The sequence below is a fragment of the Conger conger genome, chromosome 6, assembly GCF_963514075.1.
Source record: "Conger conger chromosome 6, fConCon1.1, whole genome shotgun sequence".
NCBI lineage: Eukaryota > Metazoa > Chordata > Actinopteri > Anguilliformes > Congridae > Conger > Conger conger.
The window spans coordinates 41,662,928-41,803,807 of record NC_083765.1 but is presented as its reverse complement, the minus strand read 5'-3'; the positions used below and the strand labels follow the sequence as shown (position 1 = coordinate 41,803,807).

The 140,880-nt window shown below is 43.2% G+C and overlaps 2 protein-coding genes across 2 annotated transcripts in view; one reads left to right on the top strand and one right to left on the bottom strand.

The window, feature by feature from the left end:
- The first annotated feature begins 24,992 nt into the window (after nucleotides 1-24,992).
- tll1 (tolloid-like 1) lies at nucleotides 24,993-98,979 on the top strand. The gene is made up of 21 exons (XM_061245874.1): nucleotides 24,993-25,164; nucleotides 49,871-49,981; nucleotides 52,689-52,769; nucleotides 54,133-54,285; nucleotides 56,816-56,933; nucleotides 60,805-60,983; nucleotides 61,800-61,905; nucleotides 62,368-62,492; nucleotides 70,044-70,159; nucleotides 73,891-73,993; nucleotides 75,198-75,314; nucleotides 76,003-76,148; nucleotides 78,720-78,915; nucleotides 79,713-79,838; nucleotides 80,937-81,097; nucleotides 82,705-82,885; nucleotides 88,622-88,747; nucleotides 91,399-91,526; nucleotides 95,362-95,575; nucleotides 98,009-98,259; nucleotides 98,674-98,979. Exons 1-21 carry the CDS (start codon nucleotides 25,020-25,022, stop codon nucleotides 98,806-98,808), a joined length of 3,018 nt encoding a protein of 1,005 aa, XP_061101858.1. The 5' UTR covers nucleotides 24,993-25,019; the 3' UTR covers nucleotides 98,809-98,979.
- A 26,702-nt stretch (nucleotides 98,980-125,681) lies between these two features.
- The window catches only part of spock3 (SPARC (osteonectin), cwcv and kazal like domains proteoglycan 3), a 55,556-nt gene continuing 40,357 nt past the window's right edge, over nucleotides 125,682-140,880 (bottom strand). The window contains exons 7-11 of the mRNA XM_061246629.1: nucleotides 136,067-136,183; nucleotides 133,803-134,024; nucleotides 132,184-132,246; nucleotides 129,228-129,365; nucleotides 125,682-128,674 (exon numbers count right to left, since the gene is read on the bottom strand). Coding sequence (XP_061102613.1) covers nucleotides 128,511-128,674; nucleotides 129,228-129,365; nucleotides 132,184-132,246; nucleotides 133,803-134,024; nucleotides 136,067-136,183 — 704 coding nt within the window. The 3' untranslated portion in view covers nucleotides 125,682-128,510. The remainder of the gene's footprint in view (nucleotides 128,675-129,227; nucleotides 129,366-132,183; nucleotides 132,247-133,802; nucleotides 134,025-136,066; nucleotides 136,184-140,880) is intronic.

Sequence of the window (140,880 nt, the reverse complement as noted above, 5' to 3'; positions counted from 1 at the left end):
GAACCGGAGAGGAACTTGGATAGAGGACACACGACATTGTGGATACGAACTGGAGAGGAACTTGGATAGAGGACACAGGACGTTGTGGATACCTCCCGAGTGTATAAATACATCTCTACCCTGTGATGTGCAGGTTGTCAGGACTTGGGCAGATAAAACATGTGCTGACGTAATGCCACAGAGTCATGCTACAGGAGGTGTGGGGATTGCGTCTTGGGAAACATATCTAGTCACACAGATCAAACACTACTGCCTGGCAAAACTGCATCTGTTCCCCAGCGGGCTGTAATCCTCCACTGGAGGCGTGTACATACACACACGCACATGCACACACATGCACACACACATATGCACAAACACACAAGCGTGCACACACACACACACGCACATGCACACACATGCACACACACACGTATGCACAAACACACAAGCGTGCACACACACACACACACGCACATGCACACACATGCACACACACACGTATGCACAAACACACAAGCGTGCACACACACACACACACACATGCACACACACACACAGATATGTACACACACGCAAGCGTGCACACACACACATACACACACACACGCGTATGCACAAATGCTCACACACACGTATGCATGCACCCACACTCACACACACACACATACACATAGATATGCACACACACAGACACACGCGCACACACACATACACTCACACACATATACACACGCACACGCACACACATACATTCACACACATATACACGCACACACGTATACACACAGATATGCACACACACACACATATGCACACACACATACACACACGCATATGCACACACGCTCACACACACGCACACGCACACACACGTATGCACACACACACTCACACACATACACAGATATGCATGCACACACACACATACACACACACATACAAGCGCGCACGCAGACACAAATTCACTCACACACACTCACACACACGTACGCACGCACGCACATACACTCACACACATGCACGCACATGCGCATACACATACGCAAACACACACACACACACACACACACACACACACACACACTATAATTCTCCACCGGACTGTAATTACGCTGAAGTGGAAACCCCATCTGGCTGATTCTGGCTGCCTCTGCCCAGTGTAGGAGGGAGCAGAGTTTCACTGAGCCACAGGACAGCCAGAGACTCCTGAAGGCATGGAGGATGCCCACATCAGAAGGTCAGTCAGATACCCTCCAGAGTTAATCTGAGATTAGTCTGTTCCCCAACATCGTTTGCTTGGTCAGCAGTCCTTGAGCAAGGCCCTTAACCACACATTGGTCCAGGGGGGATTGGCCCCTGCTTAGTCAAACCAATTGTAAGTCACTTTGGATAAAAAGCATCGCCAAATGGCTGTAATGTAATAACCATCCATAAATATTCTTTGTTGCTTACTACATCTAAATCTATCATATACTGTACATTTATGGTATGCCAAATGCATTACAGATCATTTTGGATCACTGCACAATCTATATTTAACCTAACATACATACATGACTGCGATTGTTCTTCTATGTAGTTCTGTGAAGGCTCAGATGTAGTGGCAAAGTACACTGTGTAATGTAATGTTGCGCTGACCTGATGAAGACACTCTGTATGTTGACATAAGATCGCCTCAGGTAATGTGTTTCAGTCCTCACTGTGCAATGTAATTCAGAGTCACTGCAGTGGGAAACCTCACTCAAGGGGTCAGTCGGGAAATAAATTACGCGCAATGTGGCTGTTTTAGCTCAAACAAAGGCTAAGATATGAATCCCATAAAACTGTCACGATGGAAATCGTAATTCTATGATGTTATGATGATTTAATGAAACCAAAAGTAGCAAAGCGATGTACAGCCATCCTCACTCCTGGTCGGGGAGAGCCCCAGAATGCTGCAGCCCGTCTGGTATTCAATGTTCCCAGACATTCACATGTCAGCCCCCTGCTCAGCAACCTCCACTGGCTGCTTGTTATAGCTCACATCAAATTAAAAACTTTGGTGCTCGCGTACCAGGCAGTTAAGGGATCAGCCCCTGTATATATTCAATCACTTATCAAGACATATACACCAGCAAGACCCCTCCGTTCCGCCACTTCGTGCCGCTTGCCACACCTGTACTTCTCGGTCACGACTGCTGTCTGTTCTGGCCCCACGGTGGTGGAATGACCTCCCTGTGGATGTCCGAACAGCAGAATCTCTGACCAAACAACTTCAGGCTGCACCTTTCCCTCCCTACCTCACCACCATGATTAGCCTTGTATAAGCCATAGACTATAATGGCATTTATATAGTTATATATACAGTAGATATTGCTGCATTTTGTATTAGCGTATTAGTATTAGTATTGTTGTACTCTGGGTATTCTAGCTGCCAACTGTGGTATGCCAGTTTGTAAGCTGATGTATCCTTCAAGGGTTCCGATTGTATCTGTATGGTCACGCTAGGACTCGGAACTGTACTGTCCTCTCGGTCCTCTTCACACTTGTTCCTGTGTTTGATCTGCACTTCGTTGTACTTCGCTCTGGATAAGAGCATCTGCTAAATGCCTTGTAATGTAATGTAATGTAATGTGTGCTGGGGTCCTCACTCCTGGTCCTGGAGAGCCACAGGGCGGGCTGGGGTCCTCACTCCTGGTCCTGGAGAGCCACAGGGTGGGCTGGGGTCCTCACTCCTGGTCCTGGAGAGCCACAAGGTGCGCTGGTTGTTGTTATTCGGCACTTCATTTCAAAATTAAAGCAGTTAATTGCACAGTTAACTCACCTGGTTTCTTTCTGGTCTGAATTGGTTGCTGAATTTAAGGTAAAAACAAAAACCAGCCCACCCTGGCCTGAGGCTCTCCAGGACCAGGATCACTGGCATTGGCCAAGACACGCCGTCCGTCTCCCTTTTGGCTGTGGCCCTCCTCAAATTTCTCTCTATCGTTGTTTTATGGAGATTCCCTCGGAATGTCCTCCCCATCTGAATCGTGGCTTTGAACTCTCGGGTGGCCCGATTCCCACCGCCAGTCTTCGTCCTGCACTGAGCAGTCCGAGATCCAAGCTCCCAGAATCCCCATGCGTCTCTGTTATCAATGCGGCAGCCCCACTTTCTCAGTGTATTTGAAACCGGTCACATCGCGCAAGTCTGAAATATCTGTTCATCGTGGGATTTTAATCAAATCACGCCAAGTAGCTCGACTTTTGATATGGCCCCCAAAAACTGTAGGTCTATATCAGGGTTCTGTCGTCCTGTAGGTTTTCACTCCAACCCGAAAGTGCACCGCACACAACAGCTGGCAATCTCATTGAGCTGCTATTTAGTAGAGTCAGGTGTGCCAAATTAGGGCTGTGATGGGGCTAATTGGCTAATTAAGAGACAAAGCAGGGATGAAATACTGAACACCCATATCTGCTCTCTTTCCCCCCGTCTTCATGAACTGAACAGACAGCCTGGTCTCACTACACCACATTGTCCTCCTACGAAACATCAATTCATTTCTGATCTTACTGTCAAGAAACATTATGTTCTACAATGCTGAAACACACACAGGGACATTCAATTTCAAAATAATTTAACTTCAACATGTGTTTGTCACCCAAGACACATATTATCATGACACGTACAAAAAAACTGAAAAACTGCCAGGTCTCCAGAGGTCATTTAAAAAAGCATAATTTAGCATTTTCCACCTTTGGCATGAATACATGTTGCCTGCAGATTATATAGTGATCTGTAAATTTTCCTGTGCAGTTTTTCTCAGTTAGCATGGGGACATGGCAATGCTCAAAATTACTTACAGCAACACATTATTCAACTTAATTCAAATACAATTTTCTAATTTAAAATATCCTGGGTATGTCCTGGCCTGCTGGATTTAGCCATTTAAAGTGGTTCTGAAATAATATATTTATTTTATATATTTGGAATGTGCATTTTCAGAATATTCAGTTTTCCAATATTTAATACTTCTGTGTATTGTTAAAGAGGGCACCTAAGGCTATTCTCAGAAAAGGAAATAACTGTTGCTGACCATGCATTTATTTTACATACACCCATTATTTGGAATTTCTGGGAATACTTGAAGGTTTTTTTTTTTTTTTAAAGAAACCCCAGGGAAAGTTCATAGTAGGACACACTGATCGGTCGCCAAGGCGATGACCTTTATGAGGTTGAATTATAGACGCATTGGTATTGTTCAATCGGTCATATTCCCTGAGTTTCCCTTCCCATCAGAATGAATGATGGATTTAATTTCTCACAGACTCCCAAGGACAGAGGTATGCAATGCGATGCAGAGACAGATGCGGTTCTGGAAGGTTCTGGAAGGGTCCACCCTGCCCTCAGAGAACAGTGTGGAGTCAAATGTCTGCTCTCCTGGAGAATCTGAACCTGCAGGTCTACCATCTGCATGCAATACAAGTGTATCATTGTGTACAGACACACACACACACAAGTACACACACACGCACAGACATACGCATACATCCACACACACACATGCACACCCAAACATGGACGCGCGCACACACACACACACAGAGTTCTCTGCAAACTCTGGATACTGTTGTATGTGAAATTCCCTGGAGATCAGCTTCTGAGATACTCAAACCACCTTGTCTGCCACCAACAATCATTCCACGGTCACTTAGATCACATTTTCTAATGGTTGATGTGAACATGAACTGAAGCTCCTGACTCGTATCTACATGATTGTATGCATTGCACTGCTGCTATACAATTGGCTGATTAGATATTCGCATGAATAAGTAGGTGTAATAAAGTAAAAATATTTCTAATAAAGTGCCAGGTGAGTGTATACTGTGATAGGATATGGACTATGGTAGAATTAATGGCAGCTTACGGGCCCCAATATTCTTCACCTTTGACCTTCGACCTTTACATGGCAGAGCATAAAGATACGAAATGTGATATAGCCATGACCATAGTTCAGCAGATATTTCAGCAGATAGTTTTAAGATTCTGTCAGCGAGCCTGAACAAAATGGCACAGTCAGAGTTGCCATAGTCCGTTAATATTGAGAAAATTGTGCATGATTTTTCACTGACCTTTATTTTTTAATCACATATTCAGCATGGTGTAAAAAGTCTTTTGGTCATAGAAATGGCAGTGCTATGCAGTGAGTTAGAGACATTTTTGTGCATTTAACTAAGTTTTTCCCACCATATTTCTTTAGAAAAGTATGCAGATGTTCATATTTTCTGCGTGCAGAAATGATTTAAGTTCGGACTCAGGTGACACTGAAGGCATTTATTCCTGTTTTCTGTGTCCTGAAATGAGTGAGGTCTGGTGAAACAGTTCAACTCAATTCAATTCAATTTTATTTGTACAACGCTTTTCACAGAAGACTGTCAAAAAGTCAGGAAGAAGGGAAAAAATACCAGCCCTAAGCCCTCAAATAGCATATGAGGTAAACAAATCCCTTATGGGGAGAAAAATCCTCAAACAGTGGCGAGAAAGAACTCCCCGATGAGAAGAAATCTCAACAGGAACCCGGCTATAGGGGCACGCCCATCCTCCGCTGGCCTATAGGTTGAGATAGTAGCATTTGATGTATTAAACTAGTAGGTAAACAAAATAAAAACACATATGGAAGGATGCAGAGTGTGGAGTTTGGGTGTGAATCCGTATCTCCAAGCATGGGCTGGACCAGGGAGGAGCAGGGCTCCTGCCTGCACTGTCCTCACAGTCCCCTGCCTAAATGACCTGCCCTGACCCTGTGTGCCTTACTGGACAACTCAGTTATGCTCATGAGATACGCTGTCTGTTTGGGCAGGGCCCGTGGAGATCCGCTGACAGACGCAGTGTTTGTGCCAGTTCGGAAGACTCATATCAGAGACTGAGGTCAAGGCAGAGGGTGTGTTCGTTTCACGATGAGTAGTCAATGAGACAGACTCCTCATGAAAATACGGAATGTTTTCAACAGGAAACATAAAAATGAAAAAAGATAATACTATTCCTTAGAATACTGTCACAATCAGTGACTTAACTAACGTCATTTGAGATCTGCATCTCAGTTGTCTTGATGAATCATCGTAATAATATATACTAAATAAGGCAAATTCAAAATTGAAAACTAATATCTCACAGTCTAAGAAGCAGGAAATCTATGAATCAATTGTGAAATCTTTTAAAGAACAGCATTTAATTATGTATGAATTAACTTATTTAGTTAACTTATTTTGTAAGTGTGAAATGCATATGCGGTGGCACGGATGGTGCAGTGGGTAGCACTGCCGCCTCACAGCAAGGAGGTCCTGGGTTTGAATCCCCGTCGGCCGGGGCCTCTCTGTGTGAAGTTTGCGTGTTCTCCCCTTGTTTGCGTGGGTTTCCTCCGGGTACTCCGGTTTCCTCCCACAGTCCAATGACATGCAGGTTAGGCTGATTGGAGAGTCTAAATTACCCATAGGTATGAGTGTGGGCGTGAATGGTGTGTGTGCCCTGCGATGGACTGGCGACCTGTCCAGGGTATATTCCTGCCTTTCGCCCAATGTATGCTGGGATAGGCTCCAGCCCCCCTGCCCCCCTGCCACCCTGTTCAGGATAAGCGGGTTAGGATAATGAATGAATGAATTAATGAAATGCATATGCTATTTTTTCATTGCAACCATTTCAACAGCTGGATACCTGCTGAAGCACTGCAGCTTATGTAACTCACTCAAGAGCGCAACCTGGGTAGTGAACCTGCAACCTTCAGGTTACAAAGCCAGTTCTTAATTCCAATGCCCAATCAAGATAAGCCTCCAGACACTCTCACATATAAAGGTACAAACAGTGCCTAAAAAGGTACAAATGCTTGTTTCTGGGGCAGTACCCTGTAGGAACTACAACTTCCACATTCCCACAGGACAATTCCGCGTCCACCCCGCATGATGTCTATCTTGTTTCAGCCAATCCCGTAATGGCGGGAGCAATAAACTTTCCTGTATAAGAGCAAGACGCGTTCTTGGGATCTCTTCCTTCTCTTCCCTTTCTTCATTCCCTTCCTCGACGCACCCTTTTTGGGGCGCTTCGGCTCATCTGCTCCGAGACTCGGACAGAGGCTGAATGCTGCACAGCGCACTACCAGGCCTACGGACACACCTAGTTACCTTGCGGTAACTTCGTGGCCTATAGCGAGTGGAAACTGGTGTACGCGGAACGCTACATCAGTTTACTCCTGCAAAGCTCACCAACGAACAACAGCAACAAACTTTTCCACCCGGAAAAAGGACAAGCGAACATCCTTCCAGCAACCGAGTGGACCAGACGACAACGCGCGGCTAAGACGCCCCAGCCTGCGCATCTCTCCAGTACATTCACATTACTATCGCCGCTTCTACAAGGACAGCACGTCTTTTGGATCCAGCAATGCGTATGGACTCAGTAAGACAACAAACATTCAGGCATAGCCAGTGTTTAGTTTAGTCTAACTGTTTCTGTGAATCTGTGTTTCCATATTTGCCGTCTTATCATTGGAATGTATTTTGTTAGCTATATATGTACGTGAATTGATTTGCCATCTTTTATGCATATATAGAGTAAACTACGCAAGTAGTCTTCTCACAGCTAACAATAACTAACACACCCACTTTACTTTCCTTTGTTCAAGTGACACGGGCGCTTGCGCGCGCACACACACACGCTCACATACCCAACTAAATTTCCTTACTAACTTCCTGTTAGTTTATCTGTTCTGTGTTTTACGTTTGTTTAATAAATATATTTTATTAAACCCCGGTGTCCGTTTTGGAATCACATAGACATGAGAGCCGAGTTAAAGCAGTCTTTCGAAGAACTTCCAACCTTCAGGTTATCGGTATGTTTAATCATTAATATTGCTTATTTTAATTATTAATTAAAATACTAAATTTGTGGTTAGATATTTCTGATAACAGTAATTTTATGAGACTGATTACTTTTTGCAGTTATACTGCTACATAACATTAACTGGCGCCCCGGTTTCGTAGAGAGTAAAATCCCTACGTTATTTGGCGGCCCGTGCGAGGACCCTACATAATTTGGAGCCCCGTGCGAGGACCCTACATAATCTGGAGCCCCGTGCAAGGACCCCTACAACCCTATAGGTGCATCAATGTGTACCCCTAGCCAGCAATATATTAATTAATTTGTACCTTTTCTCTACTAATTTGTACAAAGAGAACATTACTGCACTTCCAGGGTACATTTGGGAAATTTGATCCTTGTGTACCTCCAGTGTCACTTTATTTGTGTAAACGATGGCCAAGGCCCCTTCACCATGCACAGAAAAATATTCAGTGCCAAATCAGCTCGAACAGAGTCCAATAGGGATTGGAGTAAACGAGTACTTGCCTGTGTGTGCATGTGAAGGGTGCATGTGTTTCGGGAACTATGGACGCACGGTTGCAGTGTGAGCTACGCGTATTGCATGGCTCTGCAATGTTCTAGGAGTTTGAGGTCAGTCTGTGAAATTATGTGCAAGGGCTGTTTTCTTAACAATCCTTTTCTTTACTGATGACTCATCGGGTGGCCGTTAGAAAGCAGCCGAAGCAGAGAACGAGAAACAACAGAGAGAACCGAGCGAGGGGTACTCTGACGGGGATGACCCGAGAAACCTCAAAGTGCAGCGGTTTGCGCTGAAAGTCAAACAGCCCACCGCAAATCCAAAGATTAAAATAGCAGAGTGTCAGTTAATATTATTTTTTTCTGAAGCAGAGTAGGGATTTGGTGCTCTGGAGGTCGTTGAGCAGTAAATTTGCCTGGCGTGTGAGAGAGCAGTAAGCCGTGACTCAATGCGTTAGGACAGCTGGACGGACTTAGACCTCTAATTTGTGTCTGTGTGGAAGATATTATGACAGACGTGGTAATGGCACGTCACAAAATCGAATCATTATTTCATGCAGTTTACGACTTCATACCTTATGTTTAGCTTGGCATTGCATGTCTGTGAAAAACATCGTTATTACTGGATTGTGCTTTTTGTCATTATCATAGTCACAAAAAGCATCTTTTTTTTCCATATATGAGCATCAGAATGCAGAATTAAATAAATATTTTGTGGCTCAATAATAAACATCCCCTGTTTCTCCTTTACATAGCTTCCCAAGTGATTCTGTAGATACGAGTGTGGTAATGTTCCTTAATTTCACAAGCCCATAACCGTTTTATTACTTTAAAACGACTCAGGATGCCACATAGGTTTTGCTTTTAATGTGTTTTTAAATGCTTTCCAACATAAAACTTACATATTACCACTTCCTGTCTGCCAACGTTGAATGGCCTTCAAGACTCATTAAAACTGTCGCTGCATTAGCTGCCAATGGTTGTCTAATTGAACATGTTCTGTCTGTTTCACAATACTTAATTCACTACCTATGGTATATAGGCAGTGAATTAAATATATATATTCAAAAGGTGTATGTTATAAAGTTAATAGATAAACACTACAAATAGTGTTGAGTAAGAAGCCAAGGTAAATATGGTAAATATAACACTACATCAGAACTGGTGTTCGATGCTACATGAGATGGGAGACAGTGGAGGTACATTTCTGTTCTTCAAGGATCAAATTTCCATACGCTGAAAATGCAGTGATGTTCTCTTTGGGTACAACTGAGTATGGTTTCCAAGCAAAAGGTACACATTAATTATATATTGCTGGCTAGGGGTACAATTTTATGTACCAATAGTGTACTGCCCCAGGGACAACCATTTTTAAACTTTTTAAGGCACTTTTCATACCTTTATTTCTGAGAGTGTATGGACAAATCACACCAGGGTAGGCAGGCCACAAATCGCGCACATGCAGTTTATTTAAACAAAGCAGAGAAGGCCGTAGTGGGTTAACTTCTTTCCCTTCTATGGCGATGTCGCCCAACGGGGAACCTCACACTCTCTACACAAGGAAGAAAAAAGGAAAAGAAACGCGATTGCAACACAGAGTCCAGCTTGACAATCGACCCAGGGGCAGTCTGGGGCGCAGTTCTGGAACAGTCAGCGCCCCGTTGAGAGCGGACGCGGATGACGCACCACACCGTACCCGGGGGGAGGCAGAGAAAACAACATCACGTTTACACTGCACTGCGTCACCGCAACACATTCCCCCCCACCTTCCACCCTTCACCCAGGGGACCAGGGATTGACATTTCCCCAGCAGCTCCCAAACTCCAGAGGTATTGCAGTTTGTTAAGTCTCTTGTTCATTCTCCGATCCCAATTAGGTACCCAGTGCACATGCCAATCCAAACAAAACCTATGTATATTTTTTAGAGCCTATTTGTATGAATTTTCTAAGTATTTCAAATTGAAGCTATATATACGGGCAGCCTATATCCTACTGGCTAAGGTGCCTGACTGGTGCCTGTTCATGCTGCAGTGTAGCCACAATAATATGAGTGCCTTGAACAAGGTCCTTAACCCCACATTGGTCCAGGGGGCATTGGCGCCCCTAATCACTTGTATCAGTCGCTTTAGATAAAAGCGTCAGCTAAACAACTGTAATGTACTATGTGTGTGTTAAAGAAGGGTTAAACTCCTGCCAGTGTGTCATAGTGAGTGGATAGTCTGAGGCATCACTTATGCCCGAGCTGAGCGTGGCATGTACCACCCCCGGCGTCCTTTAGAAAACACCCCCTTCCTCTTCCTGTCCTGCAGTCCAGCGGAAGCGGCCCTTCCGCTATCACTTCCATCTGCAGCGAAAGGAACTCGCCCGTGTGGATCCCGTGTGCAGCTGTTCGCACGCCGCTCGTGTTCTCCGAACCTTCGAACCCGCAGCCAGGGAACCCGCTGTCAGCACTCCAGTGAAGGGCTCGCAGCTTTTCAAAGCAGTATTAAAAAAAGAGGAAAGGTTGCTGGAGGCAGCCTTAAGCTAACTCATTATCTCCCCAAGGCCCAGTGCTTATCTGATGTCCACGGTCTTTTCAGGAAGCCCCTACCCGTCATCAGACACATTAGCCCTTATAGCCTGTGCGTCCAGCGCTGATTAGCCCAGTAGAGCCTTGCCTCTTTCACACTATAGCCTACTTTCACCAGCTGCTGATTGGCAGGAACTTTTGAAAGAACATAGGCACAATAGGCCCGTGTTGTTTTTATGGTTCTTTTGCATTTGTGTGTTTTTCTTTCACACTTTCCTCTTACGTAATGTGTTATGGTTGCGATATCTTATTTGTTTAAAAGTGTCTTATCAGTGAAAACCATGAATAAATAATTGGCAGCTCATAAGAGTGTCCTGTGTAAAAATCTAATTGTCGGACCCTGAAAGTGTAGAGATTTTTTCCAACAGGAAATTTGTGAACGGAAAACTTTACTTTGGCAGAGAAAGAGAGGGAGATAAAAGAGCGACAGACAAAAAGAAAATGCTGAGCACAAGCGATGTTTGGCCTATTTGATTTTAACAATTTATTAGTCAATCGCGCGTCACAGGATGGACTCTTTTCAGACCGAGGAGGAACGCCGGCCGCGTTTCCAAAAGCCATTTACGGCGATTCATCTTGTTTCTGCGTACGGTCAGAGGCGACGTAATTCACTTCCATGTTCTCCGTGAAGAAGGAAACCTATCTGTGAGAACCAGAGCAGGGCGCGGCCCGGGAACACAGAGCCTGCCAGTGAATCCCAGCGGCTGCAGTTCCTGAGAGAGCGCTGACTCAGGAGCTTTCTGCGGAAGAGCAACATTCAGGTCCTTTCAACTCTCACAACTCCTCGCTGTGGTCTCCGCAGACCACCTGGCTCGCTCCGTGGGGTGCCCACTGTGGGTCTTTGGTTTCTTTTCATTTTTTTTCTTCTTCAGCCTGAAGCCTCGACCGGTTCCTGCTAATATTTGGAGTGCGCTCGTGTTGCTTTCTTTTCAGAGTTCTACAGATGATGGAGATAAGAGATGCATTTTGTGAAGACATTTGATTGCGAGTGAGAGCATCTCCTGTGCAATTCTATATGAAAATACGCGGAACAGTGTAGGAGTTGGAACTGTGTTCTGTTCCCTGAAAATTATAAAAAATTATTTCAGCTACATTGTTGTTCATGACTTTTGGTATGACTGATTCTCAAGCCTGGCTGTAGAGGCCTGTAGCTCTATAATAATAAGACGTTATTTTGCTGATGCAAGCAACTCGCAGTTGACTAAGGACAAGGACAATCCCCTTAACCCGCAACAATGCAGGGTTAAGGGCCTTGCTCAAGGGCCCAACAGCTGTGCAGATCTTACTGTGGCTACATCGGGGCTTAAAAACCTTCCAGGTCCTAATCAAGCACCACAGCCACTAGGCTACAGGCTGCCAGTTTTGCTGGTCCTCTTTCTACTCTGCCAATTAGGGGCTGATTAGACCTGAGACAACAGGTGGGTGGATCTCTGACCAATCTGACATAATCAGTCAATTAACTATCAGAAAACAAAACCAGCAGTAACCAGGTATCGACAATCCCCCAGAGGCTCACAAACACCAGAGATAATGTAGCTTATTAAGCCTCTGGTAACAAAAAGCTAATTTCCCCATTGGATTCCATACAAAACTACTGTACGACTTCCCTAGGGAATTGTACATTATGTTTCACTGTTCTTTTAAATACTAAAATTACTTCTCACTGAACTAATTACTAATTTTTGCCATTGAGCAGCTCCCATTGGAACCATGTAACTGGTAAGTGGAAGATGTCTTGAGTTTTATATACAGTATTTCAATAGCCATAATACTGCCTAGGTTTGAATGGCCCTGTTTGTAGGCCTGTAAATCACACATGGAATGTCTCTGTAATTCTGCGGTCCAAGTGTGTGTCCAATAAACCAGGGTTCATCAAATCTGGCCCTCGAATCCGAATCCAGCCCTGGTGCCGTATTTCACAAACATCCTATCTTATGTCCAAAGTCTTGGGCAGGATTTCACAGTTAGGGTGTTTCTGTAATAAGAACCTTGGTTTTATTTTCTCCCGGGTAATTAACTGAACAATTAGAGATTGCCCAGACTGTCGTCACACCTGACTCCCAGGTAAAGGTAAAGGGTGGGTGGAAAACCGGCAGTTCCTGGCCCTCGAGGACCGTGGTTTGATGATCTCCGTGCTAAACTGAACGAGAGTTAAATTGATGTCCTCCACTTCTGCAAACAGCGATTTTGGCAGAAGTGTGGGTTGTCATTGCTCGGCTGACGCTGGACTGTTGGCAGCCCTAAAACAGTGTCAGCAGCAGTCATCCGATTTCTTCTTCCCTCGGTGTTCTCAGCGGTGCGTGTCCGTGTAAAGCGATATCTTTGTTTCAGATATCGACCCCAGACTTTGGCAGGAGCTCACATCGAGTGCCTATCATCGCGGCTCTATTTTCCATCCTGCTCTTCCATTGTGAGTTCTCCTTGAGCCATTTCCCTGCTGCAGCCACATAGATAACTGGATAAATCAGCCAATGGGATGCTACAGAACAGAGGTCACTTCTCGCTAAATTAGCCAATGGGATGCTACAGAAACAAGATCACTTCTAGCTAAATTAGCCAATTGGATGCTACAGAACAGAGGTCACTTCTAGCTAAATTAGCCAATGGGATGCTACAGAACGGATGTCACTTCTTGCTAAATTAGCCAATGGGATGCTCCAGGACAGAGGTCACTTATAGCTAAATTAGCCAATGGGATGCTACAGAACAGATGTCACTTCTTGCTAAATTAGCCAATGGGATGCTACAGAACCGAGGTCACTTCTAGCTAAATTAGCCAATGGGATGCTCCAGGACAGAGGTCACTTATAGCTAAATTAGCCAATGGGATGCTACAGAACGGATGTTACTTCTTGCTAAATTAGCCAATGGGATGCTACAGAACAGAGGTTACTTCTGGCTAAATTAGCCAATGGGATGCTACAGAACAGAGGTCACTTATAGCTAAATTAGCCAATGGGATGCTACAGAACGAATGTCACTTCTTGCTAAATTAGCCAATGGGATGCTACGAAGAGAGGTCACTTCTAGCTAAATTAACCAATTGGATGCTACAGAACAGAGGTCACTTCTAGCTAAATTAGCCAATGGAGCACTAATGTAATCAAATTGGATATTGCAACTTGGCCAAATATAGCATAGACAGTTAAAAAGTACTGTGAAAAGAGTGTTTAATTTTTGTTGGAAAACTGCAACTCTACCATTATCCAGAAGCATAACCATCACATTAAGTACTCTTGGCAGACTAAAATAGACTTGGAATCATTCATCTGCAGATTAATAAAATACTCAGTTTCTTGAGCTATCAAACTTTCGTCTACTTTTAAAAATTGGCTTTTAGTCCAAACATGGCATCTGTATTTAAAGGCATAGCGCTCAAACTCTTGAATGAACTCTTGTGCATCTTTCATGAAATGATGGGTTCCGCTGTTTAACAGCTATGAGACAGCCACCCATCTGGGACAATCACAACTGGTAATTTAAAGTATTGGGAGTTCAAGAACATTGACTTTGAATTTTGAAAATAACACAGTGAAAAAAACAAACTACTCTTCAAAAGATTAGCATTAAGAATCAGAAAAATCATAGCGAGAGCTTGCTTACTTTGCAACAAAAACTAAAGAACTAAACGCATTACAGGTAATTTCAATAGAATGCACGGGCACCAGTTTTAGTGCACTTATGGGACCGGTGTTTTCCCTGAGGCCATTCTCCTTCACTCCCATTAATAACCACACGTGGACCGGCCCCTTCCCCAGCCCAAGCCTGCACTCTGACGGACAGCTGCATCCCTCTCTGTGTGCATCTGCTCATTACCGCTGTTTATTTTCAGCTGCGTGCTGTTTAATCTGGCTATCGCTGTTTCCAACGCGGGAACAAGGGCTTGATCTGAGCTGTACACAGGCAGAGAAAACTTTTAAATGAAGAGACTAATTTACCAACTCCCAAAGCGGGTCCGTTTTCTGCCTTTGAATTATTTTTGGATTTTGTGAATCACTCAAATCTGTTTGAAAATCATATTTTTTTTACATACATTTTTGCATTCAGTTGTGTAAATACTCTCAGCAATTTATTAGGTAGACCTATATATATGTCAATGCAAATATTTTATCAGCCAATCATGTGACAGCAACTAAATGCATAAAAGCATGCAAACATGGTCAAGAGGTTCAGCTGTTTTTCAGATCAAATGTCAGAATGAGGAAGAAATGTGATCTAAGTGACTTTGAGCATGGAATGATTGATGGAAGGGGAGAGTAACGCAAATGACCACACATTACAACAGTGGTATGCAGAAGAGCATCTCTCAGCATAGAATGTGTCAAACCTAAGTGGATAGGCTACAGCAGCAGAAGACCAATAAGTAAAAAAAAAAAAAAAGTTATAAATACCAAATAAAGTGCTCAGTGAGTGTATGCAATATATGGGTAGTGATAACAGTGGCAAGAAAATATATAAACGATAATGTGCATGTGAACATTTTTTCTAATCTTAAACCCCACTTCTTATGAGAGATTCTGTACGGTATTTCTAAAATAAGTTAAACTTTGACATCACTGAGTTATTCCTTTACGTACTGCATATGAGAAAACCAAGTTCAGGAGGGACTAGTGGAGCATCCGCAGGGGCATGTAAATTGTTTTAAGCTTGTGTTCAGTTGGCAATTAAACATGTTTGTTCCACTACATATTGCTCCAAACACATGCAGTGGGGACCCACATAAATGTGGGAACGTTTCATTACCACGGATGAGAGGCACCGCAAGAACCACCTCAGGCGAAACTGCAGTTCGGCACAGCCTTGACCAGAAGCCACACGAGGGAGCGCCCGTTTCCATACCCAGATCTAGGCCACCGAGATCCTCTTCATGGGCTTAGTGGCTTAGTGGTTCTTCTGTTTGTTTTTAAGTTTTAAAGACTGAATTAAAATACAGCCTGAGAATATTGCTGTGCATGTTACCAGGGGAGGAATCTCAACTCAAATAGCCTTTCAACTGAAATACCCCCTCTTACACAGACACAGTCACTAGTTCTCTCTTTCTGTTTCCTTGTCAAAACTCACAATTCTTCAGTAGCAGGAATACACTGTTCAGTATTGCCCAAGCATCCAGCAACACACTCAAACATGGACAAAGATATATGTACAGTATATACATGATGATTATGTGTGGTGTGAAAGGTTTATTTTCACCTTTGTATGATTCTCTATAATGACCCAATAAAGGTGAGATACATTTTTCTCTGTCATTCTTTCTCTTGAAAATGATTTAAATGCAGCAATACACTCACATTATACCTGCTCAACCTGCTATACCATTCAATGTTTTACTGTGATTGATCCCTAATTACATTTCTGTTACCATTCATTCCAGCTCCTGTCTGGCCGGTGGAGGATACGGCCCCCCTCTGTTCCCCCTTCTTTTACCACACTTGCTTGCTTTTTGGGAGTCCGAGCCTGGCTTTTGCCCAATTATGTTCTGGCAAATCAGTTTTTCTGTCAAGCGTCTTTGTGACAGATATATACAAAAACAACTGAATTGATTTGCTTTGACATTACACGTGCGCAATGACACAAGAGTCTCATGGGAAAATATGGCATAGTTGTCATATCAGCGCTTCATGTAAACAGTCACAGGGTGTGTACTGCAGGTTACACTCAGGTTTCAAACAGGATATCCTGTCCGCTGGCCATCAGCTGTAGATGCTACCGCTTTGAATGACATGCGTTAATATATCACTCCACAAAGCACACAGAGGTGACGGCATTATTTGTAATAAGATGTTTTATCGCAAAAACACGTCCACGCGGTCACGTAACACCACTTTATTTGCGTATGACTTATGACTTTGCGTATGACTCTTCACACGCTTGACTTATTTAAAAGGCGGTGTCTTTAAACAAATCACGCTGATATATTGCCACTTTTTCCGGCTATCCCTATGTCATTGTTTCTCTGGTCGTAGACGAGCCTTTCGCAGATACCACGTTCCTCACGACTTCCTTCCCTCAAGACCATTCAAAAGAATCCCTTACGTTTTCGCAAAGGCAAACGAAACATTTACAAAACAAACTTTCAAGTGTTATATTTTTTCTGCCAGACAGGCTGTTTTCCCTTTTAGAAGAGGATGCACATCTCTCTTTGTTTGGGATAAATTGTGTGCACTCAGGATTTGTTCTCATAAAGTCTTCTTTATCAGAGTTGAGTATCTGCCTCACTTTAAACAACAATGAGATGAAAGGCCACCACTTCCCTCTATGAAAACCGCTCGCAAAATCTGTGCCAAGCTAAATAAAAGAAGTGCTCTTGCTTTGTAAAAGACATACTCCAGCTAATTAAACCTCCAAAAAACACAATGCCGAGTCCTGTTCGCGCAAGTCAAAATGTACATTCCCATTAGAGAGCAATTCATTATGATTTGTTGAAAGGTTTGACATATATGCATGTAGGTCTAGCCGTGTGTATCAGAAGTGTAAGTGGCGGTTTTAACCTTGTTCAGAGGCACTTTGTTGTGGAACCGAGGGGTTGCAAGGTCAATTCGAGCCAGGCCAAGGTGCTTAACAAAAAAGTGCTGAGAAGACAGACAGCTATGGCCTTTTGCTCTACAGTACTTTCAGGCTTATTCTTTAACTGGCTTCCTCAGGCAGCCAACAGTTCAACACAGGACCTCAACACAGCCTGCACTGAGCTAAACCTTTCCACACTTTTGGGGAATTGGGACATGGGGGCAACCGTAGTGTAGGTGCTTGTCTAGGGGCTGGAATGTTGGTGATCCATGTCCCAGTGTAGTCAGTGCAGCTGTTGGGCCCTTGTGCAAGGCCCTTTTTGACCCTACATTGCTCCAGGGGGATTGGCCCCTGCTTAGTGAAATGAGCTGTAAGACACTTTGGAGCATCAGCTAAATAACTGTGTGGTACTCTGTAATGGGTTTCATTTTGGGGTTAGATTCCCATTTTGTAGTGAGGTAGCATCATGAGAGCTTTTCCCAAACAGCCTTTTTACTGCTGTATTTTATAGTTCCAAACTAAGTGCGGTCAAAGTCACAGAGACTGCTTCCAGGCATTTCCACATTTGTGTGTCTATGATAAATGCAATGCGTCCTGTCTTTATCTCCAGAATCTGAACACACAGCACTAAAGAAAACAAGCATAAGTGTTACATTTCACAGTATTTTCACAATATGATGACTGAAGCAATTCCTGAAATAATGAACAAATAATTCCTGAAATTAATAATTGTTGGAGAAAGAAAAAAAAAATGCATTACTAGCTTTCACTTTCCCTCATATTAAGGACAAAGTGCATGTGTTTATATTTAATGGGGACCTTGTTATCATATAGCTGTGGTCAATGGAATGTGCAAACAGTCTGCAATCAGTCAGAACTACAAACCAGTCACTGAGATTCACTCTGTCTGCAGATATTCTGTATGGATCTGAACATAAAAATCTTCAAAGCAACAAAGCAACAACAAAAAAACAAGTCCATCAGCAAGAAATCCACAGCTGCAGATTAATGATGTCTTCAGCAAACCCTGTTTCTCCCTGCTGAAATGCTCAAAGCTTTGAGTTTATGTGTGGTTCAGATGACTTAACGTGCGTCACTAGGCCCCCACACTATACCACAGACTGTCACTGCCTCTTAAGCCAGTGCCTAATAACACACAGAAAATGGTTCCCAGAAAGCTTTAATAATGGGTTTCAGCACCATGGGTCTGCTGTAGTGCATGACCTGGGCTGTACTTTTATAGACAAAAAAGCTCTTTAAGACCTATTCTCATATATACTTAGATATCATTCTGTGCGTATGGAATACAGTTCATCTTTTTTTCCCTGTGTAATAATAAATAAGTGTGCACCTGTCCTAAGAGTTGAATAATGAGATTGCGACATCGTAGAGGAACATTTTTCAGAACATGTCTCCACTCAAGGACTGTGTGAAAGTTGTCAAAGTCATATTACATCCATATGTAGGCAGAAGCTAACGGGATATCATGGTAGGAAACAGGAACATTTAAGTGCTTGCTTTTCATCTGAAGGATATAAATCAAGGTCTGGCCAGTTTCACACAGAAATACTGTATATGCAGACTGTCAGCTGTATCCCTTTGATTTTACTGCTACAGCAGAAGTAAAAAAATAAGTCTAATAAATACCTAATAAAGTGTTCACTGAGTGTAGATCTATCAATGGAAACTATGTAGCACACCAGTCATTTGATTCTACAGAGTTCTGATTTCTTTGACAGAAAAATAGGCTGATAATAGTGAGGTCATATTGGCCAAACTACCCATTTCATGGCATTAACAATGATATCATGCTCTCTCCAGTGTGGAGCAATGTCTGCTGTGCTTAATTTACACTCAGTGAGCACTTTATTAGGTATTCGACTCATTAAGTCTTCTGATGCTGTAGCCTATCGACTTAAGAGGTTTGACATGTTGTGTGTTCAGAGATGCTCTTCTGCATACCCCTGTCATAATGTATGGATATTTGTGTTACTGTCACCTTCCTGTCAACTTTGATCCATCAACTTTGAGCCCTAATCCTCTGACCTCTCCCCTAAACAACACATTTCTGCTGATTTTTAATTTTTTATCATTCTCTACAAACTCATGAGACTGTTGTGTGTGACAATGCCAGCAGATCAGTGGTTTCTGAGATACTCAGACCATCCTGTCTGACACCAACAATCATTCCACGGTCAAAGTCACTCAGATCACATTTCTTCCCCATTCTGACATTTGATCTGCAAAACAGCTGAACCTCTTGACCACATCTGCATGCTTTTATGCAATTAGTTGCTGCCACATATTTGTATTAACAATCTCGTGTATAGGTCTACCTAATAAAGTGGTCACTGAGTGCATGTTAACTGAGGGGAAACTAGATTGAAAATAGGTGCGGTTTTACACCGAGGTTTGGTCCCATCATGTCTTCAGGTCTTTTACCGCGTCTGTCAGCATTGGAGCGCCGACGGCTCCCTTTAACCGGAGAACATCCTTCCCTCAGTCGGCCACTCCTAACGGGCTGGAGTCCAGTCTCCCGGTCTCAGCCTGTTTGACTTGGCCGAGCCGTTACGCTTGTCACAGGCCCGATCTTCCCAATTCCCATTAATCACTCCCCGCGGAAGGTTCCCAAAGGACGCACGCCGCGATCAAACGTGGATGAGCGCGACAACAACGGGATGCTGCGCGGTCTGGCTGCGGCGAGAAAATAAAAAAAGATTCCAAAACTTTCAAACAAGAGGAAGTTATTGTATTATGGGTGATTGCAGGGATTCGTTTATATATGTTCTGGATCATGTATGATGTAAGTGCAACTGCAACACCACGCTGTGATATGAACCATGTAGCCTACTCACGATGATGGGAAATTGGAATTTGTTACGTGGGAACTTTTTATCAGCTAAGTAAGCAAGGCTGTTGACATACGCTACGTTTTCCATAGCTATTTTTCATAGCTAATGTTGTGTTTTAATGATCTGAACAAACAAAATATATAACACTTTCAATGTCTCGGTGAGGACATACAAATTCATGGCCCATTTTTCATTACAGTGAACAGCCAAGAAAATAACATAAATGAGTTCACTTATTGATGCTGAAATACACACCGCAGGGTGAAAACGAGACTATGATAATGTTATTCTTACACTGTATGTGTGTATAATATACTATGATAGTCAAAATTATAGACCAAGATGAGCTGGGTGGTAGCTGTGTATACTATGTGTTTAATAGTTTTCCATTGTATATTTCAGATGGGGTTCACAGAAATCACATTAATATTGTGGAGTGGATGTACAAACCCTTCCATTTATTTATCTCATCATTAAAGTGTAATGCAAGTAACCACACTCACAAGTAGGACTCCACACCAAAGAACCTTTGTTAAGTAGTAAAACAAGCTCATTTAAAATTATTTCCTGTTTATGTAAGTAACTCCAGTGCAAAGTCGAATACAAATCCCACAGTGCATTGCAGCAATCCTACCTTTCCTCTCCCTCAGTGTTCCTCTCCCTCACTGTTCATTGTGGGGTCAGAGGGCAGATAATAATCAGATAATTCGATCCCCCGCCCGGGCTGTGTTGAAGGGTTCCTGTGCAAGACACCCAACCCCTAAATGCTCCTGACGAGCTGGTTGGCGCCTTGCATGGCAGCCAATCGCTGTTGGTGTGTGAGTGTGTGTATGAATGGGTGAATGAGAAGCATTAATTGTACAGCACTTTGGATAAAGGCGCTATATAAATGCCAACCATTTACCATATTGGGATTGTAAAAATATTTATTTGTCAAAGGGAGTTAATTAACCTTTTGCTTCCGTTACTCTTGAGAATGGACTTTTACTGAGAAATTAAATGGATAGTTCTGTGTTGTAAGCCTGTTTTAAGTTACAGTTGTGAGGTAAGCAACAACTTGAAACTTTGTTGAGTGGTTTTGTGTCCCTTTAAGAAAACATGCAAGGGATGTACTTTCAAAGTTTCTAAAGTGCACCATTCACCTTTGCTTTAAATAGCCACCCAATTTAAACCGCAGACATTAATCTCAATGATGGCATGGGACATACTGCCCCGTGAACACTTATAGAGGGCGCGATTCCATTTAAATCGGTGCATTTCTTTAAAAGGCTAAATGTTATATTAACTTTAGTGGCCTTTTTGTCCAGTTCAGGCCAACAATGAATGGGGGGTGTTATAACTACAAGTCAAACTTTAATTAATTGGCAAATTAACGGACTGGTGACCTGACCAGGGTGTGTATTCCTACCTCTTGCCCACTGCATGCTGGGATAGGCTCCAGCCCCTGCGACACTGACCAGGAATAAGCTGGTTAGAAAATGGATGGGTGGATATTTTATTGTGTCCACTTGAATGGTGAGTAGAAGCCTAGAGCTTTCTGACCTATAGAGTCATGCACAGGGCTGTCACTGCTATGACAGCATGCCAAATGTGGAGTCATGCAGTCTGATTTGTTTCAGTCACCACTTTTCTTTGCCATATTTCCTTTGGCCTCTGTGACTTACATTTGCGCTTTCCCAAAAGCTGTAATGAATTGCATTTTTCATCTTTGCTATGCAATCTGAGATTGGCAGTCACTTTGTAGCTGATGGCAAAGTGCATGCAGTCCGAATGTCAAACTGATGCATCAGTCTACAACTAGTTCAATGCGTCCTGAGGTCATCAGAGCTCGATGCTGACACTGCATTCTGCACTCCTGCCAGTAGGTAGCAGCAGTATGCTGGTTTGGCAGTTAGATTGTACTACTGCCAATCATTTTGTTGGATTAGAAGTTCTCTCTCGCTCTCTCTCTCTCTCTCTCTCACGCTCACACACACAGACAGACAAAGAATAATGTTTTTATGAGCCCAAGTAATTGAGGAAGTTACCTAAATTATCAGCTTGAAATTTGGACCATAAAATGGTGACTTTCGCTGACACTGGTTTGTGTTCATTAGCATGGATGGATCTCATCAAGGTCTTGAGAATATAAAGCTACTTCCAATTTTTATTTTGTTTTTACAGCCATTGCAAATACAGGAAAGTACTCAAAACCAAACACACAATGCACAGCTTTACTGAGGGCCTGCTGATTTTCCTGTCACAAGGAATCCGCAGGCAAGCAATCCGTTAATTGGTGCTGATTCAACATGTGACAAGTCTGGCCCAATCAAAGATGAGTGCCCACTTGTGGAATTGGTATTTTAATAACTTGTTTATATGCATATATGTACAACATAATTTTGTTCTGAACCAAAATAAACACATTTCAAGGTTATTAACCTGCAGATGGACACATAGCTTATTTGAATGAGGCTCAACTTTCTATCATTTTCTCTTTTTTTATAACCAGGACAACCTATTCCTTTTGGTTTGCGCCTTCACTTTCCTCAGTTCCGCCCACTTCCATTCACAGTAAAATATATTTCATGAATATATTTCATAAATATATTTCATTCTTATTTATTCTGAATACATAGATACCTCGCACGGTATCTGGACTTCCTAAAGTTCGTCTATCAGCATTCAAGGGTCCGATCTTTTTTTAAAGCGTTTACTGTGTAGTTTAAATAGCGATGAATTTGGGATAGCCTCACGGGTTGATAGAGTGACGTAAGCAGCCACCTTGCCAGAATAATTAATCGCTGTTGAAGAGGCGCTCTAATCTAACAGGGGAAAGGGACACATTTGCAGCGAGACCCAGCAATCAGAAACGGCTCGCAAATATTCTGTTTCATATTCTGAAATCGTTGCACAGGATGTGCAGAACATACAGTCACTAATATTCAAGATAATGTGCTGTGAAACACCCACTAAAACTAGGCTATACTTGAAGGTGTGTACAACGCATTGTATATTTGAATTGGTGCCATCTGCTAAATTATGTTTTGTAGTAATAGATGCTTAATGATTTTAAATGCTAAGACTTCAGCATGAGGTGGTTCTACCAAAGGTTGTTAAGCATAAAGGTTCTTCAGCTGTTATGTTCAGGGGTCTTCAGTAATAGGCTATGACATTGTGTGCACCATAATGTGTGGACGTCCCAACTATGAGTCTTACAATGGCTTCCACGGATAAATACATCTTTACATGTTCGAGCATAAGCCGATTTTGTCTGGAACACTCTCCTCCTAAGTGGCAGATAGAGCCAGCTGAAGGAAAGAAACGGCTAAAATACATAGATTTTAATGGAAAGTGCAACACCTGCTGTTACTGCAGTATCCGTAATAATAATAATAATAATAATAATAATACATTTCATGTTGCCAATTAAATATTGCTTATTCTCAAAACGGGCCAATTCTTAAAAATGCAGCAGCACCGTTGATCTTACAATTTGGCAGCCAGTTGTAATGAGTGCATTCTGAAAGAGGGTTGTTATTTATTTTTTATTTATTTATGAATTTATACATGCATTCAAAAATGACGGTTTGTCCAGCTCCCAGTGCCCCTCCCACATAAGCCAGGTCATTTAAAGGCACATGACATTCGTCCAATAATGCTACTCAGCGCCCGTAACGAATACAACGCTTCAGACACAATAAACGTCTATTAAATGTAACACCGCTGTCCTGCCCTACCCCCACCGCCTCTAAAAAAATTTAACTTTGGAAACCGAGATTGGTTGCAAGGACCGTTTATTGACTCTCACCTACATGGAAGCTAGTTTTAAACATTCAACATCCTGAATTTCTTCATCAAGGGTCGGGGTTTTTTATTTAGTGATTATTTCCTCTTTATGGTTTCAGCAATTGTACTAGGCTTATTTACAACTGTCGGGCTTGTTTTCTTTATATTTTAAGAATACGATGGAACAGTAGGCTTTAATGAAAGTAATATTCTTAGAAATGTCTTTCAATGCGCCTGTCCAGATGTCGCCTTCTTGTTTTCTCCTCTTCCTTAAGACATACCAACCACAATGACAAAGCTTAAAGGAGTTCAATTGTTTGGGATCAGAAGTATAGTTTTCCCCTTGTAGTGGAGGTTGTCCCGCAGTTGTAGGTCGGTCGTCACTGTTTCGCACGGCTTGTGTGAAGTTACAGATTCTGTTATCTTGAGACTACATCAGAGGCGTTCCGGATCCTGACCCCGATTGTATGAATAAGTAAGCAGGATGCTCACGGCGAAGGGGTGCCTATAGAATTTTAGTAAGTTAGCAAAAAAGTGCCAGCAGCTACTGGCGCTCTGCCCTGCCGCGCTTTGCGTGTCATCAGAAGCTCCGATCCCACAGTGTTGTTTTAAACATTTACGTCCTGTTGTACTTCCAGCGACCAGTTTTTATTTTTTTCTAATGCTACGTTGGATCTTTTATTTTCCCAACAGGGGTTGCACCCGGGGATTTTGCCTCGTCAAGAAAACAGTTCACTGGATACACGGATCGTAGCGGAGCGCAAATCATTGAGCGCAGAGGATTGCTGCAACGCCAGAAAACTTACTAAACGCTGTCATCGGTGAAGTGATATAGGCTACGCTCAGAGCGAAAGAGCCTTCGCGATGACCCTCTAAATTCCATTTACCAACACCGTCGAGACTTTTCGGAGGAAAGCGCATTTCCTCAAAGTGGCAGAGGTACTTTTTCATTCATTTGTAACTTCGCCTGGTGTGCATCCATTCGGCATTGACACCTAAAATGCATTGGATCACAATTTTACTTGCTGGATTGACTTTATGTGGGAAAGTGACAATGCGCAATATCTTAGATTATGAAGACAGTTATGATTATTACGAAGAGGACAGAGTGGAAACAATCGACTACAAAGACCCATGCAAAGCTGGTAAGTAGAATACATTGAATTAACTTTTAATTATTTGCTGCTTCAGAGTAAATATAGACAGTCCCAGGTTTATTTATTTTTTGTTGTTTTAATTAAACCTCACACGCGCGCACACGCATAGAGAGAGAGAGAGAGAGAGAGAGAGAGAGAGAGAGAGAGACCGTTTACAGTCATTAAGTTGACAAAATTGTGTTTTTGTAAACAAAAATGATTTAACCTACCTTCTAGTCAGTTTATACTAAGTGTCTGCATCAACCGTCGCTACCTGGCGAAACGATATCAGCTAGAGTATGCACAGCCAAACTGGTGATAAACATAATGTACGTAGCCTACATTGGCCTGAAATGTCCTTTCTAGTGATTTAGCTGCGTTATTAGCCGCGGGTAATGACTGTGACAGCGGTCTTAGTGGTGCTGGACCACACACCTTGGACAGCAGACGGTCTCCTTGTAGCTAAATCTATCCTGACCCAGCCGAGGTTCCCCGGTAAGCCACTAACGAGGCCACGTGCGGTTTGCTGTCACACGTCCGTAGAACTGCTTGACCAGTTTTAACAGCGGCGCGCAACTCACCAACTCTGGTTGCGATAAGACACATTTTTGAAACACGTAGCTACACACAATTGCAGGAAAACTCGGTATAGATGGATGGATAGTTTAATTGGCTACCGTGTTATCTAACTGTTTTGTTTTCCTTTGGCCATCACTCTTACCTACTTCAGTCATGAGTAGACACACACAAAGTATTAATTTTGGTAGAAAATTCGTTCGACGCAAACCAGCTAGTGAAAGTACTAATTTACATGCGTTATTTTTATACGTGTCCCACTGGATTCATTCTTTATATAGTGCACGTTAAGGTTATGTATAATTAACTCGTTTGCGGAATTAGTATAGTTTATGAGAGATGCGGTCGTGCCAACTAACTCCTCGTGGAGTAGTCTATGTTTTGATTAGGAAGTGCACACATGGTCTATAACCCAAATAAAACTGTTCGGTGTTTTAGGGAAGTTGATTAGAAATCATTTGCTTATGCGCTCACCTCTGTAGAGCAATGTGGAGCTTTTTTGTGAGTGGGTAGTTTAGAATCGTCTGGCCAGGCTCCATTTGCGGTTACTGAAACAACGACACTCGTTTTGGCTGGCTTGTGGTGGGTCGTCAGGTCGCCTGTCTCCTTCACACATCGCTGATTAATAGCGAGATATTGTCTCGTTTATGCGAAGAACTGAATTAAAACTCCTTAGGGGAATCCTCAGATGTCTCTGCGTTATCATTGGCTCACTGATTCATTGATTCCGTGTATGTTTTTCATTGTACCGTAATAAATACTTTGCCTACAATATGTAGCCACACTGCAGCTAGATTTATCACTTAATATGACCACACATGCATCCAATCAGAATTTATACACATTTTTCACCATATAAGTAAACCTGAATGCAATTACATTTCTCAATCAATTATCTTTTTTTTGCAAATTGATGAACGGATGCTACTGTGCCATTTTGATCCACAGTGTCATTGTCGTGCTTTAAAGTGGGTTTTTATCAACCACTCTAAATGACAACTGGGCCACGAGGTGATGTAGTTGTTGATAGCTACTGTACTGGTCCATGTTCTGTCGCATATAAACTTATCTGATTTGTAATGTTGTGTGCCAGTTACTTGCCAGGACCTGCTGTGGAATTTGAGATGTTTGACCTCAGAAATCAGCCGGCTTTAGCTACAGCAGAGCTTGTAAAATATTTATTGTGGTGTAAGGTAAACAGGCAGACAAAGGCTGCTCTGCACTGTGACATTAAGTTGTGTCAAATCCTTCCCATCTTTGATCTAACAAAGCTGGTGAACACTAACCCCACAGCATCATTTCATCTTCCTCAGTGACACATCATACTGTCTATGCATGCAGTCTATATATAGCCTCTCTCTCTCTCTCTCTCTCTCTCTCTCTCTCTCTCTCTCTCTCTCTCTATCTCTGTCTCCCTCCCTATGTCTCCCACTCCCTCTGCCTCACCCTCACTCTCTCTCTCTCTCTCTCTCTCTCTCTCTCTCTCTCTCTCTCTCTCTCACACACACACACTATATATGTTTTTTCTTTAAATTTTAAATGCATTTATTTATATATGCATTATAAGCAGGTGGGGCACCCTTAAGTAAGTGCGCACAGTATGCTTTTGGTTGTAATATTCCATTTGGAGTTTGACATTTCCCCACTGTTACACTTAGGCAGACATGTTGCGAAATTTCATTTTTCAACATTCAAATTCAGAAAATCTCCAGATTGCTCAGTTCTTTCACACTCAATAAAGTGACAGTGGAGGTTCTCTTTGGGTGCAAATGAGTATGGTCTCCAAGGAAAAAAGGTACAAATTAGTAATATGTTGTATATATGTGTGGCAGATGAAACAGGTCCTGCTGCATGTTTAGTTTTTTCAAATTCTGGTGCTCTCATTAAGCATAATTGAATGTGAAACCTCACAGAACGTAATGTGCACTAAGAAACCTTAGTGATGTCGATGGTGAAGTATTCCTGAAGTCCTTGGCTCTACCAGCATTTACACAAGTCTCTTCGTCAGTTGGGCTGTGAATCATTCCCAGTCACTTCAGGTGCCTGATTTGATGGTTATAAGTCTTGCTGCAAAATGATCTTAATTTGCGATACACATTCATGTTAGGAATCTGTGCATTTTAGAACGATACCTCATTCTTGAACTCAGTGTTCCATCCCCCCTGACGACCAGCTATGCCACGGGGTGTTTAGTGACACTTATTATGGGTTGTTACCTCTCGGTTGAATGTTGGGAACAGGAAGAATGTTCCAGAGGCTCTTCGTTCACATCCCATGCCAGTGAAGTCCAACTCAGACTTCTTACAGATATAATTCTAATCGCATTCAGATAAATATGAATCCATATGTGATTTCCTTTTCAGACTGCAGTCATGGCGGCACGGATGGTGCAGTGGGTAGCACTGCCGCCTCACAGCAAGGAGGTCCTGGGTTCGAATCCCCGTCGGCCGGGGCCTCTCTGTGTGGAGTTTGCATGTTCTCTCCGTGTCTGCGTGGGTTTCCTCCGGGTACTCCGGTTTCCTCCCACAGTCCAAAGACATGCAAGTTAGGCTGATTGGAGAGTCTAAATTGCCCATAGGTATGAGTGTGTGAGTGAATGGTGTGTGTGCCCTGTGATGGACTGGCGACCTGTCCAGGGTGTATTCCTGCCTTTTGCCAATGTATGCTGGGATAGGCTCCAGCCCCCCCTGTGACCCTGTTCAGGATAAGTGGGTTAAGATAATGGATGGATGGATGGATGGACTGCAGTCATCAAATGCAAGATGTTTCACATTTGTCAAAAAAGAGACAATTATTGCATTAAAAGAGAAGCATGAAAGGGACTAAATAAAGTAACTGCATTTAGTTAGCGCTGGTGGTCTGAGTTTGACAGTGTAGCATGGTGGTTAGTGAACTGGACTTATGACTTGAAGTTGTGGGTTTTATTCTCAGCCATAGTAGCGCTGTTCTACCCTAGAGTACTTGTGAATATTCAGCTGTAAAATTCAGTTCTGTGTACGAAGAATGCACATGTTATCTTGCTTAATTGCCAAATGCCTACACAATGTAATATATACAATATGCAGTACATATAGTGTCCTGTCTGGGTTTTGAGCCTACAGACCTCTGCTCACGACCAGGGTTGGCGTCTGGTAGGAGAATGCTTGGGATTTTAAGGCAGCAAGTTAGTCAAAGATGCACCTTGAAGGTCAGCCAATTATTTTCTGATTGCTCCTTTGGCAGAGAGCGTGGATGGATGATACGGGCATTCTGAGTGCGTAGTAAAGATGGCTTTCTTTAGTAAGGAAGCGCTAGATTAAAAGATTGTTCCTGCGGGATTCAGGTCTGCTCCTAAACCCACGCTGTCACCACAACCCTTGCATATTGAACAGCAACCGGTCATTTGACTTAACACAACCTCACCGGCACTGTCATTTTCTGCCTACTTAATTATATGATTTGAAGCCCAGTCTCCTTCTTCTGTCTGCATAACTACACCTGACTTTGTTTGTTTTCACTTTATTTAGATGATAGGCCTCACCACCTGTTATATTGGCCACACCACATTTAGCGTAGACAGAGGAAGTTTTATGTTCTTATAATATCTTATATATTCATACAAAGAATAATGTATGCAAAAAGAATACACCTACACAAATTTTATACCTGTATACATACATTTACAATGTGAATACAAACACCAGCTGTCTGCAAATAATTAAACATATTTTTTCAAGCGTCAAGCTGGTGACAATTGGTGACAATTACCTTAGCCTAACATTACTTCCCAAGTGAGATGACTGGTACAATTATGGAGCTTAATAGTGCATTCTCGCACCAGAAAACATTTTTCAGGTGGGTCAGTGAGGTTATGGAAAATATCCTACCCTGGTAAGGGAGAAAGAGCCTAGTACTAACATTATTCCACTCTAACTAATAAAGGAATTTGACTCATTTAAAAAGCAACCAAAAACCAACCATTGTTTTGAAGGCTTTATTTTGGAGCATATTGTGAAGCCTGGATATCCATTTTGTCTATCAAAATATGCTGAATTGCAGATATTCATATTAATGTCAGTCAATGTTTGCAGTGGACACTGTCTGCACACCCACTGTGACCCAATCAGCTGAGCTAGCACTGAAATCACTGTGGCAAAACAGTGATTTATGGCCAAAGTTAAGGGCTGATGATAGTAAGGCACACTCACTCTCACAAATGCACACACACACAAACACGCACATACGCTCAGAGAGAGAGAGATACGGCGGGACAGAGACAGTGAAAGTGATATTACAGAAAAATTGATATCTCTAGGGGGGGGGGGGGGAGTATTATTATGACATTTCATATGCAAAAACAGGTGGAGTTCTCTCAGACTACCATCTACCTGGCCTCACTGCTGAGATGTGACTTTACATTCCTAAGGCCTTCTTTAAACAATTATTTCGCTGGCACTTTTATCCAAAGCAACTTACAGTAGATTAGACTCGCCAGGGGACAATCCCCCGTGGTACAATGTTGGGTTAAGGGCCTTGCTGAAGGTCCCAACATCTGTGCCCTCATCATGGCTACGCCAGGCCTTGAACCACCAACCTTCTAGGTCCCAGTCATGTACCTTTGCCCGTTGTAATTTTAAGGTATGGGAAAAACAAATGACCCTGCTTCTCTCAAGGACTAGGGTCATATCCAAAGCAGCTTACTTTCATACTATCGAGTATACAAGGTTGCATACCAGTTTTAAGCTCAATAGTAGGCAAGTTAGCTGTTAGTGGACATAGGTGAAGTTTGTAGACCCCTGTCTTGCTCATTTCATTCAGCAATGGTTTTCAATTAATTCCTTAATATGTTAAAATGATATAATTCCGTGTATGAACGATGTGCTGTTCTCATTCAGAAGGTTATGCTGAATGTTAACAGCACCTTAATTTAACGGACGTTTAGTACGATGGTAAACTGCTTACTTTTCTAAATCAGTACATAATTGACAAATCGATTGGTGCTCTTTTCACAGTGGGGAGAGAGGGGTCCCAATTTAGCGCAATCTAAATATTTCTGTGTTAAGCTGTGTCAGCACACTGGCTCGTACAGCCTTCAGAGGGAGGGAGGAGCTCATCTGAATTTCAAATGATATCTGAAACCCGAGGCCCAGGCTCTCAGTAATGGGTGCTATCGATTTATTGGCTCAGAGCAGAATCTCATTATTATTGTTTCTCATTAGGAGGGTGATAATCCCCAAGTGGAATCCGCCACTGCAAAGCACCAGCGTCACGTGATCATCTGCCCGATCACTTTTAGGACATCACAAACAAACAAACACACACACACACACACGCACACACACACAGACACAAATACACACACACACACACACACACACACACACACAGATACGTGCACACACAGACACGCACACAGACATAACACACACATATGCAGACACACACATACAGACGTACACATGCACACACACACACATGCACACGCACACACACAAACACACATATACACACACAAACACACACACACATATGATATGGCGCAGTCGTCACATACAGTGCCCTCTCCGCAGTGGCAGACTATAATACCCAAACTTCCCTTATGTATTCTAATCATTTACATAAAATTGTAATATGTTGTTCCTCACCATGCAGTTTGGTCTGTTTGCTGATTACCAAGTGATGAACACAATGCAGAAATCTCCATTTTATTTAACACAAATGTCAGACTCTAATGTCAGAAACTCTCTTGCTCACTCTCTCTCCTCCCCCTCTCTCTCTGTCTGTCTCTCTCTTTCCCCCTCTCTCTCATGGAGGGAGAGTGAATGGACTCTTGATTTCAGTTTTTTATGGAAAACTTGAAACTGGGTGATACCCTCCATTGCCATATGCCTCCAGGCCAAAGAAAAGTAGTGTCAAAGATACATTCCTGAGTACTGAGTCAAACTTGACCAAGTTCAGAAATGAAAATCATATCATTAATATTGCACAAGCCTACTATATCGTGCCAGATGATAATGAGTCATTGGGGCTCTTTTTACACAGACATTGTACACACATGCCTAATATATGAATGGAATGCATTTGCAAGTATAAAATAAATGAATAAATATACGGTTCATTCAGTAATAGTCTACCCAAATATTTTTGACCTAATGGGAGTTTAAAAAAATGTTTCAGATCTCTCATGCCAACAAGCTAGTCCATTTATAGCTCAGCACATGACTTATGTGAATGGAGGGTTTGAGTAAAATCAGCCCTTTAATCTGACAGCATGTAACCTTTGGAAGATGAAAGAGACTGTTGCTATGGCGCCTAAATGTCAGCAAAGCACACGACCAGTTTTTTTTTTTTGCCGACTTGCTTTGCAGGGTTATGTGTCATCAACGCGCATTTTAAACTTTTTTATAAATTGTCGCTGTTTATTTTTTACCTAGAAGTGCAAAAAACAAGGTGTGACAACGCGTTGCGTCTCTTATAGGGCGAGTTTAATCCTTCTCGTCTCACCATAAAAAATTCTGTTCTGCACGTGTGAGAGAGGGCTGACTGTAATTTTAACATTCAGTTGTTTAGTAATGATAGCTGTTATTTAGGTTATATGTGACGGTTGTGGGAAATATCTGGCTTTCCAGAACAAAGCACTGGAGGCAACTGATGAGTTGTAATTTAACGCTAGGATGTTCCATAATTATTTCCTCTCCGCACGTGAACTTTATACACATTTCATGGATCAGATACAGTACACTGCCACGAACTGCACTGGAAATGGCAGATATTCCTCTGAGATGTAGACCTGAGGGCAGCACTGCGTGATCGATGGAGGACTAGTGCCGAGGTTAGATTTCAGTACCCTTAAAACAATGGGCTTCTCTGAGTGTATCTGCAGGTGCACTGCAAACTCCTCTTTTTAAATGTTAAACCAAAAGGCTGATTGAAAGGAGACACCTGTGCCCTTTCAGTAGTGCGACCACTGCTGCCAGGATATTTCATTACTTTCCAGGTACTTTCAAAATATGAGACATTCTGTACCAAAGTTTTCAACAGTGTGCACTGTAAGCATTTTGATAACAGTTCCCTGCTGAATGAAACAGCTCAAGCTAGGTTCAGCTGGTAACTGGTTGACCAGCTCAGACCAGCTCACCATGCAAATGGTTTGACCAGCTGAAGCTATGTTTTGAAACAGCTAGTAGCTAGTAATTTCGAGCTTGTCATAGCTGGATTTAACAGCAGGGTAGGAGATGTCATACAATATATGACATCTCCATAGACAATGTCCAAAGACAAAGACCCATGTGCTGCCAGTAGCTGGTACTGGGCAGTTACCTTGATGTGGTAAACAGGTGCTTATTTCCTGTTTCAGCAGGACAGTGACAGACACTGAAATGTGGCCAATGATATTTAAGGTGGGAGGGACTTAAGATGGAGAACCCTTGGCTCTTCCAGGGATTGCCATTCTGCCAGAAGCTCACAAACCCCAGTGGTCGCTATAAATGGAAGATGGTAGATGGTGAATGGTAAATGGTAAATGGTAAATGGTTGGAATTTATATAGTGCCTTTATCCAAAGCACTGTACAATTGATGCTTCTCAATTGATTTCATACTCTTTTGGACAGCACTTTTGAATTCTAAAATGTCTTCACACTGAACTAATTACTCTCCAGGGACAGATTTTTTTTTCTGAGCTGCATAGAATAAGATATTTTTTCATTTCAATTCATTCCTTCCCATTTAGGTACCCAGTGTGTATGCTCAGCTGCCAAAAAGCCCCATAGTCAACCATGGCATCCATCCACATGGCATGTTTAGTGTTAGGCTGTGAAATGTTCACTTTAGTTTAAACCTTTGTGTTAGAATTTACAGTGAATTGTAAAGGAAGCATGTGCCCTTTGACCCAAAATTATTTTAAAAGGGGAGAAACATCAGTTTCGAATTTCAGATCATGTTAATCGGAACTGACTGACTGAAAACACATCTGGTTGTGGGCTTACCATGTTCCTCTTGATTAAGGGCTTCCAGACACATTGCAGTAACCGACACCATTCTGCAGTGCGGGTTTACCGCTGAACCCAAGTCAACCAAACATTTTCTTGCCACGAGATTCGGAGCAGTAACAGTATTTGAGGATCATGTACATCCTCTTCAAGCATTTTCCGCTTTGTTTAACACGTCTTATCTTTTCCTAGTTGTGTCCTTGTGTATTTAACTCCTAATTGACTGCTAATTAATTAGTGGACGGCACTAATTAATTTTGATGTCTTTTCAGAGGACATACACGTTAAAAGCCTTTATAAACCCTTTACTGGCATTGGTCAAACAAACTTCAAGATTACCCTTGTGTGTGGTGAGTGCTATTTCGTCAAAGGCTGGGGGGATCACTCAAAGTAGTACTTGACATTTGAAACGTTGTTTTCTTCACCGAAACGAGCAAATTGGGCTCCATAGTTCCCTCCAAAAGACCAGTGAAGGCCTGGGGCATTATGGGACTCTTACAGTTCTTCACCCCATTCATAGCGGTGGTTTCACTGCAGTATCCATGCAAATTAGGGCAGAGCTTTGATGTTGTTTGATGCTATCTGAACAATGATCTGGACTGACGGATGTCACTCCACTGTGTGGAGACCCCTGTCACTTTTCTCCTTCCTCCCTTCCTCAAAACTTTATGGTTCCTCTGCGTCTCGAAGGCATTGTGTAACAGTCGTTTCATAGACGGGCCTTGTTTTGGCAACGTGACGCGAGATGGTACAAGAGGAACAAAAATGTATGCGTCAGTTAGGCCAGTGTTTCTCAACTCCGGTCCTCGGGACTGATTTAATGACTTAACCGAATAAACCACCAAATAAATCAGGTGTATAAGTTCCTGGTTACAACAGATAACTTCTGGCAAGTGGATCCCGAGGACTGGAGTTGAGAAACACTGAGTTATCATATTATGAAATCAGACAAACATCTGTGACATCCAGCGGGAACACAAAACCAACCAAAGAGTTTTGGTTTGCGCAAAAATGGGGTTTACCAAGATGCCAGCTACTCGTGAGCATTACAAAATTATGCCAGTATTTCGATGACAGGCATCTCTCCACCCCCGCCCTCAAAGTGAATTCCCATAAAACAATAAAAATGACTTACTCTGTCTGTTTGATGGGAGTTCTCACTTTGATGGGAAACCACCTCTAGCCTGTCCGTAGCAGGATGCACCAGGGATACTCAAACGGGGACACAAACCGGTTCTGCACTTTCAAACTAGCAAGAGAAATCCGTGCACTTAAACATTATCATTATTTACAGTTCTGTGCTTGTACTGTAATCAATTGGAAGCTGGGGAATGCAAATAGATCATTTGGGAAATCACTGAAGGGACTGCCTCCTAACATACTCGCGTTAAAAAAAAGGCTTAAACAAATTATATTTAAAATGTATATGAAAAGCATGTGATCATAACTGTTACTAGTTATTTGGAAAGAGACACCATTTTTGAAACTTCAAGCAACCTTATGAGAAACGCATGTCGCAAGCAAGAGAAAAATAATTTTTGCTTCTAATTGATATTCTAAGTTAAGGACAAATGTTGATTGAATTTCTGCCAATGGCATTTCAGTCAGCTGTAATTCCACCATTTATGTCCTTCTGGTTAGTCCCTTTTCTGCATGTTTGCCTGGCAAGCACAACACACAAAACATCTTTCATCCAAATGCAGCTGTGGTGTGGTACATATATTCCCTCGGTCTGCTTTGGTCTCATAAAGGCATGCCTTACTCACCAGTGGGTACATTTGTTATTTTCCTTTGAGTGTACTTGTAATTAGGCCCAGCTCAGATGTTCCTCACAATTTTATTCATCAACCAAAAGGGTGCTAATGGAAGTATTTCACGGGGGTGGTCAAGTGGGTAAATATTGGGAATTTGCATTACTTGCATTTCCTTTTAGCCAGAGTCTTCTATACTGCCCCCTACTGTTGCTGAATGACTCCTGCATGATCTTCCAAGGGGGATTCTGTCGGTTTGGCTCACAAGCCAGCCCATGGACCAGGGAGTCATGGCCAGGGAAGGCAAGGAAAGCAGGGGTATCACACGGGCATCAATGAACAATCATGTGCAATTTAATCATTTTGTTTTTGCTGGACTTCCACGAGGTGGGAGGTCTCTCATACCTGGCCTGAAAGTTGCTGCCATGGACCTGCCCCAAGAATCACAGGCCGTACACTGGAACTACACTGTGCCAGCTGAGTTGTGCTTATCGCACATTAATTATTGCTGGCAGCTTTGGTTTCAAAGGGTCACCATCGCAGCCTGGAGCCCAGACTCGTCTTGGTTGCAGCTCAGTTCCCACAGTCACACAGTACTGGCACGGGTTTATCTCGGAAAGCCTGTCGATGGTCTTGGTCTTGAGCAGGGTGGCATTGACTGTGTCAGTGGCTGTACTTGTCTCATTGAAATGCTCAAGTCGACATCTGAACCTTTTCCATGGTTTGAGAAGCATAGCATGTTGGGCGTGTGCTTCTTTAAATGTGTGTGTGTGTGTGTGTGTGTGTGCAGTGCATGAAAAATATCTTCCACAAGTACAAGTAGAGTATATTAATATGATTTGGATGATCTTCAACAGTACCACATTGGCATTAACCTTGCATAATGAGCTGTGTGAACACAAACCTCCTGGAAACACAGAGATTCCCCAGGCTGTGGGTGTCTGTGCTCAGAAGGTTTTTTCAGAGGTGAGATTCCCGTGTTCAGAAAGTATGGGTTCTGCAATGTGTGTCTTCCACTCATGAACTCCAGCTAGTGTCATTTTTTAGTTCTACCTCCTGGCAGAAGAATTGTGCTAATTAGCAAATTCAGGTGATTGGAACAAAATACAGGGGAGGACTTGTATTTTCCACCTATTGTTTATGTCACTGTAAAGCTGCAAGGCTTGAAGAAATCAGAAGAGATTTTAAGTTGCAGGACACTACACAACCAGACAGTTTTCCACCAGCTTCAGTTGTGGCAGTTGCAGTTGTTCCCACAGTATGCACAGTGTTTCTTGTTGGGAAAATTCAGCATGCTCTAATGTCTGTGAGACAAGCCATTGGGCTGTGGCTTTGTGAGCTCACATGGTTCCTTTGATTTCATTAGCCACTCAGGTCAACCAATCAGAACCTCCCAGGCAAGTGACAATGGTCAGAATATATCAGAAACTTCTCTGTTCTTCGACATGCAATTTGTCTGCAGGCTAAATTTCATACATATATTTTAGATATATTTCTTCCTCTGATTTGAGGAGCCTATAGTGTGTATAAATATTGTACAGCTGGTTTGTATTAGGTTATTGAAATAGAAACCTCTCCTCCCAAACATACAAATGCACACATGCCATCTGATTTAGCGTAGCAATTGCATTTTCTCTACTAAAAGAAGAACAAAAAGTAAATGTCAGAAATTCAGGTTGCTGTGATTTTCTTTAACCCTGCATATTAAAATAATGCTTTTTTAAGTTCACACACACACCTTTATCTTGACAGAAATGTATTTATATATATGTAGTAAAAGGGTTAAAGGGAAAATAGGTCAAAATAACATGTTTTTATTTCCAGAGGTAATCACAGGAAGGTTAGTCGACGAGGCCATAATATTATGGTCTGCTTCAGATGATCATATTAAATGATGCATTCACTAGATTGCCCAACATGTTTACATGGTTCAACTGAGTGAGGTCACATTGGTTCGCTCTGCAGAAGGCCAGCCTTATCAAATATATAAAGTGTCTTGTGTGTGTACAGAGGGCTCTTTCGATGGGTCGCTGCATGGAGTCTCAATTTAAACACCCGTACACAAACAGGTAACTGATCAGCGTACAGATCTTTGGACACACTTGAGCCAGTCAGTTCAGGAAGCACTTACACATAAAAAAACAGCTCCGTGGCAGGTTTGAAGAACTGAAAGAATATGTTGGAGAGCTTATGGGCTCCAGCGAGGATAAATATTGTTCTTTCCATAAACATGATTTAGTCTGGAGGAAAGTCAGATGCAGATTGAAGCACCCCTCCTGATCCAGAAGCCATTCCCAAGCTCTTATTCTCTCCCCAACTGCCAATACATGTAAGAGGAGATAGATATACAAACAGGTGCTCATCTCCAATGGGAAAATAAGGATAAGGATAAAACTAAATACGTTCCCAAAGGATTCATTGAGTGTACTCTATAATAACTCTTACAAATGAGCTACAGCACACAGATCAAAATAGATATAATTCAGACCACTCTTAGAGCAGTGTTTTAGAGCACCTCCAATGGTAAAACATGCCCGACCAATCACAGCAGTTCACTGTGAGTAACCGCAGGATGTGTGCTCTGATTGACGGGTGTGTTCAGCTAATGGTGTAGACTCGGGTGATTGATTGACAGTTTGTTTTTAGATTCTAGTTCCTGAAGAGATGGGTCCATGTTGGGGTGTAGAATGGGACCCTGGAGCTGTTCGAAGCGTGGTGGTCACCTGCCTCCCGTTCAGTTCCAGCACTGTTTAGCTTCCTTGGACACATCTGATGTCGACTTCCTGCCAGAGACCACTGTGTTGATTTGAACTTGGTTTTTAAAAAGCATTTATTTGAGCGTACAGAGCTAGAAAGGGTTGTCGCTTTTATTTCAACAACAGAGTTTTTTGCCTCAGCCCGTGCATCTAGCTTTACTTATGGGGTTAAAATGCAAGCTTACAGACCACAAAAATGTCTTGCCATCTTCTAAGGTCGGATCCGTAGGATTATTAGTTTGCCATTTTTTTAATTTTTTTATTGCAACATAGAAGTCACAGTAACCCAGTAGACTACTCTTTATCAAGGGCTGAGTACATTCCCTAGTATTGCTTACAGCTGTGTTCCTGAGATCAGACCAATAGTTTGTTTACTCATTATTCTTTTTATAGTACCCAGAAACACATTGAGGGATCAAAGCCCTCTTTTTCAAGAGTGCCAAGTTGAACAGACACTATTTACAAAACACAAGATTGCAATGATGAGATAAACAGTAGACAAACAATAGATAAGACATTAGTCAAAACACAAGAACAATAGTGCATCATTAATTAAAACATTCACAATTAAATGCAATCAGCTTCGGTATCAGATCCCATTAGGAACCAAAGCATTGAGCGTCAAAGCCTGTTGTTTTTTGGTACTACTATTTTTTTCTCAGTGATTCACAAACACGTCCCATATGCAGTAGCATGTCAGAGAAGTAGTCCTGAATATTTAGCTCAGTATTGGTTCATATTCCAGCTTCTGTAAGAAAATTATTGTTATTATTATTTATTTATTTTACCTTTATTTTACCAGGCAGGTCAATTAAGAGCTGAATCTCACTGATGGTCTCTTTAAATCTGTTATGCACTTACATATACACAGTAATGATAGAGTTAAGGCAATATTCCAAATTGAGAAATGTCCAATATGTTGAAGTGGGAATCTCCACTTGCATTGTGCGACTTGTCCCACCAGTGAGGGTATTGTTCTGCTCAGCCACTACTGTGTCTGTGTTTTCACTGCGGGGCCGTCGTGTTGGCGGGACCCCGCCGTTTTCTCCCAGTCGAACCCGCCAGTGCCCCTTCGGCCGTCGGCTAGTGGAAGTTCCAAACCTCGACCTTGTGGAAGTGGCCAGAGTGCCAGGTATTCCTGTTCGTGTTATTGTTTGGAAAAACATAATGAGAATATTTGGCCGTGTGCTTATCTGATACTATCTCCTCTTCTATTAGAGAGCAGAACGCACATTTCCAACCTTTTGTAATGCGGTTTCCCGGAGCGTATAGAGTGCAGGGCCATGCCAAGCACCGCAGCACTGGAGCAGGCACTCACCATTGACTAAGTTATCTCTTCCTGGTCGTCTGCATCCTGCCGCTGGCTGGAAATGTCACACACTCTCCTTCATTCATACTTCCTACAAATAACTGTTTTCATAAAAAAATGTACACAAAGCTAAACAAACAATGGGGGAGCGGGCTTCGCCTGGCTGTATCGCACACCATTTCACTTCCTGATGTCAGAGCGTTTGACTTTACATTCAGCACAGATGAAGTTCCTTTGTGTGATTACTTCTCGGTGGTAAATGCTGGTGTTGAGCGTGCTATGGCTTTCAGTGAACTGATGTGTGCACTTTGGTTTTCCGAAGTCATCACGTTTTTTTCTTTCTCCTTCTGTAAAAGAGGCGCTGATAACAACAGACACTACCAATGTGATTAAATGAAAATGACAGTACTAGTACAAAAAACATGGAGTCAAACAACAAAGTGCAGAAGCCATAAGCATTGCATTTTCCGGAATGTCTGCTGGGGATCAATCTTACAAAATCAGAAAACTTGAGTTGATTTAATTGAAATAGCTCAGTGCTCACCAATGCAACTTGCTGAAGTTTTTTCCATGTTGGTTGTGTGTGGTGTGTATGCCAGAGCCGATCTTGGACAATCACTCATATTCAGCTACTGAAAATATTCCATGCATGTGCCGTAGTCTTCAAATATGGTTGACACTGAACACACAGGCTCTTCATCGTGTTTTATGAAAAGTAACGACTTTCTCCATTTCTGAAGAAATGTCAGTCAGCACACTCCATATGTTTTCACGATTCATTTCCCGCAGTGACAGAAAAAGCTTTAGCCACCCTTCATGATTTTAATGATAATAATGTTTTCATTCAAACCGAGACTGGCTGTGTCTCCCCCTGTGTGGTGTTGACCGTGCTTGTTGAAGTAAAGCTTTAACATTGTCTTCCGTGACAAAGTACCGGGCTCCAGAACGGAAAACAGGAGCTCCGCCAGAGCCCCGGCCGCGGGATTATATTAAACAGGATTTTCCAGGAGCGGAGCGTCTTGACAGGGTGCTTCCTAGATATTTCTCAAAATTCCTCGCTCAGCAGAAAGCCGACAGGAGGGAATGTTTGTTTTGGATATACGGAGGGCCGGGGAGTGCGCGGCTCAGCACTTCTATCACATCCTCCGATTATGCATATTAATAAATAAGCAATAACCCGTAGTGCGCGCTGGAATTACAGTAACGCCGCGGTCTGTCTCCCAGATTTAAAGCTGGGCATGAAAATTAAACAATGCATGAATCCAGTGGAAGAACGCATTGTCTAAAAGATTCCAACAGTTGAGTGGCAGCATGGACACACACGCACACACACGCATACTGCTGGCCCACCATTTCAAAGTAAGAGCTTTCAGTTTGAGCTACTTTGTGGTTCATTGTCTTAAATGCACGGTACTTACTGCAGAAAGCCGTACAGTTAAAATGCCAATTTGCTGTAATGTTTTCTGTGTACTGCAATGAAACTGCACTAGCACTCAGCTGACTGCTCACTAACACACCTGACTCCAAACAAGGGCTATCATTATTAGTTAATTACTGCACCCACAACAGCCCTCATTTTGGATAAAATTGGGAGCCCATGATCTAAGGCTCATAACAAGGTTGGCGGAGTGGGTGCATTTTGCTTTAGCCCAGAATAAGAATGAGAATCTCAATCCTTGATTCTTATTCTGCTTATCTACTAAACCTGATTCTACATCTCAACATCTTGAGTTAAGGACAGTTAGGCATTTGCTTGACTCAGGGGAATCTATGGAAAAAGACAATTCAAAAACTATCCAGTGCAAAACATTTTCTTAATGGAATAAACAATAATTTATGCTGGAACGGTAGAACCGTGCGGTCTGCAGCTTCCAGCACTATGCCCAGAGGATTCGTCTGAGATTGAACCTTAAATAATGGGTTGATCGCCCTTCATGTTTCAACTTGCGGGAGTAAGAGGATTGAATTCCACCCAGCTCTGCTTGCAGTATTTACAGCTGTTCTGTATGTCAGGTCTGGAGGGCTGGTTTTGTTGTTGTCGTAGCTACGGTGAACCAAGGGAAATGTTTTGGGGTTAAAGGCGTTAATGGCCTATTGATGTTCAAACTGGGATTTAGAAATATGAGTGAGCTCCTTAAAATAAGATACATCACTCAGCCTTCATGGAATATCTATAAATTACAAAAAAACAAAACCAAAACAAGGTCTGCATGTTGAACTCTGTGAAAATGGACAGTGATATAATGCTCCAGTAATCTAATTATTTAACGACATGTTGAAACAGTGTCTCCCATTCAACCAGTGCTCTGCATTCCATGGACACATGCTCAACTGTAATCTGACACAACTGAGTTTGGTAAATATCTACAAATGCATATAAATGAAGCTTGAATAAAAATAATGATGTTTACCCTGTTGTAAAATCCATCTTGAGCTAATTTCAAGCTGGTCATAGCTGGATTTTGCACCAGGGTAGTTATTAACCTTTAGGTTAAATTCAAGCCAGTAAATATGATTCTGGAACCTACTGTCCATATTGTAGGATGGCACTTGTAATAAAGGGAGAACTTTGCATATTTTTCACAAAAAATAAAAGAAACGGGAACCCAGTGGGGTGTCAAGTGCAGCAGCACTTTGTCTGGAATAACAGGGATTGTGTTGTCTGAGTGCTACGTTAACAAAGCCGTCTCTTTTTTTTCTTTTTCAAACGTTTGTTTACTTTGGGTTTGTGCGTCTTCCCTTTTCTGTGATTGCCTTCCTTCCTCTTTGGCACGCTGGAGTGGTGTTCCCGCTAGAAATCCTTACCGCCGCGTAGCGGGAGCCAGCCACTGTTGAAGGTGGCACAGAGTACGCCCCTTACATACTGTGATTTAGGTGTGAGAACACCACACTCAGGCCAGACTCCCGTCAGTAAATAAATACTACAGACGGTGATGTGTTTTAGGTGTGAGAACACCACACTCAGGCCAGACTCCCGTCAGTAAATAAATACTACAGACGGTGATGTGTTTTAGGTGTGAGAACACCACACTCAGGCCAGACTCCCGTCAGTAAATAAATACTATAGACGGTGATGTGTTTTAGGTGTGAGAACACCACACTCAGGCCAGACTCCCGTCAGTAAATACACACTACAGACGCTGATGTGTTTTATGCATGAGAACACCACACCACAGGTCAGATTACCATCAAAAAATAAGTACTACAGCCACTGATGCTTAGAGATACTTACAGAGCAATTCACTGCAGATTTTATGAACGTTTATAGGGTTGATCCATGGGATTATTATTCATGTCTTCCTTCAGTTTAGATGCCAAACATGTGGTCTCGCTTCTTATATTACCCAAGACATGTATCAGTATATACAGTATATCCTTTTCAATATTTTTGAACATCCTAATCACGCTGTTACATGGTCCCGCAGAAACAGCTGATCATATAAGCTCTGGCATGCAGGCATTATCTACAGACAACAACAAAGCTGTTTTCAGCAATGGAACATAGCCCACAAATGCATGCAGTGTAATCTTTGCAACTGAACTCAGTCCAGTCCACTAAATCTCCAAACATCTATGTACAACCCAGTTAAATCTTAAATATAATCCTTGTATTGTGTGGGTTTGGAATATTGTCAAGGGACAGGCAAAGCAGTCCTGACTTAAGCCTGATTTATACTTCTGCGTCTAATCTACGCAGAGGCTAAGCCGTAGCCTGACGCGCACCTCCCCAGAAATGTAACTACGCGTCGTAGACTCTGCATAGCCTACGGCATAGAGAACACCGCTATGCCGTAGCCTCTGCGTAGATTTGACGCAGAAGTATAAATCAGGCTTAAGTGTGTGTGCGGTGTGTGTGTGTGTGGGGGTTAAAGTTGTCATTTGCTACCTCGCCTTGTGACTTCGCAGCGTAAACACTGGCCTGGCGAACGCAACGCAGGTCACGGCAGAGGGGTATGTGTCAGCAAGTAGGAACTGCTCCAGAGAGCGGGGCTACAGCTGCCCGTCCTGCGTATTTCGTGCTGGCCCCGCACCGCGTAATTAACTGCTTCAGCTGTGGGGGAAAAAGCCCAGTGCTCTGAATGTCGCTCTCCTCGTGACTGCCGACCGGCTGATGTGAGGACAGGAGGATGAGTAATGGAGGATGGAAGCTTTGGCGTTTGGCGGGCGGCGGTGAAATTTCCTATGTCTACGATGCGATTAAACAAAGCAGGTGGGATTTTCACCACTATCCTCCCCAGAGCCCAGTTAATGGCTACATTTGTTTGGATTAAATATTATTTTATAGACCATGGGATGGATGGTAGCCCTGCTGAAACAGTTTTTCAGACAGGCTACCAGCGCTAGCTATTAGAGCAGTACATACCCAGCTAGACCAGCTTTATGATCAGCTTGGCTATGCTGCTTGACCAGCTCATACCCAGCTAGACCAGCATAATGACTAACTTGGCCTTGCTGGTTGACCAGCTCATTCCCAGCTAGACCGGCTTTTTGACCAGCTTGGTCATTTTGGTTGACCAGCTCATACCTAGCTAGACCAACTTTATGACCAGCTTGGTCATGCTGGTTGACCAGCTCATACCCAGCTAGACCAGCATAATGACTAACTTGGTCATGCTGGTTGACCAGCTCATACCCAGCGAGACCAGCGTAATGACTAACTTGGCAGCTCATACCCAGCGAGACCAGCGTAATGAATAACTTGGCAGCTCATACCCAGCAAGACCAGTGTAATGACTAACTTGGCAGCTCATACCCAGCAAGACCAGTGTAATGACTAACTTGGCAGCTCATACCCAGCGAGACCAGCGTAATGACTACCTTGGCAGCTCATACCCGGCGAGAGTAGTTTTTGACAAACTGGATCAGCTCATGTTGGCATGGCTTGTTTTCACAGCAGGGAGCTTTTAGCCTACATTTGGGAATGCGGATAAAATCATGCAAAAGGTTTAATCGGATAATGCGTGTTTAACAACGAAACGTGCATGCGTTTACAACCTTGACCTACTGTGAAAGAAGCTATTTTGAGCGTCAGAACATTTCGGCCATCTGCGCCTTTACTCGCAGCTGCAGGACGACTGGGTGCTGCGGGGGAAAGCTGTCTGTCACAGTTTTACTCTGAAAGGCCCTTGCGATCGCCGCCCAAGCGGACAATAAATAAAGGTCTTCCGTGACGTCGTTACATTGAGCCACAGATGAGGCAGCAGAAGTAGATTTTCCTGCGTGGTTTATGACCACGTTCAAAGGTTCTGTTGTTTACGAGCGAAAGGTAAACTTAGGCATGATTCTCATGGTGCAATACAGCGGAAATACAAACTGTTTATAAAACACGCTGGGGCGTTATTTACCTCAAGATTAGAGAAATCTATGCAATGCAAAAAATACTCTATGTAAAAAGGGTTATACAATTTGATGTCTTTCAAATTGGTTTACTTTGCTATTGGTGTTAAAATGTTAGCTCACAGATACTGGATCTGAAGTCCTGAGTCATAGGCTGTGAAAAGCATGTAGGGTGGTGGGGGGAGATAAATTAAAGATCAAACAAACTGACATTGTTTGCCGGGTTCGTGCGCATGTATGAAATCCCTAGGTGAGTCATCTGAACACTTTGTTTTCCACTGAGAAATTATAGCACTTAAATGTCTGCGGAAAATGAAGCCTGTGGAGAATGATGGGAAACGTATGATTAAAAGAAGACTGAAGAAGCTGCATGACCTCTATAATATTTCAAATTAGACATACTCCATACTCCAACCTCATCTTCCCACTGCTTGGCAAAAACAACAACTTCCTGGATTTTGTGGTGATCAGATGAGTTTTTATGTTTTGTTCCCACGGTTCCTACAGTTGAAATGCCCTCATATAGCCATCCATTCATTCATACTAATATGTTTTATTCTGCAAACATGTCTATTAATAATTATAGCTTCGTTGTTTACGGGCAAGTATGAAGGCATGTGACAAGGACAAGTATTGTGAATCCATTTATAATACACAATAATCAATATAAAAACGTCAAACTTAACTCTTGCTCACTCGCTTGTATTTCCACATAAGCAGCCAAGATATTACAGAGCTATGGTATATCGTGGCTATTTATATGAAATGTCATTGATTAAGAGCTTCCAGCAAGAGGCACCAAGGGATTTCTGTAAGGAAAAAAAACCCAGGGAATGCTTTTCATTGGACAATGGCCATACTGTTCAAGCATTTACTGTCTACCAATCAGCCCTTCATAGACTGTTGATTTGTGGCACATTGTGCCTGATGACACATTTTACCCAAGGGATGTTTTGAGATCTGATTAACGTTGCCAAAAAATGTTAAATAATTTCATGGCACTAACATACTGCAAAAACATACGTGTGTTGTGCGATAATTGTCAGTTAAACAATTTCAGGAAATAGCTCTAGAAGCTGTGGGAAGAGAGATCCTGTCTGTGGATTTGAGTGGTGTGGCGTTTAGTGGTTGTAGGACGTGGACTGAATTCTCTGGCTGCACTAGCCTCATTTCCCTGTACCATACTACTGAACAAAAATAGAGCTGTGCATTTCTATTGCAGCGGAGAACAAATGTGAATGTAGAAAGTAGATCATTTACAAAGAAAAAGGTTGTTATTTACGTTTGCCATGCTGGAGGTGCGGATGGGAATCAGATTTTATGTGTATATTTCATTTAAAAGGTCAGGCTATGATTAAATATATCTGAGATACTGCGATCGTGCTTCCCAGGAGTTCACTTCTATTTTTAATGCAGTGTGTTGGCATTTGTGTAGTGCCTTTATCCAAAGCACTGTACAATTGATGTCTCTAATTCACCCATTCATACACACACTCACACACCAACGACGATTGGCTGCCATTCAAGGCACCAACCAGCTCGTCAGGAGCAATTGGGGGTTAGGTGTCCTGCTCAGGGCCCTGACGGCTCTTACCGCCTTAGCCAATGTCGCCCCCATGTCTAAAGATATTGACCTCATCAGATCATGAACCCACTAATAATCTCACTGATGATAAATGGATAAAAACGGGATGAATGTAATGACACATGGGTCGGAAAGCTTGGCTGTCAGGTGTACTGAAAACAGTAATCATTAAAAACTTGGTTACCTGCTCAACCAATACAGCAAAGAGCTCTAGAAAGATCTCCAATGTCTTGATTTTTAATACTAGTTTAATCTCAGTATGAGAGTTGAAATGTCTGGATAGATTACTACTTCATTTCTGAGTACTGTGAGCTCCATAATGTCTGGGACAAAGACATATTTTTATCTCTCCGCACTAGCGACTACTCTGCCTTTAACTAAATATTCAGGTTGTGAAAATTTTATTCAGCATTTAATGTTGTTTACATTGTAGGTAACACTAATGACAAAGCAATCAGAATCAGCAAATTGTATTTTTAATGAGATAAATAATACATTAAGCCCTACTTGTTGTGGATTCATCAATTTTCGAAGTTAGTTGTCGCTGGACAGACAGGGATGTAAACTGCAACTTGACTTATTTTGCTCTAGTTTACCTTGATTTGACTCTGTACTCCTCAAATTTGTAATCAAACAATTCAAATGTAGTTAAAGTGCAGATTCTTTTATTAAAGGACATTCTGTTTAACCATGTTGTAATTACAGCACTTTTTATATGTAACCCCCCCTCCCCTGTTTCAGGGCACCACAATGTTTGGGACATAGCAAATGAAAATTGTCATGTTGAGCACTTTGTCACATATGCCTTGCAAAATACTCTCATGCACAACTGAGGTCAACACTGAACATCCCTGCTGTAAAATCCAGCTATGACCAGCTTGAAATGACCAGCTACCAGCTGTTTCAAAACATAGCTTGAGCTGGTCAAACCATGTTGAGCGTGGAGCTGGTGTGAACTGGTCAACCAGCTACCAGCTGTTTCAAAGCCTAGTTGTTTTTGTGGTATCACTGTGTACTTGTGAGCTGTCCGATGCCCTTATCACTCAGGTGGTCTTCAGCTGAGAGCTGAGGTCACAGCGCAGCATGCTGGGATGCTGAAATAACAGGAAATGGTCGTGCCTACAGGCCAAACCAAACACCACAAACCCTCCACTACGACCAGTCTAATTGGTGGCATTATACTTACCCAAACACTGTACTTTCCTGCCGCGTTCGTGACCACCGAATAAAGCGCTAACTCAAACAGCTCAACAGAAAGACAGTGGCCAGTGTGGTGCTGCAGTATTTAGCTCTGTTTCCTCACCAGAACTGCTTTCTGGGTTTCAGCCTTGGCTGTCTCTGTGTGGATTTTAAATGTTTTCCCCTTGTCAATATGGGTTTTCTCCAGGTTCTCTGGTTTCCTCCCACACCAAAAGCCATGCATGTCAGCTTAGGTACTGTACACTCCTGCCGTTGCCCTTGACCAAGAAACTCGCCTCAGAACTGGAGTTGGTCCCAGGGCACTGCAATGTGGCTGCCCACTGCTCCTAAATATCTAGGATAGATGAAATACAGAGGGCAAATTACCCCACAGGGTTCAAAAAAGTATATCTTACTCTTCAAGGGTTCTAATTGTATCTATGTAATCATGCCAGGAACTACACGTTCCTCTAGGGTCATGAACGTACTTGTCCCTGTATTCGATTTGCACTTCATTGTACATTGCTCTGGATAAGAGCATCTGCTAAATGCCTTTAATGTCATGTAATGAAATGTAATATTTTTTTCAAATCACGATTGAGGGTGATATATCCTTGTCTTTGTCTTTATCTAAATATCTTTGTCCGTGAGATTTGAATTATCTCAGGTATAGGAGTCTGCAGGATCAGTTGTGGCTCTAAATCAGTCTCCTTGCATCTCTCCTGCTGCATGAGACTAAGGTGAACTGCTGCTTTTCTGCAGAAAGCCTCTCTATTTATAACAATGGATTTACTGGATCTCCAAAATCAATGGCGTGCCTGTCATTGGAGAACGTGCCTGCTCCATTCACCGCCGCGGCTGCGGCCGGTAGCCCCCACGAAGACAGGAAATCCTGCGCGCTAACACGCAGCCCGGCACGCACGGGGTTAAGAGGCAGGCTGCCGGCCAGGGACCCCTGTTGTTGCGATATGTGCGCTCATTCCTTAATTAAGGGAGTGCCTGAACACAATTACAGACAGGGACTGCGGTGCAGATGTTGCATTGTTTATTGTTGAAATTCAAGGTTACGGTGTCTTTAACTTGGCACAAGAATCCTGGAGGCTTTAATCTCCCGAGGCAGAATTTAAAACCCGGCGGTTCACGCTCTGCAGAGATGAATGGACCTTGTGAGATATTTAATATTGATCTAATTTGTGGGATTGACTGCGGTCATTGCAGAATGAGACTGTGGATTTTTGTTTTTCATCACTTATGAAAATGCCTATTATGAATTTAAAGCCCACAAATGCACAACATTTTTGGAAGACATATAATTGTCTTCACATTCTGAACCAAAGGTTTTTTGTTTGTTTACTTCATCCTGTTGATGTCCCATAAACATGCAATGATAAAATATTTTTTCAATAAATTCTGATTTCATGTTAATCCATCCCTCAAGCATTGGCAGAGCAAGCCCCTTTAACCATCACTGTAATGCGCTACACTGACTGGGGATTAAACATGCAAGTGACTGGATAAACCTTCAGCATGACAATCGTACGCACTTTTTCCCAAATCTTTGCACATTTTCTCAAATGGTATCTCAGATATCAATTTCATTTGAAGGGTACAATAATTATTTGTCATGTTGAGAGTGTTTGAACGCAGCCTGTGTAGTCTGGAAGTTGGTTGTTGTCTGGATATGCTGTGATTTACAGTACTTAAAGTTACCAAATTTCATTGAATGTATATGTTGTTATTGAGCATAAAGCTTATGTGTGTACGATTCTGTCTTGCTCAGATAAATAATGATGTGTTCTCATTTGGCATTGCAATTGAATTCTCATCAGGCATTTCACCAACATCTCGTAGACATGGAAACATAGTTTGGAATGAGCCATGGGAGCTTGAGGTTAGGGAAACGGCTGTGTACCTATCTTTCAGGGTACATTTTGAAAGATACGGGCATTATAATGACACATTAACCTGCATGTTATATGGTTTTGAGCTTGCAAAGGTAAGTGCAAATTCACCTGACTGCTGCTGTCCATGCACTTTTTGTATCAAACAGGAACCAGTTAGTTCCAAGTCATGTCATCATGAGCAATTTATCAAATATTAATGGTCTCTGTCTTACAAATCTGGGCATTGCATTTATTGAAACTTATTAAAAAATTATTTTCTTCTTTAATGAGGTAACAAATAATTAAGAAACTTTAGACCAGTGTTGTGTGTTCTGCTGTACATGAAACTAATGTTGATATCTTCTTTTTAGCTGTCTTTTGGGGAGATATCGCCTTAGATGAAGAAGATTTGAAAATGTTTCAAATTGACAGAACAATAGACCTCACTCAGCACACACATGAAAGACAAGGACACACTTCGGGTAAGTCAGTGAAGTGTTTTCTTCTGTCAATATCAAAGGTGTCTTTTTGCGTTTTTATTATTTTGTATGTGGTACATAAAAATAACATTTTGCGCATCCTTTGTCACTGTCAGTGTTTCATAGCTCTGTAAAAATTATTTAATTAAAATGAGTAAAAAATGCAATATGAGGAGTTTTTGTCACACTACTAGTAATCTAGTATGGTGAATGTAACTACAGAATGTGTAATTCAGCTTCTCTTCAATATTAATTTTGTGTAAGGCTCTGTGTGACCTATCCCTCATTATTAATGGTCAATGTCTGATATTGGGTGCCAAAGTCTGCTGTAATAATCTCATCTCCATTACCAAAGACCTAAGCTGTATTTTTTACCATTTGAAGTGAAGTTGTTTCTAGCCACTGAAGATGTATTCACAATGAAGTCACCCTGTAAAAAGATGAGCTAAAATTGATGAATAATAATATTGACGTGAACAGCAGACTAGCGGTAGTTTCTCTTTCCTAAGAGCAGCCAGGCCTCTCTGAAATTCCTTAAGCAGGTACTGGCCCTGCCTCCGGCCTGGCTTCCATGGTCTTGTTTGTTCCTGGTCTTCCTGTTGCTCATGACATTCCATTCCTTCGGAAAGGAAAGGAGGAAAGTAGAAAAAAATGAGAGAGAGAGAGATGGAGGGGGGCAGGAGGCTTTGGCTGGATGCCAGGGAACCATGCTCGACATCAATAAGGAGGAAGCGCAGTATTTCACACCTCACTTACTGGCTGAGTCAGCCAATCACGGTAGAACTCCTGTTGTCAGTACACCATACTTCCTCTCCACCTTGTAAAGCACCTCTGAATGCATTTACCATCCTCCAAAACACAGCTCAAAGCACAGGTGCTTGTTTGAGGCCAAACTCAAAACTCAAATGATTTCAGAAATCATTTTATTATACCTCAGACTTGCAGTCAGTTCCATTTCAGCTCAAGTTCAATTGAGAAAATATAATTTAATTTCACTAAATGAATTAATGCATTAATTCTTCATAGAAAGTTATGGGCAATTTCAGTTCAGTGCATTTCCTGAATAGAGTGATTTAAAGTTGAATTGACCATAACCCTGCAAATCTTACAGTGAAGCATACTATTGTCTATTGTCTCCATATTTTTCTAACTTCTTTTAGCCTACATAGGTAAATTCTAGTTGTCAAGATTTTCCAGTGCATTATTGTTACGCAATGTTCATTTTTAACATTTGAGGTCTGACCACTAGAAAGTCCAAGTTCAAGTTAAAGTCCAAGTCAATAAACCTCCAAGTCCAAGCCAAGTCTCAAGTAACTTGAGTCAAGTTACAAGTAACATTTATTGACACTTGAGTCAGACTTGAGTCCAAGTTCTGGACTACTCTTGTAGTACTGAAGTCCAAGTTCTGGGGTGTGAAACTAAATTTCACAGAGGGTTGCAGTTTCCGTTTCAATCAGCACCCAGTTGAAGTCTTGAAAGGTGTGTGGATTCTTTGCCATCATTCACATTAAAAAACAGCCGGTGCTGCAAACACAGGATTGTAGTTTGAAACATGTGCCTTAGTTTGCCAAGTTGTTAGGGAGCACACTGCTAAATTAGCGCCAGCCCTCATGTAGGTAGTACACCCTGTGGCTTTCCAGCCAAAACAGAACACTTCAAGAGCACAAAGGAACATTCTGGTTGGATTGTCAGTTGTTGGTGAGATAACATTATGATTACAATGTTCCCCCGAGAGTCTTAAAATGTATTTTATGTTCCAAACATTTCTGTCAAATGTTCTGGAAAAACATTCCTGGAATAGCACGTGCAAAAAAGTGGTAACACCCCCAGATGGTTGTTATTTAGTAACAGAAGTGTAATGGAGAATATGTGCCAAATACTTTAAGTACAATAACTTACGCCTGTTTTCATTGAAAGAAGTAAAACAACAGACTCAACATTGCTAACATTCCGGATGTCATTAACGTGAATTACAATCCACAATATTAATTATTTTAAGATTTAATTTATTTTGTCTTCTCAGGCCATGTCTAGCAAAGGGCCTTGTGGTCAACAAGGGAATATCTGGAAAATTTAACAGATGTACAGGCTGGGAGCATTTACCCCAAATTCACTGATATTAAGGGACATTTTTTGTTGGGTTATAGTGCAAGAAAGGTGTAAGAAAAATCATAATCTTGAAGTTGTTTAGACAGTAACATGTCCAGTAATTCAAATGTAACATACAAGTCCAAGAGGGACCATACTGTATGAACCTTACAAGAGTTGAATTAACACTGAATACGTTACTATGTATGAGAGTGTGTTCCCATTGGTGGTTCCAAAGTCGGTGGTGCTGTGGTTAGCACCGTTGCCTCACAGCAAGAATGTTCAAATCACAGCATGTTCTCCCTTTGTTAGGCGAACTGGACCCCATAGGTATGAGTGTACGGAGGAATGTTGTGTGGTTTAGTGACCTGTCTAGGGTGTGTTCCTGCCTCTCTGGTGGGTGATGCTGGGATAGGCTATGCTGGGGTTACGGCTTTGGGTGCATCCCAATGCTCTGAAAAATATATCCTCCTTTCCTCCGCTCGTCTTCCTATCCTATCCCTTCCTATCTGGAGGTATAGAGGGAGGAGGTGTGGGCTTATTGAGTGGACTAGAATAGAGGGAAATAATGACAGTGATAATATAAGCCATCTTGGATCTGCATGCTCTGTCTGTGTTCCAGGAGGTTTTGAGGAGCAGGAAGTGGTGAAGAAGAAAGGATCTCTCTACCTGCTTCTGGAGAGGATACGAAGATTGAGCTTCGGTGTGTTATTCCTATTCCCTAATTGCTGGGTGCATGATGGCACCCACACACGTGTTTAATATGGCAGTTATCTTGTGTTGGAGTAATGGCATTGAGTCACAGACAGGAAATAACTCATTACTCAGCAAGGTTAAAGTGCTTAACCCTTTGATGAGCAGGTTTTTTTGGAATGCTTTTTGTTTCAAAATTCTAAGTCAGTGTTCTAGGACATCATTGCTTTATATTACCTGCAGTGATTGTTACATCAGAAACAGAACGTTCAGTTAAGAACATTCTAATCGCATATTTCTGATCTTACACCATAATGGCCTGTTGGAGCCTGGACTATGAAATTAACCTTGGTTGAATAGCCAAAGACAAGTTGTGTCCTGCCTGTGAAGTTGTTACAGAAGAAGTTAAACCGTGTAATTAGGTGACAATCCCTCTTCCACACTGAAAGAGATAAGAGAATGAGGAGTGATGTAAATTATATTGCTTAGCATTTGTCTCCACCAAACCACTTGTCCTTAATGTTTTAACTGAAAATAAGTAATAACATTTTGTTATATTTATTCCAGATATTGAGCATTGTGATAACAATGCAGGCATAATTGCATATAATTGCATATAATGTAGCTGTGTTGAGGCGGCCTGTAGCGTAGTGGTTAAGGTAAATGACTGGGACAGGCAAGGTTGGGGGTTCGAATCCCAGTGTAGTCACAATAAGATCCGCACAGCCGTTGGGCCTTTGAGCAAGGCCCTTAACCCTGCATTGCTCCAGGGGAGGATTGTCTCCTGCTTAGTCTAATCAACTGTACGTCGCTCTGGATAAGAGCGTCTGCCAAATGCCAATAATGTAATGTAATGTAATGAGATTTAGAACAATCAATTTAAATTGGCTGTTAAATATTATTTTAAAGAAAGCTCCCACACAAGCTCAATATGTGTTAATTTCTGAACACCATTCACCATTAACACCCCAATGAACACAATTACCAAATTCACCCAATTTAAAAATTAAATGTCAGCATCTGCTGAACATAAGCCTATGTGATAACGATTTTGTTCTGATTTCCGGTTTGAGCTAGCCATTAGCCTAACATTGTGCTAACAGTTTTTCCTTTCGGTGAATGTGACTCTCGTCAGTGTGACCCACAGCAGAATATGTTTTCTATTGTGTGAACAACTCAGAACCCTTGAAACCATCCCACCAATAGCCCAAGCAAATATGTCTTCCTGTTTAGCTTGTATTAATAACTCAATGGTTGACTTTCTACAATAAACGATGAGAAAAAAAAAGAACTAATTTTTCCCTTGCGCCCCAACATTAAAGTGATTTATGATTTTCAGGAGACAATTAAAGGATATCTCAATTATCCCACAGACAATGGGCAAAAGAACTCCAGCAGGGAAACTACAGGCCCAAAATCCTCAGGGAAAATCGGGAAGGCCAGAATTCCTCGAGCGGCCACTTCCAGAGCGGAGAGAATCTGGCCAGGAGGAGTTATCCCGTATGTCATCGGAGGCAATTTCACCGGTGAGCTGCCCTGCTTTTGTTTTCCAAAAACAGCAGGGGGGTGTAGGAGGGGGACCTTTCTAAGGGACTGCTCCGTAGCTGTTACGTTACTGAACCAAGTGAAAGTGCTTGTTTGGATGAAGTAAAACTGTACACTGAGGTCATTTTAATAAATACTTGTTGCAGTATGTCCAAATTACAATTCCCCCAGGTTTCTTGTTTTCTTGTACTTGTGTTTGGTGTACCATGTTACAAAAAAACACAAAAAGCTAAGAACCTACCTAGGGGACTGTTTTGTAACTGCTACATGTTTGAGCAAAGTGAACGTGCTTGGTTGGATTAATTACTGTACAAACAGTACACTGAAGTTAATTAATTCATGCTTGTTGCAATATGTCCCCAGGTTTCCTTATAATTGTTACCATGTTTGTAGTAAAAAATCAATAGAATAACGTAACCTTGCGAACAATTTCCATTAAAGCTGTTATATAAGTAAAGATAAATAAAGTAGTAGTAGTATTAGTTACTAGTACACACTTGTTATAGAGCTTTTGACAAGGTTGATTAATAAGTGGTTGGTACAAGCAAAAACTTATCCTGACACAAACCTACTGTAGGTATCCTGTTAACCCTAAATGCTGCCTCTGCATCATATTCTGTACCTCTAGGCAAGTAATACTTACAGGTATTATTAATAAAAAACAATTTACAGTATACATTTACAGTATTGTTTGTGTGTGCTGGTAGTATTGTTAGGGTTATGGCTTATGCACAGTAACCAATAGGGAGTGAAAGTGGCGGTACTGTAATCCCTGTGGTCTTATGGGGGTTAAGGATCAGTTCTCTGAGGACAGGGCACAGGCTGGGGCAGGCAGCTTTCACTGCTGTTCTGAGCAGGATTAAAGGCTAGCCCCATAATCCAGAGGCCTGCTCTTATTTAACCACAAATAATCAAAGAACTCCGCGTACAGTTCGCTGTGTGTGTGCGTGTGTGTGTGCGGCGTGCGTGTGTGTGCGACTCTGATCGACAGCATTGCTTGTTTGCATTCGCAAACCCTGCATCCTCCCCTCGGGTTTTTCAAGCGTGCCTTCAGAGGGGAAATTGAAAGATTTTTCTAAATTCAATAGCGTCGCTGCTGCTTGCATGTCCTTGATTGGCTTTCCCTGCTCGTGACCCTGAAATACACTCGCATGACCCCAACAAGCCGTGCGTCTCCCAGGAAAAATGCACGAGAGGTATTTCTGTATGTATCAGTAACGCTGAAGCAGGATTAACACAAGTGTAATGGGATAAAGAGGTAACGTAATTAAGGAGGTTAGCTTCTTCACAGTTTATTATGTTACAATGACAATAAGCGGTGTTAGTAATGCAATGTGCATTCACTTTTAAGGCCTACTTCTCAAATATGTGACCTGCTCTATCAAAATCAGTCGAGTTTTAGAGCTTAACATGACTTGAGCAATTTAAGCTATGTTTTGAAACAACCAGCTGGTACTGCTGCCCCCCAGAACAAATGTGAACGAATGCATGGTCTCCCAACGTACTGTAGAGCTGAATCCTGAAAAAGCCAGGAGCTGGTGTGGGTGCAGCGTTTAGTTCTGTCCAAGTACTGGCACAGCTGAGATCAGAGCCAGCTAATCAGCTAACCACGGTGTTCAATCAAAACACTGGCTGGGATTCAATCAACATTTGTCCTTAACTTAGGCCAGTATTCAATCAACATTTGTCCCTAAAGCCACGGTTTTATTGACTGAATGCAAATGCTAAGGTCCTTCGGCATTGCATACAGTCAATACAAATGTGGCTTTTGGGACAATGTTGATTGAATACAAGCCTGAGTTAAGGACAAAAGTTGATTGAATACAGGCTTTTGATTAGTTGAATCAGGTGTTTTAGTGCTTGGCTGGACAGAAGCCGGTAAGATAAGTTTGTGCACAACTTTTGCAAAAGGAAGTGTGCCAAGTGTGTAAACTGTGTGTGCCTGTGTGTGTGGTGTGTGTGTGTGTGCCTGTGTGTGTGTGTGTGTTTATGTGGTGTGTGTGGTGTCTTTGTGGATGTGTATATGTGTGTGTGTGTGTGTGTATGTGCATCTGTCTGTGTGTGTGTGTGTGTGTGTGTGTGTGTGTTTATGTGGTGTGTGTGGTGTCTGTGTGGATGTGTATATGTGTGTGTGTGTATATGTGCATGTGTATGTGTATATGTGCATCTGTGTGTGTGTGTGTGTGTGAATGTGTGTATGTGTTTACTTGGTGTGTGTGGTGTCTGTGTGTGTATATGTGCCTGTGTGTGTGTGTTTATGTGATGTGTGTATTTGTATATGTGCATGTGTGTGTGTGTGTATGCGTGTGTATGTATTTGTATATGTGCATGTGTGTATGTGTGTATATGTGTATATGTGTGTGTGTGTACGTTTGTTTGTGTGCGTGTGTGTGTCGAAATATGTGTGTATATGTATGTGTGTGTGTATGTTTATGTGGTGTCTGTGTGTATGTATGTGTATATGTGCATGTGTGTGTATGTGTGTGTGTGTGTGTGTTATTCATTTCTCAGGCAGTCAGCGGGCAATGTTCAAACAGGCCATGCGGCACTGGGAGAAGCAGACGTGTGTCACCTTCATCGAGAAGACGGATGAGGAGAGCTACATCGTCTTTACCTACAGGCCCTGCGGGTAAGCCCCCCCCCCCCCCCCCGAAGCTGACCCCTGTCGCCCTGTCCGTCACTGTTACCATGGCGCTGTCGACCGGGCGACCGGCCTGGCGCGAGGGTCAGGTGTCAGCGCTCAGACTTTCGGTTTTGTCAGAGTCGGACACAGACGAGCGATAGAAAGACAAACATTTTTTTTCCGAGAGGCGGTTTGGAAGCTGATGGGATGGTCAGGAGCTCGTGACTGTAATCCGGCTGTAATTATCGCGGCGGTGGGTTAGCTTCTCCGAGAGCTGTCTCTGTTGATATTGGCAGAGATTATCTCGGTGCTCTGACAGAGACCTTTCCTTTCAGTCTGCTAGAAAGCTCTGTAGATCTGCGCACAAAATGGATGCTGCAGAGGTATTTGTCATTGACCACATTTCAACAAAAAACATTCCATCATTATTGCAAAGATTGACAGTAAGCAGATTGATGCAAAAGCACGCACACCCTAAAAATGAACGCCGCCAAGAAAAAACCCTGACACATTTTTATTTCGTCCTTGAGCAGAGACCACGGCCGTATAAATGTTCACTTCTTCGTTTTGAACGGCCATCTGTTTGGCACCTATGAAAGGCTTCGTCTTGCAGAAAAGCGTAAACTCTTTGTGCCGGGGCGAATGTGGCTGTGAAATCAGGGCTGCTGACTGACTGATGAGCGAAATGCATGCAGATGGAGGTTTTTTCTCTCTCGGCCTGTAATCTTTGCTGACTTTTGAAGAACAGAAGGCCCAATAATGGAGCGGTCACAATGAGAGGTGACAAGTTCACTCAACAATGGACTCTTTCTCCTTCCTGCCTCTGCTCTCCCAGCCCGGCGTCCATTTTTCACCCCCGCCGGTTACCGCCGCAAGAGGAACGCCATCTCTCTGTCTGCGTCCTGCGCATCCGCCACTGAGGAATGCTCTCTCTCCCTCTCTCTCACGCTCACTCTCTCTCTCACACTCTACCTCTCTCTCACACTCTACCCCTCTCTCTCCCTCTCCTCTCTCTCACACTCTACCTCTCTCTACCTCTCTCACTGTGTTCTCTCTTATTCTTTCCCTCTCTCTACCTCAGTGTCATCTCTCTCATTCACTCTCCGTTGTGCTCTCTCCCCCTCTCTCTCTCCCTCACTCTCTCGCTCCCTCTCACTCACACTCTACCTCTCTCACTGTGTCCTCTCTCACACTCTACCCCTCTCTCTCTACCTCTCTCACTGTGTCCTCTCTCACTCTCTCCCTCTCTCTCTACTTCTCTCACAATGTCATCTCTCTCATTCACTCTCCATTATGCTCTCCCCCTCTCTCTCCCTCATTCTTTCTCCCTTTCTCTCTACCTCTCACTGTGCCCTCTCTCTTGCTCTCTCTCCCTCTCTCTCACTCTCTCGACCCCTCTCACAATGTCATCTCTCTCTCACTCACTCTCAAGATTCAAGATTCAAATGTGCTTTATTTGCATGACAAGTGAATTGTGTTGCAAAAGCATTGACAATAGCAATGCTCTCTCATGCTCTCTCTCTCTCTCATTCTCTGACTCTCTCTCTGCATCTTCCTCTCCCTCTCTCCCTCCCTCTCTCTGCATACTCATCTTCCTCTCCCTCTCTCCCTCCCTCTCTCTGCATATTCATCTTCCTCTCTCCCGCTCTCTTTCTCTAACTTTCCCTGCTTTTTCTGTATGATTTATTTTTGTCTCACTTGCTCTCCTGCTCCCTCTTTCTGTCTTTTCTGTCTTTCTCACTCTATCATCTGTCTCTCTTGGTCACGTCTTCTTCTTCTTCTTCTTCTTCTTCTTCTTCTTCTTTTTCTTCTTCTTCTTCTTCTTCTTCTTCTTCTTATTATTATTATTATTATTGTCTCAAAGGTGTCAGTAATAATGTCATCTCTCATAGCTGTTATACTGAAGTGCATTCCTGGAAGCTTGCCTTGGTCTTGCAGAAAGACTGGCTTTCACATTATTTTACCGGGACGTCCCATTGACAAAGACAGCCCCAGCAGTGCTTCTCTCTGGGCAGAGGCTGAAACGTGCTGTCGCTAGAGAATAATGGGAGGGTGATTAAGACCCGTAATCCGCCCTTTAAATAGAAGGCACCTACGCCGCTCTGCGAGGTGATTACGAGGATCAGTGCTCCGCGGAGCTGCAGACTCGAGCTGTGCACAGCAGCTCCTGCGTGTGCTAGGTGTAGCGTAGCACGGCGAGTCATTCAACAAAGGTCTTGGGTTTCAGGCGGCCGGCTAGCGAGAGGGACTGCTCATCGCCATTGAAAGATGACCTATCAGCAGCGGATCGATCCAGCTAGTGTCCGCAGGAACTCGCGTTTCTCAGTTGACTTGTGGTTTCAAGACCCTGCATCAGATCCCATCTGCTGTGGGCAATGCACTGTGGTCCAAATCAAAACGTTACGATTGGCTCCAATCTGTGAGTCATCACCAGCGTAGCATCATAGCTCTCTTGTTCTGGGTTCCTGTTCTGAAGCCCAAGTCCCCCACTGATACACAATAATGATCAGTATGAATCCTCTGTTAGGTGTTTATAGTCCTTATTGGTCTTATTACAGACTTCAATAAGGAGCAGATGTTCTTCATCACAGTAATATACAGACTCTATCAGAGTAGTTTCATCCAAGCTGTTTACTGAAGAGCCACAAGAATGAATAGGTAGTTAGAGAGCACAGAAGAGAAAGACACCACATCAGTAAAGCAGGAAAAACGAAAGAAAAACATAAAACAAACATGAAAAGAAGATGATGAGTAGCTCACTTAAGTGGGGAGAGTGAGTGGGGCGAACTCGAGCGCTTATTTGATCTGCCATTTTAAGTGGCAGCGCCATATTGCTTGGAAGTGGCAGGCTCAACCTCGGGTGGTGACACATATTGTAACAAAAATAAAATAGTGCGGTGCAGAGTGTTAGCTCAGGCTTCAGTGAGGGAATCCGTTGCTAACTCTTGCAGTCTGGCGGGTACACTGGCGGTACACTCGCTCACGGTTTTCAGAAACTGCAGGGGGTGTTGTGAGCTTAAGGGAGATAAGGTCTCAGGTGCGAAGGGGCTACCGTTAACAGGCTAACATTAATCAGCTTGGCGTGCTGCCGTGAGCCCTGACGGAGCCCCCCCAGAGATACACGCTCACACTCCCACAGTCCTCTCCAGGTCTTTCTTTCTGTCGCTATTTCGTTTTTCATTATTTATTGAGAATTGCTCTTCATAGTGTTCTAATGTGTAACTCAGGGAACGTCTACAAAAAAAGGCCAGTCTGGGTGCAGATTTTAGTTTCACCCGATTCAACTAATTAACTAATCCTGGTCTTCAATCAAGACCTGGATTAGTAGAATCAGGCAATTTACTGCTTGGCTAAAAAAAACCTGTATCCACACCGGACCGTTATGAAAAACATTGCACACCCGTGGTGTAACTCATAAATGGAGCCCTTTATACTATGGTGACGATATCCACTGTCTTGCAGTAATATCTGCCTGCACAGGTATAGCTATCAGGTTCCACCCACAAAATTATAGTCCAGCTCATCATTTTTTTACATATAAAAATGATTCATACTGTAGTCCAGGAATCTCCAAATCCAACTCAGGTTTTTTCCCTCCTAATTAACTGAACAATTAGTGCAACAGGTTGGCCAGACTGTCTTCACACCTGAATCCCAGGTAAAGGGAGTGTGGAAAACCAGCAGTTCTCGAGGACCATCTTAAGCCTCAAGATGTTAGAGCAACATGAATGGATTTGTGTAATATTTGAAAACAAAAACAATGAAAACAATGAATGAAGGTGTTGTGTCTTCGAACATATTGCATTATATAGGCGGTTTGAGGCGTTTTGGAGGGTAAGGAAACAGACACGGACCCCTCTTTCTCCCTGTGTGGCAGGTGTTGCTCTTACGTGGGGAGAAGGGGAAACGGTCCTCAGGCCATCTCCATCGGGAAGAACTGCGACAAGTTCGGCATCGTCGTCCACGAGCTGGGTCACGTGATCGGCTTCTGGCACGAGCACACCAGGCCAGATCGGGACGACCATGTGACCATCATACGAGATAACATTCAGCCAGGTGCACTTCTGTCTCCGTCTCCTCTGGTTCCTGGTCCTTCTCTTCAAATTACTCACCTGCCAGATATCCAGATAATCCTGTGGTCTCCAACCCTGGTCCTGGAGAGCTACAGGGTCTGCTGGCTTCTGTTGTTACTCAGTATTACACCCTGTAGCTCTCCAGGACCTGGGTTAGAGACCATTGCTGTAATCCCTTCCCGAAGATAGGTAGATTTGATTTGAGGGTTTATTCATTCGTGGTATTTATTGTATTGGGTGCAGAAAAGTTATCATGTTGGGCATAGCATTTGACACAGAAGGAAAGTGTTCTGTTTGGCACTGAATTGTGGGTAATGCTTCTTGTGTGAGAAAGCCCTTTTTCCCTGCTGCTTAAATCTCACAGGACGACTGACCAGTACAAGCTTTCCTGAGGGAAAGCTGATTTCATGAGCACAATGTTCGCTCTGTGTTTGAGTCTGAATAAATAAGAAAAACATAATCTCCACAGTGGGGGTGGAACTGAAGGAGGTTTTCAACATAGACTGTGAAGAGCTTAATGAAGTACAGAGCAAATATGGCAGTTTTTGAAACGAGGCAAATATTGCATTTTTATAATTATCAGCAGCTGTTCCCACACAGATACAAACACATACCGTACAGTATGCACACACATGCACATGAGATTTCACTCACACGCACAAACATGCATGGACACGCGCACACACACACGCACACACACATTAAATCTCTCACACACACACAAACAGGCATGGACACACACACACACAGGCCTTTACTGGGTGATTAATCCGGCTCTGTGTGTATAACTTGCTTATAGGACAGGAATACAACTTTCTGAAGATGGAGCCGGGGGAGGTGAATTCCCTGGGGGAACCGTATGATTTCGACAGCATCATGCACTATGCCAGGAACACCTTCTCAAGGTTAGCCACCCCCGCGTGTCCATATGTTTCAGCAGCCTTCCATAAAAAATAACCCTAATCCTTTCAGTGTGTCTGTGTGCCAGACCAGCGCCTTTTCCTATAGACACCGGAACAGTTCCCCTGGATGTCGTTTATGAGTTTATCAATACATGCAGCTAAAGTGCTAGATCAGGTAAAAGGGCCATAGTGTGTGCAAATTTGTGGTGTGCTTTTGCAGTTTGCATTATAAGTCCATAACTCAAGTCACTGACTGGTTATAGTCCACACACTTTGAATCCAAGGTCTAAACTGGCCAGTGATTCATCTCAAAGTCAACCACAAAAACCTAGATACCGAGCGTCCAAGAGTCCCTGAATTAAACCTTTCAGTCATTTGATATTTCGGTGGCGATCATGCGAAGGTTCACAATATAGGGGGTCACAGTGCCTCTGAATGAATCCGGTTTCATTTCCTGTTTACCAGAGGCATGTTCCTGGATACCATCCTGCCTTCCCGTGACGACAACGGAATACGGCCTGCCATTGGCCAGCGGACGAGGCTGAGCAAAGGAGACATCGCACAGGCCAGGAAGCTGTACAGATGCCCAGGTACGGCTACGCACGCAGCCGGGCGCTTGTGTGATTGTCGCATTACATTACATTAAAGGCATTTAGCAGACGTTCTTATCCAGAGCAACGTACAATGAAGTGCAAATTGGAACCAGAGACAAGTGTGTTCAGGACCCTAGAGGAAAGTAATGTTCCGAGTCCTAGCATGGTCGCATAGATACAAATTTAACCCTTGAAAAGTGCATCAACTTATCTACTAGCATCCCACGGTCGGCAGCTAGATTACCCCAAGTACTACAATAACTATACATAAGTGTTTTTATAATCTATGACATACACAAGGTTAATCATGGTAGTGGGTTAGGGAGGGAAAGGTGCAGCCTTAAGAGATGAGTCTTCAGTCTGTACTTGAAAATGGTCAAAGACTCAGGAAGGATGTACGCTTGTGTGTCGCTGTGTGCCTGTGTGCTTGTGCGCTTGTTTGTCACCGTGTGTCTGTGTGTTTGTGCGCTTGTGTGTCACCGTGTGTCTGTGTGTTTGTGCACTTGTGTGTCGCTGTGTGCCTGTGTGTACAATGCCTGGAAGGAGCTTAGAGCCTAAGCTGGAGTTAGTGTTAGCTGGCTGCCCGTGACCTCTCCAGATCTGGGAAAATGAGCTGGAGTTAGCGTTAGCTGGCTGCCTTTAACCCCTCCAGATCTGGATAAATTAAGCATTTGAAATATGGAATTAGCACAGAGATGGAGGGGCGAGTGAGAGAGGGAAATATAGGGTTAGAGAGAAAGCACACCCTCGCGTGAGAGAGAGACAGAAAGAAACGCATTAACTGGAGTATGGAGATTTGGGGGTCACTTTTCAAATCGGATTGTTGAATTAAATTCACTCAAGGAACCAATAGTCTCACTTTAGTGGAGCAATAGTGTCAATGACAAATCTAAAGTGCTACTGTTTGAGATTTGTTTTCCCTTGAAACTGAGGATAAGTCAAAAGCACGGTTGTACTGTAATGTTGTACATTTTTTTTGAGTCTAGTAAAAGCTTAAGCCCCTTTAGTGACCAGGGATCAACCATGGTGCCTCCTCACCCAGAGAGAGAGGGTTTCAGTCAGTAGAGTATTCCTTGGCAGGTTACGCGTTAGCGCCACCCTCTGTTTGACCGGCCACAGTGCCCCCTGGCCCTGTTGCGTTAGCTCTGTAGCTCTGTAGGCCTTGGGAATGGAAATACAGAGGACATGTGCTTGGTGTACTCAGTGGTAGTAATTGCCCTGCACACAATTAAGGCCACAAACAGAACACATTCCTTCTCTGTCAAATGCTATGCCGAACATGATAACTTTTCCGCACTCAATACAATAAATACCAGGAATTAATAAACGCTGAAGTCATTGTACAGGTGTGTGTCTCAAAATGGCTTCCTCAGTAATGAGGGGGAGGATTCAATCCAAACTCTGGTGCCCAGGCTAGGATACCTGGCTTAAAGTTAGTTCAGGGGAGTCCAATCTGAAAAGGGCCGGTGTGGGTGCTGGTTGCTTTTTAGCCTAGTACTAACATGTCTGATTCAAATCGATTCAAAACTTTGAATCAATTACAGGCCAAGGTTAATTGAACACCTGAAAGTAGTTGTTCTATCTCTATCTATTTGGAGACTAATTTAGAAAAATTAATCACAAATTCAATTTCAGAGAAAAAATCATGTCAGTTTCAGCTTGATCAGGGCACTGAAAGGCCTGTGACATAAAAAAGGTTAAAGTTGACTGGGTATGACTGGGTATCGGACTTTATTCTGAAGCTTGTGTAAATCTTGACAACCTTATTTTAAATGGTGCGTGTAAACGTTTCAGAGCCCCAAAGCAACAAATAGTTAAAAAAGGCTGCTGTTAATATGACAGTTTTCAGACTTTATTGTGCACTGTATGGGAGGTGTGGGACTGGACATCCGCACGTTAATTAATTCCCGCTGCTTCTGCTGGGAGAGCCTGTCGGGATAAATCATTTACGGTGACATCATGGCCGCCCTTCCCCTGCGGCCTCTCTGATCGCCGGGGCGATGGTCTGAGCTGTCACTCAGCTCCGTCGTTCGGATGCACAAACAACCCGGAGAGGATCTCGGGGGACGGGAATTCTCGGAACGCCGGCTGTGGGGGGAAAAGGCGAACGTGTTGACAGCTTTGTGATGATCTCAGTTTCTTTGAGGGGGGGGGGAAACGCTGCGGACACGCTGATTACAGCGCCTGGCCCCGTCCGTCTGTCTGTCCCCCGCTGTAAAAACAGCTCAAGCTAGGTTGTGAAACAGCTGGTAGCTGGTTGACCAGTTCAGACCAGCTTCCAGCTCAACATGGTTTGACCAGCTCAAGCTATGTTTTGAAACAGCTGCTCAGACAAGCTACTAGCACTAGCTGGTTGACCAGCTAATACCCAATTAGACCAGCTTTATTACCAGCTTGGCCATGCCGGTTGATCAGCTCATACCCAGCTAGACCAGCTTTATGACCAGCTTGACCAGCTCAGTTTTCAAGCTGGTCAAGCAGGCATAGCTGAGTTTTACAGCAGGGTCTATCCCTTTGTCCCGCCCACCTCCCTCTTGGCACTGTATGGCATTGGATCAAAAGTGATGTCATCTGTTATCGGTCATTAGCACAGTCGCCATGTGGCCTTCACCCTATGAGCAAAGCAGGTGGTATGATTGGCAGGGTGTTGTGTCACTGTGTGCGTACGTCACTAAGCTCCTTGTAAAAAGTGTTGTGATAACCTGTCCATGTTCACTGTTGGAAAAAAAACTGCTGAACAACTGCCTTGTGACGTTAAAAAAATGCACTAGGTCCTACAAATGAGCTGATTGTGCTGAACTGGAATGCTCTTTGTGGCTAGAAGATTAGCACTTTTTTTGCAGATAAAAAGCAAAGAACAGAATTTACTGAAGGGCCAGCAAAAATTAAAAGCATTTGAAGCTTCTCCACAGCAACAGGCTGTTTGTGCTTTCCGATTGGGCGAGAGAAGGTTATGAATAGCTGGGCGGGACGGCCATCTTATCTGACAGACGTCGCCTCAAGCGCTTCAGGACTTGAGCGAGCGTAGCGCCGTGACAGAACTCCTCCCCTTGCGGCAGCTGTCCAACAGGCGGAGTGGCAAGTCTACCTCCCATTTCACTCCGAGTCCCCCCAGCCGAGCTGACAGACCGTCGCCCGACCTCAGGGCTAACAAGACTGCACTGTCTGTCTGGTCACTAATACTGCTGCTTAGCATCTAGAAGTACACAGTGAAATGCCCGATATTAAATACTGTCTTGGAGCAGGGATCCTCAAATCTGTCCCACACATCCAAATCCAGCCCTGGTTTTCTGTCCTCCCAGGTAATTAACTGAACAGTGCTACTGATTGGCCAGACTGGCTTCACATCTGACTTCCAGGTAAAGGGAGTGTGGGAAACCAGCTGTTCTCAGCCCTCGAGGACTGTACGGAGTACATAAAGTCCCTGTTTATGTTAGAGTTGAAGTAGCACTGAACTGTAGTTTTATTGTGTGCAGCATGAAGCACCAGGAGAAGAATTTAGTGTTTACTCCCTCAGTGTGATCCCTAGGCTTTGTGGTTGAAGGCACATCTCCAGAATTAAACCGTTATTGGTAATTGTTGTGGTGGTTGTGCTAAAATGAAGGCCCTTGACATGTTCAGTGAATCAGTCATTCCTGATCTTTATAATAGGAAGTTAGATTAATCATCGCACATCTTCCTTGCTGCCAGGAGGAAACCCATCCCATCCTTTTATTGAAGATTAACCTCTGTCTCATATGATTGACTCATCAACCCCCTTTGAACACTCACTTCTTGCCTAAGAACTTGTCAACACATTTTCTACATTCCTATGAGTGCAAGAGGAATCAAAATGTACTCTATCATTGTGAAATGCTATTGGCATATTCTATTAGTAGAAATGTATTCTGTCAGTATATGTCACTGTGACATAAATGTGAGAGCTGAGTTAACTGTAAAAATATGGTGGCGTAAAATATGTGTTATATCACGTTCCCCTAATTCTCCATAGTGCCCCCCCCCCTCCATGTGGTCTGTGTTTTAGGAGGGGGGCAAAGGGCAGCCCTACGCTGTGCTGACACCCTTCCCCTGACACTCCTGCTGTTTAGGGAAGACCCTACTGCGTCTTAACGGGACGTTCTCTGCGTCATGACGGGACTTTCTCTGTGTCACGACGGGACTTTCTCTGGGTCATGACGGGACCTTCTCTGCGTCATGACGGGACCTTCTCTGCTTCATGACGGGACCTTCTCTGTGGCATGACAGGACCTTCTCTGCGTCATGACGGGACCTTCTCTGTGGCATGATGGGACTTTCTCTGTGGCATGACGGGACCTTCTTTGCGTCATGACGGAATGTTCTCTGAACATCCTCCATCTCAACCGCCCTACCTCACCCCTCTCTGCTTTCTTCTTTTCTCTCTCTCACTCTCTCTTAATCACTACTCTCTATATCCCTTTCTCTCCACGTATTTCTCTCTTTCTATTTTACTTTCTTCATGTCTCGATTCCACTCCATCTGTACTTTCTCACTCTATCCAGGCCTCTCCTTTCCCTCCTTCTTTCTCTCTCTCCTTTTCCTTTTTTCCCTGCACCTTTCTCCCTCTCCATTGATCTCTCTCTCGCTCATTTGTGTTAGCCTTTCGGCCTCGGCTCTTGCCTCGTGCTCCTCAGAGCAGGGTGAGGTCGTCTCACACCGGCTCCTGAAACAGTCGCACTATCGACGTATGGTAATTCAATAAGCCTCTCTTCCAACGGATGACACAACAGGAATCACCCCCCACGGCTTTGCCCGGGCGTCGGTTCATTTCCCCCATTTCTCCCTGGATGCCTGGCTTCGGGACGCTTCGCTTGATGAATCACCTCACCCTTCGCCGTCCACGGTGCCATCGGCCCTGGAACCTGCGCCAAGCCATGATGAAGACGAACGTCCTCCTGTCTCAAAGGTCAAAGTTTGCCAAAACAGTTTGAAGTTATGCGGCCCTGCCCAGGTCCGGAGGAAGCCAAGAACAACAGCTTAGCGGAGGAGGCGATGGATCCAGACTGGGTCAGCCAGAAAGAGCTGTCACCGTGAGCGCAGGCTGGGCCCTTATCGGGCCAGGTCTCAGTTAAGCCAAGGCTCAGTTATATCATCAGCTGACTGTGACTGGATCATACGGGGACACAGTGCCCCCTTCCGGCCAGGGCCTCGGTGGGTCATTCAGAGTTACCTCCAGGTCCTGCTTCTTTAGGTCCTCTCCACCACACACATGATTCTCACAGACTGCGACGGATTATATTACTCAGTCACATTGGATTACAGGCCTGTAATGTTTCTTGTAATGTGACTTACAGTGGGTATAGGTGAATTAGGTACAGGCATTATGAGCCTGTACTGTGTAGTATGTAGGGTGTTAAATTGTCACTGGCTGTGGTTGTCCTGTAGTACTCTATGTCCTGTAGGGTCTTATCCAGAAAGGATACTATGTGCAATTCACATAGTATCCATATATACTGATATACAGTATATGTACCTACATTAAGTATGAAGATTAGCACAGGTTAGCACTGACTATATTCTGTAGTACTGTGTGGCCTGTAGGGTGTAAAATAGTCTCTGGCTCTCCTGTAGTACTGTGTGGCCTGAAGGGTGTAAAATAGTCACTGGCTCTCCTGTAGTACTGTGTGGCCTGAAGGGTGTGAAATAGTCACCGGCTCTCCTGTAGTACTGTGTGGCCTGTCGGGTGTAAAATATTCTCTGACTGTCCTGTAGTACTGTGTGGCCTGTAGGGTGTAAATTGAGTTAATTTGTTCTTCATCATTGTTGGGATGTCCATGTGATTGGATAACCTCTGAGCCAGTGCTCGTGAGGATCAAGCTCTTGGTTTAATTTCAGCGCTCGTGTGGAGGATGAGCAGTTGGCGCACTTTTTCGCGTGCTCCTCCCGTAGCGTGGTCGCTGGAACACGGTGTTCCGCTCATCGTCCGGGAGACGGGCCGTCGTTCCGTGACCCCCCCATGATTTAGCGTGAGGTTGAGCGCCGTATTTAGAGAGCACCGTGTGAACCCTTCCCTCCCCGACACGGAGCCCCTTGTTAGTATTAATCCACCCTGTCCAGGAGGTCTCTTTTAATGAGTTTAGTGCTGGATGACATCACTCGCGATCATGCCAGTCATCGCTCATATATAAGCCCTGATTGGATGAGCTGAGACTCGGAGGTGTGTCGATGACCTGTGCTGTGAGTTGTGTTGGGCCCGGTTGGTAGAGCTCCTGCTGGCTGTCATTGTTACTCAGCACTTAATTTATCAATGAAAGCAGTTGATTACACAGTTAACTCACCTCACCTGGTTTCTTGGGTCTGAATCAGGTGCTGATATTAAGGTGAAAACAAAAACTAGCACACCCTGTGGCTCTCCAGGACTAGGATTGATGAACCCAAGGCTAGATGCTATTTCAGTTTGGTCAATCCCAAAACTGAACTGAAATTTACTTCATCAAATTAAAAATCCTCGTAGAGCACATTATCCCATGAATAAAAATGAAACTCTAGCCGCACTGACTGACTTTCAAGTGTGTCTGAACTCCAAACCCGGGATGGGTCAGGGTTGCGTTCTGAGAGAGTGACCTCACACGTGCCATGCTGAGCTTTTGGAGGGGAGGGTGGTAGTGGGGGTGTGAAGGTCAGCAGATGAACCACGTAACGGGAAAGAAAAGGCCAGAACTGAGCTCCCAGCAGGTGGACCACCAGCACTGATCCATATCTCACCACCTGGGGCTGTGATTGACAGCTCTGACAGACTATAAAGGGCACCCTGAAACAATTAGCGTCTAACTTGCATATCTAATTGGAGCTTGAAAGTGGATGCATTTACCCAACAATTACTGTAAAACGCACCCTGGGAAAAAGGCTTATTGTCTGAAGCGTGCGCTAAGAAGGTACAAAGACCTGAGATATTTACCGGAGGCTGTTCCTGGAGATGCTCAGCCTGTTTCTTCTCCCGTTGCGACAAGCTGACCTTTGTTAGCGAAGTTGTTAACGACAACATGCTCAAGTGCGTTTCACTCTGCCAAACCTAACCTCCTTATGCCAAACCATTCAAATTAGATGAAGACTATTTTTTACTGAGACACCGAGCACCAGTCAGCCCTAATTACTTTAACATGAGAAAGTTCATTATTTTTGGAAACTGGGGTGTGAAATGTGGTACTTGGCCTGATTTGCTTGACAGCTTACACACTGATATTATTTCAGGAGTTGCGTAGATTGCTGTGCCGCTGACAGCTGTAGTTTCCTAGGAAGATAAACTACACTGGTGTGCCATAAACCAATTAATACACATGAAAACCTGTGATGGTAAGACTGGTCCACAAGCAAGACTCGGGCAACAGTATACACTGGCATGGTTTATTGCATTTTAATTATTACATTGTAATTACATTATATAACCATGTGATACATAATGTATTAAATAAATGTTATTTAATCATGTCATTTTACATTAAAGGCTTTGGGTGTGATTTAAGTTGAACAAATGAAAAGAAGATGTCTCCATCTCTATGTATTTTACTTTTATCCATTGTTTTTGTACAGCTTGCGGAGAGACGCTACAAGAGTCCATTGGTAATTTTTCATCTCCCGGATATCCCAATGGCTACCCATCATACACACACTGTGTTTGGAGGGTGTCCGTGACTCCAGGAGAGAAGGTGAGCGAGTTTATTTCCTTTTTTTCGACTCTACGTGCGTGAGAGGTGGAGGCTGGGTGAGTGTGTTTGGGGATTTCCATGTCCGCCTTTGTTGAGATGTACTCGGCCGACCAGAATTGCAGGCTTTCTGAATTGCTCCAAGTGTCCAGTTAATCATCGCTCAAGTGAAAACCTGCAGATTTCCAAGAAGGAAGGTAGATTTCCAAGAACAGGGTTGGGCAGCCCTGTACAAATAGTCGGGTATTATGTTCATAACACCCACCTTCCCACCCCTGTCCTTTTTCCTTGAAATTCAATATATGGTCAACTCAATTTAAATGAAGCACTTAAAGGGATATTTCAAACTGTATCATGTTAGTTTTGGAATTAAAACATTTTGGTGAGGGCCCAAAAATTATTGGGAATGAATTGGGAGCCTGACAAACAGGAGGTCCAGCGAAGCTAACCACAGTGACCAGATGCATCTGATGTTGCGGTACTAAGAGCAACCTTACACAATGCGGTGTGCTCCACGAAATTGCTTATGTTATAAAAGGGTGAAGTAATGTAAATGTCCCTTTAAAAGAACAGGGACATAGATGATCAAGAATATATTTTTTGGGACGGAAAAAAGAGCTTAAAGTTATTTTAGACCACGCACAGTGCATCTGCTGTTCGGCAAGCCTTCTTCCCAGTTTAAACTTCCATCGTCAACTTAAACGAAAGAAAGAAGCAAACCAGACAAAAAAAAAACACAGCCAGGTCTTGAGAAATACAAATAAAAAAAAACAAAAAACAAAGGCTATGGAAGCAACCATTGCCAATGTGTGGCATATTTATTATCAGCGAAATCCGCCCCCCCGGTTGAGCCACAGCCATTGTGTGTACTAGAAACGGCCTCCACCAGCGTACTCCTCCACCCGCTCCCCCTCGTGTGCCAGAACGGCGTTGTGAAACCCGAGGCTGGCCCTCTCTCTGGTTCTGGATTCTGGCTCGGGCCCACGGGCCGTGTGTCCCGGGGAGCTAAAAGCGGCACGCTCTCGCTGACCCCCCCCGGCGTCCCGGGCTGGGCTGGACCCGGCCCGTTGCGCTGTCCGCACTCGGGGAAATGTGCTGACGTAGCCAATAGCAGGCAAGCGGGTGCTGACACGCTCCCATCGATTGGCCTCTCCCGGGAGGTCCCGAGGGCCTGGCCGTCCCCCTCCAGCCGGGGGGCGGGGCGGTTGTCTCATGTCCCGCCGGCTCCACAAATCTGCAGAGTGTTGCAGAACACGCTCGTGCTGCTTTTTTCCCTCGTTCCCAAACCGATTTCTTCTGCGCTCGCATCCAATAACCTTCCGCCATCACTCTCGCCCCTGGTGGTGGTGGAGACTTAGCATTTTCCTCGCATAGCACGTTAGCACATATTATGTTTGCTCTTCATTTTTCCTGAGGAGGCTTTCCTCTCTGAAAAGTCTCCAGCACAATTGCGGACTGTGTTACGAGGACACGTGCGCAGGGATGAACGTGCGCATTCGCTGCTTTCTATTGTTTGTAGTGTTTACAGTATAGTCCTGTCTACAGGAAGCTGTCAGCACGCGGCTGCTGGTCTGGGGCTTTTCACAAGTGCCCCACAGTGTGTGGTGCCCAGGAGAACTCAGCTTACAGTCTGATTAATAGAGCCTTAGGAGAGGAGACACATCCCCTCTCACACCTCCACACACACACGTGCGCACGTACACAAACACACACACTCACACATGCACACACACGTCCACACACACACCCGCACATGCGCATACATCCCCTCTCACACCTCCACACACACGCATGCACACATACACACAAGCGCACAAACGCACACACTCACGCAAACACACACACATGCGAACAAACACACACACTCACACGCGCACACACATGTACACACACACACCCGCACACTTACACAGACTCCCACACATACACCTACACACACACATACATACCGACACACACACACACATATACACAGGCACACACACACACACACACACACACAAACACTCCAATCCTGCTGCGCCGTCAACAGGAATTTGAGGTCCTATTTATTACAAAGCTTGCCGACTCTTTATAAGCCTATCACAAGACAGATATTGTTTCCAGTTCAGGGGTTATTTTAGTTCATGTAAAGTCTGCACTATGAAACAGAAAGGTTGGTTATGCTCCAAGTTCCCCCCACCTACATCCCCCCACCCCCCCTAAGCAATGTCATAACATTTTATGAATAACCTCACTGATGATTTGTTAGAAAATAGATCTTTTACCCATTGTCTGTTTTGCTTTGGAACGTTATGCTGTATAATTCATGCAATTTTCCATGGAGTTTTTATCAGAGTACCTTCACCCCCGAGCAGGACATGACCGATCACTTTGTGACAATCATTTTTCTGCACTGTGCTTTATTGTTTGCTCAACGTCGCCCTCTAGGCGGTAAAACACACACTGCAATCTACTCTTATTGCAGTTTGGCTTTATGCTTCATACACAGTATCGAAGGCAATGGTTTTCTTGGAGCGCATAACCCAGCCTTTTATTTCTGTGTGTAATGAAGAAAATGTTTAGTGTATAAAACCATGACTTGGCAACACTTTCTGGTAGCCTTGGCAAGTGGGTGAGCGAGCTTCGTGAGAGATGAGAGGGCCAAATCAGGATGAAATACGAGATCTGAATGCCAGGAAGTTCCAGGGCATGTGGCAGATATTTCATACAGAAGGCCTCAGTGTGATTTATTCGGTTATGTAAGCATATTGCCTAACGGATTAGTAGGCAATAAAATGTGGTTGTTCTGCAAGACCGCCATTGAGACATGACGGAGGTGGACAAAGGGGCAGAGATTACCCAGGCACCGATGTTCTGACAGGGGTATCGATTCCAGGAATGGTGTAATCCCTCTCCAGTCAGACCACATGTTAGCGGCCACTGTTTCGAAATAGTGTGTCGCAAAAGCACTGCTATTCATGGCTTTGTATTCATACAACGAATAAGAGTCTTGGCATTTTACCTTTTAAGATCATGGATATCGAAAAGTGCCTAAAAAGGTACAAATGCTCTTTGGTGGAGCGGTACCCAATTCAGTAGGTACATAAAATTATACCCAGAGCAACAATATATAACTATTGTGTACCTTTTCTGCTTGGAAAACATACACATTTTTACCCAAAGAGAACATTTCTGTACTTTGGGTACTTTCTGTTCTAGTGTGGGCGGCCTGTAGCGTAGTGGTTAAGGTCCATGACTGGGAGCCGCAAGGTCGGTGATCCCTGGTATAGCCACAATAAGATCCGCACAGCCGTTGGGCCCTTGAGCAAGGCCCTTAACCCTGCATTGCTCCAGGGGAGGATTGTCTCCTGCATAGTCTAATCAACTGTAAGTCGCTCTGCATATGAGCCTCTGACAAAAGCCATTAATGTAATTTAATGTACTTCCAGAGTACATTTGGGAAATTTGATCCTTTAAGAACAAAAATTTACAATTTCTTTCTGAGACTGTGGACAAGGGAAAACTTAACCTCCTGTGGATCAGGCCTCTCACACTCAAGTGATTCAGAGTGGTGGTTTGTGGTGGTTGTCCATGTTCTGGTCTGGCCTCTCTGCTCATAACGGATGCGGTTAGGCTGTGGTTGGGAGAATAAAGGTCCCAGATCAGTGCTGCTGCTCTCAGATGCTTTATGAATACTGGCTCTGGTAATCATCTCTTGTTTATCATTTTGTCTTCATTATTTTGTTTCTCAGATTGTGCTAAACTTCACAACGATGGATTTGTATAAGAGCAGTCTGTGCTGGTACGACTACATTGAGGTCCGAGATGGCTACTGGAGGAAAGCCCCTCTTCTAGGTAAATTAATAACTTTGATTCAAAATTAGCATATACTTGTTTGGTTGTCGTATTAGATTTGTCAAAATGGATGCCAAAGTTCACCACTGCACATAGCACTGACCTTTTACTCATGATTTTTGAGTTTTTGTATTTCTAACCTGAGGCTTTATATATCACCATGACACCGGAGATTTGATCCCAGTTCCTGGCGTTTCTGTTGGTTTTTGGAGTGTTCCAGCACTCAAGAGCTTAATTTAAAACACAGAGTGATGAAGTCCACGCACACCTTGTTTCCGGAGGCCTAAATTGGCCCTTGACTGAAAGGAAAGCTGAAAGAAACCCCCAGACATCGTGACCCTCTCGGAACTGAGTTTCAGGACGTAACCACGGGAGAACTTGAAACAATGTGGAGGAATGTGTAGCATTGCTTCAGCATGAATTAGCGTCCCTTACACAGGAAAGGGCTAAGTGTAGTGCTTGTCAAACTCTGCCCTGGGGGACCCCTGTGTATGCTCTGTTCAGATACAGCCAATCCCTCTTCAGTCCTTTAATACTTTCTGTCCCTTAAACTTATTAACACAGAGCAGGTTTAGCTCGTTTGCTTTGTTTTCAACTCTTCGTTATCTACCGTATGGTTAGTGTCAGTAGCCAGGTGTCCACACTTTCACCAGTTAAGAGGCAACTGTTTTTAATGTTCATCAGTTAAAAACTATTTTGCTCTTTTTATCTAATGTGTACTATAGCACTATAGTAAATGTGAATATGGGACTTTTATTGTTCATGGTATGTTTCTGACATAATAAGGTTAAAGATTGTAAATATCCCATCAAAACATGAAAAGCGTGTAATTGAGAAAAATAATAAAATGTAATCATATATTATCTTATTAAAATGCTCGGATTGCAATTTGTGACCTATTATTTTTTAGGTTTTATGTGTGTTCTGGGTAGTTCTGGGATATTGGTACCGTCTAATACCAAAGTGAAAGGGCTCTAAGCTGTAAATTCTTTTCATACTTTTAAACAGTATTTTTGTGTAAAACCTCACACACATATTTAGTGACAACATACTGTATTTATAGCACGGTTAGAACCTTATAATTCTAAAGTCTCTAATTGTGGATGGAATGAAACCCGCAGGGGTCCCCCACCGTAAACAGGGTTTGGGTTTTGGGTTTTGGAAGCACTGCTTTACCCCCCTCTCCCCCCTCTCTCTCCCGCAGGTCGGTTCTGCGGGGACAAAGTGCCTGACGTCCTGACCTCCACGGAGAGCCGCATGTGGGTGGAGTTTCGCAGCAGCAGTAACTGGGTGGGGAAGGGGTTCGCTGCCGTTTACGAAGGTAACTCACCTTTTCACACACACCTTGACTCCTCTGTGGCAGTCCCCAAATCTATACTCACTCGGTTTCACCTGTCTCAATCTTTCGCCTCTTGTTGTAGTTTATACTTTAATCAGGGACTTTTGAATTTGTATTTCTCTTGGTACTGTAGTTCCTGACCTTATTACGTGCAGACTTGGCCTATTTACCATGTGTATTAGATTCATGTCTGTGGCTTTCCAACCAACCCTATGTGAATTGTACTATAAATACTGCTGTCCCACTACTACTATTTCTACTAATAGGAAATAATAGTGTTATAACAGACATGATAATGATGATGCCGACTATGCTGAGTAGAATGATGAAAATGTTCTTCATTATCATCAATATTATACTGTCATTGTCGCTCTACAGTGAAATGTCCAATGTTCATTCAAATCTAACATTAAAGCACATTTGACTCCAATAGGGACTGTATGCACTTAAGAGTTGATTTAACACTGTGTCGTGTAGTTGTGCTCTGTGGCTTCTCTAATTCTCTCTTTTCTACAGAAGTAAAATGGGGATTGTTTTTATCCCCTGGCCTCATTGTCTCCTGCCCTGACTCCTGGTTCCCCTGCCGGTGGCTTTCTGACAGAGCTGCCCGCCAGCTGGGTTTTCCCCCGTCTCACTGCCGCCATTTTAAATCCGTCTCTGTCCCCCTCAGCCATCTGCGGAGGTGAGATCCGCAAAGACGGCGGGCAGATTCAATCCCCCAACTACCCCGACGACTACAGGCCAGCCAAGGAGTGCGTCTGGAAGATAACCGTGTCAGAGGACTACAATGTGGGATTAAGTTTTCAGGCTTTCGAGGTGAGGACTCAGAGTGCTTCTCTCTTTTCAAAAGCCGGTTAGGGCTTGAGCGCTGGGGATTATACGGCTGTTGATTACTTCTGAGCCACGCTAGGCAGTGCCGAGGGTTTTTATTATTTTTTTACCCTGGCTCCGCACAGCAGGCACACACACATACACACACACACACATACATGCACACACACTCACACACATATACGCATAACCTCTTACACAAACATGCAAACACACCATGCAAATACACGCAGCCATGCAGATTGGTAAAGGTGTGTGTGTGTCCTGAGTAACGCTGTGAGGATTCTCTGAGGACCAGGGTGCACTGGGGTCAGGGGCAGGCCCAGGGAGAAGGAGGAATGCCCCTACACGCTGTCCCATTGACTGTGAGCAATAAGTGTGAAATATATTCTCCTTTTCCTGGAGGCAAAGTTCAAAGCAGAGGGATACTTTGTTGAGTGGCACAAGTAATAAACCAGGCGGGATGAAAGCACTTTGTTTGAGTTACTGCCTTTCCTTATTTAAGTCCCGAAAAAAAGAATAGTATTTTCTCAGGGCTGGAAAATGCCTCAGTTTAAGCGTGATCAGCATCTGCTGTGACCCCCAGGATTACAACCGAGTTGCAACAGCAGCGTGGCACGTGCAGTGAGACAAGGGCGTATTTGTCTTGAATTGGGTCTGTAGTCCACACTTAGATTTGTAATCAAACAATCCACACGTGGTTAACAAGCAGATTCTCAGCTTTTATTATTAAAGGGTATATTATTGTATTTGGTTTCACCATGTTGAAGCTACAGCACTCTTTATGCATGCATAGCCCTCCCATTCATGTTTAGTACTTTGTTACATATCCTTTGCATGCAATGACTGCCTGAAGTCTGTGATCCTCCGGCATCACCTGGAGTATCTTCTCTTGTGATTTTCTGCCAGGCGTGTACTGCCAGGCCTTCAGCTCCTGCGTGTTTTGGGCACAATTTGCCATATGTTTTCTCTTCACCATATGAAAAGCATGTTCAATTTGATTCAGATTGGGTGAATAACTTGGCCAGTCAATAATTTTCCAGTTACTGGTTTTGGTTTTTTGTTGCTTTAGTAGTATATTTGGGATCATTGTCTTGCTCTAGGATGAAGTGCCCTCCAATGAGTTTGGGGGGGTGCTTTGGATGTTGGGCAGTTCCTTTTGGTCTACTCACTTTGCTCTTGATATTAATCTGATGCAAGTGCATCTTGGCCTCATCTGTCCACAAGATCTGCTGGCTTTTTTAGGTACTTCTTAGCAAACTGTAACCTGGCCATCCTGTTTTTGTGGCTAATGGTTTATATCTTGCAGTGTAGCCTCCATAGTTCTGTTTGTGAAGGCGTCTGTAGAGAGCAGTCACTGACACATCCTGAAGACTGTTTCTGTCTTCATTCCAAACTTCATTGTTATTGGTTGGTTTGGTGAGATCACAGGTGATGATGGTGCTGTTGTAGTAGGCAAGGCATACGTGCTGAAGGTATTACATAAATGTATTCATTAAATTAAAACAAACAAACAAATACATTAACAAATAAATAAATGTATAAGAATGTGTGAATGAATAGCATGTTTTATTTGTACAGTGCTTTTCATGGAGACTGTCGCAGAACAGCTTTACAGGGAAACAGGACAATTGTGGAAGGCTCTCTTTACTTCTAAAGGAAGGAAAAGAAAAACGTCCAATAAAAAATTGTTACGCTATACCGTGTCACGCTTTCGGCTTTGAGCTGGTAGTAATGGGGCTTGCACGCTTGTAAAAAGGATAACAGGCAGGAGGGAAATGCGTGCCTAACGTGTTGCGGAAACTGGGGTTCCCACTCCCGGGGCGAGACTCGCTCCGGGCGCGCTGAGAAGGACGCGGCGGCTCCGTTCGTTCCGCGCGGTTCCTATAGAAACCACTTCAAAGCGGCCGCAGCTGTATCCTGACGGCCCAGGAAAGAGAAGCGGTCTCGTCACGGCGCTGTGAGCCATTAGATCCTGTTTGCCTTGGACCTGATCCTCGCCACAAAAGCACGCCGCCGCTTGTTTTTCTAAAGTATTGTTAGCGTGCCGTAATTGAGAAAACACGTGTTCCGCGCGGACCGCATGACGCGTCAAATCCCAGCGTGTGTGCTCTTTTTTTGATGGCGAACTATTTTTAGAGACCCCTGTGCTGAGCCAAAGGATACATAATTTGTCATACTTATGTTACAAAGGTTTTACACCTGTAGTTTGGTTCAGAAGGACTCGTGTTTTAGCAATAGCCCATGTCCTCAGGCATGGATGGTGATTAAGGCCACATAAAATGATATTAACCTTTTTTGCCTTTTATAAGTTTTGTTGTAAACATTATTATTTTGTAAAACAAAAATGCTTTGTTTTACATCACAAAGTATCTCTGTGTGTTATGTCTGCATTAGTGTGTGTTTATGCCATCTATGTGGTGGCTGTGTGTGTGTGTGTTGTGAGTGTGAGTGTGAATATGAGTGTGTGTATACATGCCTGTATATTCTTGTGTCCTCTTTGCAGTACTCACACTGCAATGCGTGATATATCCCTTTTTGTGTTTTTTCTGACAGATTGAGAGACATGACAGCTGTGCCTATGACTACTTGGAGGTTCGAGATGGGAACTCAGAAAGCAGCCCGCTGATTGGTCGATTTTGTGGATATGATAAACCGGAAGACATCCGATCTACCTCAAATAAACTGTGGATGAAGTTTGTCTCAGACGGAACGGTCAACAAGGCCGGATTTGCTGCTAACTTTTTCAAAGGTACACTCTTTACCACAATAATGATTTTTATCATCAGTCATTTTTTCTCTTTCCCAGCTAACGATATCCAGTCCTCCTGTTGGCTCACAACCAGACATTTACATAATCTTTAGTTAATAGTGTCTTCTGTTTAACATTGTCTTTCTCCTGCTCACCAGAGTGCTCCAGACATTAGCTAGCTTGGCTCTTGCTCTCAAAGACAGAGCCAGTGAATTACTCAATTTGAGCAGGAGCATAAACACAGATCTTCCTTCTTAGGTTACAACAAGTCCTTCTGCTGACAAAGTCATTAAGAAAGGTTTAAGATGGCAGAATTTTCAGCAGATGCCACTGATTGATTTGTGACCACAGTAAAAAGAGACTGATTACGAGACAAAGCAGAACTTCATCCAACAAAGAAATTTGCATTTTAAAAACGTGAACTCTTTTTGAAACAATATAAAAGCCCATCTGTGCGATAATCAAGTTTTAAAAAGTATAATATTATATATATATATATATATATATATATTATATAAAGAGTGCTCTCTTTGGCTGTGTGTACTCAATGCAGAGGAGGACGATTGGTTGTTGTTCTATGCTGAGGGCTGTGATTGGCTGTGTGTACTCTGCAGTGGAAGATTATTGGTTGTTGTTCTGAGCTGAGGGCTGTGATTGGCTGTGTGTACTCTACAGAGGAAGATTATGGTTTGTTGTTCTGAGCTGAGGGCTGTGATTGGCTGTGTGTACTCTGCAGTGGAAGATTATTGGTTGTTGTTCTGAGCGGAGTGTTCAGATTGGCTGTCTGTACTCTACAGAGGAGGATGAGTGTTCCAAACCGGACAATGGTGGGTGTGAGCAGAGGTGTGTGAACACACTGGGGAGCTTCAAGTGTGCCTGTGACCCCGGGTATGAGCTCGCCCCCGACAAGAAGAGCTGTGAAGGTACCTCCCGCCGACACACACACACACACACACACACACACACACACACACACGTACTGTATATAAACATATACACACACAAACACACACATACTGTATATAAACACACACACACACACGTACTGTATATCCACACACACACACACCCCCCCCCCCCCCCCCACACACACACACACACACACACACGTACTGTATATAAACACACACACACACACACACACGTACTGGATATAAACACATACACATACACATACACATACACACACACGCATACTGTATATAAACACACACACACACACACACACGTACTGTATATAAACACACACACACACACACACACGTACTGTATATCCACACACACACACACACACACACACGTACTGTATATAAACACACACACACCCACACACACACACACACGTACTGTATACACACATATACACACACACACACACACGTACTGTATATAAACACACACACACACGTACTGTACATAAACACATACACATACACACACACGTACTGTATATAAACACACACACACACACACATACTGTATATAAACACATACACGCACACACATGTACTGTATATAAACACACACACTCACACACACGTTCTGTATATAAACACATACACACACACATACTGTATATCCACACACACACACACACACATGTACTGTATATACACACACACACACACACACATGCTGTATATACACCTATGCACACACCCACACATGTACTGTATATGCACATACACACACACCCACACATGTACTGTATATACACACATACACATACACATGTACTGTATATACACATACACACACACGTACTGTGTACACACATACAGACACACTAGAGTGTTTCTTGTTAATCTACCCATTGATTGATCGGCAGTTCTCTGTGACCCTGATGTGCTCCTGATTGATTGATTGATTTATAGTTCCTGATTGACCTGATCTATCAATTGATGAATTGATAGTTCTCTGTTAACCTGTAACCCTGGCATGTTCCTGGTTAATTGATTGATTGCTTGATTGATGTATTGCTTGAGTGACTGATTGATGGTACTCTGTACCTGTGGCTCCAGCTGCCTGTGGTGGTCTGCTGTCCAAGCTGAATGGCACCATCACCACCCCCGGCTGGCCCAAAGAGTACCCCCCCAATAAGAACTGCGTGTGGCAGGTGGTGGCCCCTACCCAGTACCGCATCTCCATGCAGTTTGAGTTCTTCGAGCTGGAGGGAAACGAAGTGAGTAACCACGACTTCAGCCTGCCCTCAGTCCACTGCTGCTCAGTCAATGTAGGACTCACGGTCTCCAAAGTCCAAGAACTGCTGCTTTTCCACCCTCCCTTTACCAGGGCGCAGATAAACCCAGCATTAAACCAGGGCCCTGTTCCACAAAGCAGGATGACTAGTTAGCTAGATAACTGCACTGAGTAAATCCCAGAACAGGGCCCTGTTTTACAAAGCAGGATTACTGAGGTAGCTGGATAACTGCACTGAGTAAAACCCAGACCCCTCCCAAATCTGGTCATGGACTGAAGTATAGGGAGCTGTGCTGGGTTTTACTCACAGCAGTTATCCGGCTAACTCAGTAATCCTGTTTTGTGGAGCAGGCCCCTGCTCTCAGCCCACTACAGCTCACTCAGTTTCAGCGTGTTAATCAAATCATGGTCCTCCAGGGCTGAGAACTGCTGGTTTTCATCCCTCCTTTTACCTGGTGTGAAGACAGTCTGGCCAATCAGTCGCACTACATTACATTACATTAATGGCATTTGGCAGACGCTCTTATCCAGAGCTCCATACAATTGATTAGACTAAGCAGGAGACAATCCTCCCCTGGAGCAATGTAGGGTTAAGGGCCTTGCTCAAGGGCCCAACGGCTGTGCGGATCTAATTGTGGCTACACCGGGGATTGAACCACCGACCTTGCAGGTCCCAGTCATGTACCTTAACCACTACACTGTTACACAGGGCAGCCGGTAGCGTAGTGGTTACGCACTAATACAGTGGCCCTCACTCCTGCTTCTGAAGAGCCGCAGGGTGTGCCGGCTTTTGTTTTCACCTTAATATCAGCACTCAATTCAGACTCAGAAAACCAGGTGAGGTGAGTTGACTGTGTAATTGTCTGCTTTAATTGGTTAATTAAGTGCTGAGTAATAACAAAAACCAGCACACCCTGCGGCTCTCCGGGACCAGAAGTGAGGACCGCTGCTCTAATAGTTCAGTTAAGTACCTGGGAAGAAAAAAACCCAGGGCTGGATTGGGAATCGAGGGCCAGACTTGAGAGAACATGGTTGAGGAAATTAAATTAATGTCAGTAATGGGACGGTCCCCATAGAACAGGGTTGCACAACAAGAGCTACACCGGTTTAGGATGTTGTGCCAACTTCTGCCCTTATTTATTTAGCTCCATCATATCTTGATCTTTTGAATGAGCACTAGCTGGAGCCACAAACTGCAAGTGTATCCCACAGATTTCACTGAGCTCAAATACTGGAGTGAACCAGCGTAGTTTTAACTGAACTGAAATGAAACTGACTACAAACCTGCTCTCAGTAAATAAATTAGTTCAAATTATTATTTTTGTTCATTCCTTCTCCTTATGAAGATAGGGAAAACAAATTCTTATGAAAATTCTTTAAAAATGCCGTGTCTCAGCACTCACGCACCAAGGCCTAATTAAATTATAGAAATATACATTCCCAATTTAATAATAATATTAAAATAAATGAAAATAATAACATTTTCTCTGCAGTGCATTTGATACGTGTGTGATCGCTCGCTCTTTCTGTCTCTCCCATCCCCCCCTCCCCCCTCCCTCCCTCCCTCCCTCATTCCTTTCCTGAATGTAGGTCTGTAAATATGACTTTGTGGAAGTTCGCAGTGGTCTGTCATCTGACTCTAAGTTACACGGAAAGTACTGTGGAACTGAGGTGCCCGAGGTCATCACGTCCCAGTACAACAACATGAGGATCGAGTTCAAATCCGACAACACCGTGTCCAAGAAGGGCTTCAAGGCCCATTTCTTCTCAGGTACGATTTCCCTCTTTTTCCTTCTACAGGTCCATATCAGCCATCCCCAGACCAGCCGCTCGGTAGCAGTTTTTGCAGCGCTGATGTTTTAATGCTCGGTAGAGGTCATATCTGCTTTTACAGCTTGCTGTATTATTTTATTGCCGTTCACAGATTGCAAATTCATTTCTGAAATTCCTGTTTTTATATTTTTTGAAGCGTGTTGTGGGGGGAAGGAATCTTGGCAGGAGTCTGTACGTAAATGAATATGTTATTCATGGAAATTATTCAGTACGTCATGGCTTCCGCCCAAGAATCTGACAAACCTGTCAATTTAGGTTAGGCAGCCCAAAATCTGCAAAGCCCCTTTCAATATAAATCACTATTTTACGTGGTGAAGAGTTGTAGCCATTCATATATTTTGGCATTATGGTAGCAAGGCGTTTGCTCAATTATTTATTACTGAATATATAGTATACTAATATCACACATTAGGACTAAGATAAAGATACCATTAAAACATGATCTATGAACACAGCTGATGATGAAGTAGGTATACACTATGTTGCCAAATGTACCCTTCCTTGCCAAACTGTTCAAAAACGGAACTCAAAACCTGTCTCTGAACCCCTGTTTCTAGGATAAAGGGAGTCACACGAGAGGGGTAACATCTGCTTTCTGTCAGAGCAGCACCTTAGCTCTGTCAGTGTGAGTGAAGTGTGAACAGATCCTTAACAGACATTTCACAAGCATTTTTTCCAACACTGGTGTCTGATATGAATTGGGGTTAGTAGGTAATGGCAGCATTACAAGGCCTCTTTCATTGTACTCATTATACAGTATAGCTATTTATTTTTCAGCCATTAAGTTAAACACTTGGTAAAAAGCTTGTATTTCTTATGAACCGTAGCCCTCGTTGTGTATTTGGGAGTCTGTGAATGGCACACCCAAACCTCTGGCAGTTTGGTCTGGGGCGGTGTCGCAAATGGGGCGGAACTTTGTGTGAATGCTGGGAAAGCTAATAAACACAGTGTAGTCTGATGCCACCTTTTAAACCACACACAGTGTACTAATGTGCTGATGGAACTGAGGGCCAGGAGAGAAATAAGGGTTGACATATTGTATAAAGGACTGTTCCCATACTCTTCAAAGGAGTGTTCCCTAGAGATATACTGGGATATTATACTGTATAAATGAGTCTTTCCGTGAGTTATACGGGATTTACACTCACTGAGCACTTTATTTACTTGTATACCATCTTTTTAATGCAAATATTTGATCAGCCAATCATGTGGCAGCAACTAAATGCATAAAAGCATGCAGACATGGTCAGAATGGGGAAGATACAGTCAGGTAAATATTGGGACATCGACAAAATTCTCCTCTTTTTGGCTCTATACACCACCACAATGGATTTGAAATGAAACGAGCAAGATATGCTTTAACTGCATACTTTCAGCCAATATTTATGGACCTGACTGTATGTGATCTTTGATCGTGGAATGTTTGTTGGTGCCAGACAGGGTGGTTTGAGTATCTCAGAAACTGCTCTTCTCCTGGGATTTTCATGCACAACAGTCTCTAGAGTTTGCTGGGAATGGTGCGAAAAACAAAAAGCAGTTCTGCGGTCAAAAATGACCGAGGTCAAAGGAGAATTGCCAGACTGGTCGAAGCTGACAGTCATGCAAATAGCCACACACTGCAACAGTGCTATTCAGAAGAGTATCTCTGACAACATGTCAAACCACTTAAGTGGATAGGCTACAGCAGCAGAAGGCCAATAAGTCTGAAAAATAAAGTGTTCACTGAGTGTATACTGTATTAATGAGTCTTACCAGGAGTTATACTGGGCTATAGTGTATAAAGGCATTTTCTACATGTAGATTATATACTCTATGCTGGTTTAAAACCGGCGGCACGGATGGTGCAGTGGTTAGCACTGCCGCCTCACAGCAATGAGGTCCTGGGTTCGAATCCCCGTCGGACAGGGCCTCTCTGTGCGGAGTAAACACTGGCACAAAGTACATTGGCACTTTCATATTAAAGTCAGGCGGCACGGATGGTGCAGTGGGTAGCACTGCTGCCTCACAGCAAGGAGGTCCTGGGTTCGAGTTTGCATGTTCTCCCCGTGTCTGCATGGGTTTCCTCCGGGTACTCTGGTTTCCTCCCACAGTCCAAAGACATGCAGGTTAGGCTGATTGGAGAGTCTAAATTGCCCGTAGGTATGAGTGTGTGAGTGTGTGAGTGTGTGAGTGAATGGTGTGTGTGCCCTGTGATGGACTGGCGACCTGTCCAGGGTGTATTCCTGCCTTTCGCCCAATGTATGCTGGGATAGGCTCCAGCCCCCCTGGGACCCTGTTCAGGATAAGCGGGTTAAGATAATGGATGGATGGATGGTTTAAAACCAATCCAATGTGTGAAAAGTTCTGATTTGTTATTGCTGGGTGGGGAAACATTTTGACAAGGTGTGGTTTGGAGGTTTGTCATTACCATCTGCCCACACAGTAAAATGTTCAGAGTTAATTCAACTCCAAGTGAGACGACTGTATTGCAGCTCATTTGACTTTGAATGTTGAGCTGTTGAAATGTTTATTTGAAAGGTTTGGTCTGGAGGACTGTGATGTACGAAGTGAATATATTTGTTTCACAGGGGTGTTATTTTTCCTGATTAATCAGAAAATGCAGAGATTTTTTCAGCCACTAAAGATCTCCATCGCATCATCATAAATTGCTTTCCTGATTGGTCCTTGAGTAGCGGGGGCAGGGACGGGGGAGGAGTCACTCGGAGACTCACCGACGGCCTTCGCGCTTTCTTCCCCAGACAAGAAGGCGCCCTGCAAAGAGAGGATTTTTGTTTTTGAGTCCTGCAAGGTGGCGGGGCACACACCCCCAGCTGGGCCAGTACGTATTACTGACAGACGGGCGTTGGCCTCTGAGCCAATCAGAGGTACGGCCAGCGTCGCCCGATTGGTGCTCCATCAATCGAACAACAAACAGCTAAATGGATCCCGCCCCTTCCTCACAGGAAAGGCCCACGGAGATCCATTCGGATCTGGGTTTCCGACTCACCTCTGACCTCTGACCTCTGACCCCAACAAATGCAACAGCTTTTGTCTCACGCAGAGAAAGATGCATTTGTTGTTTATTAACAATTATGGCAGGTTTTCCACCGTCTCTGGAATGGACGCAGCTGCCTATACTTTTAAAATGTCCAAAAGTAATATATATACTAAATAATGTTAGGGCGTCGCCGGTACTTGGTACACAGTCTCTGTGTCCTGAGATGGTTTTGGTGCACGGTCTATGCACTTATTTCTTATTTCTTCACTCATATATCACTTTCTTATCTTGTTTGTTTAAACACTGTGATTGTATCTTTGATCTTTATTTTATGTGTTTTTTTGTGACCAGAGTTTGTTGTAACCTTACTAACACATCTAATAAGTTGTGTCATAACATCAACACCATTAGCAATTAATCACTGCGATTAACTGGAGTGGACCTCAACCTTGGACAACCTGGTAGATTTCTCTTTTTGGCAGAGAGACTTTTACTCCTGATGTTCTCATGCAATGTGTCTGGTCAGGAGCTGATTTAATCCTGCGACACGCAGCGGCTTAGCTGCTGTAGGTAACATCAGACAAAGCCGGTGACAAAAGAAACCCAAAAAACCCAAACTGTAAGAGAAGAGATTGGGCAAGCAGTGGCTGTGGCCGGAAGGGCTTGCAGATGTATGAATGAATGGTGGGGGAGGAGGTAGAGAATACCCAGTCAAGCAGTCGTCAGTCAAGTGTTTTTTCTAGCTCCCTGAGGCGAATTTTGGAGTGGACCCCTTTTCCCGAAAGGCAGAGACGGGCCCCTGAAGGGCCCATTCAGCGTTAGTCTGAGATCTCATGGCTTGGGTTCGAGTAGGGGGCGGGCACAAGCCCTGGCATTGTCAGGAGATTCCCAAGGCTGCCACTCCAGCTGGCACTGAATGCCTCAGCACTCACGCACCAGTAGGCCCTGTGTGTGTGTGCGTGAGAGAGAGAGTGTGTGTGTGTGTGTGTGTGTGTGTGTGTGTGTGTGCGTGTGTGTATGAGAGAGAGAGTGTGTGTGTGTGTGTGTGTGTGCGTGTGTATGAGAGAGTGTGTGTGTGTGCGTGTATGAGAGAGAGAGTGTGTGTGTGTGTGTATGTGTGAGAGAGAGTGTGTGTGTGTGCGTGTGTGTATGAGAGTGTGTGTGTGTGTGCGCGTTTTTGTTTGCTTGTGTGTGTTTGTGTGTGTGTGTCTATGGTATTTAGATGAGCCCTCCCCACCTCCTCCTACCCACGTTCTTTCAGCCCAAAGATGAGCAGGACGGAGTCAGTTTGATAGCATTGTCAACAAAGAGCTAGATGCCAGGGCACACTGATAACACTACACAGGGGGATGAAATTAACTCTTCTGAATTAAAAGAACAGATATGTAGAGGAATCTATGCTGTGTGTGTGGCTTTGACTGTGCTTTGTGCGTGTATGTGTGTGTGTGTGTGTGTGTATGTTGCACACACAGTTAGCATAAATAGCAATTTGGCAATCCAAATTGTAATGTTCTGCCATGCCAATAAAGCAACTTGAATTGAATTGAATGTATAGCCTGTGCCAGGCTTGCTGCTGGGGGTGTGTGATGCGGTCTCCCAGCTAATGCTCCATATAGAGGTAGCCCTCGCACCCAAACCTGCCGGGTTTCTAGAGCCCACATGCTAATACTGCCTGGCTGCTGTCCCCCTCAGGGGGGAGCCCAGTGGCTGTCTCACTCCGGTGCCTCCTTCGTCGCTAACCTTGGCTCCCGCTAACCCCGCTAAAGCCTCACTCAACAGATCACCATGCTGCTGAATGCTAAGCGCCCTGTCCTTGAAACGGCTGTCTTGTCTCTCTCTCTTCTTCTCTTCTGTTCATGGATCTTTAGAACTTTCCGAATGTCTGGATGTGCCCCTTGTGCACCTCTACTTCACCCTCCTCTCTTAAGGGGAACTGCTCTGTCCAGATTCATCAATGACATTTATGTGGCACTGAATAGCAGCTATGAGCAGGGTTATCAACAGGTTATGAGCTGTGACATAATGTGGTGTAACAAAATGTGGTATAACACGATGCTCTTGAAAACTCACTTCAGTGTGTTTGAGATTTGTGTTTAAGTTTTTCTTTATTGTGTATTTTTACAGCTACTTGTATCCAAACGATAATGATTTAGCAGTAATGATGGCTTTTTGTGATAGAGTATGTCCATTGCTGACACCCTGACAGAAGTATTCACCGTATAGGCCCACAGGAAACAGAATGAAGGGGTATACGTGTGGTACAAGGAAACAAGGCCTCATTTCTTGTGTCTTCTGTGCGATAATATACCCTGTTCTGGACAAACAAGACAGCATGTACTGTGTCAGCATGTACTGTGTTCCTCTCTCTCTCCCTATCTCCTCTTCCCTCCTTTCATCTCCCCTGTTTCCCCCCTCTCCCCTCACCTCTTCTCTCCTCTCCTCTCTCCCAACCCTCTATCTCTTCTCTCCCTCTCTCATCATCTCTCCCACCTCCTCCTCTCCTCTCATGCCCTCCTCGCTCCCCTCCCTCTCCCTCTCTCTCTTCCCTCTCTGTCTCCTCTTCTCTCCCACTTCTCCCTCTCCTCCCCACCTCTCTCCCCTACCTCTCCCCTCTCATCCCCCCCTCTCTCTGACCTTCCCCGTGCAAGCTGTTTGTACTGACCCCTGCCCGCCCTCCATCTCTCTCTCTCTCCACAGATAAGGACGAGTGCTCCAAGGACAATGGCGGCTGCCAGCACGAGTGCACCAACACTGTAGGCAGCTACGTGTGTCAGTGCCGCAACGGGTTCGTCCTGCACGAGAACAAGCACGACTGCAAGGAAGGTAGGAGAGAGACAACGAGCAGAGCTTCATCTCCCCTACACTCTCACAAATACACTCACAGTGGAGGTACATTTCTCTTCTTCCAGAATCAACTTTCCCAAATGTACCCTGAAAGTATAGTAATGTCAAAAAATTATAATAGTATAATTCTGTTGTTTAGCTGACGCTTTTATCCAAAGTGACTTACAGTTGATTAGACTGAACGGGGGACAATCTCCCATGGAGCAATGTGAGGTTAAGGGCCTTACACCAGGTTCCTGACCTTAGCCACGAGCCTACAGCCTGCCTCCGGCTGTACACGGTACAAATGAATGATATATTTCTAGCTAAGTGTATAGTTTTATGTACCTGTAGGGTACCGTCCCAATGACAAGCATTTGTACCTTTTTAGGCACTTTTGGTAGCTTTATATTTGAGAGTGTGCAGTTTGGTAAAAAGGGGATCGGAAGTGGGCCTTGTTGAGATTGTTCCCGTTCTGTGCTCCACACACCGCTGGGCTGGTTGTGGAACGGCTCTGGTTCGCACAGCTGGGTCCTCCAGCAGGTTCAAAGGTCAAAGCGGTGCTGCCGTTCTTGCGCGTGATAGAGGAAGAGTCCCGGGGAACGGGCATCCTGGTATTCACACGCTCTGTCACACGCCTACCCACTCCGCTCCACACACGCTCTCACTTCCTCCTGCTCCAGTTCCAGGATTTACCCATAACCCTCTCTGCTGGATATCAACTGAAGTAGGTCAGGTTTAGTACAGCACGCACTGTGTGACTGGGGTGCCCGAACCTTTTCTAGATGCCTGTTAAAGAAATGCTGATGAAGTCACAGAGTTCAGAATGCTCCTGCTCTTTACACTGGTACACTCCTGCTTTCTGGAGAGCGTTTCTGATGGGGACATTCCAGCTGAATGAACACCATTTCCCCCCAGACAACTAAAACATCTGCTGAAGTGTGCAGGTGGGTCTTTACTCTGTGACATTAATAGACATCGGGCAGACATAGATCAAGTCTGGTCCTAGACTAAATTCTTATTAGAATGGAGATTCTCCATACAAAACTCAGTTTAGTTCACGGAAAATCCAAACCTAATCTTTGTCTGTGAAACTAGCCCATGATTCAGAAAACACAAAAGCGGTCAATTTCAGTTAAGTTTACTTTTGCTCTAAAGGGCTCAACTGTACATGGTTCAGCTAAGTTCCTCACCATAGCTGCAGTAAATGTGTAACTGCCTGGCACAATATGAGAATAGATATCAAGTTTATAAAACAAGATGTCAAGTAGCTGACCTGTTACTTCAATGTGGGTAACGCTCATCGCTAATATCCCTCTGTCACCAGTATCGCTCTGTTAGAAAGAGATGAAAAGTTAGCTGAAGATTTAAACATTTCTACACTTCGCTGTGTTGCCGAGATGACCTCGTTTGATGTCAGCTTGTAGGGCTGATGCCAGAATATAAAAAAGACATTTATTGAAATCCCCACCAGCTGTATTTGTTTGTCAAACATATGGTTTGAGTTCCCAGACATCCAGAACTTTTATGCACTGACATGGACACAATTACAAGAAAATAATGGATTCCATATACAGTATATGTTTCAATGACCCAGTTTATGGTTAAAACTGGTTCAGAACTTTCTCACAGACGACTTAGCTTTCCATGACTATATTTCAGTATATTGTTATACAGTATATAACCACTCTAATTTCATTACAAGATTATAAATTGCCCAATTTCATCTATTTTTTCTTTCATTGGCTGTTTCATGAACTGTGCAAAGGTGAAACTCTTCTTCTCTGAAGAACTTAAATAATTAAATGAATGCACAATGATGCTTTTGCCAGCCTCATAATCCAGTTATTATTCACACCCTTTTTCTGCAGTAATGCACCGTAGTAACAATCTGAGTACTTTCAGTTTTGACATCTGACCCCATTCCCAGGAATGCAGGTCAATGATGTGCATTAAGGTTTATTTTGGGTGCCATGTACTGTAAACACACAAAAGGTTAATCAGGGTTTAATGCTATTTGTCCTGTAAGTGCCTGTACCAATTAGCCCGTGCATTTACTGTAGATCCTCTCATACCGTCCTGTTCAATCTCACGGAGTCTCCACTTTTCTCAAAATGGTGGATCACTAAGGGTAGTCATAGCAACACTAGCAGGGAAAGCTGTAGCTGTGGTATTTTATTAAGAATTCTGCACATGTTGTGTATCGCCATTTGCAGGCTTTAAATTATGTCACTTCATTGCCCCTCAGGGAGGATATTACACAGCAAAATGCTCAGTGCTGTAGTTTATATGAGTCCTACTGGGCCCAAGCGTGCCCTGCTAGATTTAAAAATGCTAACTGCTTAAATGTAGATGTTAAAAGTAATCCATCAGAGGTGATTTTAAACTTAGAATATTGCTGCGTGCTAAAAGCTGTATTTCAGTATATTATTTCCATACGGTATCTTGAATCAATGTAAAATGAATTAATCATAACAGCTTTAATGTTTTCTGGACTGAAACTGTATTGTATTGCATCTGGGGATAAGGATATAGCCCAGTATGATATCAAGATAAAAAAAGGATTAAAAAAAGTACTGAATCAGTGAGTGTTTCGCCCCAGCCGGTTTTGTGGTAAAAAACTGAGCGGCCATTTTGTGTGTGACGTACAGCGGAGTGTGAGCACACGATCCACAGCTCCAGCGGAACCATCAGCAGCCCAAACTGGCCCGATAAATACCCCAGCCGAAAAGAGTGCACCTGGGACATCTCCGCTACGCCGGGACACCGCGTGAAGATCGTGAGTAGTGTACAGAGTGATTATAACCAGTACTGTACAGCTACACGTACACGTGATAAAAGTGACTAAACAACTTTTAGTCTTCTACAAAGACTTAAGATCTTTTTCTCTCAAGTAGAAAATATAAGCTTGTTTAAAGTTGTCATGAGAAAGTACAGTTATAGTAATTGTTATGACTAATGCAGTTGTAGTCCTTCATCACAAAGGGCAGGTCTCATAGAACTGATCTGCTTCTGGTTTCCAACACACTGAATGTGCTTTTTATGTGTAAGAGGCATTTTTATGCTGTATATATTTTGCACATGTCTGTAGTGGAATGCAGTTGGGCTATAAACAGATCCCAGTGGAGAAAATCATCTTTTTAACAGCACTCCATGGAGCTGTTTTAGACAGATACTCACAGACCGTGATGACTGCCTGCTCAATTTTCATCTTTTCTTTCCACTGCGTCTGATACAGTCCTATTGTCCCAGTGTGCCTATGTCACATCCTCCTGAGACCCGGCAGACGAAACAATTGGTTTTTGCATCATACAAGTGTCTTGGATGACAGTGTTGTCGAATATTTGAATTTTTATGAGATGTTCCATTACATTACATTACATTACATGGCATTTAGCAGACGCTCTTATCCAGAGCGACGTACAACGATGTCCCTGCAGATGTAGTGTATTGTTTCCGCATAGTAGAATTATAGGTCTTAAGATTAAGACTACCGACGCATGTCCCCTACAGTGGACATATGTCGAATGCTGGAGAGTTTATGCTGAGGAGGCTGCTTTGCCACTACAAGCTACACACAGGACACTCACTGTACAAAATGTGAAAATACTGTATGAACAAGACTGAGATGAATATGTTCAGTTAACTTAAAATCAATTTATTTGTAAACCCTTACATTGTCACAAACACCCTTTATAGAATTTATAAAAATTGGGCAAAAGCTAGGCCTGAAACCTGCAGTGTAGAGTGAAAAAACTCCCGAAGGGAAGAAATGTCAGCAGCTATAGAGGGGGAGCCCATCCTCTGCTGGCCGTACAGGACCCAGCTATAGAGGGGGAGCCCATCCTCTGCTGGCCGTACAGGACCCAGCTATAGAGGGGGAGCCCATCCTCTACTGGCCGTACAGGACCCAGCTATAGAGGGGGAGCCCATCCTCTGCTGGCCGTACAGGACCCAGCTATAGAGGGGGAGCCCATCCTCTGCTGGCCGTACAGGACCCAGCTATAGAGGGGGAGCCCATCCTCTGCTGGCCGTACAGGACCCAGCTATAGAGGGGGAGCCCATCCTCTGCTGGCCGTACAGGACCCAGCTATAGAGGGGGAGCCCATCCTCTGCTGCCCATATGTGAGCTGGACACAGGTTCTTCATGTCCTTAATGTTTACACGTTGTAGTGTCAGGAACAGGCCGGACTGACAGATAATCTCCTAACAGCAGAGTGTTCATATCAAATTCACCGTGTACAGACAAGTCTATCCAATCCGCTCCACATTAGTCAGGGCAGCCCCGTCTCTGGCAAGTGATTTGGAAAGGTCTGAGGACGAAATTCATCACTGAATTCATTCATCTTTCCTTTTGCGTCACATAGTTTAAGCGATGTCCACCTTACTGTAAATCTACAGTAAAGAAAATCAAACATCACCAATGTTCATGAAACGGGGCTCTTGTTTCACTAATTCATCATTAAGCTAACGTCCATGTACTTATAAGGACAGAGGCCGAAGTTGCTCAGCTACGGAAATCCTGCAGGATTGAGCTGTTCTGCCCTTGTGGACGTGCAGTGGATGCAGTCTCTGCCAGGGGGACAGCTGTTCATATTTGGCACCTGCAGATACCAGGTCCTGGCCAGATTCCTGCTGGGATCAGATAGATTAAGACAGCTTTGCTGTACTAGACAGAACATGCGCTATTGTTTGCTTAATGTTTCACTGTTTCATGTTGATTTATTACAAAATCTCACACTCCCTTAATCTTCCAGAACTAAATGTGTCCCCAACCTACATTTTCCAATTTGTTATTTAAATTTTCTGACTCGCTTCATTCCTCGGAGAGACAGAACGGACGGGCTCTGTCGTGTAGCCCTGTTGTTCCTGACTGTTGAGATGCAGCAGGATTGCCCCCTTTCCTGTTCTTTCCTGATGGAGGCAGCCGCTGCAGGCGTGAGAGTCTGGCGTTATATACGAGCCTGTAAAACAGCTGAGAGGCTTGTTTAGGAAGCTGGCAGGATACATAAAAACAGGATGAGGAATGCCTCTCTTGAGGGGAGAATTAAAACTGGCCGCTTGGTGCTGGGCTTATTCACAGCGGTGTATTTGCGCGGTGGGATTAGCGTGTTGCGCTGCTCTGGAGTTTGAGGAGAATTGAATGTAAAAACCTGGTTGGCCTGTGGACGAGAGGGCCGGGCCAAACAGATGGCGCGGGGATTGTTTAAGCCGCGCGCGTGCGTGCGCCCCGGGGGCTGGTGGGTAATTGTCCTGAGTCAGCTGCCTGAGATCACGTTTCGCAGAGGTGAAGAAGCGTGTCACGTCCGCGAGGCGCTAATCCGCTCAAAGCCAGCTCACGCTCCCTTGAGAAAGAACCGCAGCGCACGCCGCGCGTTCCCCGCGCGTGCTAATTAGCGCGAGGCGAACGCGGAGAACACGCCGCCTGACCGTGCGTTACCCCCCCCCCCACCCCCCACACCTCTCAGTCCGTGTTCTCCTACCTGTCTCCCTCCATCCGCGTAGCGGAGCGATGGGCGGGGGATGTGGACATCATGCTGTTTCAATCAGGCATCACGCATCAAGCGCCACAAACACACCCCTTCTTAAATAAAAGGCCTCAATCCAGTTTTATGAAATGCACCCTTTTAATATAAAGTGGAATACCAAGGGCATGGAATAAGATGTCTTTACCTCCCAATTTAATCAGTATTTGTCTTCGACTTATGAGCAAATTAAATTATTCATTTATCATTACAAATGTTTTCTTTCATTTTTGCTGATCATTGGATTAAAATGGTACACTGAGAAAAGTTCCGTTTTCTCGATTAAAGTCTGTTTGATCATTCTGGGACTCATGTAGACTATCAGAGTTGAGTCAACACTGCACATTTTACGGTGTACTGTATCAGTTCGCATGTGATCGCGAGTGAAACTTCAGGACAGCTGTTGATTTGATTTAGCGGTCAGAGCCAAATTTTTATATCAGCTGCACCCATGCTGCGCGTTAAATTCAGCTGGAAGCATGAAAAAGAAACACAGAGATTTTCCCAGGGAGAAACTGTTCAGATTTATGACTCTTTGAAATATGAGTTCTTGTTATATGCATTTACAAATTCACAGAATTGTAATTCACAGTACCAGTAAAAAGTTTGAACACACCTTGCATTTTTCTGATTATTCCTATTCATTTTTTATTTTCTCTGTTTGTAATCAAACAATTCATACGTGGTCAAAGAGCAGATTCTCAGCTTTTATTAAATGGTATTTTTCTAGACATTTGTTTCACCATTCACTGGCTGAAATGCACCAGGCAAGATCAATAGAGGACAGAAAAGTATTTGAAATCAAAGCAAATACTTTTTGAACCCAGGTCTGTAAATTGAACGCAGAATGTCTGCACATCATTAGCGCTTTAGCATGTTAGCGTATTTCCCTTCTGTTTTGGCCATTAGTCTCATCCCACTCATTTACATCAATGCGCCACCTCACATATGAGACGAGGACCTGGAGATGTGCCGTTTCTGTATAAACAAGCTCGTTTTCTGCTCACGGCGTAGGGAGCTAACGAGGTAGCGTCTACATCTCCGGACAGCCTGAAATCTCTCTCTCTGGTTTTATTGCTTTTTTTCCAGTCTTTTAATGAGTTTGAGATCGAGCAGCACCAGGAATGCGCCTATGACCATCTGGAGGCCTTCGACGGGGACAGCGACAAGTCGGCCATCTTGGGCCGGCTCTGCGGGAACAAGGTGCCCGAGCCGCTTGTCTCCACGGGCAACAAGATGTACCTGCGCTTCATCTCCGACGCCTCTGTGCAGAGGAAGGGCTTCCAAGCCACCCATTCCACAGGTGAGCCCTCCCCTGTGGATCTGCTGATCCCAGATCAGCACAGCCGCCATTTTAAAACCCTTCCCCGCTGCTCTACTGATCCCAGATCAGCACAGCCGCCATTTTGGTTTTGCGGTTAATGGGTGAGTTATTTTTTCATTTCCAGTTGCCACTGATTCATTGGTTTTATCACACTCATAGCCTTTAGTAAAGAAGAATCAAGTCCACTGATTGGTTTAGATCAGTTTTGTGATTGACAGCACATTATGGATTGTCGTGAAGTCTGCACTCCAAGGCACGTTAGATGACATGGTAGTCACTCATCAGAGCCCTCTGATTGATTCACTCCTCTTGATTCTCTTTAGTTTTCACATAACATCTCTTTATAAATGCCATTATAAAAGTAGCAACAAAGTGTATAGGTTTTTTTATTAATATTTTAAGATTAAATATATTTCTGTTTGTAAGCATTGTGATGCCCTCTAGTGGCATTGTTCAATGACTTTCGATCAATGTTATTGAACTTTTTCGGTAAATTGTAATATGCAAAGCAAGAAAATGTGTATCGTGACAAAAGTTATCCTCCATCTTAAAATGTATGTTACAGAATAGCTTAATGACATACAGTAACACACCTGAAGCCATTATAGGGCATTCTTTAGCTGTGCTTTTAAACAGTTTTTCAATTAACCAGGTTTTTCAACAAGGTGTTAATAACATTATTTGTTTTCCCCATATCTTTGAATCACAGGATACCGTAGCGCGTAATTATACTCAAAGCACTGTGGGTAATATGCAGTTAAAGAATGAAAAATATGCACGGGCATTGATTTCGTCTGACAGTAATGTCGCTGCAGTGATTGTGAGGCAGCGCTGGTACACAGATGGGCCCTAACCTGCAGGCCCTGAGGCACATTAACGAGCCCGCTGAGATTTCCGACACGATCGCCGCGATGATTTACGCCCGGAAGATCCGCGTTGGTCTTGGCAGACTTCTGTATTGTGAGGGTGTTCAATGATAGGATAGGAGCCTTTAAATAGCTACTCGATTGGCTAATTCATCTCCCATATGTCTTTTTAAAGCAAATACAAGCATTTTTTTTCTCACTTCCTTCCTGTAATGTAGGTATTATTTCTACTTAATGGGATTCCCTGAGTGTTGTATCCCATAATTCCTTGCACTGTGTACATTTATGATGACAAAGTAGAGGCAAATGTATTTCCTGTGAGTTAGACGCAAATACTACAATGGATTATTTTCAGAATCGGCTTCCAGTTCGCCAAAGGCCTCGTGCGTCCCATGTCAGGGAAAATGAAGTTAGCGCACAGCTAGAGCTAAATGCGCTTGTCTTGGTCCGTACACAAGGCCACTGAGGGGCAGCTGATCTGAATATCACACCAGTTACCTTGGAGACGCTGCAAAACCAGACACAGCATAACTGTCACCAAGGTGTGACAGTTAAAATTTCAAATAGTCGTTAAAATATCACAATCACAGCAGGAAGAGGACAGGCTGCTGTAATTGAGTGAGGAATGTCACAGGAATAAAAAGTTGAGTGAAAGCACTGATGCTTTAATCAGTACACAGGGGGCTGTAGTTGTGCAGCCAGCTGTCTTAATTAATTGTTAATTATCTCAGCAGTGCAGCCACACACTCAGGTTTCCCCTGGACTCCGCGTACGGAGAGGCTTTCCCCAGACCTGGTGGTCATGGTGATTTAAGACAGGCTTGCGTCTGCTCTCCCTGTGAGGTGGAGAGTTGGCGTTTGGTGGTGGTGTGGGGCCCTGTTTTTTTTCACCTTTACTTATGATTCCTTGGGCGGCACGGATGGTGCAGTGGGTAGCACTGCCGCCTCACAGCAAGGAGGTCCTGGGTTCGAATCCCCGTCGGCCGGGGCCTCTCTGTGTGGAGTTTGCATGTTCTCCCCGTGTCTGCGTGGGTTTCCTCCGGGAACTCCGGTTTCCTCCCACAGTCCAAAGACATGCAGGTTAGGCTGATTGGAGAGTCTAAATTGCCCATAGGTGTGAGTGTGTGAGTGAATGGTGTGTGTGCCCTGCGATGGACTGGCGACCTGTCCAGGGTGTATTCCTGCCTTTCGCCCAATGTATGCTGGGATAGGCTCCAGCCCCCCTGCGACCCTGTTCAGGATAAGCGGGTTAAGATAATGGATGGATGGATGGATGGATGATTCCTGATTGCCGTATAACTTCATGGATGTGTAACTGTCTATCATGATTTAAATGATTCATATGGTGATAAGAAGCAATATCGAGTTGTGTGGCTTTCAACGGTTATCTTGACCCGAATTGGTGTTTCGTAAGTGTGTGTGACATAACCTAAACGGTTGAACAGTTTCTACTGATTTTAAATTTGAATGTTTTTTTGTCATTTTGGAACCAAATGAAAGAAACATTTGGGGCCCTGGTTCTCACCTTGCTCCTGTTCGCCCTGCAGAGTGTGGGGGAAGGTTGAGGGCAGAGACACGGCAGAAGAACCTGTACTCCCACTCGCAGTTTGGCGATAATAACTACCCGGGACACATGGACTGCGAGTGGCTCATCGTGGCGGAGAAGGGCTACGGCATCGAGCTGACCTTCACCACCTTCGAGGTGGAGGAGGAGGCTGACTGCGGCTACGACTACATCGAGCTCTTCAACGGCTACGACAGCACGGGCCAGGGGCTCGGACGCTTCTGCGGATCGGGGGTGAGATGCTGTCTCACACACTTAACCTCACACACACACACACACACACAAACATACTCAGCCACACACATACACGCACACAAAACATCCTGTATCCCAGCTCCAGTCAGGGTTTCCCCTCCCCCTGTCCTCAATCAGACACTTATCTTCAAATAGTTCTCTTCACACCAATGTGTCCCAGAGCAAAGCAATGCCCCTATAGCAACAATGTGATACAGTGCTAGATACTATTAGCTTTTAGGCAAACAAAGCAGTAGGTACACTTTAGTGGTAGGAAAGGTGAGCATTGCTGTTATGTTATGTTATGTTTTTAAGTGCCACATAGCACTCCAGAAAAGGTAAAAAAATTTAATAAAATACAGCCTGATCAGCTTGATCGTTGCCATGGAATGAACACCCCTTTCTCCCTCACAGCCCAGAGAGGAGATCTACTCTGTGGGGGAGACCATACTTCTGCACTTTCACAGCGACGACACCATCAGCAAGAAGGGCTTCCACATACGATACACCAGCACCAAGTTTCAGGAAGAGCTGCATAACAGGAAATGACAGTTTAAAAAAGCAACCGCCAACCTCGCCAGGAGACAGCACGTCCTACATGCCATCAGAAAAAAACAACGACAAAAAAACATAAAAAGAGGAAAATAACAAAAACAGTAAACATGAACCAAACAAAAAACTATTTTGTTAAAAATAAAAACATGAAGAAAAGCAAGAGAGAGAGAGCCGTACCGTAGCCTACTTGGCTAGAAGCCTGGCTGGACGAGGCATATTCAGTTATCGCCTTCAGGAAAAACATATATATATATATATATATATATATATATATATATATATATATATATATATATATATATATAATGTCACAAGTCCAGGGATGACTGGGTTCCTTTCAAAGTCTTTGAATCTTCAAATCTATGTCTTCGAACCTGAGGGGACGGGAGAACGTTAAACAGGACCGTATTACAGTGCACGGCCGAGGACCTCATTCACATTTTCTCCACCTTGCATCTCGTTAGCACGTTAGCAAATTTAGCACGTTAGCGTGCTGAACGGGACATAGCTAACAGAATGCAGTACGCAGGCTAATGGCTCATCAACAACGCATTTACTCGGTATGTGATGCTAATCCTGCAAAGACTTTTATTTTTGTATTGTATTTGTAATGTTTCTCTGTCCCCGTACTCGACAAGAGACATTCTCAGTTTGCAGTATAAGATGGTGTGTCCATTCCAAGTGTTATGAAAGACACGGTGTGTCATGGAGACACGAGCTGGGACTCTACCTCTCTGACGCTTTAACGCAAAATGGCATCTGGTGAGATTCGGCCATACCTATCCCAAAAACAAATATTAGAGAACTGGAGTCTGGAGACAGTTGGACAGTGGCACAGGACTGATTAAATCACCTTATTCAAATGCCTTTGATGCCCGAGGACTCGTTAATCCACACTGTTACATCTCTGAACTGTTGTAATGACTTTTTTATTTTTTATTTGTCTGAAAAGGTAATGTTTGTGCATGCGCAGGACACATTGGGGCTAACGTTGGGAGCTAGAGGGGGCTGTGATTCTGTTGCTTTTTGGCTTTGGTGGATATAAGGAGGAAAAAAAAGAAACAAAAAAGTGACGCCTTGCATATTGTATGTATGATGTTTCATTTGTGTCCATTTTTTATTGTCATATCCTTACTCTGCATCACTAAGGAAATCCAGGGCAGGGTCCCTCAGAAGTTCTGCTGGGCCTGGTTAAAGGTGTCGGAAGACTACAGTGTTTTTTTGTTGGGGACTGGAGGAGGGGGGGCCAGCAGAACTCGGTAAACACGGCTGACTCAGAACACAAGCTCTTATGGGTCTGGATTATCGACAAAAAGAACTGGAGAGAACTTTTCAGCACACGCTTGTATGGATAATTTCAGAGGAAAAGGCAGGTGACCGGTCTCTTTTTTTTGTTTTTGTTTTTTGGACTCGGAAACATGAGCACAAAAGAATAGAAGGTGGCTGCTGTTTGAAAGGGAATTCCTATGGTGCTATATAAAATGTACAGTTAAAACGGACTGTTTTTGAACCTATGAGCCAACGATCCTGCACATGAATGTGGCAGTCCACGCCGGCTGAGCTCGGCTGGGCGAGAGACTTAACGCTTACCGTTAAGATGTTACCGCGACCGACAGCAGTCCTGTGGATCAACAACTGTTGCCTTAGAACCAAAATGTATATTCTTGCACATGTTCCTGTAGATACATTGTTGTTATTTTATTATTTTGCTTTTCTTTGTTTTTTTTTTTTTATTATCTTATTTGATAACATGTCTAAGAACTTGAACATTTTTTTGTTTGAAAAAAAAAAAAGAACAAATCAAAAGTCATAAATATGCCCATGGACTCCTGTTGGAAACATTCTGTATGTATGTTGTGACGCAAAGTGGTATTTCTACAAAGAACCAATTCTATGTACGTTATCTTAACAGGGCCATACATGAGCTATACTTATGGTGCATGGTGTATATGCATTATGTATGTTGTAAGATGTGGTGTGGGTGGGGGAGGGGGGTTGGGGCGTCTGTGTGGTATGGTTGAACAGTCCACACTTGACTGCACGTGCCAAGTTCCACTTGAACCTATTTCACTGCAGTTTATGTTCACTCCAGTGACTGCACACAAAACGCTCATTAAAACTGGTCGGGTGAAAATAATTAAAATGTGTGCGTGGCTGAGAAAGGTCTTGGCTGTTTTTTTAACCTGTCTGTGCACATCTTGCTTTTATAAGTTGCTGAAAGTTCACCAACTCACTCAGTGGGCACCAGGCAAACCACCCAGGCTACAAGACTGAAATGTAAAACATTTTTCACATACAATCCAGGTACTGTTCGTGCCTTCTGTTTCTATTCTCCCAGAAAAAGAGAGTATACAAAAGTATCCCTCTATAGAATCATGCCAAAGAGCCCTTTTTGCTAAGAGTGTACTGAATGTTAACATTTGCTGTTGTGTTTGAGAACCCAACCTGCACCAGTCTGGTGTGGAATCAGACCGGTACCATTGGCCTGTAGCCCCACACGGTGGCGCCCAATGGGATTTCAGCCAACAGGACATGCATGTCCAATCACGTACCAGGGACCTCCTCCAGCCAATCATGTGTGAGTTATGGACCTGCGCTTACACACGAGGAGTGTCTGTGCAAGTTCAACTGCCAGGAAGTGTTGTGAGATAAAGTAGAGGCTTGACATCGTGTGGCTCGGAGGAGAGTGTTTCCTTGACTGTACTGAACCTAGAGTAAATTACCACAATGACCATTTAAATGTAGAAATGTGCCATGCTGAATTGGGAGAAAATAGGGGTTTCAAAAAATTTACCTAACCAGAAAGAATCGAAAATATTTTCACAAGAAAATGAACTATCCCCAGTAAAATGTTTGCTCTGATAGTAAATGGTTGGCATTTATATAGCGCCTTTATCCAAAGCACTGTACAATTGATGCTTCTCATTCACCCATTCATACACACACTCACACACCAATGGCGATTGGCTGCCATGCAAGGCGCCGACCAGCTCATCAGGAGCATTTGGGGGTTAGGTGTCTTGCTCAGGGACACTTCGACACCGCCCGGGCTGGGGATCGAACCGGCAACCCTCCAACTGCCAGACAACTGCACTTACTGCCTGAGCCATGTCGCCCCCATGATAGTGTGTTTGATCCATCTTGTGCTACAGTTAAATGAACACTAAAGGTTTGTACACTGTGTATTATACACTGGTTGGATGTATAGTGTGGAGAACTCACATCAACAATACTGCCAATTGTCTTATGGGTATACTTTCTGCTTATCACTTTCTACCTGGGGTCCACTGATAATGGCAGTTGGATTAAGTTTAATATTTACTGCTACAAAGGGGTGCAGTATACAGCAAAATGTTAATTGTGAAATCAATTCTGTAAGAGTACTCTCAGTACTATGGAACTCACATGAGGTCTGTTTATAGGTGATTCTAAAACTGTAAATCACAGTTCAATATTAAATTACACTTGCATTTGGGCTGTTAGGGAGATTGTTATACATTTGGTGAAGTAGTGCAAATTTATTTTAATATGACCAGTAAATATATTTAAATATTCCTGATGAATCTACTGGGAACTATGAGAACAAGGCTGCCAGTGATATTTCAGCCTGGACTGTAGTAAATATAAGCTGATTTCTCTCAATCTATCCCCAGAGTTATATGTCAGTATTAATTTTTTATTTGAATTGGATTTACCTTCTTTGACAGTGACGGAAGCAGATTCATTCAGGATGAAGCCATGCCCTTCATCCTCTTTCCTGGCCTCATAACTGCATTTTAATCCGATCCCAATGATGAGTTTGGGTAATTGATTTCATTTTTTGTTATGGTTTTGCAGTTGTGGTGTTTCTGACAAGAATACTTGATTTGTGTGACGCAGTGGTAGTGGAGAAAATAGTGGAGTTTTGCAAGTGGGGGTATTGCTACCCTCAGAATTTGGAGACCCCCGTGTGCAATTTATATACTGCTTTTCTCACACTCAAAGTGCTCATCAGCGGTGGAGGTAGAGAGGGAGACAATTATTTAGCCAATTAAATAGGGATGATTAGGAGGCAGTGCTTGGAGGAGTCTTTACTTGGCAAAAGCTACTGTTGGCAGGGCCTGACTTTGAATGTGAAAATGTCCCAAATCATGACTTTGTTTATTACAGTGAATGTGTGTCACACCTAAAATGCACTGTTTTCCCACTCCAGACTATGGCTCTCTGAATGCCAAACATATTTTTTTTATTATTTCAGACTGTGTTTTATTTCTACTGGGAAGTGCTTTTAAATATTACAGGTTTTTGAAGGTAATTTGGCATCTTCCCCAATAACTGCCATTTATGGCTTCACGGTATGTGAAAACACATAAAACAGAACCATAACAATTAATCAGTATTCTTGTTCTTTACAAAGAGAATGGCTAATACACTACATTCTGATCAAACAGAGATGGCATTAAAGTCATTCTCATCAACCAGACTGCTTGCAATGGAGGGACCTTCAAGCAACCTTGTGGAGTCGGCTACATTAGCGTTAGCACGTTTCACTTACCTGCCCGGAGCGAAGTCGTTTTAACAGCAGCAATGTCACGTTCAATAATGTCTTAAACACGTTCCCTCCGAGGCCGGTTTTTACCGAAAATCTCAGCGCTGAATTAAATTTAACTTGCTGCTGTCGACTGCTGTGTCATCTTCTGGCAAAGAGATCGATGGGTCCTGAGGAACAAGTGTCACAGGAAGAAGAGGCCTGTCTAGCTGTCGTGGTTTTGACAGAGATCGACTTTAAATTGGCCTGGAAGTGCTGAGCTGTGGTTCGGGAAAATCGAGCGTGAATTTCGCCAGTGCGTCTTTCCCCCTTTTAGATCTGAAACTGACCGATTTGACTAGTATACTACTGTCAATATCAGCATGAGACCCAGACAAATATCTTTAATTATTAATGTGAGTGCACCTCAATTCCCCCACTTTCTCCTTTCATGTGCACTTCAAAAGGCTTGTATAAAGGGGATTATTTTGCTGCACTATTCCCGAAAAACAACATATGACTAAAGAGGAAATTTGCAGAAAGCACAGCTATACTCTCAAGACTTTAAACAGGCCTTCTGTAGCGTCGATAATACTATGCAAAACACTCTAAAATAAATCATAACCGTATCCATAATATGCTTATTCTGATTGGTTTCCATATGGCATATGATATCACTTTTGTCCGTCTCATAATGCTTATTATCGTGCTTATAACATGATTATAAATTGTTATAAGTTGGTTATAAAGTGTGTGTGTGTGTGCATGGCAAGGGTTTTGTCAATTATTTACAATGATGGTGTTATAAAGGCTTACCTCAAGTTAAGTAAAAGCAATTTTTGTCAGTGTTTATCAGTGTGAATTTAGACAATATTATATTTTTTTCTAATAACCGCATGCCGTCTATTTTTGAAGAAATTTGTTTTTTTATTTTACCATTTTACTGCTAAATACATTTTCTCAAGCTTATGAAAAAGCCCAAAACCTCAGCGCAGGACAGCAATACCATTTCCTTATAAAACATGTTGTTTTTAACAGCTAGCTGCTTCATACTTTACATGCTATTATCTTTCTTACATGCCACGTTCATAGGGATGTATCCATGCTCAGAAGATGCTTCATAATGCTATTTCGATGAGAGGTGCTCTTACTGCAGATGGGATTGCTAGTGGGGCGTGCTTTGTGAAAGAACACAGGGAAACAAAATCTAACAGCTGTGGTGTTGCTGGTTGTGGTTGTCGACGTCAAGGCCAAAGACAACCAGCGTGCCCTGCTGCTCCAAATTACACAGCAGGAAGCAGGTAAGGAATGACCTGGTTGGACAAAGGTCACTATAGGCTGTGCAGGTGAATGAAAAAGACTGAGAGCACAAGGCAAAGCCAAATCCACCCAAGCATCCATTTTGTAATCTGTTTACTCCTGGTCAGGGCCATGGGAAGGCTGAAGCCTGCAAAAATGTTTCAAGTGCACACATCCAAAAAGTGTCTGTGCAGGTGCTGGATGGAGGATGAATCACATGAAAGATAATATCCACACACTGCTTGATGCTCCCAGAAAAGAACAAAGTTTAATGTAACCACAAGAAAAGCACAAAAAAAAACACAAAAAACACAAAAAAACTAAAAAGGGTTTGATCCCACAGGGATCTTCTTTAAGAGGTTTGGGAGCTCCAAGGCCAGAGCATATCCCTGCATGCATTGGGCAAAAAGCAGGAATACATCTGGGACAGGTACCCGCTCCACAGGGCACACACACCATTCAGACCATTTAGACTGTCCAGTTAACCTACCCTGCATGTCTCTGGACTGTGGGAGGAAACCGGAGAACCCGCAGGAAACCCACACAAACATGGGGAGTACACGCAAACATCACAGTAAAATGCCTTCTGCTGGGATTCAAACCTGGAGCCACTGCACCAGCATACTGCCAAGCCCAGTTCATTTCAATAAAACTAGCGTTATGTCATTGATAACTTATTTGTTATTGCCATTGGTTTCAGGAATGAATATGATGTGCAGTTGAGATCGAATTATGAACGGCTTATGGAAAACACCGGAAAACAACTCCCCAGTGTGGAAAAATAGTCAACCCCCTCTTAAGCAATTAAAATCGAGCATTCAAGTAAGCCATTGTACTGAACAATGCTTTCATATGTAGTAGTTACTGTTAAATATTTTATGTAATATAGTAGGCTACTGTTTATATCGCTGGTTGAGGAAAAGATGGGCAGTCAATGTATCCCCAAATAGCACTGCGGCTCAGTAAAGTTACGTCAATATAGGCAACAAATAGTTTGATATCGATCTCTACCACATGGATCAATACACATGCATATTATCACAGGACCGGGATCAAAGACCAATGCTGCACTTTCGCTGGACATTCCGCTGAAACGCAATATTGCTCCTTTAACCTTGGTCATGTGCACCAAGAACTCACTTCCTGTTTTGTGCTGTATACTGTAATATTGATATGTAATATACTGTGTTGTATACTGTGCATTAGCCATCATTTTCATTTATCTGCAATTTTATATTTTAGCCAAAGCAACTTGCAAAAGTGCACTAGAGCTAGAGATATACAATGTTACAGTCTCGATATACCTCATGAGCATCACTCTCAGAAATAAAGTCACAGTGGAGGTACATTTTTGTTCTTCAAGGATCAAATTTCCCTAATGTACCCTGAAGGGACAATAATGTTCTCTTTCGGTAAAAGTGAGTATGTATTCTAAGCAAAAAGGGTACAAATGAATTATACTATATTGCTGGCTAGGGCTACAATTTCATGTACCTTTTTAGGCAATTTCATACCTTTATTTCTGAGCGTGCATTCAATATATTTTGTATATATCTATCTTCCTGACTGCCTGGGGATGGTCGTTCCATCATGGAAAGCAGGCAGGGAAGAACGAGGGCCACATGGGGAACACTGTGTCCACAGTGACATGGCATAGACGAGCTGAGTGTGGAAATGGGCCACTACTTGGCGTGTACGCTGTAATTATTGTTTGAAGGCCGGAATTGTCAGTACTGTTATACGTATTCATTGGTTCATGATTGGTACCCAGATCAGCTAGCCACCACTCCTCAGATCCGACAGCCTCGTTATACTTGACAGAAGAGAGCCGTTAATTAGTCACGACAGGAGCTTTTCACATGCCGGACATGAGCGATGTATTTCCGCTCAGAGTTATGTCATACTGCGTAATGAGACATATAAATATAGAACTGACTGACCCCAGTATACTTTTTTATTGTTTATAGAGGTATTCTGTGCATTCCAAAAGCAGAATGACTAATATGTCCCAGATATACCTACACAACAGCAAAAACATTTCATCATCACAACCATATTGCTGGAATTCTACCAGGGATTATTTTAAGGTGTACATAGTGATGTGTGATATAAATCTAATGCTGCCCAGGCCTTCACTTCTCCACAGAAAAATTATAAATAAAAGAATACAAATAAAAAAGAGAATCATCTAAGTTTTCTTCTTCAGTGCTCTGCCACAAAACTTGTCCTAAATTACGACTGTTCTTCAAAAGGTTCTTCCTCCACTTAGTAGAGTGTCTCAGCGCTGTTCCTGAAACGAACGGTTAGTCTCCCCTCCCAGTCTTCCCTCTGGGTTTTATCTTGTTTCGATTAATGTTATCTGATACCGGACTGCTTTTCCAGGATTGCACACATTGTAGTGTGTCTTATGTTTGTCATTTTTATATAAGAAGTGGAAGTGTGGCTGGTAACTGGGTAGTTCTGTGATGGATGTCATACTGCCTGCTGAATTATGTGCCTGTCATCTTCTTGCTGGTGGCTTCTGGTGCTGTCACAGCGGGCAAAAAACAAAATGGCAGTGTGTTGTCATATAACTAGCCGCCACCAGGTGTCAGCATATCACTTGAAATAAATTCTGCCTCTGTGCTTCTTACTGCCTCCTTGAAGCAAAAGCTCTTTTGTGTTGAAATGAATTACATGTAATTTAAATTATAATAGGTAGTAGGACTGAGAGTCTGTTTAAATGCAGACTTTGAAAATCAGAGAGATTCAGATTCACTCTGAAAAGTACACACAGAACCAGAAAAGGGCCAGTCATTCCTTAATACCACACTTCTTTCCGTTCTGCAAAATGATTTATTTATATTAATTATTTTTTCAGACGGTGCTTTTGTCAGGACAAGCCTCTCCCAGCCTCGGCGTTCCGTACCTGCCTTGAGGCACACTTTCGGTAGATTGCCGTGATCCGGATTAAAAGCCCCAGGAACCGGAAAGGCTAACAACCTTTCAAGGTCAAATTTAAAGTGTCATATTAATTTCATGCTAAAATGAAAGTGTCATATCAATTCCACCAAAATGCACCGTGCGGGCCTATAGGCCATTTAGCTTTGACAGTGACGCATCACGCATCAGCGCATCACCGTGGACAGGTAATGGAGCCGCCCGTAAATCAAGCCCGTCTGTTCTGTTCGTAAACCTGCCCATTTGCTCCCAGGGTCTCCGCTTGAAAATCAAGTGCAAGCTTGTTAGCCTGCGTTTTTAGCCACTCCTGTTCGTGACCAGCGGTTCAGTACTCTAACTCACTGCACTGCTAAAGAAGTCTGTCTTAACATGTGTTTAGTCTTGTAATGAGACTAAAACTTATTTTCATATTTTATTCTCTTGAATAGAAAAAAAATTGCTTGTTTTAAGATTCTGTTTGTTGACAAGTGAAATGCTCTTGACCCATTGGCAACTCTTGAAATTAGTCAAAGCTTTCAAACCTTATTGACAATAGTATTGTCATATTTAGGAAAAAAGTATAAAATAAATATAAAATGACTTGTGGAGATTCACTTTTTCAGTGTGGTGTGGTTTACACTACATTGGCCTTATAGAAATCTCCTATATCCTTAACTCTGTCCAGGGTCTGCCAAATGAATGTTAACAATATTAATTCCAAATGAGTTAGCTGGAAATGAATACAGATGCACCCGTGGTCATTAGGTATCTGTGTAGAGTGAGTATTGGCAGAGGGAGTATTGAAAGCGCTCCTCCGCTCAGTTTGTGGAAACAGCTTCCATGCTTCTCCTGATTCCGACGAGCAGCACAAACTCCACGAGAAACTGATTAGATTGAACTCATTCGCTGTATTAAGCCAGGCGTGGTCAATTAGATCGACCTTCCGTATCTCAATTAATTTGGGGCCAAACTCACTCCGTGGAGCCTGGAGGACGGCCCGGCTTGCGTGTGATACATCAGCACTTTTCTGCTGATAACTGCACGCGCACGGGGGTTGCGCATTTAGGTTAAATCGATGGACGCTGCCGCGGGCTCCATGGTAACATGCGGGTTATACGCAGGGGATGACCCCGTTGTAAATATAGCATGCTGTAATCGCGCACGCGTATGAAACGCGCAGGTCTGAGAGATGAGTTTGAGATTGAAGTGAAGGTCGAGCGGGCGTGCGGGTAAACAGAACCGGTGCTGAATGTGGCAGGTGTCAGGCTGAAAATTAAAGGGATTCATTATGTGTGGAAAGCCACCTCCCACTCTGATTAGTGGTTCAGATGATCATCTGTTTCAGGGAGGATCAGAAGCATGCCACTTCATAACTCATCTGGTCCTGCACTGACTCTGTTACACAGTTATCTACGGAGAGGCTGCAGAGCTGCTGCTTCCTGTCTGTTATGTTACAGCGTGTGTGTGTGTGTTTCTGACATCTGCTGGTTTCAGTCTGTGTGTGTGTTTCTGAGAGCCGATGGTTTGTGTGTGTGTGGGTTTTTGAGAGTTGCTGGTTTGTGTGTGTGTGTGTTTTTGAGAGTTGCTGGTTTCTGTGTGTGTGGGTTTTTGTGAGTTGCTGGTTTCTGTGTGTGTGGGTTTTTGAGAGTTGCTGGTTTCTCTGTGTGTGTGTGTGTGTTTCTGATATCTGCTGGTTTCTGTGTGTGTTTCTGAAATATGCTGGTTTCTGTATGTGTGTGGGTTTCCGGGAGCTGCTGGTTTCTGTGTGTGTGTTTTGTTTCTTAGAGCTGTGTGCGTCTTAATCTGTTTTAACTTTTTTTTTCATGGCCCCCTGACATTTGGCAAAAACATTCCAGCACCGCTAAATTCCAGTTCCTATCGCCACCGTAAAAAAGCTCCTCATCTAAATAAACCTGCAGGAAGAGCTGTGTTTTTTTAAATATGACTAAGTGATAAGCCACTATAACTCAACACTTAATTTCCCCTGACAAATGATCTGTGTGGGATATGATTTCAATGGATTTTTCAGCTTCAGGCAGTTCCTGATTCACAACTGTGCCAGTGATTCACAACCCAAAAGCCAGATAAGACGGGGAAACAAAAGCAGTTCTGGGAATACAGGTTGGATACTCGCATATTTTAGGATGTTCCTCATCATGTTTGTCAGGCAAATTGACACTGAATAAATATGTGCAATCTTTGTGTCAAATACAGAAATCACCCAAACCATTTTACAAACAGTTTGTGTTTAAAAACAAACTGAAATTGCAGTTATCTGAGTCACTGTTAAGGACAAGATTTGACTGAATCCACGTCTGTGTCTATGAGAGAGATATATTTTAACATCAAATGCATCAAACCCTTGAGAGAAAGAGTATAATGTCTATTATTTTGGCTGCACTGTAGTACGAAGGTTGAGGCTAAAGTGATTAACACATAGATGGTGTAGGAGTGTATGTCTATAAACACATATAGGTGGGGCACCTTCAATTGGAAATGACAGCACAGAATGATGTGTCACAGAAAATCCTCTGTTTTACTGTTGCCTTTAAGTATATTGAGTCTAGTCCACAGGCGTTAGTTTGGTAAAGGCGTCACCCACAATAACCTCTGTCCCTTTCTATTTGGTTATGAGTTTGTCTGCATGTAGGAGCGTTAATCCTGTGTCCTCAGGTAGAGTTATACCACACGCTCGCCTCTAGCCCTGCATATGTCAACAGACCGGCTTGACTCTCTGCAAACACGGGCTTTGCTTATCACTCCTGCCCCGGCATTTTCCGCTGCGGAGCGGAAGGGGAAAATCACTTTTACAGCAAACACAACCGACGCATCATATTGCCCATGTTGGCCCGGGGACTGAAAAGCTATTTTCTTTGCAGATACCTTCATCCACAGTGATAAACATCGGTTGTATACATAATTACAAAAAGACAGAGGAGCTAACCACAAACTCTTCACTGAATCAACTTCACTTTGTTTAAGCTTAGCTCACAGACTGACAAAAGCACAGTTTCTTCTGAATATTTAACATAATACAGAGGTAACCATGCACATGAACACAGAGCTTTAAAACCAGTCATGCACCATGTGAGGTTCAACCCTGCAACCTTCTGGTTACATTCTCAGTCCAATAAAACGTTATTCAGATAAGGGCCAGGTTATGTTATTGGACTATATTTACTGGATACATTTCCATATAATTAGATGCGCTGTGTTTGGCACCAATGCAGGAGCATTGTACAGACTGTCTTTGCTTCATTTACAGCAATAGTTCAATCAGGTATACTAAAGAAATGTAGGTTTTATGACTTTCTCGTATGCTAATAAAATTGCTCAGAGAATATAAATCTAAATATATTTTGTTGAAAAAAGGGTAACAGATGGAAATGGGCTCTCAGCTCAGAAGGTGCCCTGGCCGGGGGGTTAAACCCCCACCCACACAGGCAGAGGGGGGGCTTGTATGTGTCAGCCACCCTACAGACTGCCCCTCAAATGTTATTTTTCCCCAAAAGGTTTTACTGTTCCAGCACTCTCAGTGCTCTGTTCGGTACTCTCTCTGTTCAGTTTCTCTCCCAGGGTAACACTGCACCCGCTTTCAAAGTTCAGCCGTTGTGATCAGGCAGTGAGGATCACTGTGCATATTTATCACAGCCCTCCTCACTCTGTTACCTGTGTGTGTGTGCTGTTAGAGGGCACATTGTATGTTATCTTACGCTGCACTGCACACTTTCGCGTGGCTTTATAGCCCAGGATCACACGGTGATGGTGACTTCTCAGAGCCCTGAAGGCCCACATTGATCAGCCGGAGTCACCTCTAAAGACAGGCCTTCTGAGGATACCTGGAGAATCAGGACATACACACACTCATAGCACACACATACACGCACACACTCTCACATGCAAGCACACACACACGCGCGTGCACGCTCACATGCGCACGTACACTACAGACACACACACACACGTGTACAGTGTGTACAAACATCTCACTGCCTCTCTCTGTCTCTTTCTGTCGTCACACCATTATTTCAAATGACAAATACATTGTGTGTGTGTGTTTGTGTGTGTGTGTTTGTGTGTGTCTGTGCCTGCTTGTGTGCATGCGATGTAAATGGTCACATAGTAAAAACCTTGATTAAAAAAAAATGTACGCATGAAAAAACAACAGAGAAAATAAATCCCATTGGCCGTTGAGGAATTGCATATGAACTCTCCCCAGAGTGCGCTGTGCCTTTTACTCTCAGTAACTCGATCCGCAAAGCTGCAAAGCCTTGCTCTCCCTTTGTTTGCCGTGCCACCGGCTAACCCCTGCCCCGTCACGACCAACAATCCTCCCAGCTATCGGCCGTTTACCCTCCAATGACCATCTCGCAGGGAGAAATGATTAGAGCAGAACCCGCTGCACGCCTACTGGTCGCTCTGCCAAGCCCGCGGCCCGCTGACTCCTCCACTTATTAAAACCGGGGAACGAGAGACTTGCGCACGGGGGACCAGCCCAAGTGCGATCCGAGCCTCAGACGAACCTCTGCGACGGCATGAAACGGGAACGCAGCCTACATCAAAAATACGCCACCACGCTACGCCGCGTAGTCTCTGCTCCTTTCTTAAGGCGGCCGTCCTCGTTACCCGGGAACACTAATGAGCTGCGGTGGTTTTCTAACTTCTGCAGACACTCTGCCGCGGTTACCAAAGAGAACGGCTCTCTGATCACACAGTAACAGCTACGCGCTGTCGCAGCAAAAAGAAGAAGGGGAAAACGCATTTGAATCAATCAATTCACTCAGGCAGGCTCTCTTCCTATGGTTTACTGGCCTGTACCTGCCTCGGACATTAGTGGCTTTTATTGGCGTAGGGATAAAAAGCACTAAGTGCTTGGAAAGCCGCAGAATGGAGCACTCTTTAGATAAAGCATTGAATTTTAGGCAAAACAAACACAGCCTCTTTCTGCCGTAAGAATTATTGCTCTTTTATGCATTGATTCTTCGGATTTTTCACCACGTGAAGTTTCCTCCATTTGGAGTGAGGTCATAACAGAGAGAAACCTGGGTCCACATATGATTCAGTTATTATCATGTATCATTAAATATTATTAAAAAGTGCTTGGTGAAACCATGTGTATACCATTCGAAATAAGATGCTATTATTATATATTTTACAAGCAGTAAACATATAAGCTTGGCTCAGCCCAAGAAATAATTGAAGTAATAAATAGTATAGGCCTTATTTTTATATATCAACCTACTATAAGAAACTTGTCACGGTAACAGTAGTCCAGTACTTTCTATATAACTACGCACATGTGCGTTGCTCTTTATTGCTATAATGTATTTCTCTAAATTATTAATGAGAAAGGGTTCCATTTTGATTACTGTAATGGGCAGTGATTAGGACACAGACATACTTCCTCCGGGAGCAGTAAAGCTGGGAAGAGTCAACCAATCAAAGCTGTTGTTACAAACATTAGAGTTCCGGAAAGTCAAACCAATGAAAAGCCTTCTTGCAGCCGGCAGTAAATCATTTATGTGCTGAAACAGGATGGAGTTAAAATTCCACAGTTAACACAATGTGCTCTTTTGCTCCCGCTCCCCAATGTACAGGATCGTGTTGTCATGGTAATAAATAAAAAGAGCCAGGAAGGTTTTCACTGTTTCAAATTATTATTTAATCTTTGTCCTGGCACGTAGAGTACAGCCTGTCCCAAACCATAAATTAACATTCTACTCTTTATTATTAAAAACAATTGTTGGGGGGGGAATAATCATTTTGTTTTATGCATTTCATTTCTTTGCTGCCACAAGTTTCACTTACACACTGAAGGGTTTATGTATATGCATGTTTTACTTTAAAAACATTGTCTAGCAGGCAATTGACTTATTAGAAATATATGATTCTGCAAAAGAATTCCAGCCACAAAGTGAACTGATTCCCCAACAGAAGTTAGCGAGTGAATGTATACGAGTGAGTGAATGTATACGAGTGAGTGAATGTATACGAGTGAGTGAATGTATACGAGTGAGTGAATGTATACGAGTGAGTGAATGTATACGAGTGCTTTATGAAGCCTTTGAGCACACCAGTGATCACAGCTGCAGGTCTGTTGCTTGCCCTCATTTTGAGATGTCTTCAAGTTCTTATGGAGGCCATGAGAAACAAGAGACAGCAGCATAGCTTTACAAAGGTATTCCTCTGTTACGTTCTGAAAGAATCTGATTCTCAAGCGACTACAGCACGGTCATTGCACATGGAAAGACACCTTGGTGTTTCTGTGGGGAAAAAGGCCGACATTAACTCATACAAATCGCCTGGGCAGACATATTGTACAGGAGCCTTATAAATCAGAATGGTGAGGGACCATTTACTTTGGTATATATGCATGCTTGGTATGTCTAAATAAACGCCTTTTCCTGGGTTTTACTTTTCCCCAGAAAATGAAAATCTATATATATTTCCAGTTCCAGACACATATTTAAAATGATAAGTGAATGCTAATTCCTGAATGTATTTCAGTGCTGTTAACAGTGAGTGTTTGTTAGGGAATCAGCGGGATGGAGCTTCCTTTGATGTGTTGGTTCAAGGGACCGAACCATGGCAAAAAGAAAAATAAAGTTGTTTTTCATGCAGTCTAAATATATACCCAGACAGACAGTGATATATTAGACTAATGAAACGGAAAAAAACGGCCTTCTGTCAGCAAATGTCTGCCCCGATGTGTAGGTTTAAATACCGTGAACATTCATATAAAACTTTTAACATGACACACTGTACCAGTGCTATTCAGAGTGTCCGCTGAGATAAGCAATGTACAGTTCTACCCGTGAAAACATTTTCATCATTTTCAACTCCGGGATTTTTAATCATTAGATTTATTTTTACTGTTGATAATTACTGCTGGCTTCATTTATGTCTTTTCATAGATTCTGCCAGCTTTCTGAGAAGATAAGCCCCTAAAATGACCTTTAATTCTCTCGTAATTAGAAAATTTTCTCTGCAAATAAAATGGCCAGAAAAGATTATATTTGTGGTTGCTTGATGGACTGTATACTAATGAACACATTTGAAAAATATATATTAGGTCTACACTGTCAACACAGATGTGTTAAAAACTCCGCATAACAAACCTCCATGTTTACTTACAGTAAGGACAACACAATTTGTGTTACTTCACATATATTTTATATTTGTAACACAAAAGTAGTAACTTTGATACTAAATCTGTTGAAAGTTACTCAAAGGTAGTACATAAGTATATGTCATTCTCACGTTGCATTGAATAAAAATGGTTTTATAGATATAATCAGATTGTCCGATTAATCTGCCCAAGTCCTTATCTTTGTTGTGCTCTTGGCACTTGAAACTGTCCTTTCGTCTAGGGTCTTTCAGCGCACTTATCCCTGGTTATGGCTATGCACTCTGCACTTTGTTGTATGTCACTCTGGATAAGAGCATCTGCCAAATGCATATAATGTAATATAATGTAATGCAATAACATAGAGTGTGTGGGATATGAACACAGGGACATCATAGTGGGGGCAATAGTGGATTTGACTACCCCGGGCCCCGAGGTGAGCAGAGTTGGGGGTTGAACTTCACTTTGGGAAGAGGCCCTACTGCATTTGCACAGGGAGCAGAACTTTGTACTATACCCCTGTTAGCACATCTTCTTTCAACGAGTACATATATCGTCTTGATAAATCGATATACGCTACATTGTTTAAAAAAACATTCAGGATGACAGTGAAACGGACTTCTTAAAAAAAGCATTTTTAACGTAGAGTAGAAACTGTCAAACGAACGTTGAAAGTGTGTGGTAGCATTCTCCAGCGGGCAGAGGCCGTGCCTCCAGCCTCGTTTCAGAAAGGTCCTGCGGAGGCGAGCAGGGTTCCAGCGGACGCTTTGAGCTGATTTATATGGGTCATTATGAGGAGAAATGAAAAATGCCGAAGGGAGGTGTGTAATACACACAGGGGGTGTGTGCTCGCCCGAGCGCCACGGCTTCAGGGGCACACAAGGGGCCCTGCCTATTTTTGGGCAGTCTGCACAGAGTGACCCTGTGAGAAAGTGCCCCTGCTCTGCACACATCGGGGCAGCTCTCCAGCTCTGGCTCTATTGACAGAAGGGCGTTAATGCCCTTTTCCCTGTTGTATTATGGGCCACCGCCAGCCTCCTCTGCTCATAGGGTCGCCCGCAGTCCGCAAGCACAAGCTGCCCGTGAACGGTCCTCCTCTGACTCAAAATCTGTGTGAAATAATGAGACTGGCACACTTTTCCAAGATTTAAGTTCCAATCCAGTCACATCATCAACATTTTGGCTACAGACAAATAACAACAACCCGTACAACCACAACAACAATAATAATACTACTACTACTAATAATAATAATAAATAAGTGGTTTGGTATAATCTACTGTTGGGTGACAGTGAAATGTAACTGTCAGCTAAGTGGGCTTATAAATTGAAAGTTCAGTTCCCCAATACTCCTGAGCCAGGCACCGGGGAATTGCTTCAGAAAACATCCAGATGTATAAACAGATAGTAATACTGTCAAAACTGTAAGCTGTGAAAGTCACTTTGGATAAGAGCGTCTGTTAAATTCCCAGAATGCAACCGTGTGCGCAGCAGGTGAGTGTGTGCTAGCCTGCTCCCTCCTTTACCCTTGGTGATGAGTTTAATCGCAGATTTAAATCACAAGAACATGGTAAATGGTAAACGGCAGGCATTTATATAGCGCTTTTATCCAAAGCACTGTACAATTGATGCTTCTCCATTCATCCATTCATACACACACTCACACACCAACAGCGATTGGCTGCCATGCAAGGCCCCGACCGGCTCGTCAGGAGCATTTGGGGGTTAGGTGTCTTGCTCAGGGACACTTCGACACAGCCCGGGCGGGCTAACAAACCGGCAACCCTCCATCTGCCAGACGACTGCTCTTACTGCCTGAGCCATGTTGCCTCCCATACAATACATACAATGCCATTATCCCCTACCCCGGTCCAAAGACCACTGGTCTACTGGTTGTAATGCAAAGGGCAAGAACACAGTACATAGTACATACTGATAAGTAAGCTTTTACTGCTGGTTTCACTCACTAGTATCCAAGGCCTACTGCATGCCATCGGATCATTACTCCAGATATGGATTTATGACGGTAATGAGCTATTATTCCACGTTCTGGGTGACCTGGTTTTGCAGATGCTGAGGTGACGTCAGTGGTGCTTAATCAATACGTATTAGCAGAAGACACAGGTGGATAATGCAGCGTCTGATTATCTCCGGGGGGCACCAGAACAAACAAACATTTCTCAAACTGTCAGGGGGTCATCAGCAGCAGGAAGCAGCAGCGTGATGCCACTCCAGAGGAGCCAATCACCTTCCAGAAATGTATATATGTATGTTTAAAAAGATATAAGTATCTGATTTAAAATACAGTGCAATATCCTACTTATTGTCAAGTAATATTTTCATCATATTTCATTAGTGAGTGACTAGCATTGAGTGAGGGATATATTTCTATTTTTGGTAAAACTTGCTTAGCAGATGCTCTTCACGGGCAGAGTACAGAACTTTTTTTAGGAAATTATCCACACAGCTGGATACCGTACCTGCTGACGCACTTCAGATTTATCCTGGGTTGAACAACAGAGTGTCACATGGGCAATCAAACATGCTACCTTAGGGCTGAAAATCCAGTCCCTTCACCCAGGAGCATGTGTATGGGAACCGGGATGAATGGATACACTCGAAATGAGTTTACACACTGTAACTGGCTGACTATCTGCAGGCATGGATGTACAGTAGACACCAGAGGGGCAGGTGGGACACCCCTCAGCTTTGGGACACCATCAAACCCCCCTCTTTCCCCAAAGTGTATCATGTTGTTTTGCGTGGTGCTGTTAGTGCGCTCTCCAAAAAATCCCAAAGAAAATGCCCAGTATGTTGTCCTCATCCTCCACGTAGCAAGTTGAAATGAGATCTAAAGTTACTGCAAGTCCTTGTTTGAAGGTCAGTTTCAGATTCAAAAGTTGCGTACGTGGGGAAAAATCTCCACAAATAATGAGCAAAAGCTTTTTTGATGTTTTCCTCATTAGAAATGGCACGATTCCAGTCTGGACCTAACGGTGTATAATGTAAAGTGTAGGGGTTGCTCTGTCCTTGTGTTTCTAATCCAAACAGTCTGTTTGCGATGCCTGTCACTTGCGCATTTCTGTAATTATTTTAAGTTGTGTACTGAGCGAGGGAGAGGGAAAAAAAGCCATCACGCTCATCTCTCATCAAACACGGAGAGTGACGACCAATCAGCAGGGAAACGGCTGCTGGATTACGGATTAGGAGTGTCTCCGCTAATCCCCACAATCTGGGCACATTTTCACTCAACTATTTTAAGGGCAGTGACCATAAGACAATCACGCAGAGGGATTTCACCAATTTACTGAGTAATTAAAGATCAAGCAATGATTGTTTTTTTTATTTTCCCATTCATATGAATTGCCCCTTAAGACAAACACAGATTTCAGAGCCAATATATATTTGTTTTTCTCAGATATTTTTAATCAAATTAGTTTTGTTAGACTGTTATTCTATTACTGCAATATCAGTTTTTTTTCAGTAATTAATTTCTCTGTAGGTACGTTTTGCCAGCAACTGTACAAGGACAATGTGAAATATGTTCAAATATGCTAGTCAAAAGAAGAGTCCTGCAAAGGTAGCTCTGTCTTCAGTGGCTTGGTGCTAAGAAGTGATGAGTCATTCTTTCCCTGGATCTACAGTTTCTTACTGGTTGGAGTGCAGGCAGTCAGATCAGAAACCACCAATCAATCCCCCCAGAACAGAGTTATCTGCAGAAGAGAGCTCAAAGACACCCAGAGGAGAAAAATCTAAACCAGAACCTGAAGAAATCTAACCTGAGACAGTTTGGTTCAATGAACCACGCCTTTGGTCATCCTAAATACAAGCATTGATGTGGTGTGTGCTTGGCACCTAACGATTAAGCTGCTTACGTATTGGCCATCAAAGCTTGAGTGCGTCTCTGTTTTACATTCAGAGTGCGTGTTCGGGGCTCGATCTGAACCCCAAACAGAACAGTGGCACCTGAGGTGGATTGGTGAATGAAATATGCATCAAACGGGGTGGAAAGTAGGCTCACTTCTCTGGGTAGACATAGCATTTGAGATCCAATAAATTACATGAAAAAATAATTCATAAGTCACTTCCCAGATACTTGTGTGATACAAGTAAAATTTGAAGGCTCAATTGTAATTTATGTAATTCTTTTTTGTACATTATTCAGCACTGACATGGATGAAAAGGATGCTGGAATAGACATATTTGAGCATGATTTGCTGATTCAACCCGAGGCACGTCTTCAGTAGTATGGTGTCATGAGATGATAAAGCAGGACTTGATCCAAATGGGTGAAAAGTTGCCATTCCTTTATATGAGCTGTTTGGAGTCCCAGTTAAAGCAAACAAATAAGAGGCTTTCAGTGGGCTGACCGTGGCATATTGGGATGTTGGGAAATATGGTTTGGTATGGAAAGTCTATCGTATTTCACTAGAAGATGAGTGACACTTAATCGATGTGAAACCGAAGGTTATAGAAAAGCCAAAGCCTGTCATGTAGGTACAGTGAATAGGATCTCACAATCCGTACAAATGGGATTCGTTTTTGTATAGCACCTAGAGAGAATATCCACATTCATGCCACAGGTGAATGTATGCATCATGTTAAATGGTCATTATGAAGTTACATTTCATGAGTATGGAATGTACATTGAACAACCTGTGGTTGCATTTGAGCGGATACACCATGAAAACGGTTAAATATCTTTTTCAGAATACAGTCATGTCTGAGTGTGCTGGAATATAGACAGTCATCGCAGAATTTTGAGCAAAACCAGGAATGAATAAGTAAACAGCACCTGAGGAAAAATGCACTCCAAAAAAAAAGAAAAAAAAGAATGCTGTTGATTTACTGTATTTGATTTTTCTGTATTCTAGTACAGGGCCTTGTGACAGCTGCAATTAGAAAATGTCTTTATAAATGGCGTTTTGGCTTGCAGCAGCTGCTGCATAATAATTTGGGGGAAATTATGCTGCCCTGGTCATGGCAATCATTAATATTCATATAAATCTAGTTTGCGTGATAATACAGCTCACTAAAGACTGCCTCATCTAATTCCCGTTAAGATATTTATTTAGCGGAAAGGCTAATGAGTTCACACTGTTGGAGGCCCACAGGCTACCATGCTACGTTGGTGTGGTCTGGGAAGAGTCGAGTTTGCATCCCTTCTCAAAGACGCAAACGGCAGCTTTGATTATAATGATAGAATAAGTAGCCCGTCCTTACCCATGGATAGAGCAATCAACAGCACACTGTGCCTGACAACACAAAATGACATCAAAACAGGAAACAAAAGGGGTGGGGGGAAGATTTTGCATGTAATGAGTCTGTTATGATGACCAGACATCTTTTCAGAAAATATATTTCACTCACTCAGTGCCATGAAATTTTAGAATACGATCTAGAACGTTGTTTGTTAGGGCACCTTTAGGGGATGGTGCTTAATGAGATAACAACTGACAAATGTGACAGATTATCATTATTATGTCATATTCTACTTTGTCTATATAAAACATATATTGCCTATCAGTTAGTAGTCTTGCAGTATTGTGTTACTGTTACAGTCTTCACTGTATTGCATTTGCTATATTGTGCTACATTTTCAGCTTTAATGTTGGTGTGTTTCAGCACGAGAGATACATTTCAAAGTGTTTAATTGGCTAAACAGTCCACACACATTGGCTGCTGTTTGAAGGGAAGCCACAAATACCAGCAGACACTGCGGTTTGACACCCCTGATATACGGTATATACTGTTTTTATAAATTGTCATATAATGGAATTCCATGTATGAACTCAAGGCCTCGTCTGGGGAACCTGGTTGCCATGACAGCAGAAAACACTGTCGGAGGACAGTGAATGACTGAGCAACAGCGAACAGAGTAGATAAAAGATAAACACAAACGTAATAACACTTTGTCATTTCATTTGATATTTGTGTACATGCTTTTGCAGCATATGTGTAAAACCTATCAAGCCAACAGTCTTGATAACACCGAGAAGTCAGTAATAGAGAGGGTAATTGACAGAACAATAAAGTGTGCATTCTTTATATATAAATATTCTTAATATACTCCAAGGTGGGGGCAGTTTTCCAGGAATGTGAATTTGAATTAAAATTTGAGAGAGAGAGAGAGAGAGAGAGAGAGAATGATAGGGAGTGGGAGTGAAAGAGAGATGCATGTGTGTGAGTGTGTGTGTGTGTGTGTGTCACTGGCCACTTTCATGTAAATAGAGGGCTATAGTAACCTATTGCAAGAGAATGTTGGGGAGAGTAAAAGAGAGAGAGAGATAGAGGCGGTGGCGGCGAAGGCAGCGATACGTGTGTTTCTCCCCGGAGCAGCTGTGCGGAGATGGAGTCACGTATGAACCCGCGACGCACGTTATCCCCTTCATTCTGCACGACACGGCGGCGTAATTCCGCCAGATAAACACTTTCCATTAACGGCAGCAGTCATTGTGTCACATCTATCATCTCACAATTATAATAGAGTTAGCAGGGGTAATGGCAGGAGCAGAATCAGAAACAGCCAAATATGGTAGCTTAACAGTTTTTTATTATTATTATTTTTTTAAAAGCTCAAACCCGAAATATTCTTAAAATCCAGTTTTGGCATATCATACTATTTTTAATCTTAGTGATGGCTGTGTTTGTTTGCGTTACGAAGTCGTCAAGCGTGGCCCCAATAATACATGCCCCAAATAAAGAAGCTGTGATGGCTTCAAATGCTTTCCAGCACAAATAAACACGAGCTCAATGGGAGGCAATGACAGCCAGCTCATGCTAATGAGCCTCTCCGTTCGTTAGTCCCGAAAAAAGGCACATCTGAAGACCGCAACTGCAGAGATGCTGCTTTTTCATTTTCATTTATTCCTCTTATAATTTCTATTTTATTTGATTCTATGCCTTTTTTTAATGCAAGCGCTCATCCGCGAAGAGCTCTCACTCGCAAACTTGCCCTTTATTAGAAGTGCTACATAAATTAAGCTGCATTATTCTGTGCTATGTGGCTACCGAGTACCCTCAGCTTGGCGCCAAAAGTTAGATTCGGTCAAGTAAGAACGAGTAGGCGTGGCCGTTGGGGGTTATGGTTAATTTACTGAGGGTTTATTTGCCAATAGTTATAGCATATAAATGCCATGCAATTGTATTGCAATGATGAGGATGATAATAACAATAATAACAATATTGACTCCAATTTTCTACTAGCAGATCTGTTCACGCCAATCATTTTGGGAGTCTTTTTCAGATTCAGTTTTGGATGCGCGTATTGACTGGACTGGTGCCAGTTATAGATCCATCACAGTCAACTCGCGTTCCACTGAATGTAAATAAAGATATTTCCTGGCTTCTATTTGAAAAAGTACAAGCTGCAGAAATTATTTGAGGTAAGTCATTTTGACATGACATGAAAAAAGTGTTCAGCAAATCAATATTTTTACTGCAGAAGAAAAGGCAAACCTATTTCTACAATATTGGTACCTCCAATTGTTACAATTTCGTTTTACGGCAAATGGTATCATGAAAACTTTTTTCCCGACATACTGTGCATTCACAAAAAACAAAACTTTTTTGTTTTTGGCAAATACAATAAAATCCCATGTGTTGTGTCGAATACATTCTCACAGATGCTAACCTGGGACGAATTAGGCGTGACATTGGCTCAAGCAGTAAGAGCTATCATCTTGCAGTCAGAGGGTTGCGGGTTCGATCCCGCCCTGGGTGTGTCGAAGTGTCCCTGACCAAGAAACCTCACCCCCAATTGCACCGGACGACCTGGTAGCTGCCTTCCATGGCAGCCAGTCACCATTGGTGTATGAATGGGTGAATGATTTTGGATAGAGACACTATATAAATTAAAGGGGGTTTCTGATTAAGGCTCTCACCCAGTCCAGGCTGGGATTTGTAGTTCCAGGATTATAGTATGGTGGCTTTCAATTAACCAGTTAGTTTACTGCTATATTAGTTCCTTCCGGCTTGTGGGTTGTTGTGGGTGACTTTTCCCCTCTAATTGTCCCCATCTCTATTGTACTCTAACTGCAGTTTGTGTAGTCTGAGCCACATTATTATTATTTTTTTTCTAAAAATAAAATTTCCATTCAATCAACAGCCATTTTAATTTTAAGGTCTGCAGTACTGCTGGTTTTCTTCTGATATTCCACAGTCCAATAATGTCAGAGATTGCGCTCACCTCGTGCATCAGGTTTAGTAATTAAAACTGGCCCCAAGGACCAGAGCTGACTCAAAACGTGATGCGGAGCACTGTTTGTAGCCAATAGCCTAAATCAAATGTTTAGTGCTGAAATACACCAGCAGTGTGGTGCAGCAATGAGTGGCTTAATCAGAAGTGTGCGTGCTTCTTATGTGGGTGTGTGTGGCAGCACTGCAGTGACAAGATAAAAAGATAAAAAGAGAAACTGACGGACTGACTCCTGCTGCAAAGCCGTGATGCTTTCTTCTGTCGACCGTGACTGAGGACCCAGCCACAGGAAGCTCACCCCCCTATGACCATGTTGACCTTTGACCTCCTCTTAATGCCACCCCCATGGTGGGGACACCTGGCAGATGGGGGACAGGTGAGAATTTTTACCAAGGACATTATCGCAAACAATGCCCATGACTAAGAAACCAACATACATCGAAAATCCCTTCACAGATGTTATCGTATCGTAAATGGAATATAGTGTACACCTGGTGTGCAGAGACACATTACTGTAAATCTGTTTCACTGGACCAGATTGCCTTCCATTAAAATACATTGTCTCAAAAATAGGGCATCCTATTCAAACTCCTATGGGCCTCCTTTAACTAAAAAACACAATATATTTTAATGATGTCCAAAATGAAAATTCTGATTTAATGGACACGACCCTCCATTTAAACAATTGAGAGAGACAGAGAGAGAGAGAGAGAGCTAGATAGAGCTAGAGAGAGAGATATAGAGAGATAAAGAGGGAGAGGGAGAGAGAGATAGAGGGGGGGTGGGGGGGAGAGAATAGCTGGCCTCTTTAATGTAAATGGAGGACAATAATATCATCCATCATTCTCCATACAGTATGTACACAGTTTGTAATGGTTGCCATCAGGGATTCATAGAGGAAAACATAGCACAGGGCTTTCCGAACTGGGCCTGCCTGGTGACCCCAGGGGGTTAGAAGAATGGTATATTTATAGTTTCATTGTTAAATAAATGAACATTTTACATATTAAATTATTATTAAATTGTGATTTAGAAATCCTTGGTAACATAAACATTTTAATTATGAAAATGTACATTTTTTGGACTTGCCTCCCTTTGCTAGTCAATTAAATTACAGTGTACTGCAAAACGACTTATTGTTGATGTTTGATACCTTGAGCTGGGGTTGTGTTGTTGTCATAGAAACATTTGAAAAACCTTAAGTGTGACATTGAGGATGTGGGATCACACGCAATCCTTGTGGATCTGCCACTGCGGAGGAAAGCAGACAAGCAATCTATCATAACACGTTTTATAGACCTGCTCTCATGGGCTGTGAGATGTATCCAGCTGGGAGATTTCCAATCGTTAATCTGGAGACACAGCCCCCGTTTCAATAAAAAAAAGTAATACAAATAATAATATTAAAAACATTTTCCTAACAGGATAAGGACATATTGTTATTGTTATGATTGCGATAAACGGCATAAACAATGCTAAATCAGCAGCAGTTTCCGCAGAAGCGCTCTCGTGAGCTGTGATGGTGGCCTTTCTAAGCGATGAGGACATTTTGTTTTTCCTTCCATTGGCTCAACTTCTCCGATACGCGAGTGCAAAGGTGGATTAACTTTCAACCAGCTAATCACTCGTGTGGAGTGATGCTCAACTTGATTTAAGTCCAAGATCAACCGCCGCCCTGTGCAGAATCCCCTCGACAGGAACGGGGTGTTACAAGGAAAACAATGGATATTTACACAGTCATTTCCCAGCTCCCTGGCTCCCATTGGAGATGTTTTTCTTGTCTTCTTTATTTTTTAAATTTAGCGTTCTTTTAAAAAGGGGTTTGTTTGAACAAACGCTAGCCTATTTTTCACAGCACAGCCGAGAGCACGCATCAATAAGCGACGCGTATATCGATCTTTCAATTCATCATAACGCCCTACCGACTCATAAAACAATCAGATTAGATGCTATTGGTTTTATGCTTATTAATTTTTTTTTTGCAGTTGTGTTTCAGAGCCCAAAGCGAATACATTTAAACCCAAGGATTTCACCCAATTTACCATAAAAGCTTTCACCGGTTCCAGGTCGGTCAGTGGCACGGCTTTTATTCAATTACTTGATTTAATAAAGACATGTGACCAGCACACTGCCTGCCCCTCAGTGCCTCTGCAAATAAACATGACTCCCATTCGGACAACTTTTGAATACATGTGCTTATTTCTGTATTTATACAGCAATATAGCCTATATTATTATATGTACTACATGTATAGTTATGTTTATTTAACACCTTTTTCTGGGGGGGCATAATCAGGAATGCTAAAAAGATACGGCGTGTTTGTTGTAAATGTTTACAAGAACACATTTACATGCATGTACACAGTTAAAACTACACAGCAGACTTCTCAGTCATACGAGTGATGTGTGGTAGAATGTTTAAGAAGCAGAAAGGAGGGTATTATGGCCTAGTACAGCCCCCTAAGTGCCTCATGACTAAATCATATACAGCCATGTCCACAATTACTGCCACCCTTGACAAATATGAACTAAAAATAATACCGTGATTGACTTTATTTTTCAACAAAGTAAAGTAGTGTGCTTTATTTTCTATGGAATCAATCAAAGCCTTAGCTTTTTTTTAAAAAAGGCAGGTTTCACCTCTGGTCTAGTACTTTGTGCAAAGACTCACAGCTGTAAAAGATGACAGGTAGTGGTTGAGCGGTTCTGGGTGTGGGCGGTCCTGGGTGAGACACAGTGAAACAAGGCTAACCGTAGGCTCAACAGAACTGGTTTTACCCTGAATACCAACCCAAACACAAACTCAGACATCAAGTGGAATTTGGCCAATATATATATTTATTTTGCCAAATCATACATACTGTAAAAATGCATTTTTATTACTAAAACAATATTTATGCTTGAACCAACACGAGTTCATGATTTTTCTTGCTTACTGTAGGTGTACACGTAAAGTCAATCGTCTGAAAATACACTGTGGAAAAAGTCGAGTGGCTACACTGACCGTCGATGAGCAGAAGAAAGAGGAAAAACCCAACGCTCAGAACGACTTCTGCTCAGCTCCATTCTTTAGTATGCTAATCACAACGCAAAGGAAAAACTGCATAAAATAACGTACTGTATAGAAGCGTAGCAGTAATTATTTAAATTGATGTTTCATATATATATATTTATATATATATGCAATGTCTTTATAAACACAGAAAGAAACTTCATCCAGCAGCAGCAGTAATATCTGAAGCCCTCATAAAGGGCCGTGTGCTTTTCTACGGTCTAATTTTCTAGCCTTTAGTACACATGCGAAACCCTTTGTTTTTCTAACTATCAGCGAAAAGGCACCTCACAGCCTCTACGTACGGAGAAGGGAGAAATGTACCCATATGGCCGGCCTAGAAAACGCTAATATGTGCGTGTGTGTGTGGTGTGTGTGTGTGTGTGCGTGGGCAGAGTCTTTTAAAACATTTTCAAAAGTCACTGCGTACACTTTTCTCAGCGATGCAATTAGGATTGTTCACTTTCTCTATCGCTGTCCCTCAAAAGCACGACAGTATCTAAATTCACATCACCTTTGATCTGTTAAGTCATCTGAGCAAATAAATGCGTTCTGCAAATGGAACGGTGAATGAATGCATTATACTGACAGAAACTCTATTAACACGACCCCTCTGTCCTGGAAAAGAAAAGCACTATGTACAATACTTTTTTGTGTGTAATTAAGACTAACCATAGACTCTTTGCTTTGAGTTACAAAATATTTTAACCTCACCTCTACACCTTGATGGGGAATTACCACATAGTCCCTACCATTTACAGTATTTACCAAATTTCAATACATTTAAATGCAATTTGAACAATAAGAGAACAGACTAGAAAAGAGACAGGATTGCAGAACGCTAGGTTAATACTAAAACTCTGAAGCAAAACAATATTGTTGCAATACACGTTCTGCTCGATAACACATTTTAAGCAAACACAAATTACACTGGTTAGACTGCACGTAAGACCCATCTGTGGTCACCCTCTTCATACCAACATTTTAAGCATCAAACACACTCGTAGACATGGAGACACAGAGATCGCGTTTGATTGCACACACACGCACACACACACTCATAATTCACCAGGTTCAACTGGACTGGCTAAATTGAGTTTTTTGACACTCATTCAATGAGAAACAGTCTACCAAACAAGGGCCTTGAGCTCTACTTGATGCTTATTTCAATTTAAATAATAGGACAGGTACTGTATAACTGCCATCTTAATAATCACCCTATAAAATGGCCTGGCCTTAACATTAAACAATGAAAATAATGATGTGCACCCTTAACTCTTTCCTATGTGCAGTGCTTTTCATGTATTTAACCTGAAGTCAATCAGAGCAGTCATGCAAGAAGTAACACATGGTACTGTAGCAAAGCCTTCCACCTGTCAGTGGAAGTGAAGATGATGCTGTCTTGTGATTGGTCCTAATCTCTGGGATTACTGCCAATGGCATGCCATGTTTACAAGATTTGCATGTGCAGGGCCCTTAACGACTGTATCTAACCACTGATGTGATGTCACACTTCACTGTCTCCAGAAGCTAACGTGATTGGTCCCTGAATGCAACCGCTCAAAGTGGCCTTGATAAGGACAGCCATTCAGCACTGCGCGTGTGTGTGCCAAAGCTTCTGAGTGGCATTCCTGCAATCAGCAGGTCATCGCTGTGTCTTTGGAGAGGTTGCGTTACCAAAGCAGGGGTGGAGACAATGACGGGATTTATTCAGCGGCCTGTCACAAAAGCATCTGTCACATCGCTACCGGTTACCAACACGGCGAGTTTATGAAACTATACAATAGAAAAATAGATCATTCTACATGTGAACTCTTTACCAGCAGCCTTTCGCCCTCTCAAGAATGTGGAGAACTGAACAGTGCTACCGATGCCTTTGATTCTTCCTCAACCTTGTCTGCTGGGGTAGATTATTCTGACCGATGGCTAACCTGCGATATAATGGTCTTAATGAAATATTGATGTGTTGTTCGGTGCATGCGTACTTGCTGGATCCTGTATGTATACAACGCGGAGGTGCACACCATTGTTGGACCTTTGTCTCGCTGTCATCAAATGACACAAGTGCAATTCTCAACCTGTGTATGGAACACCACTTAAAAAAGGAATAAAATAAGTTAAGAAAACGCTGAAAAAGACAACAACCCTTCTCTTGCACCACGGTGCCACAAGCCACAATTGTGTCTGGATAAAAGCTTGGCATGGACACACACAAAAAAGAAAAATAAATTACAGAGCAAGTCCTTTTGAGAAAGAAGTACATCACCCGCGTGTTGGGATCCACCAGTGGATTCAGATACGGACTTTTTCAATCTGCTACTTACAGTCCTGTCTCAGTGGGCCTGTTAGATATATTTTTTATTTTAATCTAATTAGACAACTATGAAGGACGTTTGCACACACGAATAGTACTTCAACGAAAGAATGTAACAGAGAAAATCGATTTTGCCCGGAACGTTTGACGTTTGTTTTTTTTTTGTTTTTTTTTACAAATTATACATACTGATATAAATCCTTCAGCTGCTGTCGCGGTGAAAAGCCTGGCCGAGTCGTCGCCTGAAAACGTGACCGAGGAACGAGTTTGTGCGCCCGGAGCATTACGACACGTAGGTGTCTTCCTCATCTTCATCGTCGCCGTCATCATCGTCGTCGTCCATCATTTCGTCTTCGTCGTTGAGCATGTCTTCCTCGTCGTCTTCATCGTCGGAGAGTTTATACAGATCTCCGCTGCCAAAGTCTCCGGAAGACTCCAGCTCCACACCTGTGACAAGGCGAAGGAAAGTACAACATTACACCAGTTGTAACCACAAAAACACATGATAGCTTGTGGGCATGTTGTAAGACAATCACAATTTATTACACCTCTTATAACCAGTCACAACAGCACATTGCAGCTTATGGTTAATGTCATAAGGGTATCATAAGTTATGTCAGTGGTCAAACTCTTTCTTCTTTATGAAATTTGTTTCATTACATTACGTTAATGGCATTTGGCAGACCCTCTTATCCAGAGTGACGTACAGTTGATTAGACTAAGCAGGAGACAATCCTCCCCTGGAGCAATGCAGGGTTAAGGACCTTGCTCAAGGGCCCAACGGCTGTGCGGATCTTATTGTGGCTACACCGGGGATCGAACCACCGACCTTGTGAGTCTCAGTCATTTACCTTAACCATTACGCTACAGGCTGCCCGTTTCATTAACAATATAAAATGATATATTTAAATAGTGTCAGAAAGTGCAGGAATTGTAGTTCCCCAGGGGTTAAAGTATGTGAAGTAAGGGTTAGACAGGGGTGCGCTATAATGGCTCATACCGCAGTCTGGGGGCCCGTGAGTTCGGGACCCCTCCACCTCAGTGCCGTATCTGTCCACACACCAGCACTGACCGCTGCTGCTGTGGCACTGGTGAGACTTATAGTAGCCTTCTTCATCACACGAAGGAACATACAACCCTGGAGGTACACAAACCAGACACCGGCCAGCGTTATATTCAAGGAACACAACCATACCTCGTACACCAATGTGAAAAACACAGACCGTAACAATTTATTCCTCATAATGTACCGTACTGACGTCCCTGGCTGTGACAGTGGAACTTACAGGGATAATTTTAACAGCGATGCTGATATCACGTGACTTTTCTCAGAAGAGCCATGTATAACCTCGGTATTTAAATCTGTTTAATTACGTGTGTGTGTGCGTGTGGGGGGGGGGGGGGGGGTACTTCTCCCCACTGAGAAACATAAGTACATAAGTGACAGATGCAGGTGACACTAAGTCTAACAGATGGGATACTTTAGGGACCTGTTTCACAAAGCAGAACTACCAAGTTAACATAAAATAATACCCGGAATAGCTCTTTTCACTTCAGTCCTTGTTCCAGACGTGAGAACAGATGTGTTACTCCGATATCTAGCTAACTCAATAATCCTGCTTTGTGCCACAGACCAGGGGTCTCAAACTCCAGTCCTGTAGAGCTCCAGAGTTCAGACTTATCAAACTCCCCTCAATGTAGAACGTACTGTAAATCAGCAATGCATTGTGCAAACATAATTGCTAGTTGCTTTCAGTTTTCGTATTTGAATATTACTTCTTGATGTTGTAATTTATATTTTGTAACTCACTCATTGAAAGATTCCTTTGACTCGGCACTTGATTATATGGCTATGTGGATTAGATGTTGATGAATGTCTTGGAGACTGGCAGTTAATTGGTCATTGAGAGCTAGTGCGACTAAGATCTGGACTCGGCTAATCATTGTAAGTTTATCTTACTTAACTACATGATTGTCTCTGCCAGCAGACTTTGCTATTTATTCAGTTTATTTTAATGAAGGTAAGCTCTCAAAACCATCCTCCTATCAACACAGATCCTATTTTCTGATTCCAGAGAAACGAAAGATGTTACATAATAAAGGGGAAGGGAGAAAAAACGAAATATAGTTTACTCTATTTTTAGAGAGTTCATTGTTTCCTCATTTGGCTGAAACTAGCTTTCAGGCTCCTGATCAGCTGGGGTGTGTGGGTAACGGTTTTACCACAATGCTAACACTTCCGTATGCTATCTTTCACTCTAAAAAAGTGATTCTGTAGAAGAACCCTATCTAGTTCAAGGCAATGGTTCTTTATCTGGTTGCTTTCAGACTTCACACCTATGACAGAGGGTTAGTCATAAAGAACTAAAAAGGGTTCCCCTATGGAATCAAACAAAAGTACGCATTCAAAACCCTTTTTTTCCAAGAGTATACAACCTCGATTCAAAAGCAGCAGTGATCTTCGCTATAGTTTCAGAAAGATACAGAACACACCAGCGGTGTCACAAGCATAACCTGCAACATGAACATAATATCCACAAGCAGTATTTAAAAGAAAGTCATATTAAAGAAAGTTTAAAAAAAATTAAGAGGAGAAATTGTCTTTGGCACTCTAGGGCAAAGTGCCTTCGCAATCAATTTATCACCGGTGATTACATTCTTTCTCACTCTCTCTTCCCAGTTCCACATGAGCCTATAACAACCCCCCCCCCCCTCCAGTCAGCCCCCGTTTGATCCCCTCGCATTAAACCGGTTCCTCCTGGACTCATGATCCGCGTGGGCGGCGTTTTTTAAGAAACTCATTCCTCAAACTGTCAGCGAGCGTTAAAGTCATTTCGCAGGCTCCGGCGGTCTCCGGCACCGCGACGCTGCTCTGACCCCAGGTGCGCTTCCAGAACCTTCCACACCGCCAGCCGCAGTCAACGCACAACAATCCCCCGCACCCGCAGCCATTCATTATCGGAGAAAATAAATAAGAGCCTAACCCATGGCATCCTGCATCATGCGTTACGTTATAGTCCGCTGCCTTCTCCCTTATCGCCCCCCGAGCAACTACACGTCCGCCCCCATCCTGTCCAGGCCCGAGACCGAGGTTAAAAATATCTCCACTTTCATATTAGGATTGGATTACAGATTGTGTGTAGCCTACTGCTGTTACGAGAGGGGTTGTTCTTATCAGAAGAATAGCTTTATGTTGGGAGGTTACTTTTTGTAATCGCATTGAGACATTTAGTACATTCTCAAATGCGGAGTGACTTGCATTTCTGCACAGCGAAACAGCTTTCTTTTTATTTGTATTTTATTTACATAAAATACCTTTTTTATAGAAGCACTTTGGGTAAAGCACCGTTTCTAATGGACATGACAGTAGAAACTCACCTGCAACCTAAACCCTGTTCTTAGCCATTATGCTACACAACCGTAAACGCAAGGCATAAATGGGTTTAAGTGCACAGTGAAAAGTTCAGCGTTTAATTCACCTTTTAACGGTGTGTATATGAGCCCACAAGAGATGTAGGGAGAAGTCCTGCACTTACTTTGCTTTTGAGAATGATTTAACCCTTTGAAAAGTTTTTTGGGGAATAAACCTCAACCCTGCTCAACCCTGCTCAGGCCCTACAAAATGGCCTTCCTTCCGGTCCTCGAACCCCTGATTTTAACAGAAATTAATGCTAATTTCAGTCAGATTCTGAGACTATTAGCAGGTCGACTGGAACTATACGAAAGTCTTAATCAGAAGATGCTACCATATGACATTTACAAAAATTTCTATTACTAAACAAATTCACAGTGAAAAGTCAGGGTTTCCTCTTTAACAATACTCAATCTCAGTTGATTTAACACAAACATATTTCAGCTGTGCGCTTTGTGAGGAATGCGTGCTTCGATTACAGTCCGTGGCATGTGGACATGGGAAGGAAATGAGCCTGACGAAAGACAGGCGACGGTGGTCTTACCCAGCAGTTTCTTCCCGGCCTGCTGCCTGTTAACATTGGCGAGCTCCACCCGACAAGGGGGATCTGTGTAGGGGAACGGAAAGAGGAAAAAAACCCATCATGACATCAGCCCCTTAGGTGAGATATTATATAGAGTATGACCTAACTGTGCATTCAGACACCTAGCATGAGTCACACCAAGCACTTTTTCCGTGCTAGCGTAGCGATGTGAAAACAGGGAGGGAGTTCGAAAGGTTTGTACAGCACAAGAACCCCTGTATCACCCACCGAGCTGAGCGGTCACGCATAACGGAAGGTACAGGAAATCCCCCCAAAAATGTACCGCAATATATTACACCCCCGGCGGGTCTACAATGCGCCACTGTCTGTAGCGTAGCCGTGCTACGGGAGACATGTTTACGATAACAGGCGGCACCCTTGGACAGGGTGGGATCCAGGTTTGCTGTGCCTTCGTATCACCGTTATTTAACGTTATTTAAACGTTTATGTTAACGTTATTTAAACACCGCCGGGTTCAGGGGCCTGTAGCCCTGGTCTGCAGGAGTCACAGGGGCTGCTGGTGTTCCTTCTCACCTTTAAGACCAGCGAATAGAGTAACTGACCGATTATGTACTGAGGAACTACAAAAACCTGTAGACCCTGCAGCTCTGTGGCACCAGGGTTGCATATATTATACCCCTGGACAAAGTATATTGAACTAAAAACTATATAATTATAAACATAAGGCAGTCAATAAGGCAGTCAATAATACATAACTAACATTTTGCTTGGTGAAATATTGGCCTTTTAGGAATTTGACAGACCTTAGTTCTGTAGAATGGATGAAATGACTCATTATAATAACCATATGCAAAGATGAATGTTTGCAACAGTACAACAGCTGCAGCTTACAGTGTCATTAGCATATTAGCACTGACCCTCACAGATGTACAGTAAAGGCATATGTAATCCACTTTAGATGAGTGAGGCACTTATGTGTGCCTTTATTTTTAGATAGGTTCACATGATTTCTTTTACAGCAACCCCCACAACCACTTCACTCAGGTACCCCCACCTCCCAAAACCCCACCACAAATACTGTACATCCCTTCACACTGACCCCCAATCCCCACCACACCCCAGTCCTAACATGGTGGTCAAAATTTCACAAGGGTGGCAAACTTGATGTTTAAATAAGTCGTATTTCAGCGATTCATTGACATTCCCGTCCTGCATACCCTTACTGAGACTGTGAGAAATCACTACTGCATGCCAATGGATTACCTCACCTTCTGTGATTTTAAAAAATCACTTTGGATATGCCAATTTAATAAAGCCTTTTTAACTGCCCCACTAACTTCTTTCTCACTTGTAGAGTTATATACTGTATTTGTCTTCATTGCAAGAATAGCCTGTCTTAAATGTTTCAGTCTTGTAATTTTTTCTTTCAGATGGAAAATTATTAGCTTGTTTTAAGTTACAGTTTGCTGTTAAAAGTGAAATTTCTTACCTCATTGCCAAATCATGAAATGTCACATTAGCAAAAACCCGTAATAGAAATAGTATTTTAAGGCTAAATACTGCATAAGACTAAAAAAACTTGAGGCAGTGTTTGCGATCAGCCCTGGTTGTGTCCTCACCTTCCTGTCTTTGGAAGCAGGAGCACCACTCGTTGTTGGAGACCAAACCGTCGCTGTAGGTGTCACAGGAAGTGAGGAAGTACTTGGTGCAGAGCTCGTTCTTGTCCAGGTAGAGACTGCGCAGCTCCGTCTGGTCCAGCAGAAGGTCAAAGTTTGTGTCCAGCCTGTTGAACATCCAGCCCAGGGAGTCTTTGCAGATCGGCAAAAGACTTGTGTCAAAACCTACATGAGAGTATATATGAAAGACATAAAAGATATTAAAGAGATAGTGCATAACCGTGAAGTATGAGACGCTACAACATTATTTCAATAAATATCTTCTTGATGGAAGTAACGTTATAATCTTCAATGTGTTTTTTGAACTGAACAAAAATGGAAAATCTCACATAATCTGCTACATTTATGCTTTTAAAATATATATTAAAGGTATTCCTACAGTTTTAGCAGCTAGTAATATACAGCTGTGGCACAATCCGTCAATATAAAACTTCCCAGGGCTGCTACAGGAAATACAACCGTATTGGCTAGTGGTGATGTCAGAGTATGATTCTACGTTATCGCCTGTGGGCAGCTCCTGGCCTCTTGACCAATGGGCTTCTGCGAAAGCTGTGTAACCTCCCACAGAGAGGAATTAGCAGCAGCCGATTAAATGAGCTCATGTAATTGCTTTTCCCATCACGTGCGACTGCCCCTTACGATAATAAAGCTGTGAATAGGAGCACACTTTTTCTGTTACATGGTTTTCTGCCTATGATTAAAAAAGTAAGATATGATTACGTTTTCAGGTCATGTTTTCACATTTCATTTTACGCATGCAAATCTAGCAATATTTGAAACCGCGTTAATGTGTGCTGTACTGTAAGTGGATTTCCGTGATTTAAATGATATTTACCAGTTCAGAAAATGCAAAGGCAATTAGCTGATTCAACAGTGAAGGAGTTTGAGTCCTTGAATCAATTTGCAGATGGGGCGCTTGAGTATTTCATTCGATCTGGATCATTTTGACAGGATCAAAATTCAGGAGGTGTTTCTTGTTTGGAAAGCACGGTAGAATTTAAAGGCAGACATTTGATCAGTTCATTTATTTATGCCTGTCTAGACAGGAGGTAAAAAAATATGACTGAAGTTTATGTTGTTCCATCAGTAAATCAAGCATAAACTCCACGCACTTTGGTCCGATAACAATTGCAATAAAAAAGTATGGGTCGCATTGGATTATGGTGGCTGAGTTTGAGCTCCATTGCAGGGTAGACTGATCCTGCATGAAATATGGATGAAGGTGTGGAGGACAGGGGTGAAGGTGTAGGTCTCACGGAGGACAGGGGTGAAGGTGTGGGTCTCACGGAGGACAGGGGTGAAGGTGTGGGTCTCACAGAGGACAGGGGAGAAGGTGTGGGTCTCACGGAGGACAGGGGTGAAGGTGTGGGTCTGATGGAGGACAGGGGTGAAGGTGTGGGTCTGATGGAGGACAGGGGTGAAGGTGTGGGTCTGATGGAGGACAGGGGAGAAGGTGTGGGTCTCACGGAGGACAGGGGTGAAGGTGTGGGTCTGATGGAGGACAGGGGTGAAGGTGTGGGTCTGATGGAGGACAGGGGTGAAGGTGTGGGTCTGATGGAGGACAGGGGTGAAGGTGTGGGTCTCACGGAGGACAGGGGTGAAGGTGTGGGTCTGATGGAGGACAGGTCTGAAGGTGTGGGTCTGATGGAGGACAAGAGTGAAGGTGTGGGTCTGATGGAGGACATGCGTGAAGGTGTGGGTCTGATGGAGGACATGCGTGAAGGTGTGGGTCTGATGGAGGACAGGGGTGAAGGTGTGGGTCTGATGGAGGACAGGGGTGAAGGTGTGGATCTGATGGAGGACAGGGGTGAAGGTGTGGGTCTGATGGAGGACAGGGGTGAAGGTGTGGGTCTGATGGAGGACAGGGGTGAAGGTGTGGGTCTGATGGAGGACAGGGGTGAAGGTGTGGGTCTGATGGAGGACAGGTCTGAAGGTGTGGGTCTGATGGAGGACAGGTCTGAAGGTGTGGGTCTGATGGAGGACAGGTCTGAAGGTGTGGGTCTGATGGAGGACAGGTCTGAAGGTGTGGGTCTGATGGAGGACAGGTCTGAAGGTGTGGGTCTGATGGAGGACAGGGGTGAAGGTGTGGGTCTGATGGAGGACAGGTCTGAAGGTGTGGGTCTGATGGAGGACAGGGGTGAAGGTGTGGGTCTGATGGAGGACAGGTCTGAAGGTGTGGGTCTGATGGAGGACAGGGGGGCACTTACGGCTTCGTTCCGGCCTCTGGATCTTCACTCGTTTGCTCTGGTCTCCGTTTTCATGGAGCACTTTGAACCAGTCCTTCAAACGGTTAACCACCTCTTTGATCTCAGCGTCACTGCACACTGGGGATGCGAGAGAAAGAATCACATTTAGAGAGACGGTGAGACAATAATCCCATATTCCTCATATCCCGACCCGTCGATCTCCTTCTTCACTCGATAGCTGGTCTCCACAATCCAATCAAAAGTGATTTATCCTCGGGCAGGTTGATGGGTTTCGAGATGAGCGTGTATTTTCACTCTTGGCTGAACATGTTTCAGAGTTGGGGGTCAACTCCATTTTCAATTCAGTCAATATAGGAAATGAACTGAAATTCAATTCATAAACTGGAAAAAATTCCCCAGAGAACATTATTGACATTTTTCCAAGTCATTAACGGAATTTCAATTAATTTCCATAATTGAATGAATTAAAATGGAATTAGCCCCAACCCTGGTATGTTTATGGATATAATACGGCTCAGAAACTCTGTAATGAAGTGCACATTAAAACATTTTCTGGTAACTAGCGCTGACACAAGTCATTTAAGTGATTGTATGAACTGCGTGCTACAGCCGAGCTAACAATTTTAGGTTCTTCGAATGTTTGCTGAAGGTAAGTTTTGAGTCGCATAACATTTAATTTGTCAAGTCAATTGTTATAATGTTGTTATGTAACGTTTCTTAACGTTCTCACAGCTTTGCAGTAACGTTATATGAACCGTATTGTAGGTTACCTAACATTTGAATCTTATTTTTGAATGTTCTTTTTTGGGCAGGTGGGGAACGTACTGTGAGCAAAGTAAAAAAAATCACGTTTCTCATTTTCATGCTGTAACGTTACAGTGGAACATTCTTAGAACCTATAGAAAACATTACTTAACGTTCTCAGACTGTTCCCTGTTAGCTGAGAGAGGACCTACGGTGCCAGGCTTTTGAGTGAATGGCTGTAGGTGCGCTTTGCTGTTGGCTTGCACGGATACACAGTACTGTATGATGTAATGAGCTTCCAGAAACTTCTGAAGTGGCGCTGTCAGTACTTTAACACATGTTCTGAGGCACGGTGCGAACCCCAGGACCGGCCCGGGGGGGCGGAAAGCTGTGGATAAAAGGCTGAGTTACTCGACTCGATCCGTCACGCTCGCTGGGGAGGGAGACAGGGGACCCTCGCGTTGGTAAGGAACGGATTGTTCTGCGGGGCTAATCTCTTCCAGCCCGCCTCACTGAGTGCGCTGATCCAGTGATGTCATCGCATCGGAGCCCCGGAGACAGATCTCACAGTCCACTGAGAGTGTGTGTGTGTGTGTGTGTGTGTGAGTGTGTGTGCATACTGTACGCACAACGCACAACGCACATCATCACATATCAAATATAATATCATGGCAGTTTGTCACTAACAATGCACACACACACACACGCATACACACCTGTATTACATTTAAACATACTGTATTTGAATACTTTTAATAAATTACTATAATTATGATGCTGGGGGGGGGGGGGCAAGGATAGAAAAGGGGGAGACTACAGAATAAAACCAAAAAAAAACAAAAATGATAAAGTGCTTGACAAGCCATTACCGCTGGCACAGCTGACCCCGGGAACACACACTCCGCCTTTCAAAAACTAAAATATTGCAGAAATTGGACAAGAAATGCGATTTCAAATTCAGAACAGGCTCCATCTCGCCCTTTGGAATTGATTCATTAGAGCAAGTCAAGCATGCCAATAAAAGACATTTTTTGCGTAATTGAATATGGATGCCATTTCCAGAGGGCTCGCAGGTGCGAGCGCACATTATAAACACAAGTCTTTTTTTATAGATCTGCAAGAGAGAAAAGACATGATGAATCAGTAGAGGTAGAGATACAGGACCCGGGGAAAACACGACGCCGTAAACAGGGAGGGTAACCTGAGGTAACTGTGCGCCCAATGTAAGCACTCCAAAACAAGAAGTGTGTACATTCTGAAATGATCAAAGACGTCGCGACTCGCCGTGCGTAGGTTAGAGCCTTCAATAATAGATAGTTACGCCAAACGCAGGAAAACTTATGAAAAATACAAGAGAACAGGGACATACCCAAATACCGACTTCCTTTATATTTCTTGTCCTTCGTAAATAAGTAATGAGACCCCTTACAGTACATAAACAGGAGAGGGTTGTTGCTTCATAGCAGACAATAGCGGAGTCCTTATTGGATTTAGCGATGTGCACTTTGAATACAAATGAACTCGAGCAGAGAGAAGTTGGGTCGAACCATATTCCCATGGACCTCACCTGTCAGGAACGGTAGTACAGTCTGAAATGAGGTAGCAATAAGCTTTTTCATAATTTATATGTAAGGGCTTTGAGAGTAGTTTCTTTAGTAATGTGCTGAAGTTATTTTAAAGTGCATATTTAGTCAGTAACAGTGTTTCACTTCTTTCCCCAATACAATGGCTGTGGTCCATACCACCCGGGAGGTGGAATACATTGATAATATATAACTGAAATGAAATCTATTATTAAAACCTTGCAACAATGCAATACATGGCCACAACTGACTAATTATTGCAGCTTTATGATACACCAATGATTTAAAAAGTACACTGTGGTGAAATATATTCTCAAAACAGAATTCTGGATTGTACTTAAGTTATATTTTGAATATGGTGCAGCACCTTCCATTTCTGTCCTGGGGTACGCATCACAGGTGAAGCCAAGGCTGGCACAGTTTCTGAAGTTTGTTAAATTGCACAAAACAAAGTTTCTAGTCTGGCCTCTTTTGCATAGAGATAATTAATTAATAACCGAGACAGACGGCATATTGTCTAACCAGGGCTCCTCTTTCAAAGTGCCACAGAATTAATGTGCCGTTTACAAGGCGACTGGAGATTGATGTGCGTGTAAAATAAAAAATAATTTCGGTGAAATAATAATAAGCTCACTGTCTGCACGATCAAGACAGAAGCTGAAAATTATAGCATTACATAGCTATATCGCCAGCGTTGATTAGACCCTGGAGCAATGTGTGGTTAAGGGCCTTGCTCAAGGGCCCAACAGCTATACAGACCTTTTTTTTTTCGCGACACCAGGGCTTGAACCAGTCATGTACCTTAGCCACTAGGCTACAGGCTGCCCCATAGCCCTGATCTTTACAGCAGAAAATAAGGCAAATAGGTAATATAAGGCAACATGTTCTGCTTGCTAACATTATGACCGTGAAAGAGGCACATTTCAGAGATAAAAGCGCTCTTTATGCACAATTCATGTGTGGTGTAAAACATCTGAATCCGCTGCTTAAGAAGCTCCCTGTTTGCAGTGAATTTTCACATTGAATTAAAACATTTGTGTGAAAATGTTAAATGTTACTTGTCGCACCACATGTGGCAGTCTATCCTAATTAGTGAGAGCGATACCAGTAATCTGTCATCCGCAGTACAGGGAACACGCATTACACGCATTACACTGCTGGGAGAGGCTGATAAACAGGCTCCTGCTTGGGACTGTGGCTGCAGCCAAACTCCCTCTGACCGTTGCAGACCCGTCTCTCTCTCTCCCTCTCTCTCTCTCTCTCTCTCTCTATCACACTCTCTCTTTCCCTCTATCTCCCTCCCTCTCTCTCTCACTCTATCTCTCTCACTCTCTCACTCTATCTCTCTCACTCTCTATCACACTCTCTCGTTCCCTCTATCTCCCTCCCTCTCTCTCTCTCCCTCTTTCCCTCTATCTCCCTCCCTCTCTCTCTCTCACTCACTCTCTATCTCTCTCACTCTCTCTATCACACTCTCTCTTTTCCTCTATCTCTCTCCCTCTCTCTTTCTCTCTCCCTCCTTTCCTCTCTATCTCTCTCTCCCTCTCTTTCTATCTCTCTCCCTTTCTCTCTATCCCTCAATAGCACAAATATTACACGGGTACAAAAAACCCACATGCCCACTGACAGAAGCCTTCAATAAACTGACAATAAACTGAAGCACTTCAATCTTTCAATCAATCATCAGTCAGTCAATCAATCACTCAGTCAATCAATCAATGGAAAAACAAACAAAAACAAATGTGATTAATCTCCTTGCTATAATGCAGCATTGCTACAGCTCACAGGTTAAAGCGTTGACATGTATGGCCCTTGTGCAGGGAATGTGCTGTATCAGACTACACTAGGGTGAGCAGGAAGTGACCTTGCTATTCCTGAGACAAAGGAGAACAGTATCAGCGTAAACTCTTCAGAGGGCAATTTGGTTCCCACAACGGTGGGAAATTAAGGAGAAATGAACAACCGAAAGACTCCTGGCTCTGCCTACAAATGGGCTGGACCAGAGAGCTGTCTTGGCGGTGCTTAAAAACACAGGAAACTACAAATCTGAAGGGGTCAGAGGTCATGGAACAGGAGAGGATATTACATCACTGGATGGGACAATAATAAAAGACGTTATGTTCGTAATCCCAGAAGTGTTTGGAAAATACATGTGTGCATGCACGTGTGCACACACACTCATGCACACATATACCTGAACGCACACATACAGTATGCACACACGTGCACATACACACATAAACACGTGCACACACACACAGATACACACACATGCTCACAGACGTGCGCATGCACACATGCACACACAAACTTACACAGATAGACACTCACACAGGCATAGACACATACGCATGCACATGAGCGCACATGCACATACACACACACAATCACACACACAAACAAACGTCCACACAGGCACACACCCAAATATAATTACATCCAGCTGTCATAACTTCAAAACCTTTCTATAAATGCACTGCGCTATGA

Coding starts and splice junctions, on each gene's coding strand:
- tll1 (XM_061245874.1), top strand. CDS start 25,020: ATGCATTGGATCACAATTTTACTTGCTGGATTGACTTTATGTGGGAAA. Junction 73,994..75,197: donor GAGGAAAGCCCCTCTTCTAG/GTAAATTAATAA, acceptor TCTCTCCCGCAG/GTCGGTTCTGCGGGGACAAA. Junction 78,916..79,712: donor TGCTGCTAACTTTTTCAAAG/GTACACTCTTTA, acceptor TGTACTCTACAG/AGGAGGATGAGTGTTCCAAA.